The sequence below is a fragment of the Moschus berezovskii genome, chromosome 12 (assembly GCF_049115385.1).
Source record: "Moschus berezovskii isolate FMDL1 chromosome 12, NW_MosBer_1.0, whole genome shotgun sequence".
In the NCBI taxonomy this organism is placed as follows: domain Eukaryota; kingdom Metazoa; phylum Chordata; class Mammalia; order Artiodactyla; family Moschidae; genus Moschus; species Moschus berezovskii.
The window spans coordinates 75754512-75898690 of NC_142471.1; positions in this window are offsets into that span (position 1 = coordinate 75754512).

Consider the following 144179-nt stretch of genomic DNA (forward strand, 5'->3'; position numbering starts at 1 on the left):
TCCTTAGATCTCACCTAGAGGCATGTGAGTGTGGATAGTGCAGAATATCTCACTATGTCAGAGAAGGAATCTGGATTCAGAGACCATATCTCAAGTCAGGCTGACAAAGCCAAACTGAGACAGATGTTCCTATAACAACCTCCAAGTTTCCATCTCAAGTTTCTACTTGGTGAGCTGTTACTTGTCCTTCAGTAACTAGCAGATATTCACCTCCTCTGTGACAATGCTCACCCCCTCTGTTACAATGCCCTGGAGAATGTGACCCTCAATCAGCTCACTTTTGCACATACGTTCTGCAACTTGTCACAACATGATGGTCTTGGGTCGATAAGACTCATATAGACCAATAACCCTTGGGAAAAAGCTCCCTTCACTTTGTCATCTAAGTCTCCCTGGTGCCTGCACAGAGCCTGGATGCACGGTAGGAGTCTGATAAAATGTTTGACATTTTATTTTTGTTGTTCCACACAAAGTTAAAAACAAAGATATTCATAGGATTATGTTGCTGCTGAGTCGCTTCAGTCGTGTCCGACTCTGTGCGACCCCAAAGACGGCAGCCACCAGGCTCTGACATCCCTGGGATTCTCCAGGCAAGAACACTGGAGTGGGTTGCCATTTCCTTCTCCAATGCATGAAAGCGAAAAGTGAAAGTCGCTCAGTCGTGTCCAACTCTTAGCGACCACATGGACTGCAGCCTACCTGGCTCCTCCATCCATGGGCTTTTCCAGGCAAGAGTACTGGAGTAGGGTGCCATTGCCTTCTCCAAGGATTATGTTACTCTTTGGCAAACAATACTTGCTTGCTAAAAGGACAGATGCATATGAATCTCACAAACATAATGTTGAGCTAAAGTGGCCAGATCCAAAATAGTACATATTTACTTGAAGTTCAAAAACAGGCAAAATTAACTGATGGTGGAAGAACTGCTATTATCCTGATTTAGCTTAATGCAATCTATGCCTGGACACCAAAGGGATTCATAAAAAATGTTTTAAATGTTCGCAAATTTCATTACCAGCTGACAATAAATCACACCTGAAAGTGATACCCCTCTAGGAATGCTTCTGCCAATTACATGACAACTGAAAACAACATGAAATATACCTTTATTTGGGGTTCTCAATGCCTTGAGAACACTGAAATGGTCTTAAGCTACTGCACCCACGATTTCTTTTTAAGGAAGTTAAAGTTTCCAGGACCAGCTTAAATTGTAACAGCTCTTCTAGGCTGAAAAGATCCAGGATTTTCTCAAAAACAAATCCTTCCCTGAAAAGACTCAAGATCGCTGGCTTGCCTGATGTGTCTAGCCCAAGCCCACTCATGCCACTCTCCCAAGTTTCAGCTTCCAGGAATCTAGCAATCTATTTTCTCCTTCCAAAAGCAGAGAGCAGGGCTATGATTTACTCTCTTCCCTCAAAGGGGTGAAGCAATGGGACAACAGGGGGTTGCTGTCACTGGGATCTTTCGCTAGGACTGATTTTTCTCTAGCACACCAGCTATCAGTGGCTCATTCACAGGCTGGACAGTCTGACCGATCGCTCAATGCGATGACAAGATGCCACAGAGTTCCCTCCCACTAACGCCTGTGGTGAGTTCCCACAGACAGGGAATCTCTGAGGGCACTCAGACAGGGAATCTGAGACTGTCCACCGACATTCTTCTCTTCTCTGAGGGAAGAAGGGGTGGGAACTCCTCATCTAAATCACCCTACAAACCCTAAAGCCTTTTTTGTCTAACCTGAGTCCACAAGAAAGCCTAGGAAGTAAAGTCCCTGGAAGGAATGTCGACGAGCAGAATTTTAACTCTTTCGTCTACACAGCCCTGACACTCTATGGCTCCAAATTCTTTGCCTGGCCTTCACACCCGTGAGTAGGCAGACAAGTCACACTGTGAAGTTTCTGTCAGGGCTGGGCTTTGGAAAAGAACATGGGGACTGGGTGTGATGGAGGTGGTTCTTGCAGGAGTTATCACTTTCGTGGAAGATAAGCAAAGGCGCTAAGTTTGCAGCAACTCGGGAGTTCAGAAGCCCCATTTACTCACATTCTCCAGGAGCTCCCCTAGCGGGCTTTAACCCTGCCCACCCTTCAAGAGTCTGTCTCCAACCACACCACCTGTCGTCTCCTCAGGCTGCTGTGGTGGCCTCAACAGTGCACCAAGGCTTTGACGCCCCCGGCGTTGCCTGTCGAGGGCCCGTGCGATGCTGACTGGCCACAGCTCCCCAGCTCCAGGCGGTTGGCTCCGCCTGGGAACCGCGTTCCTCCTCTCGGGTTGGCAGGTTTACAGACTACGTCCTCGCCCTGGTCCCCTCAGTATAGGGAGCGCACGGAGCGAGCAAGGCAAAAAAGTGTAGGAGCCGAGTTTCGTGGCCTTTGGTGAGGGAGGAAGGTCCCCTGGGGCGGGGACCCTAGGAACCAGGGACCCAAAAGGAGCCGCCGCTTCAGGCGCCGGTACCTGGAGGTCTGAGTGCCCCACGCCTCAGACCAGCTGAGGAGCCGCCGCTCCGCCAAATTCTCCTGTCGCGGGAGCGGAGAGGAACGGAGACGGGATCCCGGACAGTAGGTGGCGGCGCGGGGCTCTCCACTGGCGGACTGTGGGGCAGAGGCTTTCAGGACCCCAATTCCAGACAAGTTAGGCTGCGGTGGGGGGCGGACGGAAGCGTAGCACGCAGGTGGCGACCACCGGCGAGGAGCCTGGCGCCACCAAGCGGGCTGGAACTGTAGTCTCGCGACACAACCCCAGCGCGGCCACCTGAGGGGCGCATGCTCAGAGCCGGGCGCTGCGAGCGGTCCTGATCTGCCCACTGCGCCTGCGCAAGCTGTGGACACACTAGGTGCACCACTAGCGCCAACAATTCCCCTCCGCCCAGCTCGCCGGCTGCTCTAACGCCGTGGACTGTAGGATCTCAAAGCTGGCACGTGGAGGCTTCCTGCTCTCTGTTTGGGGGCATCTTGACCTGACCTGGAGCACAGACTGTTGGGGGCAGAAAATGATGTTAATTACCGATCTTGTGTGTGCTCCTGTTGTCATTCTGCACCTTCCTATTTGAAAGAACACTTGCCTCCTGGCCACCTTCTGCAGATGTATGGGTGTGAGTTTTGGCTTCCGTAAAATACTGCAGACTTCTTGAAGACAGACTAAACCGCTAGTTCCAGGAGACAAAGCCGTGTGTTGGATTTTGCTCAAATTTGCTGCCCTACTTAGAAATGTGCTGAAGGCCAAGGATGAGACATATCTCGCGCAGGTACCCAGCAGCATTGGTCTTGTTTTCACCTTCAGGCAGAGGGCGGTACGTGCCTCATGTCTCCGAATGAGCCTAAATGAAGTTAAGCCAGCTTCAGTTCCAGTACTGGATATCCTGTTACTTGTTAGCTGCCGCTTAGCTAGTTCAGTTCAGTTCAGTTCAGCCGCTCAGTCGTTTCCGACTCTCTGCGACCCCACAAATCACAGCACGCCAGGCCTCCCTGTCCATCACCAACTCCCGGAGTTCACTCAGCCTCAGGTCCATCCAGTCGGTGATGCCATCCAGCCATCTCATTCTCTGTCGTCCCCGTCTCCTCCCACCCCCAATCCATACTAGCATCAGACTCTTTTTCCAGTGAGTCAACTCGTCGCCTGAGGTGGCCAAAGTATTGGAGTTTCATCTTTAGCATCAGTCCTTCCAATGAACACCCAGGATTGATCTCCTCTAGAATGGACTGGTTGGATCTCCTTGCAGTCCAATGGACTCTCAAGAGTCTTCTCCAGCACCACAGTTCAAAAGCATCAATTCTTCAGTGATCAGCTTTCTTCACAGTCCAACTCTCACATCCATACATGACCACGGGAAAAACCATAGCCTTGACTAGATGGACGTTGGTTGGCAAAGTAATGTCTCTGCTTTTTACTATGCTATCTAGGTTGGTCATAACTTTCCTTCCAAGGAGTAAGCGTCTTTTAATTTCCTGGCTGCAATCAGCATCTGCAGTGATTTTGGAGCCCAAAAAAATCCCGCTCAGCTAAGTGAGCCTTAAAATGAAAGGGTTGTATTGGATGACCAAAGTGAAGTGGCTCAGTCTTGTCCGACTCTTTGTGACCTCATGGACTGTAGCCCACCAGGCTCCTCCATCCATGGGATTTTCTAGGCAAGAGTACTGGAGTGAGTTGCCATTTCCGTCTCCAGGGGATCTTCCCAACCCAGTGTTCGAACCCGGGGTTCTCCCTCATTGCAGGCAGAGGCTTTACTGCCTGAGCCCCCAGGAAATCCCAATATCTAAAATTTTGAATTGTTTAATGATGTCAGCCCAGAACCTCAATTGTTATTTTAAAAGTTTAGATGAAGATCTTTCATGTGTGAATTTTAAAATATGTTTTAAATTATTGTTTTTATTTAAAACTTAATATTTTTTTAAATAAGGCTAAAATATCTTCACATTTCTGGGTCCGCACAGACTTTGTAACAATACTACTTATGCATAAGAATTAGACAATAGATACCATGACTAAATTAATGAATACCATGATGATTAATGCCTGTTACAAAAACAATAATACAAACTACAATGGGTGTGTGTGTTTTCCATGGTAACATCACAGAAAATTTGACTCGTGTCTGTGACAGTCCTACCTTTAAGACAATGTAAGAATAGATGCTCATCAATGTTTCCAATAGGTTCAAGAACATTTGTCTTACACAGACTTTCCCAAGGCAGGATTATGACAAAGTTCCCAGAGTCATAATTCTTAAGATCACTCCAAGGTAAGTAGAAACAGGAGAACAGCCTTCTCAGCCAATGAAGTTGAATGTGTTGTTATTTAATGGAGGGATGTCTCACATTAAAATCACCTGCAATTTCCTAATAAATTTCCCTTTTGTGGCCCTAGACTAATGGCTCATTCTTGGAACCTAGTTCTTTACCCTTCCTTAAAGGTAGCAACATCTGGTGGGCTGCAGCCTCTAGATTGGAAAGAGGACAGTGAAAATACTCCCTTACTCGAGATTACAAGTGAAATCCAGACCAGCCATTCCCTTGTACTCAGAAAAACTTTGCAGAATCATTTGCTTAATGCCGTCTCTTCATGCCCACCTTACCTCCTTTCCAACCTGAGTAAGTAAAGCTGGAGTTCTTCCAAGAGAGGAAAAGCAGATGAAAAAGTAGAACCCAGATAGATCCCTAGCCAAACATAGGACTAGGAAAAGCAAATATAAAGAAGGTAGGAGAGAAGAAATCAGAATATTTGAAGGCTATGAGTCAATACTTACTTTGCCTTAATATGCTTACACTTGGGCTTCCCTGGTGGCTCAGATGGTAAAGAATCCACCTGCAATGCAGGAGACCTGAGTTTGATCCCTGGGTTGGGAAGATCCCCTGGAAGAGGGCATGGCAACCCACTCAAGTATTCTTGCCTGGAGAACCCATGGACAGAGGAGCCTGGCGGGCTGCAGTCCATGGGGTCACAAAGAGTTGGACACGACTGAGTGACTAAGCACAGCATGCTTACATTTTAACTTAGGACCATCCCTTTCTTCCTGTACTAACCTCTCTAAAAAATCTGCTTGAAGAGGAGATGTTTGAGATCCACTTGAAAGGAATTCACTGAGGCTTCATTATTTTTTTCATCCCAAATTTTAGTTTTTTTCCATTTGAAGTAAGATTTAATCAGAAATATCTAGATTAAATTAAGTCCTAAGATTGGTTGTTGTCTGTTTTATTGTTTTGCTTTTGTGGGGAGAGTTTTTTATGGTTGCTACTGTTACATTACCTTTAAATTCATAGATCTCTGCTCCTGTCTGCCCTCTGTCAACAGGGAGTGGTTGAAAAATACCACCAATTCCCCAAACACATATCCTTAAATAATACTACCACAGAAATAGCCTAATCAGGTAGAGAAGTGAAATAATCTAATTAAATAGTTTCTAATACAGCAGTCCCTTAAGATTTTTGAACTGATTTCCTTGATGGGATGCTAGAAGGATGAGCTATCCAGTGGGTACAGGAGGGGAGAGTTGATGTCAGGAGCCAGGCAGTGGGTAGAGACAAGTGGTTCCTACAAGAAATCTGAAGACTCTATACATGAAAAATATATCTCAACTCTTTCTCCTTCTCATCACATCTTCCCTAGCAGCTTCCACATTCCTGTCACTGTTTCCTGATATTCCTTCTCTATCTCTTCAGTACAAAATTCATAGTCAGAGTGGGAATCCCAGCAGGACCAGAGAGTGACACAGTTGGGGGGGAAGAATGAAATAATTTGCTTTTCTATATCCTTAATTTTTATATTCAAAAGCTAGCATGTGTGTATTGTACTTTAAATACTCCCTTTGTAGCTATAACAAGTGAGGCTTTTTTTTTTAATGTTCCTTTTATAATTATAATTTTGTTATTTCAATAATTCTGCTTTCTTTATAGTATTTTAGTAAACCTTTTAAGGGTAGTTTTAACTTCACCACAAAATTGAATGGAAGGTACCAAGATTTCCCAGATAGCCCCTGCCCCTGCCCTTGCCCCTGCACAAGCTTGGCCCATTATCAATATCCCCCAGCAGAGTGGTACATTTGTGACAGCTGATAAACCTACACTGACACATCATAATCACCCAAAGTCCATAGCTGACATTACAGTTCACTCTTGGTATTGTACATTCTATGGGCTTGGATAAATGTATAATTATATGTATCCATCATTATAGTATCATACAGAGTAGTTTCACTATCCTAAAAGCATTCTGTGTTCAGCCTATTTATCCCTCTCCTCCCCCAACTTGATAGTATTTTGTTGAAATTATTTACCCTTAGTGGGAGTGTGACTGTGCTGCCACGTTATACAGTTGACCCTTTTTTTCTTCTGATTTTATTAATTTTTTTAAATTGATGGATAATTGCTTTACAGAATTTTGTTGTTTTCAAATATCAACATGAATCAGCCATAGGTATACATATATCCCCTCTCTCTTAAACCTCCCTCCCGTCTCACTCCCATCCCACCCTACAGTTGACTCTTGAATATCACGGCTTTGAACCATGTAGGTCCACTTACACAAGAATTTTTTTCAATAATAAATGCTATAGTACTGCATGATCCACAGTTGATTAAATCTGCCAATTTAGAACCAAGGATGCAGAAAAATCATGTATGTAGTGCTTAGTAGCTCAGTCATTTCCAACTCTTTGCGACACCATGGACTGCAGCCCATAAGGCTCCTCTGTCAATGAGGATTCTCCAGGCAAGAATACTGGAGTGGGTTGCCATGCCTCCTCCAGGGCATCTTCCCAACCCACAAATCAAACCCAGGTCTCCCGCATTGCAGGTGGATTCTTTACTGACTGAGTCATCAGGGAAGCCCCAAGAATACTGGAGTGGGTATCCATTCCCTTCTCCAGGGGATCTTCCTGACAGATCTTCCCTATCCAGGGATCAAACAGGGGTCTCCTGCATTGCATGCAGATTCTTTACCAGCTGAGCTATGAGGGAAGCCCATGCTTTGTTGCTCAGTTGCGTCCAACTCTTTGCAACCCCGTGGACTGAAGCCTGCCAGGCTCCTCTGTCTATGGGAATTTTCCATGTGGAAGGCCAACCATAAATTACCACCAAATTTTAAACTTCATGAAGTGTTAGCTCCCCTAATCCCCACATTGTTCAGGGATCAACTGTATATTAACAAAAAGATTCAATTCATTTGCCAGTTATCAAGGATTATAATCTATGATTGCAAATTAGATACTAATTTATTTTCTTTCAGTTCAATTCAGTCGCTCAGTTGTGTCCAAATCTTTGCAACCCCATGAACCGCAGCACACCAGGCCTCCCGGTCCATCACCAACTCCTGAAGTCCACCCAAACCCATGTCCATTGAGTGGGTGATGCCATCCAACCATCTCATCCTCTGTCCTCCCCTTCTCCTTCTGCCCTTAATCTTTCCCAGCATCAGGGTCTTTTCAAATGAGTCAGCTCTTCATATCAGGTGGCCAAAGTTATTTTCTTTATTTGCTCATTATTTGAAATTCTTTTTCATGTTCTTACCTTTAAAGGTGTATACTTTTCATGGATTATTTTTGCTGATGGATTATAGAAAAAAGCAGTCATTTTGAAAATTATAGCCTACTAATATCTCAGTTCAGTTCAGCTCATTTCAGTCACTCAGTCATGTCCAACTCTCCAACCCCATGAATCGCAGCACGCCAGGCCTCCCTGTCCATCACCAACTCCCAGAGTTCACTCAGCCTCAGGTCCATCGAGTCGGTGATGCCATCCAGCCATCTCATCCTCTGTTGTCCCCTTCTCCTCCTGCCCCCAATCCCTCCCAGCATCAGAGTCTTTTCCAATGAGTCAACTCTTCGCATGAGGTGGCCACAGTATTGGAGTTTCATCTTTAGCATCAGTCCTTCCAATGAACACCCAGGACTGATCTCTTTAGGATGGACTGGTTGGATCTCCTTGCAGTCCAACGGACTCTCAAGAGTCTTCTCCAGCACCACAGTTCAAAAGCATCAATTCTTCGGCGATCAGCTTTCTTCACAGTTCAACTCTCACATCCATACATGACCACTGGAAAAACCACAGTCTTGACTAGGCAGACCTTCGTTGGCAAAGTAATGTCTCTGCTTTTTAATATGCTATCTAGGTTGGTCATAACTTTCCTTCCAAGGAGTAAGCGTCTTTTAATTTCCTGGCTGCAATCAGCATCTGCAGTGATTTTGGAGCCCAGAAAAATAAAGTCTGACACTGTTTCCACTGTTTCCCCATCAATTTCCCATGAAGTGATGGGACCAGATGCCACCATCTTAGTTTTCTGAATGTTGAACTTTAAGCCAACTTTTTCATTCTCCTCTTTCACTTTCATCAAGAGGCTCTTTAGTTCCTCTTCACTTTCTGCCATAAGGGTGGTGTCATCTGCATATCTGAGGTTATTGATATTTCTCCCGGCAATCTTAATTCCAGCTTGTGCTTCATCCAGCCCAGCGTTTCTCATGATGTACTCTGCATATAAGTTAAATAAGCAGGGTGACAGTATACAGCCTTGAGGTACTCTTTTTCCTATTTGGAACCAGTCTGTTGTTCCATGTACAGTTCTGACTGTTGCTTCCTGACCTGCATATAGGTTTCTCAAGAGGCAGGTCAGATGGTCTGGTATTCCTGTCTCTTAGAATTTTCCACAGTTTATTGTGATCCACTCAGTCAAATACCTACCTTTAACCAATTCTCCACACTCTCGGGCATGTTATTAACTTGACAACATGTATGTTGTCATATGTGAAACGAATCAGCAGTTCAGGGTCAATGCATGTTACAGGATACTCGGGGCTGGTGTGCGGGGATGACCAAGAGGGAGGATAAAGGGAGGAGGGAGGTGAGAGGGGGTTTCAGGAGGGGGAACTCATGTACACCTGGGGCGAATTCATGTCAATGTATGGCAAAACCAACCAATATAATATTGTAAAATAAAAAAAATAAATAAAGATCAAAAAAAATAAAATAAAAAAATAAAAACTACACTACAAACACTTCACTGAAAAGATACGTTATGATTTTAATAAATTTCTAAAATGAGATAAACAAACCTTTAAAGGTTCTTTCCTACTTTGAATTTTTATAAATCACAATTAGAGAACAAGTTTAATTGAATATATCTTTATATGAAGATTATTGGGGAAAGTTTAAGATTCTGGGATATTTATAGGGAAACAAATTTATTGAACATCTGTTTTGTGCCAGGAATATTATATCTTTTTTATTTTCTATTTTTAATAACTCTGAACTATAGCACTTTAACTCCCATTTGACAGATGAGATGACTGAGACTTTGAGTGATTAAGTAATTTTCCTGAGCCAGGTGGAGGGGCGCCTTCCAGGCAAAGGGACCGGCTTGTGTTGTGTGGAAGCTGAAGTCGAAAAAACATGGGCAGATGGAGGAATTAAAGGAAGGCCATGTGACTGGAGCATGGGGATGAGCAAGAGTGGTCCAAGCTGAGGCCCAGGAGGCAGGCAGGGCAGCTCAGGAAGGGTTTAATGGAAAATGTTAAAGATTTGAGACTTCATGTCTTCTTCACATTCACTATAGTATGAGGAATGGATTGGAGGGACAATTATAATAGCCAGGAAAAAACGTGGTTTTGTGATTTAGTAGGGAAGAGTGACAGATGCCAGTTATTGACTGCAGAATAAGAGGGAATGGAGATGTGGGGGGTGATTCTCAAGTTTCTGACTTGCTCACCTGTGTGGAAGGTCGTACTCTTCCTTGGGAGAAGGAGTACCAAAAGTCCCTCTCGGGATTTTGTGAGTTTGTTCTAAGACGTGGTGAGGTGCATTTGAAATGTATGGAATAGGTTGTACAATATATAGGTATGGAGTTCAATGGAAGTATCTGGGCCAGAGGTCTCAGTTTAGAAGAAAAAGTAAAGACCATTAAATATTTAGGGCAGTGTTTCCCAAGTTGGGCCTTGGACCTTCTACATCAGGAACCCTCACAAATCCATCCTGTCACTCAGTGTTTTCAGACTTTCCTGTGCGTTGGGAATCCCCTGGGTTGTAGCTGAGTGGACAAATGCAGAATGGCAGCACAGTGGCTGGGATTGAATCCTGGCTCTGGAGCTAGTGGCGTCCACTTGAGCAAATGATCAATTGATTTAACGCTGTTACTCAGTCTCTTCCTGTGTGAAATGGGAACAATAGTGTCTCCTTCACAATGTTTCTTAAAGATTAAATAAGGTAATATGCATAAAGCTCTACAAATGATACCTGATACATCGGAAGAATTCAATATCGTTTGGTTATCATTATTTTTCTGAAGAGATTTCTAAAATAGGGATTCATGGATACCAACCAGTTTTTTGGGATTTAGTTCACACTCTATCTCAACTTCTGTCCTTTCAATCTTTGCCATACTTATACTATGCCTCATTAGTTATTTATATCAAAGTAATACATGCTGATGTTTAAATAAAAATTCATATGGGCTTATCATAAAAAAACAACAGCTTTCAATCTCACTGCTCCTCACCTGAAATCCCACGTGCTAGAATTAATCAATTTTAATCATTTTCCTGGTTTCAGTTTCCTGCTAATTGTTATAGCCATAGTTCTTAAGTATTAAATTTATGCCAGTGTATCATCATTTATCCCCTTTGTATATACTTTGATTTAGCTTTCTGTATTTTTTTGCATCTCTTCTTTTCACAATTCTCCTAGTTGTTATTCTGTCCCAGCCTTGAATCCAAAAGAAACACAGTGAAAGTAAAAGGAAGCTCTTTCTGCCTCCTCCTCTCAAGTCCCAGGGCTCCATAGGATCAGTGATATCCAAGAGAGATGCTCTGAGGCCAAAGTCAGAGTCCTTCACCAGCAGGGGACCAAACCTGGAATTTCCTATGTGACTGCTTTTTCTAAATCTCATTGTTGGATGAGATTTAGAAAAGATTGCCAGGACTGTGCATTACAATAAATTTGTAAGAACAAACAAAGTAGCTTGGTGCTCATCTCAGGCAAAATTTGATGAACTTTCAAGCTATCGCAAGACTTTCTTTGGCAAAAAAAAAGAAATGTCTTTCTTCTTTGCCAATGTGCTGCCTGCCACTTTACCTACGTGAGCATGCATAACTTCACCTCTTAAAATAAATGAGACAAAGCATGAATTTCATTTCTTTAGCCTGACACATTTGGGGTTTGTTCTTTGACTCAGTCATTCACAGAATGCAACATTTTACCTGTTTCTTTAAAGCAGTGAATGACAATTTAGTTTAAAGCTATACCTCATCTCATTTGGAGTTACAAAGAAGGGACCTCTTAGAATATTTGAAGTGTTTCCTAGGAGGAATTTCTGCTCAGCTTTCAGAAGAAAAGATTCAGGTGAATACATAGGACTACAAATTAATTTTTCAGTAGAAGGAAGGAGGCATCCACAAGACAGCTCTGATTACCAAACACAGGTAAACCAAAGGAGACACTTACATTTGATTGCAAGAAAAACTTTTTATTCAGTACACAATTTATCTTACATTGCCCTGCTACAGGAAAAAATGAAAAAAGGCAAAATGGTTATCTGAGGAGGCCTTACAAATAGCTGTGAAAATAAGAGAAGTGAAAGGCAAAGGAGAAAAGGAAAGATACACTTATTTGAATTCAGAGTTCCAAAGAATAGCAAGGAGAAATAAGAAAGCCTTCCTCAGTGATCAGTGCAAAGAAATAGAGGAAAACAATAAAATGGGAAGGACTGGAGATCTCTTCAAGAAAATTAGAGATACTGAGGGAACATTTCAGGCAAAATGGGCACAATAAAGGACAGAAATAGTATGGACCTAACAGAAGCAGAAGATATTAAGAAGAGGTGACAAGAATACACAGAAGAACTGTACAAAAAAGATCTTCATGACCCAAATAACCACAGTGGTGTGAACACTCACCTAGAGCCAAACATCTTGGAAAGCGAACTCAAGTGGGCCTTAGGAAGCATCACTACAAACAAAACTGGTGGAGGTGATGGAATTCCAGATGAGCTATTTCAAATCCTAAAAGATGATGCTGTGAAAGTGCTGCACTCAATATACCAGCAAATTTGGAAAACTCAGCAGGGGCCACAGGGCTGGAAAAGGTCAGTCTTCATTCCAATCCCAAAGAAAGGCAATGCCAAAGATGGCTCAAACTACCACACAATTGCACTCATCTCACGCGCTAATAAAGTCATGCTCAAAATTCTCCAAGCTAGGCTTCAACAATACCTGAACTGTGAACTTCCAGATGCTCAAGCTGGTCTTAGAAAAGGCAGAGGAACCAGAGATCAAATTGTCAACATCCACTGAATCATCGAAAAAGCAAGAGAGTTCCAGAAAAACATCTACTTCTGTTTTATTCACTATGCCAAAGCCTTTGACCGCGTGGATCACAGCAAACTGTAGAAAATTCTGAAAGAGACAGGAATACCAGACCACCTGACCTGCCTCCTGAGAAATCTGTATGCAGGTCAAGAAGCAACAGTTAGAACTGGACATGGAATGACAGACTGGTTCCAAATCAGGAAAGGAGTATATCAAGGCTGTATATCGTCACCCTGATTATTTAAACTCTATGCACAGTACATCATGCAAAATGCCAGGCTGGATGAAGCACAAACTGGAATCAAGATTGCTGGGAGAAATATCAATAATCTCAGGTGACAGATGACACCACCCTTATGACAGAAAGCGAAGAACTAAAGAGCCTCTTGATGAAAGTGAAAGAGGAGAGTGAAAAAGCTGGCCTAAAGCTCAACGTTCAGAAAACTAAGGTGCTGGCATCTGGTCCCATCACTTCATGGCAGATATATGGGGAAACAATGGAAACAATAACAGACTTTATATTTGGGGACTCCAAAATCACTGCAGATGGTGACTGAAACCATGAAATTAAAAGATACTTGCTCCTTGGAACAAAAGCTATGACCAAACTAGACAGCATATTAAAAAGCAGAGACATTACTTTGTCAATGAATGTTTGTCTAGTCAAGGCTATGGTTTTTCCAGTAGTCATGTATGGATGTGAGAACTGGACTATAATAAAATCTGAGCGTCAAAGAATTGATGCTTTAGAACTGTGGTGTTGGAGAAGACTCTTGAGAGTCCCTTGGACTGCAAGGAGATCAAACCAGTCAGTCCTGAATATCCATTGGAAGGACTAATGCTGAAGCTGAAACTCCAATTCTTTGGCCACCTGATGCGAACAACTGACTCATTAGAAAAGACCCTGATGTTGGGAAAGATTGAAGGCAGCAGGGGAAGGGGACGACAGAGGATGAGACGGTTGGATGGCATCACCGATTCACTGGACATGAGTTTGAGTGAGCTCCGGGAGTTGGTGATGGACATGGATGCCTGGCGTGCTGCAGTCCATGGGGTTGCAAAACTGAGCAACTGAACTGAACTGAACTGTCCTGCTACAGAGTTGGCGAATATGGCATCCAAATGTAAAAGTCCTATTTTAGAACAGGGTAGAAATAGAGGATAAATTATTTCCTGTAAATTTTGCCTCTTCAGTTACCTGTTTATAAAACTGCTACTGCAACAAAGTCTCACTTTCCCTCTAATTTCAGAAAGTCTGTCAGAAAAATGAAATCTGTTCATTTTACATCTAGGAGGAAGCACATAATAAGAAATAATGATGTGCTCTCCCATTTGGAGGGTTCTTTTAGTTTTTCAAAACACTTTGCTCTCTTATTTGGATCTCACAAGAACTCTGTGAAATTGTGCAACAGGTATAAGTCTGTATTTTACATATAAAGAGACTGAGGTCAGAGTGTGAATGATGTGTCCTTATTGTCTTACATAGGGGCTGCACCAATTTATATTAGCATTCACAGTGTACAACCATTCCCTTTCCCTCACATCCTCACCAGGATTTGTTTTGTGCCCTACAACTTTACTAAATTTATTTGTTAGTTCTTTAGTAAAGTTGTAGGGCACAAATCAAATACTAGTGAGGATGTGAGGGAAAGGGAATGGTTGTACACTGTGAATGCTAATATAAATTGTACATCACCAGATGGTGCCACCGAAATCAGATTGATTATATTCTTTGCAGCCAAAGATGGAGAAGCTCTATACAGTTAGCAAAAACAAGACCAGGAGCTGACTGTGGCTCAGATCATGAACCCCTTATTGCCAAATTCAGACTTAAATTGAAGAAAGTAGGGAAAACCACTAGGCCATTCAGGTATGACCTAAATCAAATCCCTTATGATTATACAGTGGAAGTGAGAAATAGATTTAAGGGACTAGATCTGATAGATAAACTGCCTGATGAACTCTGGACGGAGGTTCGTGACATTGTATAGGAGACAGGGACCAAGACCATCCCCATGGAAAAGAAATGCAAAAAAGCAAAATGGCTGTCTGAGGAGGCCTTACAAATAGCTGTGAAAAGAAGAGAAGTGAAAAGCAAAGGAGAAAAGGAAAGATATAAGCATCTGAATGCAGAGTTCCAAAGAATAGCAAGGAGAGATAAGAAAGCCTTCATCAGCGATCAATGCAAAGAAATAGAGGAAAACAACAGAATAGGAAAAACAAGAGATCTCTTCAAGAAAATTAGAGATACCAAGGGAACATTTCATGCAAAGATGGGCTCAATAAAGGACAGAAACAGTATGGACCTAACAGAAGCAGAAGATATTAAGAAGAGGTGGCAAGAATACACAGAAGAACTGTACAAAAAAGATCTTCACAATAAAGATAATCACGATGGCGTGATCACTCACCTGGAGCCAGACATCTTAGAATGTGAAGTCAAGTGGGCCTTGGAGAGCATCACTACGAACAAAGCTAGTGGAGGTGATGGAATTCCAATTGAGCTATTACAAATCCTGAAAGATGATGCTGTGAAAGTGCTGCACTCAATATGCCAGCAAATTTGGAAAACTCAGCAGTGGCCACAGGACTGGAAAAGGTCAGTTTTCATTCCAATCCCAAAGAAAGGCAATGCCAAAGAACACTCAAACTACCACACAATTGCACTCATCTCACACGCTAGTAAAGTCATGCTCAAAATTCTCCAAGCCAGGCTTCGGCAATATGTGAACCGTGAGCTTCCAGATGTTCAAGCAGGTTTTAGAAAAGGCAGAGGAACCAGAGACCAAATTGCCAACATCCGCTGGATCATGGAGAAAGCAAGAGAGTTCCAGAGACACATCTATTTCTGCTTCATTGACTATGCCAAAGCCTTTGACTGTGTGGATCACAATAAACTATGGAAAATTCTGAAAGAGATGGGAATACCAAACCACCTGACCAGCCTCCTGAGAAACCTGTATGCAGGTCGGGAAGCAACAGTTAGAACTGGACATGGAACAACAGACTGGTTCCGAATAGGAAAAGGAGTACGTCAAGGCTGTATATTGTCACCCTGCTTATTTAACTTATATGCAGAGTACATCATGAGGAACACTGAGCTGGAAGAAGCATAAGCTGGAATCAAGATTGCCAGGAGAAATATCAATAACCTCAGATATGCAGATGACACCACCCTTATGGCAGAAAGTGAAGAGGAACTCAAAAGCCTCTTGATGAAAGTGAAAGAGGAGAGTGAAAATGTTGGCTTGAAGTTCAACATTCAGAAAACTAAGATCATGGCATCTGGTCCCATCACTTCATGGGAAATAGTTGGGGAAACAGTGGAAACAGTGCCAGACTTTTTTTGGGCTCCAAAATCAATGCGGATGCTGATTGCAGCCATGAAATTAAAAGACACTTACTCCTTGGAAGGAAAGTTATGACCAACCTAGATAGCATATTAAAAAGCAGAGACATTACTTTGCCAACCAAGGTCCGTCTAGTCAAGGCTATGGTTTTTCCTGTGGTCATGTATGGATGTGAGAGTTGGACTGTGAAGAAAGCTGATCGCCGAAGAATTGATGCTTTTGAACTGTGGTGCTGGAGAAGACTCTTGAGGGTCCCTTGGACTGCAAGGAGATCCAACCAGTCCATTCTAAAGGAGATCAATCCTGGGTGTCCATTGGAAGGACTGATGCTGAGGCTGAAACTCCAATACTTTGGCCACCTCATGCGACGAGTTGACTCACTGGAAAAGACTCTGATGCTGGGAGGGGTTGGGGGCAGGAGGAGACGGAGACGACAGAGAATGAGATGGCTGGATGGCATCACCGACTCGATGGACATGAGTTTGAGTGAACTCTGGGAGTTGGTGATGGACAGGGAGGCCTGGTGTGCTGTGATTCATGGGGTCGCAAAAAGTCGGACACGAGCAACTGAACTGAACTGAACTGAATAGTTTGTTTTTTGGCACTCTAGGTTTTTCTATGTATGAGATCATGTCATCTGCAAACAGAGACAACTTTACTTCTGCCTTTCTTGTTTGAATTCTTTCTTTTTCTTGCCTGATTACTCTGGCTATAACTTCCAAGACTATGTTGAATAGCAGTGGTTAAGTGTGGGCATCCTTGTCTTGTTCTTATCTCAGAGGAAAGCTTTCAGTCGTTCTTCTTTCACCACACGTGTAATATTAGATCTGGGTTTGTCCTATATAGCTTTATTTTTTTAAGGGATGTTCCTTCTGTGCCAAATTTGTTGAGAGTTTTTACCATGAAAGGATGTTGAATTTTGACAAATGCTTTATTTGTGTCATTGAAATGATCATATTTTTACTTTCATTCTGTGAAAAGAATATGTCACATTTCTTCGGGCTCCCCAGGTGGCACAGTGGTAAAGAATCCACCTGCCAATGCAGGAGACACAGGTTTGGTCCCTGGGTTGGGAAGATTCCCCTGGAGGAGGAAATGGCAACCCACTCCAGTATTGTTGTCTGGGAAAATACTATGGACAGAGTAGCCTAGTGGGTTACAATCCATGGGGTCAAAAAGAGTCTGACATGACTGGGCACCTGAGCATACACATCACATTTATCGATTGTGTACATTGAACCATCCTTGCACCCTGGGGATAAATCCTACTTGACCATGGTGTATAATCCTTTCAAAGTGCTGTTGAATTCAGTTTGTTAGCATTTGTTGATAATCCTTGCATCTTTATTCATCAGAGATATTGATCTATAGTTTTCGTTACTTGTAGAGTCATTATCTGGTTTTCCTATAGTAATGTTCCCTCCTCTTGAGTTTTTTGGAAAACTTTGAGAAAGATTGGTACTAATTCTTTTTTAAATTTTTGGTAGAATTCACCAATGAAAACATCCGGCCCTGGGCTTTTCTATATTGGGATGTTTTCTTATTACTGATTCAATATCCTTATTCAACATTGGTTTTACCCATTATTTTCAATTTCTTCATAATTCCATTTTGGTATGCTCTGTTTCTCGAAATTTGTCTATTATTTCTAGATTATTGAGTTTGTTGGTACATAATTTTTCATGGTAATCTCTATGAACCTGTATATTTCTGTGATATCAGTTATAATGTCTCCTATTTAAAATTTTATTTGGGGGTGTCTTCTCTCTTTTTTATTGATTAGTCTAACTAAGGATATACTAATTTCATTCATCTTTTGGAATAACCAGCTCAATGTTGTTCATCTTCTCTATTTTGTTCTCTATTTTATTTATTTCTGCTCCAATATTTAATATTTATTTCCTCTGCCAACTTTGTGCTTTATTTTACTTTTACTAGTTCCTTGAGCTGGGAAGTTAGTTTGTTTATTTGAGAGTTTTTTTTTTCTTGATGTGTGCCGGGAGCCAGCGAGGGAAATCCTACCCGTGGCAAAGGTCAACTGGGGAAGAGGCCTGACGAGCAAAGGCTAATCAGGACTCGAGGAACCCCCTGGACTTACCTGAGCATCTACCCCAAAGAAAACCGGAGTCTGACTGCTTTACTATCTTACGCCTCTTATCAAGTCCTCTAATACTTACGGGGGCTTCCCCCCAACCACCTTTCTCTGAAAACATTATTTCAGAGCTGTAGTTTAAAAGTTCTCCTCGGCTTAATAGGAGTGTTCCAATCCAAGCCCCTCTGATAGCTTTCTAACTTGCATGACAAGTTTGTCCGGGCTCTTACAACTATGAGTGTGACTGTTTATAGCCTCCCAGCCATGCAAGGACAGAAAGCCTAATATTCTAAAATACAGGAATCTGTTGAAGAAGTTAAAATCATTAGAGTAGTACTAAAAAAGATTTCATTGTTGAATCAATGATTGCTGCAAAGTTTCCTCTATCTATTGTATCCTTGGAAATATATTAATCACATATAGAGAATATAAGTAGTAGCCTTTGATTTAACCACATCAGATCTTAAGTTAATAAATTCCTTTCTTGTAGCTCACTACATCTGTGCCTTATAGGAATGTAACTTTGTTATGTGTCTAGCACCTGACTCTAGGAAAGTCACCTTAAAAGAATATAAGCCTTTTACTTGCTAACTAACCTATTGTTAGGATAGAGGGCCATAAACTGTTAGCAGGCGCCCTGGCCAGAATATGATGTAAACCACCTAAAACTTTTATCACAAAAATAAGCCCTGATCCTGATAAGGGTCAAGACTGCTGACCCCACGTGATTTTGGCGTGACTCTATACCTCCCTTTCTCTGTTTCTTATGCGCAGAACTTAGGGTATAAAAGCAGCACTGGAAAATAAAGTTTTGGGCCTTGCTCACTGAAGCTTGGTCTCCCCATGTCGTTCTTTCTCTTTTTCCATCATTTTCTCTATTCTCCTTTTTCTGGTTGAGATCCTTGGAGCGCTGGGCCCTCTGAGTTTACTTATCTGCCTGGGCTTCTAAGACCCACTCGAGGGGGTGCCCTGGTGGGGTGCCTCCAGTAATTCGAGAGGGCGCCTGCGGCCTACGTAAACAGAGCAAACCCCGTGCTGGGGTTTTATTGGTTTCCAGAGTAAACCAAGGAATCATCAGCTCCTGTCTCTCTCTTTCTCTCTCTCTCTCTGACGCCGACGCGGTTCATCCCGAGGATACCCTGGGCCATATCGAGGCTGGTCCCCGATAGATGTGTACATTTATTCATCAAATCTGTCTTCATTCTTCCTTGCCGTTGTTATGATATCCTCAGTTTGGCTCAGGATGGTGAAAAATAGTTCAGTCCCTACTTAGTTGTTTTATCTTCAGAGGAATAAGTTGTTTGTTTGCTTTATAAAGAAGACTCTGTATCTGGATAGTACTGATGGCAGGTGACAATCATATGGACTTAAAACCCAAGGCAGGCTATCCCTCAAGAGCTTCCTACATCAACTTACTTGCAAATCAGAATTCCAAGAGAGTTTAGGGATGTGTTTTTACAGAATGGGGGCTATGAAATAAACCTAAGGGCAATGATGTATCTAATTCCTGTGTCTCTAGATAGAAATGATACAAAGATAGAAATGAGGCAAAGATGAAGAAAACAGAAGAGCTTGAAAAGAAAAAAAAAGATATGGCTAAATCATAGGATGAGTAATTAATTATTGATCACAATTATTGATGATCATTTTCATCATCTATACCCATGTTATCAATTATAATGCTGTACTGACTCCTAATCTCTCCTGTATCAAGGGTATTTGCAGCAGGCTTGTGGATTTTCATTTTTAAGAGCTGGGCTTAGTCAACAGAAGTTTAGGTAAGAACTGTAAGCAAGAAAGAAGCCCTGTTCAAACCTATTCCCCAAAACTATCAAAATCATCTATTTATAATCAAGTCAGAATGTCAGTTATTGTCACGGCTTTCTATTATCTGACTTGCGTTCCCTGTACCCTTACTTTTAGAAACTGCCCCTCTCAGATTCCCTTTGAGGGGAATTGTAGGGGAGTTTTTGACAATACATGTGTCTCATTCCAGTCTAGGAAAGTATTCAGTTCAGTTCAGTTCAGTCACTCAGTCGTGTCTGACTCTTTGCGACCCCATGAATCACAGCACACCAGGCCTCCCTGACCATTACCAACTCCCGGAGTTCACTCAAACTCATGCCCATCAAGTCGGTGATGCCATCCAGCCATCTCATTCTCTGTCGTCCCCGTCTCCTCCCACCCCCAATCCCTCTGAGCATCAGACTCTTTTCCAGTGAGTCAACTCGTCGCATGAGGTGGCCAAAGTATTGGAGTTTCAGCTTTAGCATCAGTCCTTCCAATGAACACCCAGGACTGATCTCCTTTAGAATGGACTGGTTGGCTCTCCTTGCAGTCCAAGGGACTCTCAAGAGCCTTCTCCAGCACCACAGTTCAAAAGCATCAATTCTTCGGCGATCAGCTTTCTTCACAGTCCAACTCTCACATCCATACATGACCACGGGAAAAACCATAACCTTGACTAGACGGACCTTGGTTGGCAATGGTAGTACAAAAATCAGGAATTACATGCAGTACCTTTTCCACCAGAAGAGTAGAAAGAGTAGAAAGTTACAACAAAAACAAACCAGAGGCCATTTTTAGAGATTGGATTTGGATGCTAAGTGAGGAAGAGTTTCTTTCCTTACAAGAAGATCACTAGGTTATCTTGTTAATGAGGTTAATGACCATTAAGCCAGGATCTTACTCTTTCAGAAAAAGAAGAGGGAGATGATCAGAGAATGGAGCAATCAAAGGAAGGAGAGAAGGGGAAGAGTTAATTCTGTATTTTTGATAGATATAAATGGAGTCCCTAGATCCATCTATTCTGAAAATCTGGAGTTTAATAAATTCCTTTTTTCTATAAAAACTTTTGAGTTGAGTTTTTTTCACTTGGGAACAAAGGTCCTGTGTGTGGCTAACATATTAGTCTTTCTTGTTATGTTGTATTTCAGCCCTTGTCTCTGATAAAGTATAAACTTGGTTGCCCCTCTGAGTGTTATTAACCTAAGGCAGTTCACATTTAAGGGAAAAGATGGCTGGCTGAGTGTGTGTGTGTGTGTGTGTGTGTGTGTGTGTGTGTGTGTGTGCATGCGTGCGCACGCACTCCTGAATAGCATTTAGCCTTTAATCAGAAAGCCCCTGTGTAACCTAACTTAAATGGCTTAACTGCTCTGAGTCACTAATCTTCCACATTACCAAAATAAAGATATAAATATATCTAAATATAGATCTGTGAAGGTCAGTAACTCAGATGTCTGCACAAAATAAAAAAGTAAAGAACTTCAGAAACTTCACAAAAGATTAACTTTAGATAATTTCTAAGTTACTGACCACTCCAAAATTTCTAACAACTTGAATCCTTTCCCCATCTCTGTCAGTTTTGTGCATGATTGTGCTCTGAAGCACTGCAAAGACATGAAATGATTTCGGAACCATCTATGGTAAGTGTATATGCACATGTATTTGTCCTGGAAAGCAGGAAGACTGCCCATCTGTCTGGCCCCCTTATTTTAAAAATGAAAATACAAGTCTGTTAAAGGGTTTTAAGAAAAGTGGAGAGGGGCTTGAAGAAGAGTGCAGAGCTTTTCCAAAGGCAGGAAGCAATGCCCCCATGCTGGGGAGGAGAAAGAACTCCAGATCCCTGGGCAGGTGAGGGTAGGAGGTGCTGAGACAGCTCCTAGGCAGGCTCTAGAGAAGAAGAGATGAGAGCGTTACCAGGGTAATACCACCAGCACCAGGGACCTAGCCTCACCCTTCTCTCCAGATGGAATCAGTAAGGAGAGTGCCCCCTACAGGCATGGGCAGTGAAGAGGTCAGCAGCCAGTATGCAGGAAGAGGGCTTCTGCCTCCCTTTTCTGGACAGTACCTACACCTCCAGATGCTAGACTAGTTCTGTGGATGGAAGAGGCCCCATAAGGACTGGAACTGATTTTCTGTCTAGTCCAGCTAGATGATACATAGGGCTAAATTATGTTGACTTAAATGAATGAAAGTAATATTTCTTGCATTTCTGAGCTAATAAGCTACCATGCACAGCCATTTTGAGTACTGTGTGTAATTTCTGCAGTCCCAACCTTTGATAATTAGCAATCTATGTATGACCATTATTGTGTCACTTGTGTCATTGCAGATGTCTACTATAGGCCAAGAAATATCCACAATACCCATGCCTTATAACAGCCTAGGAGATTACAGTATTCCAAAAATTAGGAATTAAATGTGCACATTTTCTTGCACCTTTCCATTAAAGGATCAAAGACATGAATGAAAGAGAAACTGGTTTTCAAATTTAGATTATGTTTCAGTATGCATGACAGAACCCATTTCCTATAAGCCTTGCCAACATTTAAAATTTGGGGACTATTTAATATTTACTGACATCTGCCAGTTGATTAAGGGTTACCACTTCTAGAAAGGATTTTTCTGGCCCTTACAGTCTGAGTCTGGGCAAACAATTAAAGGCTGTGTGAGGGCGAAAAAGGGAGATACCTTGATAGAGGAATTGGAAGAATTATTTTCTCCTGAGGCCTCCTATCTCCAGCGGGAGAAGGACAAGTGTCAGTCAAATCCTCACTAGATACTGGCACAGGACACAGTATTGATTTATTTCCCTTTGGTGAATGTGATGACTTTGACCTGTCCCAGGATGGGAGGTGCCAGCCTCTCCTGCTTATCAGTCTTTCCTGAAGGCTCGGGATTCACTGTGATGTGCTTCTGGTTTAATGCTTATTTAATAAGAAAACTGTTTTATTTCTTTATCACTTTTGTAGACAAAACTTCCGGATTTGAAGTTTTAATTTTTAATTATATTTCTTCTGACACATTTCACATTGTAGTCAGTGATTGCCACTTTGAAAAGATGTGTTGGAAGTGGGGAAAAGTATGTCCTTCATCACATTTTTCTCTGTGGATATACATGAAGTGGTTTTATGAGCCAGAGGAAAGTATCCCTGTGCTCCCCCTATTCCTTTGTCTGCATGTTGAGGAGGGGCTGTCTGTTAGACATGCCTTACATTTCATAAAAGGTGGTGGGACTCTTCAAGGTTGATGATAACTAGAGAGGATAGAGCTCACAAACCAGGACATCTTCAGAAAGACATAAACTGTTGTGCTTATCTGCTCACTCTTGAGTAATGAGGAGCCATGGGCAACTGTTTGGACACATGCTGTGTCATAAGTGCATGAGGCTTGCTGGCCTCCTTCTGCCTGAGTTTCACACAGCTTCCATCTTAATAGGATTTCCAAGCTGCATTCTTGTCACTTCCAACTCCTTGGGAGAAGGACTGTCATGTCTGCTTTTCAAGGCCCAGTCGTGTGGCTCTTTTTTGGATCCATTCATTTCCTATTCAATATGCTATTTGTTACTTGAAAGCAATACAGCATAGTATGCACTCTCGAATTGCTGCTAGAATTTAAACCCTGATCTGGTAACCTCAAGATGGGAACTCTGTGTTCTCACATGTAAATGATATTAATGATGATAATTTTTCATTGACCCACCCCCTATAGTAATAAAAATAAAAGTAAACAAATGGGACCTAGTTAAACTTAAAATCTTCTTCGCAGCAAAGAAAACTATAAACAAGATGAAAATACAATCCTCAGAATAGGAAAAAATATTTCAGAACCAAGCAACTGACAAGGGGTTAAACTCCAAAATATACAAACAGGTCATGCAACTGAATATCAAAACAGCAAACAACCCAATCAAAAAAAATGGGCAGAAGACCTAAACAGACATTTCTCTAAAGAAGACATACAGATGGTCAAGAGGCACATGAAAATATATTCAGCATCACTAATTATTAGAAAAATGCAAATCAAAACTACAGTGAGGTATCACCTCACACCAGTCAGAATGGCCATTATTAAAATCTACGAACAATAAATGCTGGTTCCTGACTCAGGTGGCACAGTGGTAAAGAACCTGCCTACCAATGTAGGAGATGCGGATTTGATCCCTGGATCAGGAAGATCCCCTGGAGAAGGGCATGGCAACCCACTCCAGTTTTCTTGCCTGGGAAATCCAATAGACAGAGGAGCCTAGTAGGCAGGGAGTCACAAAGAGTCGGACATGACTGAGTAACTGAGCATGCACACTTGTACTTTCAGTGGGAATGTAATAACTGATATGGCCACTATGGGGAACAACAATGGAGGCTCCTTAAAAAGCTAAAAATAGAACTACCATATGACCCAGCAATCCCACTACTGGTCTTATATGCTGAGAAAAAAACATAATTCTAAAAGACTCATGTACCCCCAACATTCACTGTAGAACTGTTTACAGTAGCCAGGACACGGATGCAACCTAAATGTCCATTGACTGATGAATGGATAAAAATGTGGTACATATATACAATGGAATATTACTTATTCATATAAAGGAACACACTTAGGTCATTTGAAGTGATGTGGATGGACCTAGAGTCTGTCACACAGAGTGAATTTAGTCAGAAAGAGTAAAGCAAATGTCGTACATCAATGCATATATGTGAAATCTATAAAAATGGAACAGATGAACCTTTTTTCAGGCCTGGAATAGAGGTGCAGACATAGAAAATAGACATGTGGACACAGGAGGAGAAGGGGAGAATAGGATGACATAGGCAATAGCGTTGATATAGAAAAACTACCATATGTAAAATAGATAACTATGGGAACATGCTGTATCAGGGAGCTCACCCCAGTGCTCTGTGATGACCTAGAGGGACGGATGAGAGAGGAAATTGCAGGGAAGGTCCAAAAGGGAGTACATATATGTGTACATATAGCTGATTCACTTCATTGTACAGCATAAACTAACACAATATTGTAAAGCAATTGTACTCCAATAAGAAAAAAATATTGTCAGAAATAATTCTTTAGAAAATATTTGCAGTAGGTACATTTTTAAAGAAGTAAATATTCATATTGATTGTGTTATTTATTTTTGTCTTTAATATCACTTTATTTAATAGACAATATTGGTAGCTCAGATGGTAAAGAATCTGCCTGCAACTCAGGAGACCCAAGTTTGACCCCTGGGTCAGGAAGATCCCCTGGAGAAGGGACTGGATACCCACTCCAGTATTCTTGCCTGGAGAATTCCATGGACAGAGGAGCCTGGCGGGCTACAGTCCATAAGGTCGCACAGAGCCAGACACAACTGAGCACTCACACACACACACTCACACTTTCAGTAGACACCACTCTCATTGACAGATACTTGCTCAAATGCATGGTGGAGGTTTCCATGGTTGTCATTTCTGTTCGGGGGAAAAAACAGTATGGTAACACTCACATACTGCAAGCTGTGTGACTAACACTTTCACTTTTTTTCACATCTTAATCATTTAGTAAGTTTTTCTTCTTTCCTTTGTTATTCTGTAGTTACCAGTCAACACATTTCTTGAGTGTTCTAGGACCAGAAGTCTTCATTTTCTTTAAATCTTCTAGAAAAGTGAAATAGCCCACAAGAGGCCAAGACGAATGCACTGGCCTCTGCTACCTGACACATAATGAGCTGGGTCTACAACTCTGGAAAGTTCCGCATGTACAGAGATTCCACAAAGGGGACCCATAACAGGGGCTCTTCTCTGTTTTAGAAAATTCTTTTACTCCGGGAATTTAAAGCCAGGATCCCAGCTCACTGACAAACATCTGCTGTTCAGTGATAGTACCATCTGGTATTTCAGCTCCTTGCTATATTATAGAAGCTCTTTGTAGCTGCCTTCTCAAATTAATTATTCTATAACAACTTGTTTTCTGGAAGCACAGGCCAAATAGCGTAGTTTTGCTGAAAGCTCTTAATTCGATGATTTGCCCAGTGTCAAATGGGCATTTCGAAGCCTTCCCCTGGTCATGGTCTGAAGTGTTTCAAGCCATTGTATTTGGAGGAATGTGGGACAGAGGGAAATGCATACTAATACCTGGAGCAAGTGGCTTGGGAAAACGTGTTTATCTGCATTTCACAAGCTCATGAACATGCATGGCCTAGTTTAAATAATTTATTTAGAAGGATGATTATGATAATACAGGCTGAGCTATATCTGTCATAGGAGCTTAAAAAGTACTTCCTAGAGTAGTGATTGCTTTTAATATAGCTATACCACCCCACTCAATTACCAGTTCTTCGATGATTGATCCCACCATTCAATTTACAGCAGGGCCACAAAGTTCCATGCTGTAGGAGCAGCTCAGTCAGGGTGATACAATGAAATGAGCACTGGACAGAGTCACTAATGAACCAAGGGAGGTTCAGTAAGTCACTTGGTCACTCTAAGTCTGTTTTCTCATTGATACTTAAACTACCTGACCTATCACACCCCAGGCTGTGGCGAAGCTCAAATGAGAAAAGAGTATCAAGCCATAGTGCAATCAGAAATGAGTGATATGCACATATTCCAAATTTCATCCATTTATCTTTTTTTACAGATCAGATTCCAATGAAGTACAGTACCTGTTGCTGCAACTCTGGAGCAAGATGCTTAACCTGTAAGTCTGTGGTTTGGGGACCAGTTGTCTCACTCCACACCAAACTCTCTGTTCAGAATACTGTATACTTGGTTTTAGCGTTTGGCTACTCACTGGCAGTATGACTTGGCGCAATGGCAGTATGTCTTTGCACAATGATTCTTGACCTTGGTGGTGTGTTAGAACTACGTAGGATTGTTTTTTCTGATTGAAGTATAGTTAATTTACAATGTGTTCATTTCTGGTGTACAGAAAATTGATTCAGTTATAGATATGCATGCATGTTTGTTCAGTTGCTTCAGCCATGTCTGACTGTGATGCTATGGACTCTAGCCCGCCAGGCTCCTCTGTCCTTGGAATTCTCCAGGCAAGAATACTGGAGTGGGTTGCCATGCCCTCCTCCAGGGAATCTTCCCAACCCAGAGATCAAAACCACATCTCCTGCATTGTAGGTGGATTCTTTACCACTATCACCATCTGGGAAGCCTGTGTGTGTGTGTGTGTGTGTACGTGTATGTGTGTGTACATATATATATATATATATATATATATATTCTTTTCTAATATAGTTTATTACAAGACAGTAAATACAGTTCCCTGTGCTATACAGTAGTGCCTTCTTGTTTATCTATTTTATACATGCTGCTGCTGCTGCTGCTAAGTCACTTCAGTCGTGTCCAACTCTGTGTGACCCCATAGACGGAAGCCCACCAGGCTCCCCCGTCCCTGGGATTCTCCAGGCAAGAACACTGGAGTGGGTTGCCATTTCCTTCTCCAATGTGTGAAAGTGAAAAGTGAAAATGAAGTCGCTCAGTCGTGTCCGACCCTTAGCGACCCCACGGACTGCAGCCTACCAGGCTCCTCCATCCATGGGATTTTCTAGGCAAGAGTACTGGAGTGGCTTGCCATTGCCTTCTGCGATTTTATACATAGTGAAAGTGAAAATCGCTTAGTCACGTCTGACTCTTGCGACCCCATGGACTATACAGTCCATGGAATTCTCCAGGCCAGAATACTGGAGTGGGTAGCCTTTCCCTTCTCCAGGGAATCTTCCCAACCCAAGGATCAAACCCAGGCCTCCCGCATTGCAGGCGAATTCTTTACCAGCTGAGCCAGTGGGTAGCCTATCCCTTCTCCAGTGTATCTTTTCGACCTGGGAATTGAACTGGGGTCTCCTGCACTGCAGGCAGATTCTTTACCAGTTGAGCTGTATAGTTCAGTTCAGTTCAGTTGCTCAGTCATGTCTGACTCTCTGTGACCCCATGAATCACAGCACGCCAGGCCTCCCTGTCCATCACCAATTCCCAGAGTTCACTCAAACTCATGTCCATCGAGTCGGGGATGCCATCCAGCCATCTCATTCTCTGTCGTCCCCTTCTCCTCCCGCCCCCAATCCTTCCCAGCATCTGAGTCTTTTCCAGCTGTATAGTAGTATCTGCTAATCCCAAACTCCTAATTTATGCTCCTGTCTGTGAGTTCCTTTGTTTTGTAAATAAATTCATTTGTATCATATTTGAGGTTCAACATATGAATGATAATCATATAATATTTGTCTTTCTCTGTCTGATTTACTTCACTTAGTATTATAATCTCTAGGTCCATCCATGTTGCTGCAAATGACATTATTTGATTTTTGAGTAATATTCCATTCTGTGTATATATTAATAGCACATCTTCTTTATTCATTTTCTGATGGACATTTGTCACCCAGGATTCTTTAAATATGCCACACCCAGGCCTCAAATAATCAGAATTTCTGATGGCATGGCCCAGGCATCTGTATATTTTTAAGTACATCAATTGATTCAAATGCACAGAGAAGAATGAGAACCATTCATTCAGAGGAAAGAACAGCAACCTGGAGTCAGACATACATGGCTGCACCAATCTGCTGACAATGTGAGTTTGAGTTGAGAGCTCTGAACCTCAGTTTATAACGTGTAGAATGGGAAGGGAGGACTGACAACTTTCAGAGTTTTGTTAGGGTACAGGATCCCTTGTGTGAATTGCTCAGCTCAGTAGTTTTTAGCTGTTGTTATTATATACTGACTTTTATTGTGTACTCTTTTCCTGAGTGTGATTGCAGGGGGTTGTGGGGGTCCACATCTGAAGCATAAACTTTTTGAGGACGAAGACTGCCGTTTACTTTTCCTCTCAATCTCTTATGCCCCTAGCACAGCACTGAGCATATAGTAAAGAGGTTTAACAACTATAGTATCTATTCTGATTAATTTGTTGACAAGAAACTCAAAATCATCTTTAGCTCTGTCAAATATATTTTAAAAAATCAGAACTGCATTCTAGCAACTCACTTCAGCTTTTGATAAAATCCATAGGCGTTTGATCATCTAAGCCACAAAACCTTTTCTATAATCAAACGAGTGCATCAGCTTAGTTATTATACTTAGAGGACTGTCAGGTTTGTCCCAAAGTATTTCATTTGACACAAGGCCACAGGAAGAAACTTGCATCTGTTGTGAAGGCAGAAGCTGGCTTTTGTTTCTGAAAGAACTAATGTAGGTATCATGTTCTAGAGACTGGGGCAATTGGAAGGCAGTCAGTATAGGTGCTTGGATGCGTGAACCTAGGAAATGATTGGGCTTGTGAAGGTGGGATGGACAGAGACCCTGGGGAAAAGGTGGGGAACCAGAGTATATTCATTACTATGTCAAAGCAGAAAGGTTTTTACATATCTTTTCTGGCTTAAGCTCAGATTGTCTTAGATGTAGAATAGAGGTCACACTGTCTCAGCTAAATATGGTCCATCACCACAGGAGCATCCATGCTACTCTCTGCACTGTGTTGGGCAGCGGGCATAAGGTTGAGCAGACCAGCAGTCTGTAGCCATGTTCTGTGCAGTCAATGTTTTCAGTTCACACAGTGCTTTAAAACACAACATAACTAGCAAGGTGCTACTCTGGATTGTAACAGAATTCAGCACCATCATCACCTTCTGTGCCATCTGCCTGCTCCTGTATGATTCTGAGTTTGCAAATTCAAGTTAAACCCTGTTGATAACCACAGAGAACAGCTGTTGTTTCTGTCAAGTGTTGTCAATAAAATGCTCTTCATTTTCTTGTGCATTCCAAGTTTCATTCTGGTGTTCTTTAAGATTCTCCCCACCCAACACCATCAAGGTAATGGTGATTCAGACCTATGAGAGAATAGAGATAAGGTTCTTATTCTGAGTCATTCATTGCAGGGCCTCCAAGGAGTTCTGGAATATGTGTCATGGGTATGCCTGGGATTTGGGGATCTGGGGTGTTGTACCGAAGCATATGGTTGAAAGAAGTCAGCCACAAATTGGAGGTCAAGGAAGACTAAGGACCCAGAGATGTGGCTTACAATACATCAAGTCAAAACTCAAGTGCTCTGAGCACCAAGATATGGACCAGAATGGGAGGCAAGGTCTGCCTCCCTCAGAAGTCTCCAATGTACCATCGTCTCTTATAAGGTTGACCATGGGCATGAAACAGTGTATGTGACAGTGTATGTATTGATATGTGTTTTATCTAGGAAAGAATGGCTATCACCAGCTCAAATATCAAATACATTTCTAGTTCTAAAAAGTTGCCACTCTTTACATTTTCTCCCAGGTCTCAGGAAAAGCACCTTTGTTGAAGTAATTAGCCAAATAACTCAGCCTGATATGGGAAAAAAATATGGTCATTTTGAAAGAGATGACTCTCTGGGCTGATGTCTTTTTACTTATTGGATTTCCATTAATACATTCTTACCCTGTAACTATTTTCATAATGGGTTTTTTAAATTTTGATTTTTACTCATGACTTTTATAGCATGAAATCCATGGTTGTAATGCCACAGTTTTGTCCTTTTTGCATTCCTTTCCCATTTTTTCCCAAATGTACCATATATTGCATTATGTCTGCAACATAATACAGTTGTGACTGTGCCATATAATCTGTCATAAAATTTTTGTTAGAAAAGTACTGTTTTTATATTTATGAAGACAATCTTTTTCTATGGCAATGTTATCTTTTATTAACATTAAAATGATATTAGCATAATATGCATATACATTTGCATAAAATTCATTTACACTAACCTAACATTCCATTGCATTTACCTAAGATGAATTACCTAAAACAGGTTAAATACATTCATGCACATTTCAGTTGTTTCCAATTGTTTGGTTTTTTTAAAAGGCTTTGTGTGTGTGTGTGTGTGCACTCAATCATGTCCAACTCTTTGTGACCTCACGGACTGTAGCCCACCAAGCTCCTCTGTCCATGGGATTTTCCAGGCAAGAATACAGGAGTGGGTTGCTATCTTCTACTCCAGGCACTTCTACTGCCATCTTCCCGACCCAGGGAAAACCCATGTCTCCCACACCTCCTGGATTGACAGGCGGATTCTTTACCACTGTGCCACCTGGAAAGCCCAAAAGGCTTATCACTTCTTTATAATTACAGCCATCCTTTGGTATCAGCAGAGAATTGGTTCCAGGACCCCCATAGATACCAAAATCTGTGGATATTATGATGTAACACAGTAGGTCTTCCATACTCAGGGCTGAGGAATCTGGATACAGGAAACAACTGACTCAGAATACATCCCACAAGTTGGATTACTGAATCAATGATTTTGAATATGAAACAAGACTTGTTAAGTTTATAAAGAATTTCTCTCTTTAGTTTCAGAATTTAATACTCAAACTTTCCAGTAAAGTAGGCAAAGCACAAATTATTTCACCCATTTTACAGGCAGAAATACTGAGCCAAAGAGAGATTAAATGACTTGCCCAAAACAGATGAATCACAGTGGCAGAATAAGGCCTGAAACAAGTCTTCTAATTTTTGGCTTTTCCTTCTAAACAAGAGACATCAGGAGACTTTTTGTTAGGCTTTATTTTTTAATTGTCATTATTATTTCCCAAATGTAAGGAAGGAGAGAAGGCAAATTTTGTTTAGTAAAGCTCAGTAATAATAAAATTTAAAAGAAGATAATGAGGATATTTATGTTGTGTTGTTCAGTTGCTCAGTCCTATCTCACTCTTTGTGACCCATGGACTGCAGCACGCCAGGCTTCCCTGTTCATCACCAACTCCCAGAGCTTGCTCAAACTCATGTCCATTGAGTTGGTGATGCCATCCAACCATCTCATGCTTTGTTGCCCCCTTCTCCTCCTGCCCTCAGTCTTTCTCAGCATCAGGGTCTTTTCCAATGAGCCAGCTCTTCCCATCAGGTAGCCAAAGGATTGGAGCTTCAGCATCAGCATCAGTCCTTCCAATGAATATTCAAGTTTTTCTTTAGGATTGACTGGTTTGATACCCTTGCAGTCCAAGGGACTCTCAAGAGTCTTCTCCAGCACTAATAACTGAGTCCTTTAATATTCCAGACTGGAGAAGGGACTGGCTACACATTCCACTGTTCATGCCTGGAGAATCCTATGGACAGAGGAGCCTTGTGGGCTACAGTCCATAGGGTCCCAAAGAGTTGGACACAACTGAGCGACTAGCACACTTTAATTTTCTGGGCACAGTGCTAAGTGATTTACATCAGTGGTGTGTGCTGGGGCAGCAAACTGATTGTATGGAAATCTTCCCACCTTGAAATGGCCCTGGCAGAAGCATTTACACCGTGGAAATCATGCTGACCTTTCCTTCTCAACTGGAAAAGCTGATTGTTTAGCATTCACTGGCACATCCCATGAAATGAATTGTTTCATTTAATTGCTCCAAACAAGCCTATTTTACAATGGTAATCCTCATTCTCAGGCGAAAAGACTGAGGCCAGAGAGGGTAAATAATTTCCTGGCATTAAACAGCTATGCAATAGCAGATTTGGAATCTACACCAGGCAGTCTGAGACCAAAAATTAAACACTTAACCACCAAACAACACTGTTTCCTATTTATCCAAACAAATACAGATAGTTAGAAAAAATTCTGAGATGATTGGGGGCAGATTCTAGGATGTAGATTTTTATTTTGCTTTATTTTCCAAACTCAAATGGATGATAACAGTCCAACTGTAACCCTATGAGACTGGTTGATGGTAAAAACAAAAACCAAAAAGAGTCTGTACTTTTCATGAATGAGTCATATGTTCCAAGGGCATGAGTATCTTGCCCAAGGTGACTAAATGAGTCAACAGCCCACACAGCCAACTCAGTCCATTAGCCTCCACTGATTCCCACAATGAGTGAGCTAAAAGCCTCGGGCTTGTGACAATGGAGATGGATGATCAGCCTATTTCAGCAGTGAAATGCCATGTAACTTGACTGTTGTATCTAGTATTGAACAACCATAATTTCCTTTATGTAAATCATTCCCTATTCCCTTAAAGATAGTAGACTTTCTTGTTAATATTGTTGTTCTTCATGCATGCCAGCTATGCCAGAACTAGTTATTCAATGGCTTTTCTTTGCATAATTATTCTACTTTACTCTTACTCTAAATGATTTACATAAAATCGGCTTATTACTTTAGCAGATATAGAGAAATCAAGATGAAAGCCAACAATGGATAATAGCAGCTAATAAAAGGAAGTTATTTCGGGCAATTATTTACAGTGTAAAACCAAATACATTTGGTATGTCAACTGCAGGCAAAAAAACCCAAAAAGACCCCAGCATTTTTGGGGGCTTAGAAACTACCTATCATTCATATGAGCTGCGTAATTGTTCCTTTTGTTACTTAGAAAAGTGAGATTTGGAAAAGAGTTTATTAACTATAAATGAGAATTGCCTTTGAAATAACTTCTATAAAATGAATGTAAGTAAAATTACTCAATATTTGTAAAATATTTTACAGCTTTGGAATACAACTTTAGAGAGATAATAGTACTCGAGGTCATACAGTTTTCCAGTCAAGAGGGAACTCAGGCTTTCTTACCTGAGGGCCAGTTCATTTTTCATTCTACCAGTACTGCTTTGTATCTCTGGATTCAGGAGTCACATTTAAGGTGCATAAAATAGACATTCAGTTGTCAAATCAATGATCTTTAAGAGATGGGCATACTTATCATTGAATTTTTTCTTATTTACTCTCATTGGCTTCAAGGGACACCTTTTCACTGAAATATTCTCAGATGCATGATTTGGTATGAAACAGAGATCATTAACCCAATTCCTACCCAACATCTCCTAAATTTCTGACAAATTCTCACCAGTCTCTTACTTAATGTTTTTGCAGGTAAATTGTTTGACTGTATCTTTGGGAAAGTATCTAAGACACTTTTTCTTAATGTGAGTCAAAATTGGTCTTTGACCTCAGTTTAGGACAGTCTTCTGAAGTTACACAAAGATATACATACAGAAAGAATGATAGATCCAGTGATTTTAACATTCACTCCAGCATTAAAAGTTCTACTTGAAAACTCTTCAACTTTTGAAATTCCTTTATGTAATCCCTGTTACAAATTATTTTTCCTTGAGTATATCTAAATGATTTTCTTCCTATAGAGTCCAAAGGATAATTGTATGATATGGAGTCCAGATTTTTCAGTAGACCAGACCGGAGAAAGCAGCCGGGCAAGTTTCAATGGTGAGAGGACAGAGACTTCTTTTAGGGAATCTGTTTTGGGAAGATGATTGCTGGGAACGTGTGTATCACTTTGTGGTTGTGGTGATTTAGTTTAGTGGAGAGAGAATGGAAAATTGGTCAAAAATATGGAATACATGTGAAATGAGCAATTGAGAACTCTGGCAGACAGACTTGGGCAGTATCAGTAAGTAAAGGAATCACTGTGCTTTATTTTTTTTTTTTTTCAAAAGCAAGAATGGGGTTTATTTCTAGCTCAAGCTAGGGCTCATGCCTCCTCCAGCGCAGTGGAGTGCAGACAAGAGCCCTGAGCCCAGGTCACAGCGGTTTTTATAGTCTCAGATTACATAAGCACCTATTTTTGTTCAAATGATCAAGCTGGCAGAAGCTCATTGGCCAGTTCATGTACACGCAGAAGCTCATTGGCCAGTTCATGGGCGCGTGGGGTTTTTCTGGGGGATTTCCCCTTTTCCTCTGATTGGCCTGATTTTTGGGGCCAGTGGGACTTTTCTAGGGAGGAGTTTCTTATTTTTGGCGCCAGCGGGATTTTATTAGGGAGGAGTTTCTGTGAATTTAGCCTCCACCCTGTCTCCAGGAAATCGAAACTTAGGCCTAAGCAAGGTCTCAGGCCTATCCTGGCTACTCAGATGTTAGGGCTCCTAACATCTCCCCCCTTTTCTGTTGTTCAAACGGAGGAATCTTCCTCCGTGGGTAGAGTTTGATCCAGGGATCTTTATACAGCCTTACTCAAAAACAATTCTAGGAATCTTTACTTAAAAACAACCTTATCTAAAATGGAGTAACTTTGGTTCTATGAGCAGCAAGCAGCAAGCAAAGTACAGAAGCAAAAATGCATTACAGGGGCATTAAGTTTTACATTAGGTTACAGTGTCTAATCTGAAATCACACCCATAATATCATTTTTCAGGATATCTGGGAAATAGTTATTTCCCAGGATGTCTGAACCAGCTACTCTATTTTGACTTTTAATTGTAAAATAAATTTTTTTAATAGCCAAAGCAGACGTCACCATTAATGATGTCAGTGTTTTTCTAGGTATGAGAAGATGCAAGAATTGGAACTCATAAAACCTTTTTCTGAAAAGATCTGACTATCTGAAGGCCTGTTCTGCCAAGGGTTTCAAGTAAAACAAAATAAATGAATTTAATATGTGTAGAAAAAAATCTGTACAGGTCAAGATACTATGGGAAAACATACAACATAGAAAAATGTTACAGAATTCCTGCACTGGGGTCATCAAATTAAGTACAAATTATGCAGGAGACCTGGGTTCGATCCCTGGGTCAGGAAGATCCCCTGGAGAAGGGAATGGCAACCCACTCCAGTACTCTTGCCTGGAGAATCCCATGGGCAGAGAAGCCTGGTAGACTAGAGTCCATGGGATCGCAAAGAGTCGGACACGACTGAGCGATCAACCACAAGTAGTCATAGATTTTGATTTATCAGCTGAACTACTTTTCTTCTCCATGACTTTCAGAGACTCCCTACCTTTGAAAATAATAGTATAATGATCAAAACCATGTGAATATATAACAACAGAAAGCATGTGCTGATAAAGTCCAAATCTCAGTTTGCTTCCTTGGAGAAATATGTTTAGAGAGTTTGGGAAGGATTCCTGCAGTAGAAAAAGGAAGTAATAACACAGCTGGTAGATTTTGGTTTATGATAAATTCATTGCTGTGAGCTTTGTTAGGGAACTTCTTGGACATTGCAGATCTGTTGTATCTTTCATAGATTTTCCCTCATGCTCAGTGTAGATAAAAATAAAATATCTTATGCTCCACATTGTCTCCCCAGTCATCTGATTCCACTGCTGCATGGAGAAACTCCCCAGATAGAGAAGCCTTTTAAATTTGAAGGTCCATAAAGGGGGATGACTAGGCAGAGCAATCTTTTTATCACTGCCCATTTTAAGAACACTTGGACCTGAAATTATTTACTAAGGAGAGGCACCTCAGTATTTAGACTTAGTGCAGGTGATTATATCGGAATAATCCAGTGGAGATTTTTATAAGCTGCAGAAAAAGTTATTTAGTTATTCCTCATTCCAAAGGCAAAGTGTATAAATTTTTCTGTAAACCCTTCCGAGTTTTCATATCTGCATGTTTTCATTTAGCTGTATTTTGCAGAATGGAGCATATTCTGTACCTACTATTTTGTAACTTACTTTCTCATTTAATATATGATGAATATTTTTCATGCCATTAAGTATTCCTTTAAAATTTGATGTTGTATAGCCACATTATATCTGCAATTTGTTTAGTCAGTGTCCTATTATTAGATTTTATGTTGTTTCCTATTGTTCCCAATATATTTGTTCATAAATATTTGTGTGCCTATGACTCATTTGTTAGGATGAATCCCTTTGTGAAGAAATACTGGATAAAACAGAATGAACAGTTTTAGCTTTTATTACTTACTGCCAAATGGCTATTTCCATGGTCTGTTGCCAAGACTGAGTATTAACATTTTTAAAAAATGGAAATTTGATAGGTCAAGCACAACATTTCATATGGTTTTTCTCTGATTAATAGTGAGGATGATTATATAATTTGTCCATTTGGACATTTTCTAAACTGCTCATTCATGCTCCATAGAATAATAATAATTTGTCACTTGGCTAGAGCACTCAGACATCGCTGACTCCTGTGTTTCTCCTGAATCAGTAGTGAGACTGGTGACTGAAACATAGGCCGAAAAGAGAAAGTCAACCACAGCTCTGATAGTGGCTTGCTACAGCATTTGGGCAAGTTAATTCTTGCCTGTACCCCATTTTCCCCATCTGAGAAATAATAACCTAAACCTGTACTCTGTAATCTTATGGGATGAAATGACTCTATCCTAGTCTAAGGGCTTCCTTGGTGGCTCAATGTTAAAGAATCTACCTGCAATGTGAGAGACGGAGAAGAAACATGTTTGATCCCTGGATCGGGAAGATCCCCTGGGGGAGGAAATGGCAACCCACTCCAGTATTCTTGCCTGGGAAATCCCATGGACAGAGCCTGGCGGGGTACAGTCCATGGGGTCGCAAAGACTTGGACACAACTGAGCACACACACACACATCTTCATCTAAATCCTGTATTCTACATCTACAGAATGAATTTAGAGGAAATGAGTATATGATCCAGATCTCCTTAACCCTCAGCTCCTTTCACAGTCTCATCATGTTTTTTACCCATGGGATCTGGACATTTTTATTTGTCCTCAAAGCTGGTGGCTCAGAGGTTAAAGCGTCTGCCTCCAATGCGGTAGACCCAGGTTCGATCCCTGGGTTGGGAAGATCCCCTGGAGAAGGAAATGGTAACCCACTCCAGTATTCTTGCCTGGAGAATCCCATGGACGGAGAAGCCTGGTAGGCTACAGTCCACAGGATCGCAAAGAGTCGGACACGACTGAGCGACTTCCCTTTCCCTTTCAAAGCTTCCAAAGTAGAAAGAATGTACAATCCTGGAAAATATAATAAATGCTGAAAAGTTACCGAGAATTTTATTCACGCCAAGCATTGCGCTCAGGACTTCAAATAACACACACCATCTCCTACAACCTCTGAAGATCATTATTTTTTTAGATGAAGAATGTGAGGCTAAAGAAGTTTTTCATAACCTATCCTAATTCCCATGGTTACTAAATAACAGAACTAGGCCTAAACCCTTGGTTTTCTGATGCCAACCCATACTTGCTGTGAGTATTTTGGGATCGAAGCCTGTTTGAAAAGCTATAACTTCCCAATGCCAGTATCTGATGCCAGGTTAAATTCCTTCTGGCTCCTTGGATTTCCCTATGCCATCTTTTTTCACTGACAAGTTGATATGAACTCAAAAAGTGCAAATAACATTTGATATTAGATTAAATTAATATAGTTAGCAGAGTTTATCATTGATTGAAAAACAAAGCAAGCTTCACAAATGCATCATGATATCAAATTTGATATACAATTCATTATTTTCATTGAAAGTTTGAAACTTAAAGATGCCTTAAGATGCCTTAAAGATGATTTTCAAATTTCTCATCCATGAATATGCAAACTGAGATAGCAATGGAGAAGTAAGTAAAAACCAAACCTTGAGTTAGAGTCTAGATCTTTTGATTCCTAGTCCAGTGCTTTTTCTGTTAAAACATTGTGCAACTTGTGACAAGTGATGAATATTCTTGGATTCAGAATATAACTACATAAGCACAGTAGACATATCACAAAAGTGTTCCACTTAGAGATTATAATAGCATCAAATTGAAAATAACCAACATTTCAAACAATAAAACACTTGATTTAAAATAAAGAGTACATTAAAAACCATGAATCCTCCCTAGCCATTCAAAATCATAACATAGAGCTCTGTTTATTGTCCTAGGTAGAGGAACATGATGTATTATTTGAGAAAAAAAAAGCTGTATTTACAAAATAGCTTGTATAGCATGGCCTGGTACACATGAAACTGCACACTTACATTCATAGATAATGTGATTTTTGCTAGATGATGGAATTATGATTATTTTTTTTTTTACTTTTGTCTGTGTCCTTGATTCAATATCATTTCAATTGCCTCTAAGAATTTGTTATATGAAACAAAATGCTTTAAAACAGTTTTTATTCTGTGGTACCTTTTAAGATGACCTACAGTAGTGCTTTCTCAAACTTAATCGCCTGGAAACCTTGATAAAATACAGATTCTGACTCTACTGACTGTTCAGGGTCAGAGTTGGGGCCAGAGTCTGCATTTAAACAAGCTCCCAGGTGATACCAATGCTGCTGAATGAACAACACCTTGCATTACAAGGATCTAACAGTTTTTGTTAATTATCCCAGCAGATCTTCGTCATTCATTCCATATGTAGTTTCTGGCAATCCTGGCCTGGAATTGTTTCCCCTTGTTTTTTAGTGCTATAGTGATTTTTAGGTAAATAGAACCCTGGAGCTTTCTTATTTTTCTTTCAGTTAATAAAGATAAACACTGGGGGCACTGTTTTAAATTGCAGCACACCCATCATACAACTGAAAATAGTACTCAATATTGCTTCTCCCATCAGATAATTTTTATCTTGATATCCTCAGCTGAGAATGTTCTCTGATTTAATGACATCGGTTGTTTAAACATATGAACAACTGGGGAGTAATTGTGATTAAAAAAAGAAAACAGCAATTGACAGGCTGCTCAGCAAGTTAAATTGGGTCATAATATGAATGCCAATTCTCGACACACTTCTTAATGTATGATCATGAAGAAGATTAAAGCATGTTAACGATGACTGACTATGAGAATGGCCCAAGATTTCTTTTATGAAAGCAAGGTGTCTAAATCCTGTACTTTGGAAAAAAGTTGAATGAAATAGTATCTGTTAGAAATAATAATGTTATCAACAGTTACATAAAATATGGCTGATACTATCACTGTGTTTATCATTCATTGAGTGCTTACTAGGTAGTACTAGGCTGATCAAGTTGATTTGTATGCATTATTTTATTTAATATCTTATTTACGGTTTGTAAATAAGTATCTACAGTAACATATCTAGTAGGTGTTAGTCGATATTTCAATTCATATCTGTGTGATTCCAAACTCAAGATCTTAATCACTATGTATACTTTAAGACTCATTCAAAGAATTGAACTTCTGCCGATGCATATCAGGCATTGTACTAGGTAATAGGGAACATATACTGAATGAACAGAACAAAAACCATGCCTTCATGGACTTATGTTCTAGAAAAAAGAAAGGTAAATGTTCTTACAGATCTGTATGAGATCTTAATCATTTATCTGTATAATCCTGAGTGAGAAATAGAAAAATTACTTCTCTCAGCCTTCATTTCTTCAAATATAGAGTATGGATTTTGAACTCTTAAGTTTGCTTTAAGCTCTCAAACCTCTATGTCCATGAAATTCAAACCATTAATTTATCTTTACATTTCCTGCTTCAAACTGTCACTAGGCCATCTTATCCATGCCTCTTAATTCCATGTTTTAATGATGTTTCCATTTCTAATCATTATTGTTATTATCATTATTAATGACTGTGAATGCCAGGTCAGGCTGCTATGAAATGACTTGGCGGCTTTTCACTGCAGTGTTTATGCTAACTGCACTCCACCAAGCCACTTCCTCCTACTTGAGCCAGACTGCTGATCTTGCCTGTGGGCTCTTTGCCATTGTTACAGATGGGATCAATACCCTCGAATGAGGACCTCATGTATGAGATTCAAATGTACTCATTGGAAATTACTATGGGATGCTCTTCAGTCATTGCCATGAAATGAAACTGTGTATGCATCTGAGTTCCAAAAGCCTTTGAGTCTTAACTCAATCCTCTCCTTTAGGAGTTTCACAACTAATTATTTCCTGTTCCTTATAGGAAAACACTGGGCAGTACTAGAACCAGCATCAAAGGAATCTGGGTATGGATTTGCACTCTAACAGGTCTGCAGAAAATAGATGTCAGTAAGGCCATTCATGCCTCTTGATTTACTAGTGTTTCTCTCATTCATTGATTCTCTTACTCTGATAATAATATACGATTGCCTAGTGTGTATTAGGTACCCTGGGATTATAGGAACTATGATTAAAATAAGGCCTTCTCTTCCAAGAGTCTTATTTTTGAAAACATGGCTTCTTAGACATGCAAAATTATAAGACTAATGTTGGATATTTTAGGTAATTTTGGTATGAAAAAGTAATACCAAGAATCTAAATGTTTCAGGCACTGATTCATAGAAAAGAAAGGAGAGGAAGTCAGAATATTTGCATTTGGTAGCCAAAATATTTTGAAGTGTATAAACATGACTAGTTTATCAGGAAAAGATAAAATGATCACTTCCAAAAGTGGACTAATGATGGGGAGGGGTGTATTACTCCTTTGAATTTGGAAAAACCTGTCAGACTGAAATTTCAGAAAAGCAGTAATTGAAGAGAATGTTACAAATGTTGTTTTTTTGTGTAAAGTAAGAATAACTTGAGTCATCTGCTATGAAATTACACACATTTCAAATAGGAACAGTCTACCAATGTCAGAGAAATCACTTTACTGACAAAGGCCCTTATAGTCAAAGCTATGGTTTTCCCAGTAGTCATGTACGGATGTGAGAGTTGGACCATAAAGAAGGCTGAGCACTGAAGAATTGATGCTTTCAAATTGTGGTGCTGGAGAAGACTCTTGAGACAACCTTGGACAGCACAGAGATCAAACCAGTCAATCCTAAAGGAAATAAACTCTGAACATTCATTGGAAGGACTGATGCTGAAGCTGAAGTTCCAATACTTTGACCACCTGATGTAAAGAGCCAACTCACTAGAAAAGACTCTGATGATGCGAACAATTGAGGGCAGGAGGAGAAGAGGACGACAGAGGATGAAGTGGTTGGATGACATCACTGACTCAGTGGACACAGGTTGAGCAAACTCCAGAAGATGGTGAATGAAGGACAGGGAAGCCTGGCATGCTGCAGTCCATGGGGTCGCAAAGAGTCAGATATGACTTAGCACCTGAACCACAACAAATGGCAAGTTTGATTGAATTTTTTATATATTATCATCCCTTTTGAGATATCCAGTGCCTCCTGGGCACATGTGAGTTCCCAGTATCTCAGTTGCATCGAGTCTTTTGCGACCCTATGGACTGTATAGCCCACCAGGCTCCTCTGTTCATGGGATTTTCCAGGCAAGAATCCTGGAATGGGTTTCCATTTCCTGCTCCAGGGGATCTTCCCAACCCGACTGAGCCCACGTCTCCTATGTCTCCTGCATTGGCAGGTGGATTCGTTACCACTGTACCACCTGGGAAGCCCATATCTCATATTAATTTCAGCTAAAAATTCTGGCACAATACAAAAAGCAACTACTTGAGAACCAGAGAAGTTAATAATATGAAAATTGAGGAGTGGAGACAAAACTTTAGGGACAACTGGGAAGAGGTAAGTTTTTCAAGTTTCTCCTCTATTTCTCAGGTTAGCCTAAGGGCTTCCTCAGTGCTTAACTGTGTTGTAAGGGAGCAAAGCAGAATCTCTGAGAGAAACTCTGTCTTTCTAGACAGAGGGCCAGGAAAAGGAGCCCCTGTATAGAGTATGGGGTAGGGGGAAGGGGGAATTAATATTTTTGTTTTGTTTCTCTCTTTTTTTTCCCATCACTTGTCCAGAAGCAGCCCTATACACAGCAAGAGCTCTGGAAGCAGAATAGTCACCTAAAACCCCAAGAGAAAAGCCTATTTCTCTCTATCTAGAAGAATTTAGAAAAAGAGACCTGTGGTTCAGAATATGGAGAAGCCCCATCCTTTTTCTCGCCCTTTTCTCTCTCTGCTTTGACTCCAGGGTAACCCCAACCACATGGAACAAAGTAGAAATAAGGGTGGGTGAAATTCCAAAAATGAGTCCTGTGTTTCTAGTAAGATGACTAGGAAACAAAAGCGATGACTAGGAAACTAGGAGCAAGAGAATGTGAGGGAAATTTCAGAAGAGAAAACTGGAAAAGAGGATCCCCTATTTCTGTCATGAACAAATTCCAGGCTCAACCCCCAAGATACACATGCTTAGGATAGACCCCAAGGAGAATAGAAAAGGCTTTGAAACTTGAACTGACATTGGATTCTCTATACACAACGTTAAGCAGAACTCATGGGCTGACCATAATTGAATTATTTCCTTATAAAACAAATAGGGAGTTCCCTGGTAGTCACGTGGTTAGGACTTGGTCTTTCACTCCCTTGGCCCAGGTTCAATCCCTGGTCAGGAAACTAAAATCCCACAGGTCACAGAGTGCAGCCTAAATAAATAGATAAATAAACAAAATCAGCAGTCTTCAGGTGGATTGATATAATACCAAGAATCTAACATAATATTCACAATGTCCAGAATATAATCCAAAATTACTTTTTAAAGAACCCCCAAAATGCTTAATTCTCAAGGGACAAGACAATCAACAGATGCTAATCCATGATGCCCCAGATGTTGAAATTATCAAAGACTTTTAAAAGCAGTTATTATAATCAGCTTCAGAAATAAAAATAAAAATGCTTGGAATTAATGGAAAGATATATGAGTTCTCTGCAGATAAACAGAAACTAAAAAAAGAACCAAATTGGAATTTCAGTACTGAAAATAACAGTATCTGACATAAAATATTAACTGAATGGGCTTAACTGAATAATGAAGATTACAGAGGAATGAGTTATTGAACTTTAAGATGTAATGATAGGAATTTTCTAATCTCAAATACAGAGAAAAAGATTGAAAAAAATGAACAGAGCCTTTGGAAGTTGTGGAACATAAAAAGAGACTCTAATGTTCATTCGAGAATAGAAAGAAAAAAAACACTGGGATAGAAAAAAGATGGAAGAAATGAGTCAAAAACAAAAATTTGATAGGAGTGTGAAGAATTAGACTGTTTACAACTCTTGTGCATCAAAAACACAAGAAAATGTGCATTTCATTGATGGACATAAACTGAAAGCTTTCTTGATAAATTGAAAACTGCAGAATGTACTTTTGCTGGACTTACATAACTCTAAACCACCATTCAAGGACAAAGAATGGTTAATCTCTTCAATGCACTTCTGGACTTTAGACCCTCTTTTTAAGAACTGGAAACAACTTAGTAGAGTATCTTCTTTGCCCTCAAATTCCCTGTTTATCATTCCCATTCCTCCTATTTCCCTTTCAGAATTCTTACTGTCAGAAGTCTAAATTTTCATGTAAGATAGGAGACAAGGTTCATTTGTTTCTGTCCAGCTTTCTAGATACTCCAGAACCATTTGTCAAAAAAGCTTTTATTTCCCTGTTAAATGTGTTTGTGATCATTTCTAGGTACTTTTGTTCCATTAATCTACTTGTCTCTTCTTATGCCAGTGTGTTATAATTTATGACAGTGAATCTTAGCACTAATTTTCTTGACATCTGGAAGTCGTAATGCATAATATAGCAAACACAATTTCACTTCCTACTGAAAGATCAGTGGTCTTCTCCACAAGTAACATCCAAGGAGAGATACACACCTCTGCAACTCCAGGATAACTGCATCACTCACAAAGTTGTCCGTAAAAAAATTATCAAAGACTTATTTTCCCAGCCCCCTTTTAGAATAATGTTTATAGTATCAGAGACTCCAGAACATTGTTCAAATCTCAGCTACCATCTGGTTACCACCTAGGATCAGTGAGTAACTCTCCTCTGCTGCATGGTAGTCCCAAGATATTGCCCCTTTTCCATCTTAATGGATGATTAGTAGGCTGGAAGACTAGTAATTAGTCATCAGTCTAGGTAGTAATGGTCGTTACTACCATTATGAAATAGTTTTTCAAGCTAAAACTAAGACGGGAAGATCTGTGCCTTTTCCTGAGTATTCATTTCAGATTGGTCTGAACAAAGGATTGTATACACATTATTCACATTGTCTCTAGGACTGAATCAGGTGACCTGTCTGTAATGGAGCCTATTATTCTTCTGTATTCACTTCTAAAATCTTATTATGATAGAAAAAGCCCAGCCAAATCACCTTCAATTGCATCCAGACTTCAAACACAATTTCATATTTGCTTTTAATCTAGTGTATAGCTTCTATATAAGTTTCCCTGTCTTTATTGTAAAAATAGTGATTATTCATAAGAAATAGATGATTATGCCAACATTTCCTTTACCACATAGACTGAAAGCATGCATCCCTTCAGTGTAAAAAATGTAGGGTGTGTGTTTCCATAATTACAAATATACTCCTACTTCTTTTCTTCCTGCTGAGAACAATCTTTCTGGAAAGCTCTTATTGACAGCTTACAATCACTGTGCAAATGATAGGTTTAGAAAATTAAAATAGCTCTAATACAGTGGCAGTGGATTTTTCAGTGCATACAATGAGAAACTACAATAGCAGCTTCCCTTAATTCTTTCGCCATAAAATATCCACTAATGTTATTCTAAAATTTAGTGTTACTTATAAATTTCATAGCAAAGTTGGAAAGGACTGAGCTTACAAAGACACTGGACAGGTACTGTGAGTGAAGGATCAATAGAAAGATCATCACTTCATGTTAAATATTTTCTTCTCTCTTGTCTTGGCAGTAACATTAGCTCTGCCTTCTCTGCTATATACACTATAATTTACTTCTATAAATTTATGAAATGGACTAGGAGTTTTAGAGTCTTACACTCTATGGGAGGTACATGGAAGTCTCCATCTGTCACTCTGTCTAGTCCACCTCATGCTGATGTGTCCCATCTCTCAACAACTAAAGCACCGGCAGAGAGTTCTGGGCTTCAATACATCTGGTCTCAGATTGATCTGTTAATAATTAATCTTTACTCTTTGACAGAAGTTTTAACTCCTTGAAAATTGGAACCATGTCTCTTGTTTCTTTGCCAATGATCTTAGCTTTATGTTAGCCATTAAGTGGATGTCCAATAACTCTTAATATATTGATTAAAAAATAATAATTTTAGCTAACGTACATTCAACTCTGATATGTGTCAAGCTTAACTAATCCTCATGACAATTGAATTATATTATTATCCTACTTCTACAGATAAAAAGACTAATATTTAGTGAGAGTAAATGGCTTACTAAAAATTGCATAGCTTGCAATAAGAGTGAAAGAGCTATATTTTATGGCAATAGACAAAGAGGCTACTGTCCATAGACAGTAAACACTGTTAGGAAAATTTTGGGTCATAATTTCTCTTTATATTTACCTTCAGAAATGTAGCTGTAACTACGGAATTAGGCTAGATTTGTTGGATTTTTGTCAAATAATAAAACAATCTAGACATTATCATTCATGGCTCTCTCAAATTACTATAAAGAAAAAGACTCCAACTTAAACAGCTAGGGAGGATTAGTGATGAAAGCATAATGGAGCCTACAGATAATAAGTTAATTATTCTTCCCAGTCCCATTTCCCATTAGCTTCATCCTAACTTCTAGTTCTTAAAGAGGTTTATAAAACAGTGCCATTCCTTCCCTTGGGAATTTATGTCCACTGTCAAAACAAAGGATTAAATTTGCCTTGTGTCACCTTCAGTTGACTCTGGAAGGGCTTAGCTGTCTCTAAAAGAAGTGAGAATCTTAAAATATTATGAGCTGGTATGTTTACATAAACCATGTTGTATATCTACCCCATTCATGGAGTTGAGCTCTTGAGAAGCAAAATAATTTGTTTCCTTAGAGGAAGTTCTTCTGGTAGAAAGCAGAGGTTCCTATTGGTGTAAACAGCAAGATTCAGACTTAAGTTGAAGAAAGTGGGGAAACCACTAAGCCATTCAGGTAAGACCTAAGTCAAATCCCTTACAATTATACAGTATAAGTGACAAATAGATTCAAGGGATTAGATCTGATTGACAGAGTGCCTGAAAAACTATGGATAGAGGTTTGTAACACTGTACAGGAGATGATCAAAACCATCCCCAAGAAAAAGATGTGCAAAAAGGTTGTCTGAGGAGGCCTTACAGATAGCTGAGAAAAGAAGAGAAATGAAAGGCAAAGGAGAAAGGAAAGGTATACCCATCTGAATGTAGAGTTCCAAAGAACAGCAAGGAGAGATAAGAAAGCGTTCCTAAGTGAACAATGCAAAGAAATAGAGGAAAACAATAGAATGGGAAAGACTAGAGACCTCTTCAAGAAATTAGAGATACCAAGGGAACATTTCATGAAAAGATGGGCTCAATAAAGGATAGAAATGGTATGGACCTAACACAAGCAGAAGATATTAAGAAGAGGTGGCACGAGTACACAGAAGAGCTGTACAAAAAAGATCTTAATGACACAGATAACCACGATGGTGTGACCACTCCCCTAGAGCCAAACATCTTGGAGTGCGAAGTCAAGTAGGCCTGAGGACACATTACTACAAACAATGCTAGTGGTGGTAATGGAATTCCAACTGAGCTATTTCAAATCCTAAGATGATGCTGTGAAAGTGCTGCACTCAATACACCAAAAATTATGGAAAACTCAGCAGTAGCCATAGGACTGGAAAAGTTCCATTTTCATTCCAGCTCCAAAAAAGGGCAATGCCAAAGAATGTTCAAACTACTGCACAATTGCACTCATTTCATATGCAAGCAAAATAATGCTGAAAATTCTCCAAGCTAGGCTTCAACAGTGCATGAACTGAGAACTTCCAGGTGTTCAAGCTGAATTTAGAAAACACAGAGGAACCAGAGATCAAATTGCCAACATCTGTTGGATCATCAAAACAGCAAGAGAATTCCAGAAAAACATTTACTTCTGCTTCATTGACTATGCTAAAGCCTTTGACTGTGTGGATCAGAACAAACCGTGGAAAATTCTTCAAGAGATAGGAATACCAGACCACCTTACCTGCCTCCTGAGAAGTCTGTATGCAGGTCAAGAAGCAACAGTTCGAACTGGACATGGAACAATGGACTGGTTTCAAATAGGAAAAGGAGTATGTCAAGGCTGTATATTGTTACCATGCTTATTTAACTGCTGTGCAGAGTACACCATGTGAAATGCTGGCTGGATGAAGCACAAGCTGGAATCAAGATTGCTGGTAAAATATCCATAACTTCAGATAGGCAAATGACACCACCCTTATCGCAGAAAGCGAAGAGGAACTGAAGAGCCTTTTGATGAAAGTGAAAGAGGAGAGTGAAAAAGCTGGCTTAAACCTCAACATTCAAAAAATGAAGATCATGGCATCCAGTCCCATTGCTTCTTGGCAAGTAGATGAAGAAACAGTAACAGACGTTATTTCTTGGGCTCCAAAATCACTGCAGATGGTGATGAAATTACCATGAAATTAAAAGATACTTGCTCCTTAGAAGAAAAGCTATGACCAACCTAGACAGCATATTAACAAGCAGAGACATTACTTTGCCAACAAAGGTCTGTCTAGTCACAGCTATGGTTTTCCCAGTAGTCGTGTATGGATGTGAGAGTTGAACTATAATGAAAGCTGAACGCTGAAGAATTGATGCTTTTGAACTGTGGTGTTGGAGAAGACTCTTGAGAGTCCCTTGGACTGCAGGAAGATCAAGCCTGTCAATCCTAAAGGAAATCAGTCCTGAATATCCATTGGTAGGATTGATGCTGAAGCTGACACTCCAATACTTGGCCACCTGATGCACAGAACTGTTTCATTAGAAAAAACCCTGATGCTGGGAAAGATTGAAGGCAGGAGAAGGAGACAACAGAGGACAAGATTGTTGGATGGCACCACCAATTCAATGGACATGAGTTTGAGCAAGTTCTGGGGAATGGTGAAGGACAGGGGTGCCTGGCGTGCTGCAGTCCATGGGTTCACAGATAGTTTGACATGACTGAGTGACTGAACAGCAACAACAAACAAACAGCAAGAGAAATGAGAATGAAAAGAGAGAGCTTATGATTAAGACGTTTGAATTAAAGCTAAACATTGTTTCTCACCTTAAATATATCCATTATGAGCCCAGCAAATTTTTTTAATTCAAATGAGATACGAATTCAGAAATATAAATGAAGTCCTTGCATGTTAAAGAACAAAGAGTCTTGAGTTTTTTCAAAGTATGGTATTTTTCCCCTGTCCAGTAAGAGAAAAATCAGACTTGAGATTTGGTGATGTGAAAATAATCCTGTAATGGGGACATTTGCTGGAATGTCTTAAGTGGTGAAGCGAGGGAAATCACTGGGTAGTAGAGAAAGGAATGTGCTGGCTGGGATAAACTCTGAGCAGTGTGCATTGTATATATGGTAGGGGAAAGGGGTAGGGGCTTTAAAAGAGCTTTTTTCTTCCATGAGAAGGACTGTCACAGAGGAAAAGCTGAAATGCCGTGGATATCGTTATCATTTGTACACCTAACAACAGAGCAAGGTTGGTTTAACATCTGAAAAGCTGTTAATTTAATACACTATATTAATAAATGAATAGTAAATAAAATGTGGACTATCCATATAATGATTATTATGAAGCACTGATACAACATATGTGAATGTTAAGTGAAAGAAGCCATCATGAAAGACTACATATATCCTTTCATTTACATGAATGTCTAAATAGGTTACGCTTGTATAGACAGAAAATGAGATTGGTGATGACCTTGGGCTGAGGGGATTAGGGGTTGAAATGGAAAGAAGATCTCTGCTGATGGGCACAGGGTTTTTGGCTAAGTTCCTTCAGTCATGTCCGACTCTTTGTGACACTGTGAACTGTAGCCTGTCTATAGGCTCCTCTGTCCATAGGATTCTCCAGGCAAGAGTGATGGAGTGGGTTGCCATGGCCTCCTCCAGGGGGTCTTCCTGACCCAGGGAATGAACCCACAAATCTTATGTCTTCTTCACTGGCAGGTGGGTTCTTTAACAGGGTTCTTTAGGGGAGGACCAGAATATTCTATAATTAGATTGTGGTGATGGTTGCATAGCACTGTAAATACCCTTAATTGAATTGTGTACTTAAATGGGTAAATTATATAGGAATTATATCTCAATAAATAACTTTTGGATTTTGGTTTTTCTTAAATTTGGGGGAGATATGGCTGAGTCTATGGCTTAGCAGGAAGGCTGCTGTAAGCACTGAATATTTTGTTGGACCAAAAACAAGTAAGTGCTCAAATATTAATGTGTTTGTATCAAATAAATGCAGAATTGGCTTGAAGAGGTGACCACTGACCAAATTTAAAACAATTTGAACAAGAACAATAAAAACATACTGAATAGGAAATACTACATTTAAATAATCTATGTCTATAGTAATATTAAACATAAATGTTACATAAATATATGTATATATAATGCATAGAAAGAAAAGATAAATCAAAGAAAAACTCTTCTTTATAAAAGAATTCAGATAGTAAAAGCAGAAGGAATGATGGAATTGGAAAATCAATTTTCTGTTACCCCCATTATAATAATGATTCAAGGAAGAATCATCAGTAAATGTAAAAGCCATTGGATTAAAGGCATTAGAAGACACATTCATATAATCTCAAAGTATCACCCAACAGATTGCTAATCACAAAGGGAAAATTATAAAACTGAGTGATCTGACAGTTGCCACCTTAACCAAGTGATCAAGCTTGCCATCACCAATACTGAGGATGTCCAGATATTCTGTCCCCTGACATGAACATTGTGATGTACTCATCACCTTTGTTGGGCTCTTGCTGGAAATGTGTGATCTGAATTTAAGCAAGATATAGCAGTCAGACAAATCCAAAAGGTGTAATGTTACGCAGGACGTGTGACCAGGAAGGATGCAATATCATAAAGAAAAAGGGTGAGAGGAAAGGGACTCAACAACAAATGTTATACATATATCTCAGTAGGATTCTTATTTTCAAAATAAAGCCATAAAGGATGTTTGGGGGACAATATTGAAAAATGGTACTTGAACTTCGTGTTTGATGATGTTATTAAGTTAGTTGATCTTCCCAACTGTGGCAATGAATTGCTTGGGGAGTGGGGGTTGCTCGTTCTTGGATTATGTGTGACCAAGAAGTATTTAGTGGAGAACTGTCAATATGTATTTATGCTACTTTTAGAAGATTTGAGAAAAGAGATTTATTAAGTTATATGTATCCACACAGAGATGTATTTGTGTTTACACACACACACAGAGATAGAGCTATTTGGAAAGGTTAAGTGTAGGAAATCTACATAAGAGGTGTACAAGTATCTATTATATTCTTTTTTAAAATTCCTATGAGTTTGATATTTTCAATATTAACTTATTGCCCATATTACTAATGTGGGCATTTAATTCTGCACACTTGTGTCTCATGTTTTTTATTCTTTGCAGCACTGGTAAGGTACCCACACCATAATAAAAGGTCATAATTGCTAACAAAAGTAATCGTCTAGACAGAGACTGTTTTAGATTTTGCCCAATAGTGGAAGTAGAATGTTCCAGAGAGATCTGAAATTCGTAAGTAGGTAAAATCTATGTCATTAAAGATCTCTCGGTTTGTACCATAAAAACTATCATATGCAGAGTAAATGGGTTTGCCTGTGTTCTGAATATGCTAACATACCCTGACCTACTTCCTCAGTGTAAGAAAGATTTTCTATAATGAAACTTGCTCCCAGAATAGGATTAATACAGATGAGATTGCCCAAATACAATACCAACCATAATCTCTGGAGTTTAACTTTCCAATTCTGCAGGATTTGCAAGGAAAAAAAAGTAAATTTTCCCCAAGATAAATGTATTAATATTTAATAAAAACAAAGTCAGATTACAGGGTTAGTGAAAAATAAGGAATTTATATAAAATCATTTTATATTTGAACAAATACACTAAATTGAGTAGCATGATGTCCCAGACATGAAAAAGGAGTGAATAAGAGGCAAATTCAAAGGCTGAAAAATATTTGGTTACTGGAGTAAAAATGTTCCAATGAATATGTGTTAGCAAAAGTGACCAAATTCTTACATTCAGAATGATTATCCTTGCAGCTCTTGGTGGACTTGTAAACATATGTTGTAGCAATGATCCAAGAAATTGGCCATGATATACAGTATTTTTGTTCCAAGAGATCCGTAATGGTCATGGGAAAACATAGTACAATTTTTGTCTTTTGCCACCTCCTTATGAAAAATGACTCTCCTTCACACGGGATTAGCTCTGCTGGAACTATTCCAAAGACAGGTACAAAGGCCAGATGAGTAGACTGAGAGCGGAAATTGGGAAAGTAGTCTTCACATTAATCTGGATAGGCTAGACCATGCTGTGGGAACAAATAAAACCTGACATAACACTGGTGTAAGGTAATAAAGTTTTATTTCTTCTTCACGAAATGTCCAATTCATGTTGGGCAGCCCTTCACTTTGTTGTAGCTCCCCATCAGGCACATGGGACCTCTCAGGCTCCGTGACAAAGGGAAGAGAGACATCTAGAAGATACTGAGAGTTGTGTCCAAGAGTCAGGTCTTGAATTGTCTGTAATCGCTCCAACCCATTTTTCTTGGCTAAAACTCAGCTATCTGGCTTCAACTTAACCTGGAGGAGGGCATGGCAACCCACTCCAGTATTCTTGCATGGAGAATCCCCATGGACAGAGGAGCCTGGCAGGCTACAGTCCATGGGGTAGCAAAGAGTCAGACATGACTGAGTGACTAAGCAGCAGCAGCAGCAGCTGTAATAGAGGCAGGGAAAGGCAGTCTTACTAGGAGCCCAGAAAGAAGAAATGATGTGCCTACCATTACTTCCACTGCAGCATTTTCTCTGCTGCTGCTGCTGCTAAGTCACTTCAGTCGTGTCCGACTCTGTGTGACCCCATAGATGGAAGCCCACCAGGCTCCCCCGTCCCTGGGATTCTCCAGGCAAGAACACTGGAGTGGGTTGCCATTTCCTTCTCCAGCATTTTCTCTATGGGGTGGTTATTCTCATAGTTTGAGGTCCTGGGGTGCCTAGTGGTCAGTTTTTCACAAATGTCCCAAAAGCCTGGCTAAGAATGAAGCCATCACAGAAGAAAACAAAGAGCCAAAGAACTTTTGTCTATCACATTGCTATAGTCTGTGGATCCTGGCATGATGGTGAGCTGATAAATAATGCCTACTTAATTCATGTTCAGTAATTCCATTTGTATTTGCCTCTTTTAGCCCAGGATAATTACTAAGTCAGAGTCCTTGAAAACTGAGCCACATGTTCAGTAATCAATAATTCCACGGATGCATTCATTGCCGAATGTCATTGATATTTTCTATACTATGGCTGGTAAGCTTCCATTCTTCTATCAGACTTTGTCTCAGTGTCATCCCTTCTATGAAATCTGTACCTGGTTCTATCAATTCTTAGGGTTTTAATTGGCAGAGACAGTGTAGTGTAGTAGATAAATGCATAGCCACTTGAGTTAGTTTGCATTGGCGTTAAATCTAGTTGCTATGTAAAGCTGCATGAACTTGGGCATATAGTGTGTCTTAGTCTTATTAACCATAAAATAGAGATAATATAATGCTATCAGGCATATTTTAAAAGTTAATACATATAAAGGACTTGAACAGTACCTGCATGTGTGCTCAGTTGTGTCCTACTCTTTGCAACTCTATGGACTGTAGCCCACCAGGCTCCTCTGTCCATGGACTTTTCCAGGCAAGAACACTGGAGTGGGTTGCCATTTCCTCCTGCAGGGGATCTTCCTAACCCAGGGATCAAACCCATATCTGTTGAGTTTCCTGCATTGCAGGCAGATTCTTTATTGCTGAGCCATCTGGGAAGCCCCAGAATAGGACATGGCAATAGGTAATTATGCAATAAATATTAACAAGTATCATTACTAATAGACTATCAGCATTCCAAGGACAAGGATAGTGACACTTTACTGATTTCTTTACTTCAATACTGGGTACACCACCCGGTGTTAATATCTGGACAAGCAATACCATCCGTATTATTGGCGAAATCAGCACACTTTTCCATAAAAGCAGGAAGTCACCCATGTTCATCTCACCACCTCCATCTGTCACTACCCACCCAGCCTTGAAAGCTTTGTCTCCATGAGGCTTTTCATGAGTCTAGGAGAAAAGAAATTCTCCCTCTTCTCAACCACACAACATGCAGAATTATTGAATATATGATTCATGAGCACAGTATCGCCACCCAATATACCTTCACAGTCACCTACATATCACTTAGCACAGTACACTTAAGAAACATTTTTTGGATGACAGTGAGGGGCTGGCCCTGTGTCAGGTTATGTGCCATTAGCTTTATACCAACTCTCTTATTTATAGCACATAGCCCTCTAAGGATTATCATCAACCTTGTTTTACACATCAGGAAATTAAGACTTAGGAGATTGCTTGCCCAGAGCATAATTTGTCCTAAAACACACAAAAAGCTAAGATTAAAACTCAAACTGTCTGATTTTAAATTCCGGAGACTTAATCGCTATACAGTACTGGGTGAATGAATCCCTCTGTCGTCTGTCATCTCTGGAAACTTGGCTTACAGGACTGAAAACATTCCCACTTGGATACCCACTGTGAGTTTGTAACAGGTATTATTAAAGCATTAAAAGTAGACTGTGGTTCCTGATTTAGGGCAACTTGTGCTTTTCTGAAGTTTCCGGAGTATGGTGGTGGTAGCAGAAGTGGTCAGGATAGCACTTTATGATTTTGGGGGGTATAGGTGTGTGGTAGTGGAAAAAATTCTCCAGACAAAGGTGATAGACCCCTGCCTTCTGCCCTAGATGATGCTACCGGTCTAAGGTTCTTAGATGTATATGGAATGTATGCAAGGCAGAAGGATGGTCTCCAAAGATAACTACATCCTAATCCCCAGAACCTTTGAATATTACTTTACATGGCAAGAGACTTTGCAGTTAATTAAGGTTAAGGACCTTGATATTAGATTATTCTGAATTATCCAAGTCAGCCCAATATAATCACATGAATCATCAAAAGTGAAGAATTTTTCCCAACTGCAGCCAGATGGAAGGCAGAAGATCTGAAGATGGCTGTGTGAAAAAGATTCTTTATCCCTTTATTGGCTCTGAGATGTAAACGGTTATGTGCAAGGACCAGAGGAAAGTTTCTAGGAATTAGAGGTGGCCCCCAACTGACAACCAACAATGAAACAGAAACCTCAGTCCTACAACCAGATAGAACTAAATTCTACACCTGAATGAGAAAGGAAATAGATTTCCCCCTTGACCCCTAGAGAGGAACACAGCCGTGCCAATATCTTGATTTTAGCCAGGTGAGAGCTGTACCAGACTTCTGACTTCCAGAACTTTAAGATGATAAACGTGTATTGTTTTAAGCCACTAAGTTTTTGGTTACTTTTTATGGCTGGATAGAAAACTAATATAGCAGGCATTTAGGAGATAATTTAATCTATACATTCATTTTATTACTAAAGACACTGAGGCCAAAGAAATTAAATTACTGTCTAAGGTCTCATCTTGATTAGTCTAGTCCACAGAGACTCAACTGTGCAAAGAAAGCTGACCACTGAAGAATTGATGCTTTTGAACTGCAGTGTTGGAGAAGACTCTTAAGAGTCCCTTGGACTGCAAGGAGATCAAACCAGTCCACCCTAAAGGAAATTAGTCCTGAATATTCATTGGAAGGACTGATGCTGAAGCTGAAACTCCAATCCTTTGGCCACCTGATGCAAAGAACTAATTGATTGGAAAAGACCCTGATGCTGGGAAAGATTGAGGGCAGGAGGAGAAGGGGATAACAAAGGATGAGATGGTTGGATGGCATCACTGACTCAATGAACATGGGTTTGAACAAGCTCCAGGAGTTGATGATAGACTGGGAAGCCTGGTGTACTGCAGTCCATAGGGTTGCAAAGAGTTGGACATGAGTGAGCAACTGATCTGACAGGGACTTAAGTCTATAATGAGAATAAATTATAATAACAAACACAAATTGACTGTCAAAAATTGGGTATTCCCGCAGTTTCTTATAAATTTGGGAAAATAGATACAGATATATGATTCCTGATAAAAGGATGAAATTGGTTAGTTCAGTGGTTCTTTGCAAAACAAGCTACACATTACTATCATTTGACAGATTCTTTAATATTGGCCAATTTCCATGACCAATATATAGAATGTCTTATTTTATGCATTTGTGGTGTAGTCCTCACATTGGTGTTATTTTTGAAAGTTTCCCGAGGTGACTTAATGTGTAAGCAGAGTTGCAAAACACTGCTCTAACAAGTATTCAGCTTGCTGAGCTTCCTTGTGACATCTATAATGTCTTCATATATAATCACTTACTTTGGTTCTAGACTAACACCAAAAAAACCAATGTGTTATATCTCCTGGCTATCATTTGATACTGATAGACTTATTGTGCTACCCCATCATTAACAAGCCTTTTTCCTTCAATTACTCCTTATTCAACTGTTTCTTAAATATATTGCCTTTCTATTGCTGCATGGCAAATTACTCTAAAACTTAACATTTTAAAACAACAAATATTTATTACCTCAAATTCTATGGATCAAATATCTGGGTGCGTCTTGTTCACAGTGTTTCACAAGTCATAAACTATCAGCCAGGGTTGCAGGCTCAACCTGGGAAGATCCTCTTCCAAAATCATTCCCATGGTTATTGGCAGCCTTGGGTCCTTGCTGGTTGGTTGTTAGCTGACTCTTTGTGACCCATGGAATTCTCCAGGCCAAAATACTGGAGTGGGTAGCCTTTCCCTTCTCCAGGGAATCTTCCCAACCCAGGAATCAAACCCAGGTCCCCCACAGTACAGGCAGATGCTTAACCAGCTGAGCCACAAGGGAAGCCCAAGATTACTGGAGTGGATAGCCTATCCCTTCTCCAGGGGATCTTCCTGACCCAGGGATTGAACCCAGGTCTTCCACATTGCAGGCAGATTCTTTACCAGCTGAGCCACCAGGGAAACCCAATAGCAGAGACACCAGGCCCTTTCCACATGGGCTTTTCCATAGAGCTTCTCACCATATGACAGCTTGCTTCCCTAAAACAAGCATAGTAAGACAGATAGAGCCACATAGAGACAGAAAAACAGAGAGAGAGAGAGAAATAGGAGAAGGAGGCAGGGAGGTAGGTGTCAAGCAAACTAGAAATCACAGTCTTTTTGTAACTAAATCTGTGAAGTAATATCCCATCATTTTTGCCACATTTTGTTAGTATGAATTGACTCAATAAGTCCAATACACAATCCAAAGGAGGGAATCCATATAATAACACCTTTGGGCCAGCATGTGTGAGTACTCAGTTGCTCAGTTGTGTCTGACTCTCTACGACCCTGTGGAGCATGGTATTATTTTATAACAAATTCATTTACATTAATTAAATACAAAGGTCTATGAGACACCAATGCCCACACTTCTAACCATCTGCACTGCAAGTTTCTATGGGTTCTAGTCTCCAGTTATTCTAGAACCAAATTCAAAAAATTTTAATAACATGCTCTGTCTTTCTTTCTCAGTCACTATCTGGATGTTATAGAATCTACTGACCTTGAAAAGTGAGAACTATCTGTTCCACCTCATCATAAAGGCATCTTGCATCAAGATCCTATATTTTAAGAACCATCTAACTGTATATTTTCTCTTTGATCACCTTTACCCTGAAGGATTCTCTTTTTTCTTTTTGTCATTATACAAATTGAAAAGATCATCATCATTACTGTATATTAATGCTATGAATTTTATTATATTTTTGAGTAAGCGATACACATATCTGACACAAAGTTTAAAAAATATATTAAAAAACTATTGTGCCTTTGTGCAATATTTGTCCTCCTCCCCTGCACTCTGAACTCTAGCATCTTTTGCCTTATTAAAATCTTGAGATATAAGTATCTCCTCTCCTATATCTGTAACTTCTCCTTCTCTCCCCAGCATTTCTCAGTACCATTCAAACATGCTGAAATCACTTCTATCTTTAAAACAAATAAAATTTAAAATAACTTACATGAATCACATATTCTCCTCCAACTACTGCTCAAACCAGTTATCTCAAAAGAGGATCCAGCCTGTGCATCTTCATCTTGGGTAACGAAATTTCCGTCTAGATGGGCAAAGAAGACACACAACTATCTTCCCTGCTTCACCTACCATTCATTACTCCCTTTACTCTGATATGACTCTAACGTGTTCTGCTTCATCAGAATGCTCTTAGATCAACAGTGACCTTCTCTTTACATCCAGTGAGCACTTCTAGGTCCTCATTTTACTTGACTTCTCAGAAACATTCGACATTGTGGAGAATTCCCTCCTTTCTGAAACTCTCATCTCCCTTGGCTTCTTTTCTCCTGCCTACCCCCTCTTACTATTTCTTCTCCTTTGACAGCTGCTCCTTCTATGTGTTTTCCAGCTCTTCCTTACCTGAAAAAGTTAAAGTGAAGTCACTCAGTCATGTCTGACTCTTTGCGACCCCAGGGACTGTAGCCTACCATGCTCCTCTGTCCATGGGATTTTCCAGGCAAGAGTACTGGAGTGGGTTGCTATTGCCTTCTCCAGAGGATCTTCCCAACCCAGGGTCTCCTGCAGTGTAGGCAGATGCTTTACCATCTGAGCCACCAGGGAGGTCCTTACTTATCTGCCTTTTAAAGACTGGAGCTTTCCAGGGCTGAACCTATGCTGTCTTTATAGTCTATATTTTTCTGCAGATAATTTTATCTTCATAAGACTCTGAGATGTATATTCCCAACCCAAAACCCTCTTCCAAGTTTTAAATTGGCATAACCCCCTACCAAGTATTTCTGCTTAAATGTTTAAAATGCTCATCAAATCCATGAAGGATGAGAAATAAAATCAAGGTTATTCACCCCAAACAGTCCCTCTTCAATATCTTGAGGAATGGCACATTCTATTTGACAAACTAGAAACCCAGATGTCATCCTTAACCCTGATCTCTCCTTTACCACCTTTATCTAGTCTACCATGGGATTTATATTTTACCACTTAGTTACAACTGTTTGTGGTTTCAGATACATTTCTCCATGTTATTTTTGGCTATCCTTCCTACTTCCCAAACCCCATTGAAGTCTGTTAACTTGTGGTCATTGAGAAAGATTTTATAATATGAGAAGCCTTTTGTGATTTATAGTTTAAGGCACTTAGTTAACTCTAAAGATTTCCTGTCATTTCTTCACTGGACAGAGTTAATTTCCACAATTTCAAATTTAAGTAAAATTGTTGTGTCTTTATTGTCTTTTATGATTTTTAGTTCACCTTTTTAAATCACACACTACTGACTTAAAACAAACCCATTTTTTCCCTTAACCTCTTCTTGGAAATAAAATAGACTCCCTTAAACTCTCCTTTCAGCCTAAGTGGAAAACCTTTAAAAATTGTGAAACAGGGCTAGTACCTTGCTGTTGTAGAACTGTCCCACACTAAGTTAATAAATCATTGCAGTAAGAAATTATTTATAAAAGAAATGTATTTATTTATTTGAAACAAGTTCAGTTTAGATGTGTGGTATATGGGATTAATTATCTAGCTCTTACTAATGCCTGAACTTTGATCTCTGTTGCCAGATCTTTAGACATAAAGGACTAGAATGCCAGCTGTGCATTTGGTTGAACAGAGTAGGGCCTGGTCAGTTTCTTTGTATAGAGTTAAACCTCCTCTCCTGCCTTGGATCAATGATTCAGCCTCCAGCAGGCACTTAGCCAAGTGAAAGAATATTTTTAAATTATTTTTTATGTATGTGTGAGTGTATTTTTTCTTTATTTTTAATTAAAGTATGGTTGATTTACAATACTGTGTTTCAGATGTACAGCAGAGTATACAGGTGTACAGCAATATATAATTTGATGTGTGTGTGTGGTATGTGTGTGTACATGTGTGTGTGTGTAGTTCTTTTCCCTGATAGGTTAAAAACTATTAAGTATAATTCCCTGTGCTGTACAGTTGGCCCTTGTTGGTTATCTACTTTATATATAGTAATGTGTGTATGTTTATTAAAAAGCAGAGACATTATTTGCCAACAAAGGTCCGTCTAGTCAAGGCTATGGTTTTTCCTGTGATCATGTATGGATGTGAGAGTTGGACTGTGAAGAAAGTTGATCGCCGAAGAATTGATGCTTTTGAACTGTGGTGCTGGAAAAGACTCTTGAGAGTCCCTTGGCCTGCAAGGAGATCCAACCAGTCCATTCTAAAGGACATCAATCCTGGGTGTTCATTGGAAGGACTGATGCTAATGCTGAAACTCCAGTACTTTGGCCACCTCATGCGACGAGTTGACTCACTGGAAAAGACTCTGATGCTGGGAAAGGTTGGGAGCGGGAGGAGAAGGGGACGACGGAGAATGAGATGGCTGGATGGCATCACCGACTCCATGGACATGAGTTTGGGTGAACTCTGGGAGTTGGTGATGGACAGGGAGGCCTGGCGTGCTGTGATTCATGGGGTCGCGGAGAGTCGGACACGACTGAGCGACTGAACTGAACTGAACTGAATGTGTGTATGTTAATCCCAAACTCCTAATTGATCTTATCCCTACCTTCCCCCTTTGGCAACCATAAGTTTGTTTTCTATGTCTGTGGGTCTATTTCTGTTTGGTATATAAGTTTATTTTTATTCTTTTTTTAAGATCCCACATATAAGCAATATCATGTGATATCATGCTATTTATCTTTTTCTGTGCAGCTTACTTCACTTAGTACAATCTCTTAAGTCCATCCATGTTGCTGTAAATGGCATTATATCATTCTTTTTACAATTGTGTAGTGTTCCACTGTATATGCGTACCACATCTTTATCCATTCAGCTGTCAATAGACATTTAGGTTGCTTCCATGTCTTAGCTATTGTAAATAGTGCTGAGGTGAATAATGGGCTGCATATATATTTTTAAGTTATACTTTGAATGACAGAATTAATAAAGGATGTTAAATCATCCTTTGGCTGTTAATAATGTTTTTTGATGATCGAAGTCAGAAATGTCTTTATTTCAGTAGAGGTTACTGACTGAAAAGAGGCACAAGCAAGCTCCTTAGATGCTGGAAATACGCTATTTCTTGATCTCAGTGACAATTATTCAGTATTTACATATTAAAATTTGCTGAGCTGCACACTTAGGATTAATGCACTTTATGAATTTTATATATGTTATCCCTAAATAGAAAAAGGGTACTGTTTAATATTGAGGAACACGATGGCAGTAAATCCTATTAAAATAGTTGTATGTACTATAGAAGTATTCGTGAACATATTTGCTTTATGAAGATTTACTAAAGAAACATCTCTTCAATTTTGTTATGAACCTAGCTTCTATTTCTCCAGAACATATATTGATTTCATTTTATAATTATAGCTCTTATTTCCCTCTTCACTTTGGCTTCCAGGAAGCTCTAAATCCAATATGCAGTCAATCTAAGAATGCGTATAATATTTTTTCATGTGCTTTTCCAATTAATTTCAACCTTACCACAGATTTTGGCTTATTTTTTCCAACTTTATGTACTTTCTCCATTAATTTCCTCACTTACTAATTTTGACAGACGAAACTGTAGATACCAAGATACCAAGATCTCTACTTGGTTTTACCAAGATCTTTACTTGGTTTTAAATGATACAATTAATTACCTTTTAAGTCTTTTTAGAGACTGCTGCTGCTGCTGCCAAGTCGCTTCAGTCGTGTCCGACTCTGTGCAACCCCATAGATGGAAGCCCACCAGGTTCCCCCATCCCTGGGATTCTCCAGGTTATTTATATACTTCATCCATTGATTCTACTGTGTTTGTTTCCTTGGGGAATAATTCTTCTGTTTGATATTACTGGTACTTCTCTGTACTGATTCTAACTTCCCTTGATATTTGATAATTTCTGAACAGTGCTCTTTTGCACACTTCTCTTTTTTATTATATTTTGAGGGCCGGTAATGGGAGTGGGGGGAGATTGAAGCTAAACATGATGTCATTTGGTTTCTGATTTTCAGAAATTCTTTCACTTTCCAACTACTGATAGCAATTCTTTTATTTTACAGTGCTATTGAAATGTTTTTGGAAAAAAAATCTTTTATTTCATGGGATTTAGAATGATAAGGAAAGTAGAACCATGGGCTCAGTCTGCCATCTTGAGATCTCTTGAGAACATGAAAGATCTCAGCAACAGGGGAGCCTATGAACTGAAAGCTATGAAAATAAGTTCACCACGGTCACCAGAATTCAATGGGCCTAACTCTGGGAGCATGAGCTCCAAGTCAGAAAGGCATGGAGGCAAGATGATGGGTACCAGGTGATGCTGGCAAGCATCTACCAGGAAGTAGATCCTACCAGGAAGTAGACTTTATAATCTGTAACTGTCTCTTCCTAGTCATTATAGCAGTTTATGGCAGGCTAGCCATTTGTAAAGGAGCAGGGACTTGGTAGACAAAACCACCTACTCCTAAGAATTTGGAAAACCCTCTGCCCCTGATTAGGAGCTCTCTGATCAGATATGCTTACTGTTATTGAGGGCAGGCATAACCTCCAAGCAGCAAGCAGGCAAGCATATGGAGACCAGGTCTCCTGTGGATAGACTAGTGCTTTTTTAGCCTGAGGAGGAAACGTTTTGGGTCAGTTATTTTTGGCAACTGCCTGGGGGTAGCCCCATGGAAGGATTTGTCAATATTTTTGATGAAGACACTTTCGAAGAAAAGAATAGTTTTGAGAGTTTCAGTTCTAATCAAAATAAAGATTTTGTTAGTGATAATATTTATTTCTTAGTGCAGTAGAAATGATTTAACAAAATATTCTATGCAAATCCCAGTGCACAGTGTTTCGCATGTATTGAATACTTAATAAATGTTAGAGCCAATTACTTCTACTGTGTGCTTTGTTATCAACTTTGACAATTGTATTGGGTCACTGTCAGTCACTCCTCTAAATACCTAGAATACCTAGAATGTGTTGAAGTTCATATTTAAACCCAAACTATATTTATAGTATAGAATCTCTTTAGAGTCTGAAGTGAGGTGGCTGTGATTGTATGAGAGAAAACAGCTGCAGCCACCCTGAAAATGTTAAGGTAGAAATAAAATTATTCCTTTCAAATGGTTTTTTGCTTCAAATTCAGTTAAACAGGTTTATAATAGAGAGACTCTGGAGTCATATACTCAGTTGTGAGCAGAATATCATATCCATACCAAGTCCTTTATAGCTTCTAGGGCTTTTATTCCAGTGAAAATGCAATTCTTTCCTGGTAAATGGAAACTGATGAGTTTGAAAACATCACCTAGCAGGAAGAGCAGGTAGGGACCATCCTGACAGCTTTTAGACAAATCTGAATTTTGTCAGTTTACTGACACAATTAAGACTGATGATGTTTTATTTGTATTTTTGAGGCTTTGCCATAAAACATTTACTTTCATTTTTTTCTTCTCCACACCCCTCCATTACTGTTCATTCTATTAGCTAAGATTAAAGCTGCAATTCAAGTCAAAATATGATCTTCTTAAATCAAAACAACTTATGAAAATGCATTGATGGGAATGTGTTTAAATACATCAGTATACTTCCTGATTAGTTGTTTGGTGGCTCTCAATTCATGATTAAAACTTATTCAAGCAAATTCTAAAGAGCTTCCTTCTTTTTTTAAGGTATCCCTAAAAATATTTAACTGTTGTTATTGTTACTTCTTTTACTTCTTTTTAGATATGTGCTATGGATTTTTAAAAGGCAAAGGAGGGGATTGTGGAGGCCATATAATTTACCCTAGTGTTTCATGCAAAACTTTTTCTTATTTTTTTCTACACTTCCTGCTAATCTCTACTTACCTGGGGCCCTACTGATTTGCATGATTTACCTTAGATCTTTCAAGACAACAAAATCTAGGCTGCTGGGAGTTAAGGAATCTTCCCTAAGAGAAAAGAAAATCAGTGAAGGGCATTTCTTCAAATCCATACCAAGCCAAAAAGCAAAACTGCTGGTTTTTCAAACTTTTCAAAGACCACAGTTTCACCAATCACTACTTGTAACAAAAACAGAAAAAGGCTTACCTGATGATTAAGCCAAACACCATCTCTGGCTGAGGCAGAAGCACAGGTTGCAAGAAAATGAGAAATCCAGACCAATTAGTAGATGTGAGCTCTCTTGGGACACTTTCTAGGAACACATTCTGTCCCAGCTGACCTTTGGCCTCTAAGCTGAAGTGGAGAAGTTCCCAGAAGCGAATTCTGTAAATTTCTGAGAGTAAGTCCTCCTCTCTCCTTCCAGGACTGGCTGGAAATAAAAGCATTCTTTGCTCCTGCCTTTTTACTGACTCATCTGGGACATAACTGTTGGTCCCACTTAGAGAAGCATTAATCTAAAAGAGGGATGAAAACAAAAGATTATTTAATTATAATTATATGTACTTAGTTCAAATTTCTCATGTTTTACTCAAACAGGAATTTGAGTAAACTCCAGGAGTTGGTGGTGAACAGGGAGGCCTGGCATGCTGCAGTCCATGGGGTTGCAAAGAGTCGGACACTGCTGAGGAACTGAACTGAACTGAGTTCAAATTTCAAAAGGTACACACAGTTTGGTAAAAATGCTCCTCCTAATCCCAATAACCAGCCACCCCTTCTCCTCCCCAGAGGCAAACAACTTTGTCATTTTCTTGTGTTTTTCTTTCAAAATATTCTGTACAAAATAAAAAATATGTATAAATATGTATTTCCTTTTACTCATCTTTAAACAAATAAGCTTTGATTTCTATCTTGCTTTAATCAGTTAAGATATATTAACAAAACAGATTTAGTTCAGTTCAGTTGCTCAGTAGTGTCCAACTCTGTGCGACCCCATGAACCACAGCATGCCAGGCCTCCCTGTCCATCACCAACTCCCAGAGTTCACCCAAACTCATGTCCATCAAGTCGGTGATGCCATCCAACCATCTCATCCTCTGTCATCCCCTTCTCTTCCTGCCCTCAATCTTTCCCAGCATCAGGATCTTTTCAAATGAGTCAGCTCTTCCAATCAGGTAGCCAAAGTATTGGAGTTTCAGCTTCAACATCAGTCCTTCCAATGAACACCCAGGACTGGTCTCCTTTAGGATGGACTGGTTGGATCTCCTTGCAGTCCAAGGGACTCTCAAGAGTCTTCTCCAACACCACAGTTCAAAATCATCAATTCTTCAGTGCTCAGCTTTCTTCACAGTCCAGCTCTCACATCCATATATGACCACTGGAAAAAAAAATAGCCTTGACTAGACGGACCTTGGTTGGCAAAGTAATGTCTCTGCTTTTTAATATGCTGTCTAGGCTGGTCATAACTTTCCTTCCAAGGAGTAAGCATCTTTTAATTTCATGGTCGCAGTCACCATCTGCAGTGATTTTGGAGCCAAGAAAAATAGAGTCAGCCACTGTTTCCACTGTTTCCCCATCTATTTCCCATGAAGTGATGGGACCAGATGCCAGGATCTTTTTCTGAATGTTGAGCTTCAAACCAAAATTTTCACTCTCCTCTTTCACTTTCCTCAAGAGGCCTTTGAGTTCCTCTTCACTTTCTGCCATGAGGGTGGTGTCATCTGCATATCTGAGGTTATTGATATTTCTCCCAGCAATCTTGATTCCAGCTTGTGCTTCTTCCAGACCAGCTTTCCTCATGATGTATTCTGCATATAAGTTAAATAAGCAGGGTGACAATATACAACCTTGACGTACTCCTTTTCCTATTTGGAACCAGTCTGTTGTTCCATGTACAGTTCTAACTGTTGCTTCCTGACCTGCATACAGGTTTCTCAAGTGGCAGGTCAGGTGGTCTGGTATTCCCATCTCTTTCAGAATTTTCCAGAGTCTATTGTGATCCACACAGTCAAAGGCTTTGGCATAGTCAATGAAGCAGAAATAGATGTTTTTCTGGAACTCTCTTGCTTTCTCCATGATCCAGCAGATGCTGGCAATTTGATCTCTGGTTCCTCTGCCTTTTCTAAAACCAGCTTGAACATCTGGAAGTTCATGGTTCACGTATTGCTGAAGCCTGCCTGGAGAATTTTAAGCATTACTTTACTAGCATGTGAGATGAGTGCAATTGTGCGATAGTTTGAAAAACAGATTATTCTTTACATTTTTGAGAACAAACAATATCAGGTCATAGAGAGTTTTCTCATTCTTTTGGGGATTTTACTATAATTTAACCAATCTTATATTGGTAGACATTTGGTTTGTGTCTAATGATTTGTTGTTACATATAGTGATAAAAGATAAAGTTTTGTACTTGTATCATTTCACACATATGGGAAAGTATCTCTCGGCCAAAATGAAATTCCTAGGTCAAAAGGTAAATGTACCTAAAATTTTGACAAATATTAGTTTGGTCAAAAAGTTCATTCAGGTTTGTCCTTAACATCTTACAGAAAACCTGAATGAACTTTTGACCAACCCAATGTTACAACTTTTTCTCCTTTAAAAACTGCTCTCTGTAATACATGAGTGTTTCTTTCATCTGACCATTTTCAGACTGTACATTTGTCTTTGTTATATTTTTCCAACCTCATATATAAAATAGTACTCAATATAGGTTTAAATTGCATTTTTCTTTTATCTGCAACTAACCAGCTTTACATATATATGATTTGTTTTCTGTAAACAATCTTTTCCCAAATTTTTACTAGACTGTTGATATGTTATCTTATTGATTTGTAGGGTTCTTTACATATTAGGATAATCAGCTATTTCCAATATGTTACAATTTAATTTTTAGTTTGACCATTGTTTTTTGAATTTGATTTTATGTAACATAAATTCATACTTAGAGGGCCTCTTCCACATCAAGATTTTATATGCATGTGTATATATGTATAAAGACTGCTATTTTCTGAGACTGAATAAAACATTAGAAGTTGATAGAGTCAGGGTAGTTTTTAATGGACCCTGGGTGCAGAGGAAAGGGGCCAGGGAAGATCACAGAAGAAAAGAAACAGAAATTTTATTTAACAAGCAAATGCAGGAGTAAAGGACATGTGGTGAGAAGATATTAGTAGTATAAAGAAGATGATTATGAGACAGACTGATCAGGGAAGGGCTGGAAGTGGTCACAGAGCCTATCGTATGGTATTCAGCAGGATTCCCCTGATTCAACTGGGTTTGTCTCTAGAGCTAAAGGCATGTCTCTGCTTATACAGTGACAAGAGGCAGGCATGAGGAGGAGAACAAAAACAGACATCCACACATCCATAACCACCATTCATGTGGTGTGTCCCAGGTCCCTACTAAGCCTTATACAAACCCAGTGTTATTTAATATTCACCACTGACCTGTGACATAAGTACTGTTGTCAGTTACATCCTACAGATGAATAAACTGACACTTAGAGCAGTGAAGTCAGTGCCTCAAATTTCAATCTATAGAGTGATTTCTAGATGACTGGAAATCTCGATGCTTTGCTGTACATCTCACAGTATTTTTATTAAGCTAAATGCTTAAATAGTTGGAGCCAATCAGGGTCTCTTGCGTGAAACTTCTGCAGGAAGCTGGGAGCAGCATTCCAATTCTGTGCTTCATCAAGTCTCTAAGAGCCTCTGCTTGCCTGCCGTCAGCTGGGAGCACCCATACAATGAACACATCCTCCCTGGTTTTGAAATTTAGAGACATGGACTTCAAAACAATTGTAAGAGAGCTAGGGATAAAATAAATTTTATATATATATATATATATATGTATGCTGCTGCTGCTGCTGCTGCTAAGTCACCAGTCGTGTCCATAAGTCACCAGTCGTGTCCAACTCTGTGCGACCCCATAGACGACAGCCCACCAGGCTCCGCCATCCCTGGGATTCTCCAGGCAAGAACACTGGAGTGGGTTGCCATTTCCTTCTCCAATGCATGAAAGTGAAAAGTGAAAGTGAAGTCGCTCAGTCGTGTCTGACCCTTAGCAACCCCATGGACTGCAGCCTACCAGGCTCCTCCGTCCATGGGATTTTCCAGGCAAGAGTACTGGAGTGGGTTGGCATTGCCTTCTCCGATATATATGTATACGTATATATATTAGCAGTTTTGAAGCAGAAAGGAAATGGTTTATGAAGAAAACTCTATTAAAGTCATCAAGTTTCTCTTGCTTCAGGTCAAAAACTTACAGCATCCTGGAATACCATTTATTATGTTGTGAATGAGTGCCAGTAGTCATCTGTTTCCTTGCCTTTGCCATGTTTCTGCCTGGGGTATTTATATTTGATCATTGTTCTCTTAATAGATTGAACTAATAAGCACGTGAAAGCTACAGTACCTGCAGATCTACAGTAAAAAGGTGATATAAAGTATATACTCATCTCAAGATTTGCAATGTCCTTTCCCAGAGTGTCTTCAGGGAAATCAGTTTGGCAAGAATGGCACTGATACATGGTTGAGGACTAGAGAATCTATTGGGAAACTGAATGCCACCCTCTTAATTCATCTTGGAAAAGGGAAGTCACAAAGTAGAGGAGGGTAGTGTAGGAAAATCCCTCTCCCATATGGACTTGGCTGTGTTTTGAGACCCAAGTTGTATTCTCTGAAGATTATACTTCAGGGGGAATTAGCCCTTGTCATTTCCACAAAACACCACGTTTAGAAAAGAACGTCTCTTAATCACTTTATGGAATTAAACATGGTAGATCTTTGATGGTTAGACTTTGATCGTCATCAAAGGCAGAACCTTCAGGGCACAAGTGGGGGTGCCTTATTAGGCAGAGATGTAGATTGATGAAATTAATTTTAATCATCAACAGAGCCAGAATATACAGAACAAGTGCTTAATAATTATTTGAATGTGTGACAAAATAGAAAGAAAAGGAAGGGAGGATGAAATTGGTAGTCTCTGTGGTCGGAGCTCATTCATACCTGTGCCCTATGATTCTAATTTAGAGCAATTGTTTTAGATTAATATTTTAAATTAAATATAAATTAATTATATCTACGGGCTCATACTCTGCTTTGTCAGCTATCTTAACTACAGGACTTGGTTGTGGTGAAGCAATTTTACTTCCCATATATTCAACTCCCTTATTTAAAATATTTAACAGAGTCAAAAATTGAGGCTCAGAGAGATTTAATGGTCATCTAAGGTCATAGCCCTAATTAACAGCAGAGCTGGGGTTAGAATCTGAGTTTTCTGACATTCTCTTCTACACAACATTCAATCATAAATCTGATTTTCCATTAGGAAAATAGGAACCTAGAGATCAAGACCCATAACATTCTGATTTATCAACTTTTCCTCCTGTTCTATTTTTGCATGCATGCATGAAGTCGCTCAGTCGTTTCTGACTCTTTGTGACCCCATGGACTATAGTCTGCCAGGCTCCTCCATCCATGGAATTTTCCAGGCAAGGATACAAGAATGAGTTGTCATTTCCTTCTCCAGGGGATCTTCTCGACCCAGGAATCGAACCTGGGTCTCCCACAGGCAGACTTTTTACAGTCTGAGCCACCAGGGAAGCACCATGTATTAACTCATTTAATTTGTATTTTAAATGTTTATTGAATATCTATTGACTGTCAAGTTCTGAGGGCCCCTGAGAATATAACACTGAAAGAGACAACCATGGGCTCAGCCCTGTGCTTTTACAATCTAATGGACGCCATAGACAAATGAAAGGGGAGCTCTTTAGGGCAGCCATTACTTCTGCTTTCTGAGCAAAAAACAGAATGCTCCCAAGAGGCTCTTAGACAAACGTAGGAGCAAGAATTTGTCTCTTTGACTCTAAATTTAGGATTCTTACAAAACCACAATTACCTTTAAAGTATATGAAGCACCACAACCTTACATTGGTTATCAATAAGTTTCTTTGTTGTTTTTTAGTGCATGGACTATGGTGCAAGTTATTGCTTTGCCTGCACAGTATCCATTTATGTTTTGAGTAATGGCAACAAGAATTTCCTTTTCAAAATCTATTTCTCTCCTGTTTTCTATCTCAGCCTGTGTGTGTGTGTTTTGTGTGTAGGAATAGCATAAACTCTGGCCAGAGTGGTTCAGAACTGAACACTCAACCCCAGTTGGCCCAGCTAATGCTTCTGTAAAGGGGATACCAACTCTTATGCTGGACGTGAAGTAGGGAGAGTCTGAGACTAGGGCCATGAGGCTATGATGAGAAAAAGCCTGCCTGGGATTGAAGCTGGCAGTCAGGAATGCAACGCCACCCAAGCCCTAGACACAGCTCTGCCTATATTGTGAAACCTTCATTTACAGGAGTAAAAAAAAAATTTTTTTTTGCTTAAACCAAATTTAGTTGGGATTTTGGATACTTTCAAAGGGAAGACTCCTGACTGATACTCCAATCACACAGAACAACTGAGAGTTTTATAGACACATTTTAATATAGCCGCATACCCCGAAGTAGGGACTTCCCTACTTGTAGCTCAGTCAGTAAAGAATATGCTTGCAGTGCAGGAGACCCGGGGTTCAATTCCTGGGTTAAGAAGATCCCCTGGAGAAGGAAATGGCAACCCACTCCAGTGTTCTTGCCTAGAAAATTCCCTGGGCAGAGGAGACTGGCAGGCTATATAGTCCATGGGTTCACAAGAGTCGGACACAACTTAATGACTAAACCACCACCCCCAAGTTAGGACCCTTGGTTTACATAGTTCATAAACTGGAGAAATTTCCTGGACTCAGTTTCTCTAGTGCAAATGACTGATGACTGATGGAGTTCCCACTGAATAATCCAAAATTGGTGTGTCTAAGAGGCGGGCTACAACTTGTAGATCATGAATCTTAGTTCCTCTCCTTTTCCTGGGTTTTTCATCAATCATCTCCAAAAGTCAGGTCAAATTTTCTCAAATTTTAATCAGCATCAGAGTCACCACGATGGTCCTGACACAATGGAGCTTGGACCATACTTTGAGGATATTGATAAAGGAGCAAATGGATTGAATCACCTCCTCCCTGCTTAACATCGGAGCCATTGTTAGAATTCACTGCGCATCTCCGACAAAGTCAGCTCCAGGCTTAATAAGTGGTTCCTGAGACTTCATTTCCAGTTTCCTCCCTTCAAATGGGAAGTTTTGGAGCTTCACCCCAAATATACTGAGCACTGGCTATGTGCAAAGCTGTTAACAAGTTACTGGTGTGAAAGGGCTGCTTGGAGAATGTGGAATGACTCCTGTACCAGAAGATCTCATGTCTGGAAGGAGACGTATGTACCCAGAACACAGTACAACCTCAATGAGCAACGAAGGGGACAAATGAGACGTGGTGTCCGAGGAGAGAAGGAGCAGGGACCCGTGCCTATAGGTGGACAGGCAAGTAGCACAGAGCCCACAGAGGTGCAGTGGAGATGTCCCCGGAGTCTGAGAGTGAAAGGCCTGGATTTCCAGACCGCGGTCACTGGAGACTTGCTTGAAGATACCTGAACAGGGAAGTGTGATGGGCAGAGCCAGGTCCTAGAGGATTAATCTAGCCATAAAGTTTCTTAATTTCTAAGAAATGGGATAGGTCAACACCCACAGCTCAGAAAGGATCTTCAAATGAAAAGATCCCTCCCCTAAAAAATGAAGAACACACATGTGACATAGTGCCCTCCAAGTCACCTCTGGAGGATGAGTTTTAAAGTTTGGACTCAGATTCTCAGAATACCCTTTGAATGACAATATTTTTCAAAATGATAAATGCACATACCCTTGACAGAGCAACCGACCTCCGGAAATTTTACCTCCAGAAGTATATGTATAAGATGATGTGTGTGCACATTGTTCCCTGCAGCATCCTTTGAAATAACAAAAAATTGGAAAAAACCCAAGTGTCCAATAGTAAATTGATGAAATCAATTACTTATATCCATGCCATGAGACATTATGCATGTATAAAAAGAATGAGGAATCCTTTTATGTTCTTAGAAAAAAACAGGACTGCTCATTGGGGAAAATGGTGCAGTAGAATCTGCTGCTTTCTGTATAAAGAAAGAACAAAGAACTCTTATCTATTCATATTTTATTTGCATTTTTAAAAGAGGGATGCATTTTAAAAAATCTACTGAAAAGTAGTTATCCAAGGGAGATGGGTATAAATTTGAGGGAGGAAAGACAGGAGTGGAATGAATCTCTTCATTCTGATCCTTAATTATATTTTAAATACGTGAGGGCATTACCTAGTCAACATGTTAAGTATTTTATCAGATGCCAGTGAGCAGAACACATTCAGCAGGGGCTTCCATTGTTCGTGAGGCTGGGCTCTGATTCCCAGCTCAACGTGAGACTCCTGGGGGAGGAGAGTGCATACCAGGAGCTCCCATGCAGAGCAGGGCCACTTGCCAGGGTTTATTCATTCAGATCCCCTCCAGAGAATCTAATCCCTGCTCTCCACAATCAGGCAGAGCTGCCTGTTCTCCTGCAGCAAAACTTGTGCCTCAAGGAAGGCTCTGGGATGTGCTCAGTGACTGAGACACTGTGTCTGTGATGGCCTGTGCCCTGTGCCCAGTCCTCCTGGCAGAAAGGAACAGGGAATCTAGCACTGGCTAGTACCCAGAGTCCAGTGGGCACTTGCCTGGAGAGCCAAGGGCTCCCCTTTTCTAACAAATCTTCCATTTTCTGTCAAATCATGTCTAACTAGAAGATGACCATCAGCAATTCAGGAGTTGCCTCTTTCATCCATTCTAGACATCACCAAGACCTCTGTCTTCCTATCAGCCTTCTCAGAGTAGAGGTCAGTAAGTGTGTGTGTGTGTGCGCGCGTGCGTGCCTGCACACGCACACAAGTGTCTTGTATGTGTTCTTGCTTGTAAAAGAAAATAGAACATAGGGCTTTAAAAGTATAAGACTTAAAGTTTGCATAAACGTGGGTTCAAATCTGAGTTTCGTACTTATCATCATGGCCTTGAAAATTTACTTGATATATCTAGTCCAATATGAAAGTGTTAATCACTCAGTTGCGTCCGACTCTTTGTGACCCCATAGACAGGCTCCTCTATCTATAGAATTCTCCAGGCGAAAATACTGGAGTGGGTAGCCATTCCCTTCTCCAGGAGATCTTTCCAACCCAGGGATCGAACCCAGATTTCCCACATTGCAGGCAGATTCTTTATTGTCTGAGCCACCAGGGAAACCCAGTTTACTTACCTAAAAGTGAAATTAAATATATTTAAATATTTAAATTATATTTAAAACCTGTACCTGGCATTTAGAAAAGACTGAATAATTATGTTGTTGTGTCTGTGTGCTTAGTTGTGTCTGACTCTGCGGCCCCATGGACTGTAGCCCTCCAGGCTCCTCTGCCCATGGAATTTTCCAGGCAAGAATACTGCAGTGGGTTAGCATTTCCTACCCCAGGGGATCTTCCCAACCCAGGGATCGAACCTGCAGCTCTTGAGTCTTCTGCAATGGCAGGTGGATTCTTTACCACTGAACACCTGGAATGCCCAAATGTGTTGTTGTTGATGTATAATGACCTTCTCCTGGTTTGAAACCTCTCATATAGAATAATCTGGAAGCATTTGATAAGAAACATATTGAATAACCCTATTGGCTTGTTTAGATCAGGTTCTGTAGAGACTTGGAATCTCTTCCAAGAGTCCCATGGAAACTTCTATTATTTTCCTGAAATGATCTGCCTGAAACCAAAAAACGATACCTCCTTCATGTAGCTTTGAATGTGTTCCCAGCTGGGACTACATATTTGTTTATATCTGTAGCCAGAGTGGTTGACAGTCATTTAAGCTGCATTAGGCTTCTTGGCTGTAACCTCCTCCTCTAATTAGACTTGTAACTGCAGAGCAAGGACAAATTGATTCAGCCAAGACATCCTCTACTAGGAGCCCAGCCATAGGATGGACTCTGTGCCTCCCTCTGCTGTATTCTTTAGACGTGCTCATGGGACATACCCCACCACGCCCAGCAGAAAGCAAAACCTCATGGCTCCTCACAGGCTCCTTGAAGGAGATTGCTGCTCCATTCAGGTTCACAGCTTTCTTGTTCCTGACCCTTTCAGTGACAGAGAACAAGGACAAACTCTGTGGGAAGAGACCCTGGGCTTGAGGAGGGTCCTTCTAGCCTGTCCTCTCCCAAGTCTCTTGAGTGAAGCCATGACTTGTCAAGGAGACCCCTCTCTCGGCGTTCCTTCCTCCCTCCCTCCCTTCCTTCCTTTTCTAATACAAACAAATATAATAAACCTAAAGGATTTGCTACTACTATATCCATTTTAAAGGCTAGATTTTTAAAAAAGAGGAGATAACTTGGTCTGAAAGATATTAAACAATTTAACCAGTGATGACTCAGGTAATCATCTGTGAGTTGGTGTAGGAAGCAGGTCAGTCTGACTCTGGAGCCCACACTCTTAGCCATCTTGCTCTACTGCTCCTTGTTTTAAAAGAGGGTCCTGGGCTAATTGCCTTGCAGAACCTGAGAGGGCCCATCACTGGGAATTCTCCCTCTCTGTCTTATTTTAATGGCACACAAAGAAACCTGATGCTTGGGCCGATTGGAACATGAGTGCTGGAGAAGAGGCTTATTAATGGAACAGGGTTATTCTGAGGTCCTAGGAAAGCATGGGTCATCTCCAACTCAAAGCCATCATGAGCATAATAGCCACTTCTTTCCAGGAAGTTATTCAATATTCAAAGTTGAGTTAAAGGGTAAAAAAAAGCAATACTACATTTCCAGAGAGGGGTAAAAAGATAAAGGATCTCTTCTTGCCTGTAATACTAGACAGTCTTCTCAGGAACCTAATTTGGACTCAGGGCTTCCGCATTAACTATACAAATGGAATTAAAGACTTGATTCCATCAGGGAACATAAAATACTTTAAAAATTCCTTCAGCCAAATGACACATTATCGTATTTAGATGGCCCTTTATTTGCAGAGAGTGTTTGATGGCTTCCTCACACACATATTATAATCCTAATATTTTGTGCATTCCCATTTGTCATGCCTTTGCAGCATTTAAGCATTTGTGATTAAATCAGTGCTCATGGAAGCCCAATGTGGATGGATGCTTCATCCATTCATAGAACACATGCCTTCCCAGCCAAGGACCCAACACCCAAATCTTCTTGACCATCAAAGTCTTCTGCAGGCTGTTTGGGGTCATGAGTCCTAGAACCAGTTGTCTTCTGTCAGTGGAGACTATTGATATCCTGGCTCATTGAAATATCGTCTGCTTGAGAATCTGTTTCTGATTCTACTAGCTGCAGATCCTTTTCTTGACTCTGTTTCCATAGTTTGGTGCCTTTAAGTAAGTTCGGTCTTAAGATACTTGAGCAAGTTATAATTATGCAGAGTACATCATGAGGAACGCTGGGCTGGAAGAAGCACAAGCTGGAATCAAGATTGCTGGGAGAAATATCAATAACCTCAGATATGCAGATGACACCACCTTTATGGCAGAAAATGAAGAGGAACTCAAAGCCTCTTGATGAAAGTGAAACAGGAGAGTGAAAAGGTTGGCTTGAAGCTCAACATTCAGAAAACGAAGATCATGGCATCTGGTCCCATCACTTCATGGGAAATAGATGGGGAAACAGTGAAAACAGTGTCAGACTTTATTTTTGGGAGGCTCCAAAATCACTACGGATGCTGATTGCAGCCATGAAATTAAAAGAAGCTTACTCCTTGGAAGGAAAGTTATGACCAACCTAGATAGTATATTAAAAAGCAGAGACATTACTTTGCCAACAAAGGTCCGCCTAGTCAAGACTGTGGTTTTTCCAGTGGTCATGTGTGGATGTGAGAGTTGAACTGTGAAGAAAGCTGATCGTCGAAGAATTGTTGCTTTTGAACTGTGGTGCTGGAGAAGACTCTTGAGAGTCCCTTGGACTGCAAGGAGATCCAACCAGTCCATTCTAAAGGAGATCAATCCTGAGTGTTCATTGGAAGGACTGATGCTGAAGCTGAAACTGCAATACTTTGGCCACCTCATGCGACGAGTTGACTCACTGGAAAAGACTCTAATGCTCGGAAGGATTGGGGGCGGGAGGAGAAGGGGACGACAGAGAATGAGATGGCTGGATGGCATCACCGACTCGATGGACATGAGTTTGAGTGAACTCCGGGAGTTGGTGATGGACAGGGAGACCTGGCGTGCTGTGATTCATGGGGTCGCAAAGAGTCGGACACGACTGAGCAACTGAACTGAACTGAACTGAAGTTATATTTTGCTATAGATAATATTTATCCACTACTTTCCACTATAGGTCCATATCTGATACTGCTTCTCCTGTTTTATGAATGAGATGATGATGGTGATTATGATAATCAAAAAGAGAATTCATTGAGTACTTAGATATCAAATGCTTAATTAAGTACTTCACTCACACGTTCACATTTACCCCTCACAAGAAACCTGTGAGGTATTATTAGTATTACTATTATTATCTTTCCCATTTTATAGAGTCAGGAGCTGAGGCCCAGTTCACATAACCAGCCAGTGAACCTGATGTTCACACCCACGTCATTTGACTCTTACCCATGCACTGAAACCATGATAATGCTTGTACAACCCTCATTTGCTCCAGATTCTTAAGCTGTGCTAACTGAGAGTGCTATGCTGGGTTTTTTTAACTGTTGTCGGTCTTAGTGTCACCTATGGCTTGTTTAGGAATCTTTTGTGTACTCACATTGCCTTGATGTTGAACGCTCAAACTCAGAGAATTATTCTCAGCCCTTCAGTCTCCTCTGTGTTCCCTCTCCTCTTTATTTTTCCCCTTATAGAATGATGGTCTGAGCCTCAGCTCTGTGGTTCTCTTTTTTATAATATAATTGAATTTTCTTCATTTTACAATCAAACTCCTCCTACTCCATGTCCTAACAGCAGTATTGTGGGCTGTGGGGATTGTAATTGGGCCACAGGTTGGTGACAGTAAATTAGCATCTGGCCAAGAGACCCAGTTTTTCTTCTTAAGAAATACAGATCTCTGAGGCCAGGGAAATTCTGCAAAATATAACAAAGTTTACTTATACTTCTTGTGTCCTCTCACCTCTGGCCTTTTCAGTGCCCTCAGATCACTCCTCTCATGTAGGACAGTGACCAGGGATATTGACCCACACTGGGTGTTGGTAAAATGATGTGGTCCCTCTGTCAGCTGGCACTAAAATATATGACTATAAGTGGTAGTCATATGATGACTATAAGTCATCATAATTTTCTCAAGTGGTAAAATTTAAAGTTGAAACAATAACAGCTAACAGGTATCATTTTCTTACTTAGTTCTACCATGATCTTCCCATTTCACTTGTGTGTCAGTGTATAACACATGACTCTACCTTACTAGTGGAGCTAGTGAGTTTGCCTCCTGTGTCACAGCTAGTAAATGGGATAAATTAATTCAAATGCTGGTCTGTTTCATTCTAAAACCACACCTAACCTCTGTGATCCACCCAGGTGAAGGCCATAGTTGTGAGCAGGAGACCCTTCCCTATGATGCTCAGATAGAAGCACCAGCCATTCTGCCTGCACACAGGCTGATCCTGACAAAGGAGTAGCTGAGATCCCCTCTCACACCCACAGAGATGATGTTTCCCTCCCATCTGTTGTGGGCATTTATCAGGTGACAGTGAGGGTGATAGTGAGCGTGATTCCTGAATCCTGGCTGTGACTGAGGAATCAACCCAGGGAATCCTCAGACCCAGCTCTCCTTTGGACAGAATTAAACTCTTTCCTTCTTCCATCCTCGGTAGGAGAGGAGGCGATCTTGCACAAGGAAGACAAGAGGACTCATTTATTGACCACCTACTGGATGCACACTCTGTGTTTGGCTCTTTCACATTTGGTTGGTTTTTATATTCTAGCTTGGCTGAGCTATAATACCATTATTAAGTCAATCACTATCAGATGTTGCACTGAAGGTATTTTGTAGATATGATTAAAATTTACACTAAGTTGATTTTGAGTAAACTCTTGAGAAACCTGTATGCAGGTCAGGAAGCAACAGTTAGAACCGGTCATGGAACAACAGACTGGTTCCAAATAGGAAAAGGAGTGCGTCAAGGTTGTATATTGTCACCTTGCTTATTTAACTTATATGCAGAGTACATCATGAGGAACGCTGGGCTGGAAGAAGCACAAGCTGGAATCAAGATTGCTGGGAGAAATATCAATAACCTCAGATATGCAGATGACACTACCCTTATGGCAGAAAGTGAAGAGGAACTCAAAAGCCTCTTGATGAAAGTGAAAGAGGAGAGTGAAAAGGTTGGCTTGAAGCTCAACATTCAGAAAACAAAGATCATGGCATCTGGTCCCATCACTTCATGGGAAATAGATGGAAAAACAGTGGAAACAGTGTCAGACTTCATTTTTTTGGGCTCAAAAATCACTGCAGATGCTGATTGCAGCCATGAAATTAAAAGACGCTTGCTCCTTGGAAGGAAAGTTATGACCAACCTTGATAGTATATTAAAAAGCAGAGACATTACTTTGCCGACCAAGGTCCGTCTAGTCAAGGCAATGGTTTTTCCCGTGGTCATGTATGGATGTGAGAGTTGGACTGTGAAGAAAGCTGATCGCCGAAGAATCGATGCTTTTGAACTGTGGTGTTGGAGAAGACTCTTGAGAGTCCCTTATACTGCAAGGAGATCCAACCAGTCCATTCTAAAGGAGATCAATCCTGGATGTTCATTGGAGGGACTGATGCTAAAGCTGAAACTCCAATACTTTGGCCACCTCATGAGACGAGTTGACTCACTGGAAAAGACTCTGATGCTGGGAAAGGTTGGGGGCGGGAGGAGAAGGGGACGACGGAGAATGAGATGGCTGGATGGCATCACCGACTCTGTGGACATGAGTTTGAGTGTACTCCGGGAGTTGGTGATGGACAGGGAGGCCTGGCGTGCTGTGATTCATGGGGTCGCGGAGAGTCGGACACGACTGAGCGACTGAACTGAACTGAACTGAACTGAACCTTGATAGTATATTAAAAAGCAGAGACATTACTTTGCCAACAAAGGTCCATCTAGTCAAGGCTATGGTTTTTCCAGTGGTCATGTATGGATGTGAGAGTTGGACTGTGAAGAAAGCTGATCGCTGAAGAATTGATGCTTTTGAACTGTGGTGTTGGAGAAGACTCTTGAGAGTCCCTTGGACTGCAAGGAGATCCAACCAGTCCATTCTAAAGGAGATCAGTCCTGGGTGTTCATTGGAAGGACTGATGCTAAAGCTGAAACTGCAGTACTTTGGCCACCTCATGTGACGAGTTGACTCACTGGAAAAGACTCTGATGCTGGGAAAGGTTGCAGGCGGGAGGAGAAGGGGATGACAGAGAATGAGATGGCTGGATGGCATCACCGACTCTGTGGACATGAGTTTGAGTGAACTCCGGGAGTTGGTGATGGACAGGGAGGCCTGGCGTGCTGTGAATCATGGGGCCGTGGAGAGTCGGACATGACTGAGCTACTGAACAGAACTGAACTGACTGAACTGAACCTTAATAATGTGGGTGGGCCTTGTCCAACCAGTTGAAGGCATTAAAAACAAAAGCTGAGATTTCCCAGAGAAGAAATTCTACCTCAAGTCTTCAATATCAACTCTTGCTTGAGTTTTCCAGCCTGCCCTATAGATTTCAGCTTCCACAATAACTTGAGCCAATTCCTTATAAACAGATTATTTATCCATTTAATCTATGTCTATAATGTGCTATCTGTTTCAGCCTGAGAATTTTGCAACTTGCAAAAGCTCTCAAATGGAAGCTGCCAACCCTGGAAGCAACAGCGCTTCCTCTGCTTTGTCTCTGGGGTGTTATTCTTTAATTTCCAGCACCCCTTGGGCACTCATTAGTTGTCACTGTCACCCTGCTCTGGAAGTGAGAGGCCGGATGGTTCTGAGTTCTTCCAGCTGTCAGTTCAGTTCAGTTCAGTTGCTCAGTCATGTCTTACTCTTTGAGACCTCATGGAGTGCAGCACACCAGGCTTCCCTGCCCATCACCAGCTCCAGGAGCTTGCTCAAACTCATGTTCATCGAGTCGGTGATACCATTCAACCATCTCATCCTCTGTCATCCCCTTCTCTTACAGCGTTCAATCTTTCCCAGCATCAGGGTCTTTTCCAATGAGTCAGTTCTTCGCATCAGGTGGCCAAAGGATTGGAGTTTCAGCATCAGCATCAGTCCTTCCAATGAATGTTTGGGGTTGATTTCCTATAGAACTGACCGGTTTGATCTCCTCGCTGTCCAAGGGACTCTCAAGAGTCTTCTCCAACATCACAGTTCAAAAGCATTAATTCTTTGATGCTCAGCCTTCTTTGTGGTTCAACTCTCACATCCATACATGACTACTGGAAAAACCATAGCTTTGACTATATGGACCTTTGTCGATAAAGTAATGTCTCTGCTTTTTAATAAATAGCAGTTAGTTTCTGCTTCTAACTGTTCCCCCTCTGAATACTTAAGAACACAGTGTGGCTGAGCAAGTGCCACAGAAACCTGGAGTTTGTGTCACTGTAACACTATGCAGTGTGGCCCTTGAAGAAGAATGGGACTGCCCACATTATCTGCACCCTGTCCTTACTGCAGATGGGATCATCACAGGCAAGTTGCTGTCCTTCATGGAAAACACCAGTTAGGGAGGTCTGCGGTACTTTCAGAGCCTCCATCTCAGGGCCTCAGATTTTTGTAGCATCAGACATTTGTAGCAGGGAGTCAAATTTAATTGCTTTCTCTATGACAGATTTAAAGTCCATCAGGTCCTGGGGAAAGATCATCTGAAGAGCCAGAAGATGAGCTCATTTGCCTCTCCTCAAAGACAAGTTAGTGAAAAAATTCAACAGAGGAGTGTTTAGCAGGTAGAAGCTCATAAATCTGTCAGCAAACTTTACTGACCATATACAGGAAATTAGGCAAGGCTTTTTTTTCCCTTACCTCCAGTGTCATTTTGAATTATGTACTCTGCGTTATGGAGAGACCAGCTTCTTCTTGGCTGCTCGCCAGGCTTTTGGAAGACAGGAATAGGTTTTATTTTTCTATCAACCTGTTTCTGATTCAGATTTTAGGGTGACATATAGTCGGTATCAGGTTAAAAAAATAATCTGTTGTAGGTCAACCAACCCACTTTCAATTATACTCAACGGCATATAATTGGTGATATTGACAACCCACTGGATTGCATTGATTTTCCCATCAGAATGGAAAACCTTGGAACACTTTTCTTTTTCATCCCACTACCTTGTTAGTTATGAAAAATTCTCCAAGGTAAAAAATTATTTTATTCATAAGTTCCTTAAATCTATCTATGCCATTTTCTTGAAGGACTTGACCGTAAGTGTAAATAATTTGCCATATTGCGTGCTGACTGTGCAAGACCTCCACCCCATCATATTCTCTCTGGTTCTATAGTGACACGGAGTTGCTCGGCTGAGGGATGAGTAGGAACTAGAATCCCACACACACACTCCACTTGCCAAGTTGTTCACTTTGGGGAAGGGGCATGTGTGCACACTAAGTTGCAAAGTCATGTCCGACTTTGTGCGACCCTATGGACTGTAGCCCGCCAGGCTCCTGTGTCCATGGGATTCTCCAGGCAAGAGTACTGGAATGAGTTGCCTTACCCTCCTTCAGGAGGTCTTCCCAACCCAGAGATCAAACCTGCATCTTTAATGTCTCCTGCACTGGCAGGTGGGTTCTTTACCACTAGCACCACCTGGGAAGCCGCTCAGGAAGGGACCTCTTTCTCCAATTTACATGAGTCACTGCTGGCGGTGTTATATACACCGTTATATTTAATCTGAATGAATGTTGCCCAAGGTGGAGTTATGAATGTGGAGAGAGAGAAGATTAGCATGTACCCTGTGCTGTAGGGTTGGAAGTGTTGATATCAGTATATCAGGACTCATGCTATTTAATAGACAGGCAGACATAGTCATAAATAAATGTAACAGTGTGTGTGTGTGTGCACTTGCATGCAATTTTTTTACTTAGAATAAAGACAAACTTGGGCTTAAATCTTACTGCCTTGTCCATGTGTTTTATGGCTTTGATCAAATCACTTACAAATTGCAACCCTTATCTCTCTCATCCAAAAAAAAAGCAGAAATATAAACAAAAACAAGGAAAGGAAGATGGGGGCTGGGGATGGTAGTAATATCTACCTAACAAGGTTAATGTGAAGATTAAATGAGATACAGCATACTCACCACAAAGTCTGGCACATGGTATATAACCCCAACTGTGGCTCTGTGTGTGTGTGCTCAGTCGCTCAGTGTCCAGCTCTTTGCTACTCCATGGACTGTAGCCCACTAGACTCTTTTGTCCATGGAATTCTCCAGGCAACAATACTGGAGCGGGTTGTCATTTCCTTCTCCAGGGAATCTTCCTGACCTGGGTATCGAACCCACGTCTCCTGCATTGGCAGGCAGATTCTTTACCACTGCGCCACCTGGGAAGCCCCAAAATATGGCTAATATAATCATATTATTACTCATTCATTATTACGGTATAATGTTTATCTAAAATAGTTAAAAATAGATGTCTATCCAGGATGGGTATCTTCCACCACGACCATTGCTTACCCTATTTATTTTCTCCTGGGATGCCTAATTTAATATAAGTAGAACCACCAAAATCGAGCCAAGATTTCCCCAGGGTTAAGGGCTGCCCTTAGGAAAGCTGTTCTTTTCATGAGTCAGACAGAGCCCAAGTGATTGTGACAGTGTTAGACCAGAGCCTGGATCAGCAGAGCAAATCTGGTCATGAAATAACCCACAATGTCTGTTCCCGCTGAGTCCCTGCAAGGCTGATTTCTGCAAAAGAGGACCCATCTTATTTCCTCCAGTCAATCGCTCATTTGTAGTCATGAGCATCCCCATCCTCCACAACCCTAATTTCATGAAATATGTTGAAATGACTTTTGTTCCTGAGGCCTTTCATCGGGGAGGGTAGGACTAATTTCACCTGAATAGGGAGGATTATGATGACAAAGCACAATGAACCTCTGACCTCCTTGGTTCAGCCAAAGCACTGGTGTCCATCACAAGGCCCAGAAGGAAAAAAAATCCAGATGAAACTTCTGCAAAGGAAAATGACCAGCTATCAAACGTGGTGGTTCTTAGTTGAAATCCATATCCTCCCACCCAAGGTAGACAACATAAAAAACTACGTTTAAAAGGGGGACTTTTTAAAGACTTTCCTTCTGCTGCTGGGTCTTTAACTAAAAGGGTGCCTGACAAAAAGCCTGGGATAGGACTCACACAAATGCCAGAGTTCCGTGGCCTCGTTGATGCAGAGAGCATTTAAAGAAGACCATCAAGAGGACTTTGCATGTTCTTGACAACTGCAATCCGGAGACTTATTTAAAGTAATATTCTTAGATCACTTGAAGAGTCTTTAAGCACTTGGTACACTGATTACACTCTTTAGATTTTCTTTGAACCAAATTACAGCTTAAGAAATTCCTTCATAAACATATAATTACTTTGGGGGAAAAATCACAACTGAGGAAATAATAGTAAATTATATAATGGGCTTTCCAAGTGGTGCTAGTGGTAAAGAACCCACCTGCCAATACAGGAGACATAAAAGACACAGGTTCAATCCCTGGGTGGGAAAGATGCCCTGGCTTAAGCATACAGTGAGCCTTATTTACTCCAAAAACATTATTTTTTGCAGAAGCAGTGCAAATGGAAGGGAAGGAGGGAGAATTCTGAGTAGAACTTTTAAATCAGTTTAGTTCAATTATCTGTTCTTGCTAGATAAACACAACAGAACATAATAATTTACTTAAATATATCTGTGTGTATGTCTGTTCGTAAGATAGATAAGTATATGGATCCGTTCCGTTCCGTCGCTCAGTCGTGTACGACTCTATGCAACCCCGTGGACTGTAGCCTACCAGGCTTCTCCGTCCATGGGATTCTCCAGGCAAGAATACTGGAGTGGGTTACCGTTTCCTTCTCCAGGGGATCTTCCCGGGGATCGAACCCGGGTCTCCCGCATTGGAGGCAGACGCTTTAACCTCTGAGCCACCGGATAGATGGACACTTTTCCGATTGAAACAGTCAAAGATAAAGATATTATAAATTTTACCTCCGAGTTGAACAAAGCCAAAATCAGGTTGGGATCACTGTTTCTTGTCCCCAACTGCTCATAAGCATTGTCCCTAAGAGCCTAAATGCCATAGAAAGGTTATTTTCCTTGTAGCTTTTGCCCTATAGCAAAAAAAGAAAAAAAAAAAAACCTTAAAATTTAGTGATTTAGAACTTGTCCAATTTAAATCTGTGGTTACTAGTTGCCTGGTGTATTAGAAATCAAGAATAGTGGTTTTTCATTCATCCCACCACTCCATCGTCTCCCTACCTTTGTCTGGCAAGCGTGGAAATCTGCTTACCTCATGAAGTCAAGACAGTTAAATGAAAATGGACTTTTAGACTGAAAATATCAGTAAGATGTCAGCAACTCATGTGGAAAATACATATATCCAAAAATGAAAAGTTTTCAAGATTCTTTCACTAAAGGAGGTGCTCTCAATGGGACATTTTTGATGACACTTTGTTAATCAGTGTTTTGCCTTTTAATTATACCAGTAAATTACATGCATACGATCCATTTCACAAATCCAAATTAATCATCGTTAAATTGGCAAGCCCCAGATTTGGAAATCTGTATTAAGCAAATGTTTCCACCACCTTTTAGAAAGAACACTCTCTATATACATCCTCTGAACTTCTTTTTTTCTGGAGTCTTCTAGAGAAGGTTGGGATAACTGTGTCCTTACTCATGAGTTCACTGCTTTTCATAGCAAAATGCATTGTCACAGATTCTACACTTTGGATTTGAGCTTTCATCTTGAGATCTTTCATTAACAATTACTCAATGTCTAGAAGCTTAATTATGTATCAGGAAAAGAATCAGTAACCCTGCCAGCCATCCAGTCTTCTTCCTGTATAAATATCCAGTGTACTTTATTTAAGTAATATGAAACCTCATCTTCTAAAATCTCTTCCCAAACATGTAATTACTTAGAGTGTGTGTGGGATTGGATTGGAAGTTGCAGGGGACAGAAGAAAGGTAACTGTCAATTATTCATGCTAATAATAAGTTATAATAAAGATATTTTTGAAGCTTAGAATATAGAAGGAGAGATGAGCTCTACTTACAAAATCAGTAATAAAAATAAGACAGTATATAATCAGGAGATGCAGTGGGAGGAAGAAATAGATCAGAAAAGAACATGACACTTGGGGAAAGTGAGACAAGAGGTAAGCCCTGTAAGGTGAGTAGGATTTAAATACAATAAAATATAAAAAGAACACTGCTCAGATTGGGCTTGAGGAAGGTAGCTATAGGAACAAAGTCTGTTGATGACTTTGGCTGAGTATATGTAGTTTGCTACTCTTTTTTATTTTTTCTTTGCTTGGAGATAAACTCAATTATGTTAGTGATGTAGGTCCTTCTCGTTTTTATGTTGCTGTAATCAGCACTTATTGTTTGGTCTGATTCCAAACTACTTTCTCCAAGGAAAAGTTTATTCTTGAAGCCTTTCTCTCTCTACATCCTTAAATTCATGGTTTGTAAACAGATACAATTTGCTAAACAGATACTCAATACCCTGTCCTCCTGGCCACATTCATTGGTTCAGAAATGAGTGCCTGGCCCAAGCTGGCTCAATGAGTCTTTTCCTCCTGGATATCTGGGCTTGGAAGCAGGAGGAATATTTGGCCAGTTTCTCTCTGGTACTGAATCCATATGGTGTAAATCTGGGGAGATCTTGGTAGACATGTTTCTGGCCACATGGAGCAAGTTACTCTGCAATAGAAAAAAAGAGGCTGACATGACACAAAGAGGAAAATAAGAGCAAGGAAGAACATCCCAATGATTCTATTATTATGGAGGTCCAATCATAACCTTTTTCTTGGGTTCTTGAGCCAGTATTTTCTGATGGAAGCATCACAATTTTGCTGTGGCTTTGTCATCATCTAATATCTTGTGACCATCCTAATGGGTGACCACAAGAAAACGGTCCCTCCTGACCTCTATAATAATCCAAAAGGGGAGAACTTTTGTGGGATGGGGTACCACTAGACGTGATTTTTGCAGAAGTGAAATAGTGAATGCTAAGTGCAAGCTGCCTGTTTATCTCTGGTTCTGTGACTTGAATCATCAGAGCAGGAAAAGATAAGTTGGCCACCAAATTGTGAATACATTTTTGGATCACCCTACCTTAGGCTATCAGGGCTTCCCTGATAGCTCAGTTGGTAAAGAATCCACCTGCAATGCAGGAGACCCTGGTTCCATTCCTGGGTTGGGAAGATCCACTGGAGAAAGGCTAGGCTACCCACTCCAGTATTCCTGGGCTTCCCTTGTGGCTCAGCTGGGAAAGAATTCGCCTGCAATGCTGGAGACCTGGACTCAATCCCTGGGTTGGGAAGATCCCCTGGAGAAGGGAAAGGCTACCCACTCCAGTATTCTGGCCTGAAGAATTCCATGGACTGTATAGTCCAGGGATCGCAAAGAGTTGGACATGACTAAACAACTTTCACTTTCATGCTTAGACACCAAATAATGTTCCTGGGGATGCTGCAAATTGGTATTTACACATGATACTGTGAACTCTACAAATAGAAGAGTGAGTGAGTGAAAGTTGCTCAGTCGTGTCTGACTCTTTGCAACCCCATGGACTGTATAGCCCATGGAATTTTCCAGGCCAGAATACTGGAGTGGGGAGCCTTTCCCTTCTCCAGGGGATCTTGATCTTCCCAACCCAGGGATCAAACCCAGGTCTCCTGCATTGCGGGTGGATTCTTTACCAGCTGAGCCACAAGGGAAGCCCAAGAATACTGGAATGGGTAACCTATCCCTTCTCCAGCAGATCTTCCTGACCCAGGAATCAACCCAGGGTCTTCTGCATTGCAGGCAGATTCTTTACCAACTGAGCTATGAGGGAAGCCCTATAGATAATGCCTCCCAAAAAGGCCAGGCATAGGTTTCTGGAAGCACAAAACAGAATTATTGTAACTCACTACAGATGACCGGAAAATGTCAACCCAGGAAGAGAGGTGGTGGAGAGAAACTTCAGTATAAATAATTGCCCATCTTTATAAACCTTTAGAAGCCTTTCCAAAAGATAAATATAATTCAGAGGTTAATCCAGGCATTGAGGCATACATGTAATTTATGGAGGTCGACAAGGGACGTTTGGAACCACAGGGAGGGGAAGAATAGAAAATAAAAACACAGTAGTACTCTTATCGGAGAAGGCACTGGCAAGCCACTCCAGTACTCTTGCCTAGAAAATCCCATGAACAGAGGAGCCTGGTAGGCTGCAGTCCATGGGGTCGCTACGAGTCAGACATGACTGAGCGACTTCACTTTCACTTTTCACTTTCACACATTGGAGAAGGAAATGACAACCCACTCCAGTGTTCTTGCCTGGAGAATCCCAGGGACGGGGAACCTGGTGGGCTGCCGTCTATGGGGTCACACAGAGTCGGACACGACTGAAGTGACTTAGCAGCAGCAGCAGTACTCTTATACTTTCATTTTTGATGCAAAATCATAATGAGGTGATACATATGAAAACTTCTCGAAATAAATAAGAGATGTTTGGTAAATAACTTTATACTTATTAACCACATGGCCCATGGTATACTATTAAATATTATTTTTATTAACCATTTATGTTAAAAGTATTAGTTTTTTAAATATAAATCTTTAAAATATGTCATATCTTTCTAACTCCTTTTGGTGTTGTCACTGTACTTTTTTCATATCCTTGGTTCCCACAGGAAAAAAGAGATATGCCAAGCTTCTCAATTTCTGAGAAGCATCATTCTTTTAGCTGGAGCCCCAGCACCTCTTAGGGCCATGAAAGTTCTGAGTGTGATTATTTGTTCAGAGTAGTTTAAGCTAGATGTCACACAGGTGCTCTGGGATTATACAGTTGGATGCCTATGAGTCTCCTGTGAGCTGGACACAGATTATAGAAACCAGGTTCACATAAAGGTTATATAAACCAGGTTTAGAGAGGACACAGATTCTGAGAGTTGGTTATTAGTCTAAATCATGCTTTGTGGGCTTACAACAGTGTGAGGGCAAAGAAAAATACATTGTATCATTCAAATACTTTGGAATGTATTGACATTTTTATGGGACAAAATGTGGTCCATCTTGGCAAATGTTCCATGTACGCTTAAAGAAGTAATGTGTACCCTGCTACACATTGTTCAGTGAAGTGTTCTATAAATATCACTCAGCTGAAGTAGGTTGATGCTGTCCATCAAGTCTACTATATCCTTCATGACTTTCTGCCAATTTTTGTATGAATTATTGAGCTAGGGATATTAAAATCTCCAAATACCACTGTGCCTGTTTATCCTTGCCTTTCTATCAGTTTTTGCTTCATGTATTTTGAATCTCTGTTATTAGCTGTATAAATGTTTAGAATTAGAATGTCTTCTTGATAAATTGACCCTATTACCATTATGAAGCGAACTTCTTTATCCATGATATTCTTTGCTGTGAAATCTGTTTTTGTCTATATTAATGTAGATGTTCCAACTTTTGATTCATGGCACGACAGGCCACAGACTGGAAGAAAATATTTGCAATGCATATGTCTGATAAAGGACTTGTATGTAGAATTTATAAAGAATTCTCAAAATTCAATACGCAGAAAGCAGACAACCTAATTTTTTTAATAGGAAAAGTTTTAACAGATACTTCACCAGAGAAGACACACAGATGGCAAATATGCACATGAAACAATATTCAGCATCATTAGTCATTAGGGGAATGCAAATTAAAATCACAGTGCAGTCCCAGTTCACACACATTAGAATGTCTAAAAGTAAAAAGACTGACCATATCAAGGTGGCAAGAATCTGGAGGAACCACAGAAATTCTCAGTGCACTGCTAGTGGGAATGTAAAATAAGACAATCACTTTGGAAAATGATTTGGCAATTTCCTACAAAGCTAATCGTATGCCTACAATATAATGAAGCAGTTCCATTCCTGAATCTTTACCCAAAAGAAAAGAAAGTATATGTTCATACAAAGGTTCAAAGTAGCTTTGTTTGTAATAGCAAAAAAATGGAAACAACCCAAATACCTATCAGCAGATAAATGATAAACTGAGGTATAAGCAGATAAACTATTGTTCAACAGTTTAAAGAAAGAGATGAGCTATTGATATATACAGCAACATGGAAAAATGACAAAATAATTATGCTGAGTGAATGGAGTAAGACAAAAATAGTACATGCTTTATAATCCCACTTATATAAAACCTAGAAAATGAAAGCTAATCTAAAAGGACAGAAAGCAAGTTAGTGGTTGTCAGAAGATGGGAGTTGGTGGGAAGGATAAGCAAGATGATTTGGGGTTGAAGAATATGTTCATTGCCTTGATTGTGGTGATGGCTTGACAGGTGTACACACACAGCAAAAGAGATTAAGCTATATTCTTTAATTATATTCAGTTTATTGTTTGCCAGTTATACTGCAGTAAAGCTGTTCTTCAAAAAGTGCTGTATCTACCCAAGAAAAATTAAAAGTTATGTCCACACAAAGGCTTGTAAACAAATGTTCTTAGCATTATTCATAATCACTGAGTAATTTGGGAAAAACCAAAATGTTCATCAATTGGCAAACAGACAAAATGTCATATGTTCATACGATAGAATACAATTCAGCAATTAAAAGGAATGAACTGCAGATACATGTTATGACATGGATAAGCCTCAAAAACACGATGCTCAGGGTTTCCCTAGTGGTTCAGTGGTAAAGAACCCACCTGCCAGTGTAGGAGACATGGGTTCACATCCCTTATCTGGGAAGATCCCACATGCGCCACAGCAGCTAAGCCTGTGTGCTTCAACTACCGAAACCCACACACCTCGAGCCCATGCTCCCCAACAAGAGAAGCCGCCACAGTGAGAAACCTGCACACTGCCACTAGAGAGCAGCCCCGTTCACCTCAGTTAGAGAAAAGCCCACACAGCAACCCAAACCCAGCACAGCCATAAATAAATACAATTATAAATAAGAAATGATGCATTATTTTTAAAAAGCCATTTATGTTCTTAAAAATGATGCTTAGTGAAAGAAATCAAACACAACAGAATACATATTGTACAATTCCATTTATTTGAAATAAGAAATAAGATATGAAATGAAATAAGAAAAGACAAAACTATGAGAGACAGAAAGTAGATTAGCAGTTGCCCGGGGAGAGAGTGTGGGAATGGGGATTAATTGTAGGTGTTTGTTAACTATCTTTCATGGGATGGGGTAAAGACCCTGATGCTGGGAAAGATTGAACACAAAGGAGAAGAGGGAGATAGAGGATGAGATGCTTAGATAGCATCACCAACTCAATGGACATGAACTTGAGCAAACTCCGGGAGACAGTGGAGGACAGGGAAGCCTGGCGTGCTGCAGTCTATGGAGTCGCAAAGAGTTGGACATGACTCAATGGCTGAACAACATTAGCTGTTACTGAGGTGGTGAAAACGTTCTGAAACTGGCACATGGTGACAGCTGCAGGACGTGGCAAGCTGACTAAAACAAAGAGTTCCAAATTATGGCCTACCCTGTCTCCTTCTCCACTTATGGTGAGCTCTCAGAATGGATCTGTGTAACCAGAAGCAAAACTTGAGGAAACTTAACAGAAAGAGCTGCAGAAGTTGAGATAACTGCCTTGAGCCCTAATCAAATAACCCCTCTGAGTAATACGGTTACCTTGAAAATGTGATCTTGGAAGATAGCTGTTTGAACAGTGAGCACATTATAAGATTATGGCCATGAAAATGAACTGTAGCCATTTTAGAAAATTAAAGGGGAGAACAAACATCTCAATGGTTTCATATGCCAGGTCGGTATCCATCAGAGGATTGTACTACCATCTTAGTATATTAAGAAATGTAAGTTCTAAAAAAACTATAAGAGCAATGAAAGCCAAGAAAGTATAGTATAACCTAGGGCTTAATTTTTATGCATGCCATGAAGCTGTGAAAAGGAAAAAGAAGAAAAAGGGCAATTTTTTTTTTGTTCTGGAAGTTTTTCTTCTCTCTCTGACAGTGAATATAAATTTCACCCTTAAAATGGAAAGGCAGGGATATAGAAATATAATTTTATACACTTTCACATTGTCCCATGGGAAAGTTTATAGATAGGCAGAGATTATATAGTATCTTACTGGGATTTCTGTCCCACAGAAATAGCAAGGTATTATATTTGTATGCAAAGCAGTGGGGGTCCTACTAGCAGTGAGTTCAGTGAAGGTGAGTAGAGTTTCCTCCTCAATGAAGGTTGAATGTAACCTCAGCACAGCCTCACTATCCAATGACAATGACTGATGCATGTAAGCCAGAACTCAGCCATCAGCACCACACCTAAACAATATTCGCCTCGCGGGAAAGAAGGCAGATGAGAAGTTTCACTCACAGCATATGTGACAGCAATGCTAAGGGGAAAGCCTGGTGAGGTGACAGTCTTCAGCATCCTCAGGAACAAGGCTCTGTCCTTGTCAAGATCTCTGTGATCCTCTCCACTTTGATTACTGCTAATACTCAACTAAGGCTATGTAGTTGTGTTTGCCTCTGAAAAGAAATGCCTCTTCACAAAGAGTGGAGATGACAGCCATTATGTAAGAGATAGTGAACACCTTGTTCGTGCTTCAAAGGAATTCCAGCCTGCGATGCAACTGGAAGCTTTACTTTTGAAAATACAAAGAAGGACCAGTGGGCTTAGGTGTGAACATTGCTTGAAGCACTTCAAATGCTACTTAATAAGGATATAGAATATATCTAAGCATCTCCAGGGCTTCCCCTGTGGCTCAGTTGGTAAAGAATCCACCTGCAATGTAGGAGACCTGGGTTTGATCCCTGGGTTGGTAAGATCCCCTGGAGAAGGGAAAGGCTACCCACTCCAGTATTCTTCTGGGGATGGACAGTTTGAGTAACTTTCAAGAGTTTGATTCAAAGATAGATTATCCTGTTCAATGTTGGTCTGGAGCTCACAAAAATGTTGTAGCTAATGATGAAATGGTGGCTAATTAATAATATCTATACAAGGCTTCCCAGGTGGCACTAGTGGTAAAGAACCTGTTTGCCAATGCAAGAGACATAATGAGATGTGGGTTCAGTCCCTGGGTCGGGAAGATCCCCTGGAGGAGGTCATGGCAACCCACTCCAGTATTCTGGCCTGGAGAATCCCGTGGACAGAGGAGACACTGGTGGGCTACAGTCCATAAAGTCTCAAAGAGTCAGATACAACCGAGGCAACTTAGCATACACACAGCACATGTAAGGGTAGAACATTCAGCAAACTGATAAACTGAGGAGGAGAAAACATTGAGTAAATTCATGAATGAATGGTCTGCTTTGACTTTTGCCGTGAAGCATAATTCATTCATCTGTGTTTGGGTTAATTATAGAAATATAACCTAAGCAGGCTCCTGCTGTGAAATGATAAAACATATGAGGCTAATACATAAATGCAGGAACACACACACATTTTAATTCAATAATACAAACTTGCAGCTTTAATTTCTAGTAGACACTGATTTAAAAAGGATGATTTTGACCATTAAAGTGTGACCAGTAAATTTGTCCATCATTGTTCTCTGCTCTAAATGTAAGAGAGCCATCGATCTCTTCTTATAATTCTCATTTGTGATGCATTTGTCACCAGCCTTCCTGTCTTGTCACTGGCCTTCCTGTTACAGGATGCTGCTGCTGATGTGGTTGCCATCTGTGTGAGCAGATGTAGCTGTGATGTCTGGTGGGTGTTCACCTGATCTTGTCATATCATTCTCTGTAGCCAGAGCCGCTGCTAAAAAGGCTTTGTTGTAACCAGCTTTGACGTTTAGACTCCTGGAGGGCCCAGAACACATGTTCAGATTCAGTTTACTTACTTCCTACCTCTTACTTCCATATTGTATTGGCCTGGTTACTGCTCTGATTTCTCACGTGTCTCCAGCTTGGCCTTCACATCATAGGCAAGGGGATATCTTTAAGATGTTGCTTCTCTTTTGCCTGCTGCTCACCCTTGATCTGTTTAGATAGAAATGCAATGAGGCAAGTAACCATAGTCCATTCTGTTAGACTGTAGACATTTCAGGAAAAAAAGAATCAGAGAGAAGAGCAAATATCACAATGGTTTAGTATAATCCTGATAAGTGGCTCAGGATCTCCTTTTCTAAAAAATGAAGTATAATTGATTTACAATATTGTGTTCATTTCAGGTATCTATTTTATGCATCTGTTAACTCCATACTCCTCATTTGTCCTTCCCCCCACCTACTTTGGTAACCTTAAGTGTGTTTTCTGTCAGTCTGTTTCTGCTTTGTGTATAGGTTACTTTGTATTATTTTTCAGATTACACATGTAGTGATATTACATAGCATTTGTCTTTCCCTATCTGCCTTATTTCACCAACTTAGTATTCTCTAGATCCATCCATATTGCTATAATGGCAATATTCTTTTTAATGTCTGAGTAATATTCCACTGTGTTGTGTGAGTATGAGTAAGCCAGTCATCTGCTGATGGGCAGTCGTCACAGTATCTCTTTATAGTATCAAGAGGAAGGCTGAAAATTAAGCCTGTATTTCACCTTTCAAGAATAGGAATGACCTTTGTGTCACTCCTTCCTGCAATGAGGTATAATATTAAATAATTGTTATAGTAAATATTATGTTTATATTGATTAAATATATTTATTTTAAATTATATTAAATAAATATTAAGGTTTGTATGAGAATTAAATGAGATAAATGCATAGAAAACATCAAGAATCATGTCTAGTATACAGTATTGCTCAGTGAATAATTGCTATTATCTTTGTGTAAAATAGATACTTGGCTAGACCATGGCACTAGGATGTGGTCCTGAGGGATAAGGGAAAAATAAAGATACAGACATTGTTAGAACAACATTTTAGCCCTCCCTCTGGACCCTGAAGTTTCACTACTCTGACCCGCCATAGCGATGCATCAGTTTCCCTGTGGTGTTCTGTTTGGGGGAGGCCAAAACCAAATTGACTTAGAGAGGTCATGAGGCTTACTAGCCTCCAAAATTCACTTTTGAGCAGGACTGTCCCACGATACAATAAGGAGTGGTCACATCCTCATGGAGCACACGTTCCTCTATACTGTCTACAACGTCACCAGCTTACCTTGGGCCACCACTGTTTGTTCTTCCTTTGCTGTTGGTCCTGGATCCTAAATGCAGGCCATATAAGGTGTTCTTTCCTGATACAGTTAAAGCCCCTTTAAAAAGCTGTTTCCAAATCCTGTTGAGGGGTTTACAATGAACCAGATACAAGATAATAACAAAACAACAACAACAACAATAATAAAAAACATTTATTGAGTACTTTTCAGGTGCCAGACTCTATGCTCAGCACTTCCTAGGTCTTATACCATTTAATTTTCATAAGCACTCCCCTTTAGTCTTTCTAGAAGTATCTTTTTGGGGGAAAAAAAAAAGCCTCTTTAAAAATCCATTCCTAAAATCCCAGAGTTCCCCAGCTTAACCACTTCTCACAACTACTTTGTTCCATTTTCCATGAACACCCTCAATTCTCTGCAACTGCAAGGGGAAATGTTCACACTACAGACACGCCATGAAAGTTCAAGAAGCTCACAGTACCCCAGCAGGCAAGGCAAGGAGAAAACAAGAGGTTTCAAGGCATCCAACCTAGCTTTCAGCTCTTTGCTGCTGCTGCTGCTAAGTCACTTCAGTCGTGTCCGACTCTGTGTGACCCCATAGACGGAAGCCCACCAGGCTCCCCCTTCCCTGGGATTCTCCAGGCAAGAACACTGGAGTGGGTTGCCATTTCCTTCTCCAATGTGTAAAAGTGTAAAGTGAAAGTAAAGTCGCTCAGTCGTGTCCGACCCCTAGTGACCCCACGGACTGCAGCCTACCAGGCTCCTCCATCCATGGGATTTTCTAGGCAAGAGTACTGGAGTGGCTTGCCATTGCCTTCTCCGTTCAGCTCTGTACATGACCCTAATTGTAGATTTCCCGAAATTGTCGAGGGGAGAGGAAGAGGGAGAGGCCTGTGACATAAACCACTCAAGTTGGAAGAAGGTCTCATGCATCGGTATGTGGAGAAACTCAGCTTGATTTCTCAATATAGCCCTATTTCTATTTATAAAGAGACACAACTCTTTACAAGTATATATTCATCCCACAAATGTTTCTCTTATATTTCTCTCTGTAAATGCTCAACAACACATATATGCGAAGCCCATTAGCAGAATGCCAACATAGGCTTTCAAGTTTGTAATTTTAAAAAGCGACAACTAAGAGCTGCTCTAACTCATAAAATATGCAATAAGGGATTTTGAGGAAGATTGAAAAACAGGAAGAAAATCTGTGCTCCCAGCAGGCAAAATATTCATGACATTTTTAATAATAATGAAACATAAGACCTTCATAAGGCAAAACTATAATCTGTTTTTCATGTGGAAAAAAACTAGGCTCCATTTAATTTGTTTAGGTTTCTTTGTTAGATTTTATGTTTCTTATTGAAAAGTTTGAGGATATAAAAAGTATAATAGATGATTGAGGGGAGATGTGGAAGAGGGAACCAAATGCTCCAAGAAGACTGGAAGAGGTAAGAAGCTTTTATTCAAGAGGAAATTCACTCTCTCACTTCATGAATTCAGTTTTGTTTTACTTTAAGAAGGCCAAAAAACGAAAACAAATATTGGCTGGTATGACTTTATTTATATAATCTGTAATATCCTGGTGAAGCATACACTGAAGAGTATAGTTTGTGTTACTCATCCTAACTTACAAGGTTCATTGAGTTCACCTTAGAGAGGGAGGAAGGAAGAAAGGAAGGAAGATGAGCATTTTTAGTTCTGCAAAGGAATTATGATCATTGTCTTCAAATACTAGATGGGTTAGTTGTATGGAAGATGGATTAGACTTACCCTGTGTGCTTGTTTAAGTGAGTGAGTCGTGTCTGCAGGCATGAGTGGTCAACAAGGAAGAATCCAATATTGTAGCTGCTGGTTTCATTTTATCTTCCACTCAGTTCTAAGGTCCCTGAAGTTGGGATCACATTTTTTTTTTAATTCACTACTGTGTTTCCTCTGCCTAAAAAGTGATTTAATAAGCATCTGAGTAGGAGCATAACTTCATGATGGCTAGAGCTGTGCAGTCATGGAAGCAGTGAGCTCTCCATCACCAGTGATGGTCCAGCATTGCTGACACATGTGGGGTTAGAGCAAAAATCTGAGCATGAGGGAGGGCCACTCATGCTCAGTCGTGTCCAACTCTGTGACCCTGTGTATTGTAGCCCACCGGGCTCCTCTATCCATAGCATTTTCCCGACAAGGATCCTGGAGTGAGTTGCCATTTCCTCCACCAGGGGATCTTCCTGACCTAGGGATCAAACCCACATCTCCTGTGTCCCCTGCATTGCAGGCAGATTCTTCCCCTGCTGAGCCATCAGGGAAGCCCATGAGAGAGGGGTTGGACTAAAGAGTATGTGATGCTTGATTTAATTCTGGTCTTCTAAGCTCCCATTCATTTAGAATATCTGTTTTGCCTCTGTGCCTTTTTACACAGTTTTCCCCTGCCTAAAAAATCTTTTTCCCTGTCTACAAAACATTCCTCAAAGAAAAATAAATGTAATTCCATGGCCCATGGTGAGGATGGGGAGCTTTTTCCTAGGTCCTTGTTATATTTCCAGGAAATCTGATGACCCTGTCCTTAATTCCCTTCATCACATCATCACCACCTTCTTGACCAAACCTTCCCCTGTTACCTGTATTTCAGAAGGTGCTGGTTACTGAGGCCATGAGAGAAGCCTCACTACCTGGGAGGTTATTGTACTTCCTATATGGTACCTTTTTGTGAGACTTCCTTAGGGAATTCACCAAGGAGATTAGAACTCAAAAGGGTCATGTTACTGAACATTCCTTGAGCCTCACTCCTTAGAGCCATCTGACCTGTGCAAGTCCTGCGATGCATATATGTGTGCGTCTGTGTGTGTGCTTGCACACTAAGTTGCTTCAGTCGTGTCTGACTCTTTGCAACCCTGTGTACTGTAGCCCTCCAGGCTCCTCTATCCATGGGATTCTCCAGGCAAGAATACTGGAGTGGATTGCCATGCCACCTCCAGCGGATCTTCCTAACCCAGGGTTTGAACCCACATGTTTTATATCTCCTGCTTTGGGGTGAGTTCTTTACCACTAGTGCCATCTGTGAAGCCCATATGTATTATGTATCTGATGCTCCTCCCATGAATCAGTAAAATCAAGAGAAAGCATGAATAACGGCAAGTACCCCAGTGCCTTCTCAGAGTTGGACTCCCAGCTCTCCCCCTTTAAGAGACAAAATTGTGCCATTTGGGATTTCTAACAAGTAGAAATATTTTTATATTGGAAGATATGCCCCAATCAGCCACCTAGAATTATCTGTCTTCCTCAGAGTGACTCTGATTTAAAAACAACCCCTGCTGCAGTTTGCTAATCTACTTGGAAGCAATTGTGTGTCATTTCGGGTATTCACTTGCTGTCTTCTTCTCCCATCCACATGTTGATTGGCAAAAGTGCAATATTTACTGTTTTCATTTACTCTTAATTTAAAATTTTACTGGCTTTGGGGAGCAAACAGAAATAACAATTTTCAGGAAACAGTGAGTATAGAATATTAAATATTTGAGAAGGGTGAAACACACAAGGCATCAGAAGAGAATATCTAATGACACAGGGAAATGGAGCTGATCCAAAGGAATGCCTGTGAGTCTGCAGACTAAATTGCAGAAACTCTCTCAGAAGAGGAAAAGGGGAGAGACTACACATACTTTATCTCATCTAATACCCTTTCTAAGGTGTGTCAAACAAGGATTAAATCATCCTGATTTGACAGATGGAAAAACTGAGGTACTAAATAATCAAGCAGTTTGCTCAAGATCATCACTCAGTGACTGAATTTAGAGCATTGATTTTTATAAGCCCTTTGGGGTCATGGAAATAATTAAGAATTCTTAGAAAGACTTTCTCTCCAAGGTGTAGTGTTGCTCAAGCTAGTAAAATTTTGTGGTTTATTTCTGAGGATTCCCATATAGTAAGACCTTGTTGTTCATCCATTTTCTATATAATAGTTTGCATCTTCTAATCTCAAACTCCCAATCTAACCCTTCCTCACCCCCTTCCTTGGCAGCCACAAGTCTGTTCACAACGACTGTGATTCTGTTTCTCTTCTGTAGATAAGTTCATTTGTGTCATATTTTAGATTCTAAATATAAGAGATATCATATTTGTCTTTCTCTGACATACTTCACTTAGTGTGATAATCTCTAGTTCCATCCATGTTGCTGCAAATGCCATTATTCCATTATTTCTTAATAGCTGAGCAATGTCCCGTTGTATATATGTACCACATCATCTCTATCCATTCATCAATTGATGAACATTTAGGTTGTTTCCATATCTTAGCTATTGTGAATAGTGCTGCTGTGAACATAAGGGTACATATATCTTTTTGAATTACAGTTAGGTTTCCCTCATAGCTCAATTGGTAAAGAATCTGCCTGCAATGCAGGAGACTCTGGTTCGATTCCTGGGTTGGGAAGATCCACTGGAGGAGGGATAGGCTACCCACTCCAGTATTCTTGGGCTTCCCTTGTGGCTCAGCTGGTAAAGAATCCACTTGAAATGCGGGAGACCTGGGTTTGATCCCTGGGTTGGGAAGATCAAGATCCCCTGGAGAAAGGAAAGGCTCCCCACTCCAGTATTCTGGCCTGGAGAATTCCATGGACTGTATAGTCCATGGGGTCACAAAGAGTCAGATACAACTGAGCGACTTTCACTTTCACTTTGTCTGGATATATGCCAAGGAGTGAGATTGCTCAATCATATAGTTGCTCTACTTTTAGTTTTTTTAAGGACCCTCCACACTGTTCTCCGATAGTGGCTGCACCAATTTACATTTACTCCAACAGTGCAGAAGTGTTCCCTTTTCTCCACATCCTCTCCAGCACTTATTGTTTGTAGACTTTTTGATAATGGTCATCCTGACTTGTGTGATGTGGTTTCTCATTGTAGGTGATATCTCATTGTACTTTTGGGTTGCATTTCTCTCATAATTAGCGATGTTGAGTATCTTTTCATGTAGCTGTTGGCCATCTATATGTCTTCCTTGGAGAAAGGTCTGTTTAATTCTTTTGCCCATTTTTAGATTGGGTTGTTGGATTTTTGTCATTGAGTTGTATGAACTGTTTGTATACTTCAGAAATTACGTTGTGCATGGAAATTGGCTTAATGTTGTAGGCGCTCTGTCCTCCCCTGTCCACACATCACACTGGCTAAGGCATAGCCTCTGCCCAGCTCAGTCCAGGAGTTGGGACTGGTGGGGTGGCTTGAATCTTCTCTCCCTCTGTGCTATAACATGGGACCCAAATGCCAGTCTCTCTCTCTTTCTCCCTCTCCTTTTTATAATTGTAATGCATTTCAGCATCTAAGATGACCTACTGCACCACTTTATTAGCCACAAGCAACTCTTTAGAATTGGTTTTTAATGTCGGGTAGCTGCCAATTGTAAAGTTAAAACATCTGGGGTGAAAGATAATGCTGATGTGAGAGACACAGCTGTTCATTGTGATTTAAAGTAGCTGCATTTATGAATGAGAGTAAGGACATGCCTGCTTCAAGGACTGACCTACTCTTTAGTGGAGAGTGTGCTAAGAACAAGAGCAGTGGTTATATTTCTTTTGTTAGGCATTTCAGAGAGTGAGCAAATGTCATCACAGTCATTAAAGGCAACAGGCACTCAGATACTATAAACATGAATTACTCTGACAAGTGGTCAGGTGTGTTCATAATGGAGCCCATCCCCCACAGGCCAGGTGCATTCCCTGCCAGCACCCACCTGTTCTGCCAAGTCACAGAGTTTGTGCCGGTTCTATTCCCACCTGACTCAACCTGATTTTAGAGAGCTATTGCCAAGGTAAACGCAAACTAATTAATATGGCCCAAAACAATAGGCAAAAACAAAAAACCTAGACTTTAACCTCAAACCAACAAAATACTGAGCAAGAAACAATCTATAATTATAAAATACAGCCCATGGTGAATTAATTTACGTCTATGATTATTTATATATTGAAAGAGAAAGAATATCAGGTTTCCATTTTAAATACACTAAGACTGAGGGCATTAATTGAGGAGAAAGATTCAGTAATTCCTATTATTTGCCTATGAAATGAATTGGATTTCTAAATATAATGAAATTTTCCAATAATCTGATTAATATTCTCCCCTCCTACCCCTCTGAAATAGAATCTTTTGATCAGCAGGGACTAGAGAGGAAGGATATTAAAATGAAAATTTATGCTTGACTACTGCAAGAAAGGCATATATATATATATATGTAGATTTAGAGAGAGATGCTAACTCTTCTTTAGGGAGTCCATTTAACATCTATTTTATAGATGATCAGCTCCTTCACAGTGGAAAGGGGAGGGAGAAAGTGGGTGAGCTAGGGGAGTGGAGTGGAACAGGATTGGCAAATAATTTCTCTCTTTCTATTAGAGTGTAGTTTCTCCAGTGACAACCAGGTTAAAATTAAACATTTATCATCACCAAGTACAGACTTTTTTTTTCAATCTAAAGTTTTTGATCTGTATTAGCACAGGTCAGCATTTCCCAAGAATTTTCTGCCATAAAAGCTCCATAAGAAGATCTTTTCAGTTATTTATTATGTATCCTTTACTTCAACAGATTTCTACAGTTGAAAATTTGGGCTGGAAATATATCCATTTTTAAGGATATCCTACACTTAGGGTTTTTTAAAATAGATGTCTTAATTAGTGAACAATCAAGTTGAATGCTTTGGGTACTTTGAACACTTCAGTTCAAATTGTCTAACAGCTTCCTTGAAGAGGCATACACTGCCAACAATGTATGAGTGTTAACTGCATCCTTACAAGCACTGCCCATTCTCATTTTTTAAGAAATCTTGCCCAATTTGACAGGTGATAGTGATATCTTCCTGATTGCTTCAATTAATATGTCTAAAAAATTGAACATTCTTTCACATGGTTATTTTACAATTTAATATCCTTTCTCTAATTTTTTAATCATTCTATCAGTGTCTTGTTATTTGTTTGTGTGAGCTGTTGTGATAAAAGTATAATGATCTTTTCACATACTTACTGGAAATATTTTTCCCAGCCTACTTTGTAATTAAATGAAATAAGATTTTAAATTTTATGAAGATTTTTTCAATTACTTTTAATAGCTATTATTCCCTATTTTCATTTAATTTTATTTTCTTGCTATTTTTTCATGATTCTCATATTTTCAGTAATGACTGTGCTTACAACAAATGTTAAAGTGAAAAGCACAACTTATAAACAACAACAAAAGTCAGTTAGACTAGCTGGGGAATGACTAGAGAATGGAGCGGTTGATTCAGATGTTGTTTTTCTAAGGATTAACTAGTACCCCTGCACTTTCCTGATCGCCGAGTGTGAATATCTCTGTCCTGGATTCCACAGTTTTTCAGAATTTCAGTTTGGTATCCAACCTCCATCAGTGGCTAGGTGGTAAAGAACCTGCCTATCAATACAGGAGACTATAGAGTTCCATTCCTAGGTGAGGAAGATCCTCTGGAGAAGGAAATATCAATCCAATAGTATTCTTGCCTGGGAAATCCCATGGACAGAGAAGCCTGGCAGACTACAGTCCATAGTGTTGCAAAAGAGTCGGATATGACTTAGCAACTAAAACAAAACAAATCCAACCTCCGTAGGCAAAGAGAAGACAGATAAAGAAGAGAATTCTTTAGTGATGATGTTCTCTAAGGGCTCCCTCTTTCCCTTCACACCATTGTTTCTTGGCTCTTTCCTCTGACTCTCCAACAAAGAATGTGTAAACTATGTTCATTCCCTTCTAAGATGCCTTGACCCCCTCCTTACTGAGGTCAGATGCTCCCACTGTGTACTCCAGCACGGTACTTGCCTCCACGTAGTCACTGCACTCTCTTTTTACCATTTGCCCTCAAATCACAGCTAGCATATAAATTCACTGAAGGAACGGACTACTCAAATGAATAAAGAAAGCAGTGGCTTAATACAAAAACTGAAGAATAAAGTCTGCAGAGAAATAAAAACATGTTAGATCTCCTCTCCCAAATCCCACATTTACTTCTTGAGGTCTCATAGTCATCTTCAGGCAGATGATTTAAATTCACAGCCATCAGTACGTCCACTATCCTGTCTAGCATTCTGGCTGATTATTTTAGGACCTTCCTGCTAACCACCAGTAATGCTTCTTGCCTGTAGATTTCTGTGACTCTGGTGGGGACCTGGATTACTCTCTGTCTATAAGACAGGAAACTCAAGACCCCCAAAAGATCGTGACTGCAGCTACTTTGATATAATAATTGCCTCATGGCAATTTGGGGGAGTTACTTAACTCTTCTGAATGTCGACTGCCTTCTTTGCAACTACAGGAATAACAACTACCTCACACCTTGTTGGATGCTCTTAAATTTTATTATATGAGGTAGCTGTACTTAGTCACTCAGTCGTGTCTGACTCTTTGTGACCCCATGGACTATAGCCTGCCAGGCTCCTCTGCCCATGGGGATTCTCCAGGCAAGAATACTGGAGTAGGTTGCCATGCCCTCCTCCAGGAGATCTTCCCAACCCTGGAATCGAAACCAGGTCTCCCACATTGCAGACAGATTCTTTACTATCTGAACCACCAGGGAAGCCCAAGTATTATATGAGATAAAGCGTATGAAAAGGTCTGACCTGTGACTGGTTCTGAATAAATGCTGTTTCATTTCCCTCTGTGGACTTGTACTTGCTGCACCTCCAGCAGACAGCTGTCTTAGAATAATCCACTGATGAAAGTTGATAGCCAGACCAATGGTTGATCATGCACTTTATCTTACTCCTAGCAACAGGCCCTCAGTTATGGCCCAGATTTAAACTTGCCCTTGGAAGCAGGGATCTGCTTGAAGGACCAATCTGGGATGTGTGTGTGTGTTAGTCGCTCAGTCATGTCTGACTCTTTGTGACCCCATGGACTGTAGCTGAGCAGATTCTAATCTTAACACGATCTAGTGCCAGAGTAGTTTAAACGCCCATGTGGCTTTTATTATAATAAACTTTTTCTCATATCAGATGAATTACCTTACTCTCCCCATGAGCTCATAAGTAACCTAAAGACTGGGAGTGTCTTAGTTGTCTCTTTATACCTTATGGTATCTAGCCCAGTGTTCAATAACCAGAGAGGCATAGTCATTGAATTAGATTTCCTAGGCACCCCATATTTAGAGGTATTCCTCAGGTATTCCATATTCCTCAGTTGGAAAAGTAGTAAAACTGAGTCCCAAAGAATCATCAGCATGGTTGTCTGCCAACCCAAGAATCGGTCTTGAGTGTTCCTCCCTTCCACATGTGACTCAGGGAGCCCATACTGGTTATCTTCCGCCAAATAGCATAACCATAATCCTTCTTTCCAGGGATTGCTGTTCAATTCAGTTCAGTCTCTCAGAGGTTACAGTCAGTCAGTCGCTACAGGCGTTGCTGTAGCGTTGATCAAAGAGATACAGGTGAATGTCCTGAGGAAAGCATCTACTGTTGAAAAGAAATGAATGAGAAAAAGAGAATCTGACTTCTTTGGAAAGATACTATCCTATCAGTGTGGAGTGCAGCCTTGAAGGACCAGGCCCCATGTCAGGAGGAGAAAGCATGAAATTGTCCAGCTGGGATGATGGGAGGCAGCTGTGGCTTAAGGACCCTGGATCCAGCCACCTCTGACTTCTTGCTATGTAACGTAGATGTGCTCATTGTTAAAGTCGGGCAGTTTTTTGTAGCAACCCTAATCCCAAGCACCTCCAGGAGATCACAGGGATAAACCTTTTCCTGGAGCAAGGTGCAGCAAAGGTTTTGGGGCTGACCTAAGCTGAGGGAGCACACTGGTCACCTGGTCAGTCTTTGTATTGATTTAACGTTTGCACAGGGCACAGTGTTCTTTGTGAAATCCTTGCAGCAATGCAGCACTAGAATAAGATTCAAAACATTATCCTCTAAGTATCCATATACCCACCTCCCTTTTGAGTCTCACTTCCACATTCCATCCCACCTCTCTAGGTCATCACAGAGCACCGAGCTGAGCTCCCTGTGTTATACAGCAGCTTCCCGCTAGCCATCTGTTTTACACATGGTAGTCTATATATGTCAACACTACTCTCTCAGTTCGTCCCACCTTCTCCTTCCCCTGCTGTGTCCACAGGTTCCTTCTCTATATCTATGTCTCTATTCCTGCCCTGCAACATTGTAAATCAACTATACTTCAATAACAATACCTAAGAACAAAAAAACATGCCTGCCCTTAAGGAAATGTAAGTCTCCCTGAGAGGTCTGAGATATGATCTGCCAGCCTGATCCTTAGGTGGGAACAGACCCTTCCATCTCCTATCTGTGCCACGCTGGGTGCACAGTAGGTTCTCAGTCAACATACAAATATTGCCTGACTGATCTAGTAACCCTGAAAAATGTGCTCCCAGGGAGCATGAGCCCCAGAAGCAGAGGAGAGAAGGGAAAATGCAGTAATGAGAGGAAAATTTGTAACCCCACTTCATTTCTGTACTAAAAAATTCATCCTAGCTTTTGCTTTGAATCGTTACCAGACCGCCTCTCAGAAACTGGTAGTGACTTGCACTAGGAGCTTTGAGACCCCACGTGTATGCACGAGAAGAAGCATCTCTTCAGTTATACAGCCGAGGCTGTTCCATGGAACGCCTTCCAAATTACCCTCTTATCGTGGTGATTCTTTTTTTTTTTTGTATATGTGCCCTGAACAGATTCTTAAATCTGCAAGCATAGAAGAAACTGGGAGAAACGTGTGTTCGTATGACGAAAATACTCCTTTGTGAGAGTTTGAATTTCTTTCAGCTGCTATGTGTTTCATAAACATCGTGCTGAAATGGCAGACACTCTGACTCAGGCGTTTGTGAAAATTTTTTGTTTTTTTAAGGACAAAGTGAGGCCTTGTCTTCTCATTTATTATGTTTTCTTTTTCTGGTGTTATATATGAAGTCCCACAGTGGAATCTCTCCTGACTTTTAATAGGAAGGATCAAGTGTTAATTGCTTAGTCGTGTCCAACTCTTTTCCACCCCATGGACTGTAGTTTGCCAGGCTCCTCTGTCCATGGAATTCTCCAGGCAGGAATACTGGAGTGGGTTGCCATACCCTCCTCCAGGAGATCTTCCCAACCAAGGGATTAAACCTAGATCTTCTGCCTTGCAGGCAGATTCTTCACCATCTGAGCCACGGGATAACTGGGACTAAACTCTTATTTAAGTTATTCAGCCTTCATAGTACTAATTTGTGTTTGACTTCCTGTAAATAGAATAGAGCCCTAAATTCAGGGTTTTCTATTGCTCTTCTCTGCCTGTAGGTTCTATGCTTCTCCTGCCCTACTATAGGGTCTTCCAGGTCAGAGAGAAAGGAGAGAGCTTGCCCTGGTGCAGAAATAAGAGATGGTATGGAGGGACGACAGCAAGGACTTAATCTGGCTGTGACCAATAGCCCCCTGAGCGGGGTAGTGACAAGGACCCTTAGAAATGAAGGCTAAAAGCCCTTACTCACAATGGACTGTAAGTAAGAGGAGGTTTGGGGTTTATTCTGCAGATAATGGAGATCCAGATAGTATATGTGAGCTAAAGGGTAGTCTTGTTTGTTTCCCAGAAGCAGACACTGAGACGAGGATTTGAATCCTAGGAATTTGTTTTGGAGGCAATCTGGCCACAGGAGGGTAGTGGGAAAGTGACCCAGAGACAAGGAACAGCCAGCAAAGCAGAATTGTTGGTTAAACGTATCCCAGAGGTTTAAACACCTTTATGGCAGAGGTGTTTAAACCCTGTGGTTCAAAACTAAGGCTCTGAATCTCAATTTTATTCTACCCTGTTGATGGTGGATGAAACCTCAGAGAAGAAAGAAATCCATAGCAGCAGGTAAGTGAAGTATGAAGTCCAGAAAGTTCTAGAAAACATTTCCATTGTCATCTAGAACTTTGAAGGGGATTCATGATGTATTTAAGTCCAGGTGTGTAATCAAGGCAACAGGAGCCAGAGACACAGGCCATGGTGAAACAGGGAAAGAGATGAAAATTCTGAAGATAGGACCAACACTTGCCTGTTGGTCACTGCCAGGTTTTGAGAGAGCATATTCCCAGAAGTGAGCTATAAAGTAAGGGCCTTCTTGAAAACATAGCCAAGTCCCCAGCTTCAGAGGTGAAGTTCATTTTCAGAGCTGGCCACCAAGCCCAGGTTCACGTTCCCATGTGAGATGTTGAATTTGAGACTCTTGCCTTCCTTCTGAAGAAGGTCAGGGTTGGTCCAGGAAGCCAGACCACTTAAGCAATGACAGCAGAAAGATGGAGGAACTGTGGGGAGCTCTGCACATCCTCAGTGATGGGGAGTCTCCAGGCTCATTTCTGGGGGATCAAGTGGGGCATCCAAGAATAGGCATGTCCACTCTGCCTTCTAATTACAGGATAACCATTCAATGTAGGGAAATTTAATCAAACTACCTAGTCTTGTCTCTTTTTTCCCCCAAGAATTCTTTTTTTTTTCCACTTTTTATTTTTTTTTTAATTTTTATTTTTATTGGAGGCTAATTATTTTACAATATTATATTGGTTGGTTTTGCCATACATTGACATGAATCTGCCCCGGGTGTACATGAGTTCCCCCTCCCGAACCCCTCTCCCATTTCCCTCCTCCCCTTATCCTCCCTCTGGGTCCCCCAAGAATTCATAAAGGGAGAGAAGGAAGACAGAAATGAGATATTTAAGCTTTCAGTGTGATTTTCTATCATATTCTTAAGAAGAAAGTGAACTATTTTAGATACTTTGTATAAGTGGAACCATACAATACTTGTCCTTCTTTAATTGACTTACTCAGTATAATATCCTCAAGATGCCTTCTTATTATCTCATATGGCAGAATTTTCTTATTTTTAAAGCTGGATAATAAGTCACTGTATGAATATATCACTTTTTTTATACATCCTTTGCAGGGGAAAGGAAAGTGTTTCAACATTTGTAAAGTTTAATTTATGCAAGATGAGTAAGTTCTAAAGATCTGAGTTTACAGTTAACATTAGAGTGATGTACACTTAGAATGTCGTGAAGAGGATAGATGTCATGCTAAATGTTTCTACCACAATGAAAAGAAGAAGGAGAAAGAGGAAAATGGAATTCCTTTTGTTATTAAGATTTGGTTTGTTTGTTTTTCCCCCAAGCTATGAAATAACAAGAGTACTTAAAATTTTCCACTGTATGCTGAGTCAGCCACAAATGAAGATGTGCCATGAAAGAGAGAAAGCTGCTTTAATTTCTGAGCCACCTGTTCCCATCACTGGGGCCACTTTGAGATAAAAGGTTCAGAAAAGCCCTCAATGTCAGGGTCTGTATATGCAATGATGACAAACACAGAGCACAGAGGGAAGGAAGCTGAACTCAAGCTAGAAACTCATAGTTCAGTTCAGTTCAGTCACTCAGTCGTGTCCGATTCTCCGCGACCCCATGAATCACAGCACGCCAGGCCTCCCTGTCCATCACCAACTCCCGGAGTTCACTCAAACTCATGTCCATCGAGTCGGTGATGCCATCCAGCCATCTCATTCTCTGTTGTCCCCTTCTCCTCCTGCCCCCAATCCCTCCCAGCATCGGAGTCTTTTCCAGTGAGTCAACTCGTCGCATGAGGTGGCCAAAGTATTGCAGTTTCAGCTTTAGCATCAGTCCTTCCAATGAACACCCAGGATTGATCTCCTTTAGAATGGACTGGTTTGACCTCCTTGCAGTCCAAGGGACTCTCAAGAGTCTTCTCCAGCACCACAGTTCAAAAGCACCAATTCTTCGGTGATCAGCTTTCTTCACAGTCCAACTCTCACAGACCGCTGGAAAAACCATAGCCTTGACTAGACGGACCTTTGTTGGCAAAGTAATGTCTCTGCTTTTTAATATGCTATCTAGGTTGGTCATAACTTTCCTTCCAAGGAGTAAGCGTCTTTTAATTTCATGGCTGCAATCAGCATCTGCAGTGATTTTGGAGCCCAAAAAAACAAAGTCTGGCACTGTTTCCACTGTTTCCCCATCTATTTCCCATGAAGTGATGGGACCAGATGCCATGATCTTTGTTTTCTGAAGGTTGAGCTTCAAGCCAACCTTTTCACTCCCATCTTTCACTTTCATCAAGAGGCTTTTGAGTTCCTCTTCACTTTCTGCCATAAGGGTGTGTCATCTGCATATCTGAGGTTATTGATATTTCTCCCAACAATCTTGATTCCAGCTTGTGCTTCTTCCAGACCAGCTTTCCTCATGATGTACTCTGCATATAAGTTAAACAAGCAGGGTGCCAATATACAATCTTGACTTACTCCTTTTCCTATTTGGAACCAGTCTGTTGTTCCATGTACAGTTCTAACTGTTGCTTCCTGACCTGCATACAGGTTTCTCAAGAGGCAGGTCAGGTGGTCTGGTATTCCCATCTCTTTCAGAAGTTTCCACAGTTTATTGGGATCCACACAGTCAAAGGCTTTGGCATAGTCAATGAAGCAGAAATGGATGTTTTTCTGGAACTCTCTTGCTTTCTTCATGATCCAGCGGATGTTGGCAATTTGATCTCTGGTTCCTCTGCCTTTTCTAAAACCAGCTTGAACATCTGGGAGTTCACGGTTCACATATTGCTGAAACCTGGCTTGGAGAATTTTGAGCATGACTTTACTAGCGTGTGAGATGAGTGCAATTGTGCGGTAGTCTGAGCATTCTTTGGCATTGCCTTTCTTTGGGATTGGAATGAAGACTGACCTTTTCCAGTCCTGTGGCCACTGCTGAGTTTTCCAAATTTGCTGGCATATTGAGTGCAGCACTTTCACAGCATCATCTTTCAGGATTTGAAATAACTCAATTGGAATTCCATCACCTCCACTAGCTTTGTTCATAGTGATGCTCTCTAAGCCTTAGCTAAATCTCAGGCTTTTTTTCCCTATGTAAAATAAAGTGACTTACAGAAATGGAGAAAGCAATTGTGCCCCAGGGTCTCATTACAGGCAAGGATGACCTACTCATACATGTCTGCCCTCTAGGCTTCAGGGAAGCGCTCAGAAATAAACTGAACATGAATCTAAAGTTCTGGCAATACTGAAATAACTTAGATGTCAACAATGTGGTCTAGTAAAATAACAATTGAACATTCTGCCTCTAGAAAAGACAGTGATGATCTATGTTTTGACATGGAGAGATGCTGCACTTCATATAGTGTTGAGAAAACAAGAAGTAAGAAATAAAATAAACAGTATTATAACATGGCATTGGTTTAAAATGCATGACACTGAATTGGTATAATGCATATTTTAAAAATCTGATAGGAAAAATAAAGTGTTAGTGATGTTTAGATGACGAATGTAGTGATTTTTAATCTATGTGTTATATTTAACTGTAAAAACAGATGTGTAATTTTAAAAGGATAGTCAATAAAGAAAATTTTTGAAAATGTTATCCCTCCCCCTCCCAAACTGTTGAAGTATGGTCCTGCATCAGGGGATTGAAGAAAAGCCAAATATTCCTGAGCAGGAAAGGATTAAAATACAAATTCTTGAAAAATAAAAATTAAGCATTTCTCTGCAATGACATGTTATCTCATGGTGGGATAATTGCAACTCACAGAGAGAAATTGATACAATTATATTTAATTAGTTCCAAAGGTTATTGTCTATTTCAACCTCTACCTCTGAATAAAATTAGCAGACAGATGTAACCTATGTGAACTTTTGGTCTTCTTATCAAGAATACTACAGGGATAATAGATTAGATAATTGTTCCACCTATTATGTGATATATTATTTTCAGCAGTGTCTACTATCTACATAGCATTGGCATGATAAAATGAAAATCATTAGTAAGAAGAAAGTTCATCATTGTCAGACTTAAATCTATTAAAAAAGAACAACAATATGTTAAGTGTTGGCAAAATTATACTGCAAGGTCAATCAATTTCTCTACGGAGTTTTTCTTAGTGACTAATTAGTACAAAAAAATGCCAATTATTCTTAAATATCACAGACAGTGAAGAAAATTGAGCAAGCATGACAGGAAGCAGATGGATCATCTAATTATTTTTCAATTACAGGTGACACATTGAGTACAAAAATCTGCAAGTCATCCATCTGTCCAGCTGTTTCTGATAATAAATAAATATATTATTTCATTAGGAAAGCATGAAAGTAAAAACCAAAAAATAAAAAATAGAAACAGGCCATATACAATGGATATGCCCTGAATGAAACCCTAGGAGGGAAGACTATTGGCCCAGCTTGGGCAGGCCTGTGTGGGTGGAGGCTATAGACACCAGAAGGTGGGTAAGCAGAGGATGGTCAGTCAGCTTTAGACAGAGACTGTTAATGGTTGGGAAGCTTTCTTTTTCAGAGAGATGAAGTCAACCTTAGTGGTCTGGGTGTTTTCTAGCAACAAATATGTATGGCAAACTATCATCCGAGTTGCTGATGTATAATAAAGTTTTAGAATCTGTGTAACCTTACAGTGCCATAGAGCTGAAGGAACCAACCTCCAGGGCTTTCATTAAAATTTCATCTGAAACTTTCATTGAAATAACTGTAAATTTACATGAAGCTCTCAGACATTATACAGAGATGCTTATACACTTTGCCTAGCTTCCCCAAGGGTGATGTACAGAAGTATAGCATAATAACACATGAGGATAATGACATCAGTCCTATTCAAGTATTTTATTGACTGATTTTTCAGGTTTCCCCAGTGTTTTTGTACTCATGAGTGTATGTGAGTGTGCTTAAATTTTGAAAATCTTCATCCATTGCATTATAAAAGAAAAGAAAGAAAATGAAGTCACTCAGTCATGTCCGACTCTTTGCGACTCCATGGACTATAGCCCACTAGGCCCCTCTGTCCATGGAATTTTCCAGGCAAGAGTACTGGAGTGGGTTTCCATTTGCTTCTCCAGGGGATCTTCCTGACCCAGGGCTCAAACCCAGGTCTCCCGCATTGCAGGCAGACGCTTTACCATCTGAGCCACCAGGGAAGCCCCTGGGTCGGGAAGCCACCATTGAATTATAAGAAGGGCTTTATTCTCAGGACTAACTGCTGAACTGTTTTTTTTTTAATTGATATAATGATTCTTTAATAATCTTAGAACTTCAGCAATTAGTATAGGTGTTCAATAGAAGACAATAAACTAGATTTTTTTTCTGAAGTTATGCATACCCTAAAACTTTTGTACCGTTAATATTAAGAATACTATGGTTAATTAAATAGGAATAGCTAGTCACAGGGCTTCCCAGGTGGTGTAGTAGTAAAGAACTCTGCTGCCAGTGCAGGAGAAGGCAGGAGACAGGTTTGATCCATGGGTTGGGAAGATCCCCAGAGGAGGAAATGGCAACCCCCTCCAGTATTCTTGCCTGGGAAATCCCATGGACAGAGGAGCCTGGAGGGCTATAGTCCATGGGGTTGCAAAGAGTTGGTCAGGACTGAGCAACTGGGCATGCTTGAGCACGCAGGCAGCTAATAATAAGTCATTACTAATGAACATATTGTTAAGGAGAATTGCTCCTTGAAAATGAAAGGTTAAAGTGTTATACAAATACCAGGCTTTGTTACCTTAACAAACCCATGTTGGAGTAGAGCTAATGTTTATTGTTTTGATTAAGATGACTTCAACTATTTAATACAAAAAACTTTCAAAAGATCGTCCTTACTTCTGTTGCCCTTTTTAAAATATAGAAGCCTCTCAGGAATGGTTTGTCTGTTAGTGCTAGACTTCCAATATTTAGCAAAGATATAGTCTGAGTTTTAAATGATCTTCCTATTTTTTGCAGATCTTGCTCATCATTTAAATTACGAATAATGAGTACAAAACCTAAGACTAACCCACTGGAATGGGTCGCCATTTCCTCCTCTAGGGTGTTTTCTCTACCCTGGGATGGAGCCAGAAGTTCCTGCATCTCCGACACCCCAGGATTTATTTATTTTATTTTATTAATTAATTAATTTATTTTAATTGGAGGCTAATTACTTTACAGTATTGTAGTGGTTTTTGATGTACATTGACATGAATCAGCCATGGGTGTACATGTATTCCCCATCCTGAACCCCCCTCCCTCCTCCCTCCCCATCCTATCCCTCAGGTTCATCCCAGTGCACCAGCCCTGAGTATCCTGTATCATACATCAAACCTGGACTGGCAATCTGTTTCACGTATGATAATATATATGTTTCAATGCTATTCTCTCAAATCATCCTTCCCTCGCCTTCTCCCACAGAGTCCAAAAGACTATTCAATACATCTGTGTCTCTTTTGCTGTCTTGCATATAGGGTCATCGTTACCATCTTTCTAAATTCCATATATATGCGTTAATATACTGTATTGGTGTTTTTCTTTCTGACTTACTTCATTCTGTATAATAGGCTCCAGTTTCATCCACCTAATCAGAACTGATTCAAATGCATTCTTTTTAATGGCTGAGTAATATTCCATTGTGTATATGTACAACAGCTTTCTTATCCATTAGTCTGCCAATGGATATCTAGGTTGCTTCCATGTCCTGGCTATTGTAAACAGTGCTGTGATGAACATTGGAGTACACATGTCTCTTTCAATCCTGGTTTCCTCAGTGTGTGTGTCCAGCAGTGGGATTGTTGGGTCATATGGCAGTTCTATTTCCAGTTTTTTAAGGAATCTCCACACTGTTCTCCATAGTGGCTACACCAGTTTGCATTCCCACCAACAGTGTAAGAGGGTTCCCTTTTCTCCACACCTTCTCCAGCATTTATTGTTTGTAGACTTTTTGATAGCAGACATTCTGACCAGTGTGAGATGGTACCTCATTGTGCTTTTGATTTGCATTTCTCTAATAATGAGTGATGTTGAGCATCTTTTCATGTATTTGTATGTCTTCTTTGGAGAAATGTCTAGTTCTTTGGCACATTTTCTGATTCAGTTCAGTTCAGTCGCTGAGTAGTGTCCAACTCTTTTCAACCCCATGAACTGCAGCACACCAGGCCTCCCTGCCCCTCACCAACTCCCAGAGCTCACCCAAACCCATGTCCATTGAGTTGGTGATGCCATCCAACCATTTCATCCTCTGTCATCCCCTTTTCTTCCTGCCCTCAATCTTTCCCAGCATCAGGGTCTTTTCAAATGAGTCAGCTCTTCACATCAGGTGGCCAAAGTATTGAAGTTTCAGCTTCAACATCAGTCCTTCCAGTGAACACCCAGGACTGATCTCCTTTAGAATGGACTGGTTGGATCTCCTTGCAGTCCAAAGGACTCTCAAGAGCCTTCTCCAACCCCACAGTTCAAAACCATCAATTCCTTGGTGCTCAGCTTTATTCACAGTCCAACTCTCACATCCATACATGACCATATATGCTGTCTAGGTTGGTCATAACTTTCCCTCCAAGGAGTAAGTGTCTTTTAATTTCATGGCTGCAGTCACCATCTGCAGTGATTTTGGAGCCCAGAAAAATACTGTTTCCACTGTTTCCCCATCTATTTGCCATGAAGTGATGGGACCAGATGCCATGATCTTAATTTTCTGAATGTTGAGCTTTAAGCCAACTTTTCTACTCTCCTCTTTCACTTTCATCATGAGACTCTTTAGTTCTTCTTCACATTCTGCCGTAAGGGTGGTGTCATCTGCATATCTGAGGTTATTGATATTTCTCCCGGCAATCTTGATTCCAGCTTGTGCCTCCTCCAGCCCAGCGTTTCTCATGATGTACTCTGCATATAAGTTAAATAAGCAGGGTGACAATATACAGCTTTGACATACTCCTTTTCCTATTTGGAACCAGTCTGTTGTTCCATGTTCAGTTCTAACTATTGCTTCCTGACCTGCATACAGATTTCTCAAGAGGCAGGTCAGGTGGTCTGGTATTCCCATCTCTTTCAGAATTTTCCATAGTTCCATTCTTTGATTGGGTCATTTATTTGTCTGGAATTGAGCTGCATGAGCTGATTGTATATTTTTGAGATTAATTCTTTGTCAGCTGCTTTGTTTGCTATTATTTTCCCCCATTCTGAAGGCTGTCTTTTCACCTTGCTTATAGTTTCCTTCGTTGTGCAAAAGCTTTTAAGTTTAATTAGGTCCCATTTGTTTATTTTTGCTTTTATTTCAATTACTCTGGGAGGTGGGTCATAGAGGATCCTGCTGCGATTTATGTCAGAGAATGTTTTGCCTATGTTTTCCTCTAGGAGTTTTATAAAACCGCTGAACTGTTATACATTCTTATAGTTACCCCCCTGTCAAAGTGGGAAGGGGTAAGAGAAGGTGGGGGACACACTGAATCAACTCATCAAGTAGCATACATTCATTGACTGCCAACTGTTTTCACAGCTAAATCTTAGAAATTCGTCCTGTCTTTAAGTATTACATGCTAACAAGGATTTATGGGCAGGGAAGTACTACTTGCTTTCTCAAATATTATGGAGAGGGAAGTTCTACTTGCTCATATATCTGCTCCACAACCTCCATACATCCCTAAGCTGGTGTATCCTTCATTCTCTGTCCAGTGGCCACCTTTATTCAAAAACTCTGTCCTTGAAAAATCCAAAATTCTTTGGATTTTATGCACTGCTAAGGGCTTAGATTCTGGCCTCAGACAGATCTAGGTTCAAATGCCAAATCTTTACCTTCCTGGCTTTGGACAATTTATCTAAACTCTTCTAGGAATCAGCTTCTACATCCGAAATACGGGGCTAATAAGAGCTCTTAGCTCATGAGTTTGGGATAGTAAACGAAACACTTCTTGAAAAGTACTTCCAAGGAGTTTAGCACATAATATGTCTAAATACATTATTGTCTACACATTATATTAATGTTACATGGCTATGGAGTCAAATAGCTATATTGCATCTTGTTATGATCTCTAATAAACACAAGATAATTTTATTTTGAGAAAAAAAGGAGCAAAGTCTTTTATAGAGAGAAGAAATTTTGTGTCATCTGAATACATTGTTTTCTCAGTGCCATCATCTTGGTAGTTTGAGGCAGAAGCTTTCCTGAGATCAGGACACCTGCACTTGTGATTTGTTTGTGGGAAGAGGGCTGGCATGACCGTGATGCACATTTGAGTGCTCAGATAGCCAGATTTCAACAATACAAATATTCCTTTCTGCTCATCTGTGTCTGCTCTGGGAAGGTCCATACTACCTCGTCTATGCATGGCTGGTTTTCACACATTCCTAGTCTCTCAGTGTTTGAAGTAAAGCAGCCAGTCACTGCATTAGTGGTGTCCCTGTTTACCACTAATGGCTCTGGTGTCTCTCTGAATGGAAGGACGGTGCTGCCTGTGATGTATGAGACTGAAAGGTTGTTGCTGAACCATGAAAACTGCCAGGATTCTTGACCTCCAGAGGAGGAGAATTCAATCCCGGGTCAGAGACAAGGATTGATTGCTCAGAGCTTTTGTGTAATAAAGTTTTATTAAAGTATAAAAGAGATAGAGAAATCTTCTGACATAGACATCAGAAGGGGCAGAAAGAGTACCCCCCTGCTAGTCTTTAGCCAGATGTTATATAGCTACTAGCAGTCTGCTAATTAAAGAAAGGAAATGTCTCAAAACTCAGAGAATGGCACCAGGCCCCTCACCCACAACATGCATTTTGAGATAACATTGGCACCAGGTGAGTTATGCTGCTGCTAAGTCACTTCAGTCATGTCCGACTCTGTGTGACCCCATAGATGGAAGCTCACCAGGCTCCCCCATCCCTGGGATTCTCCAGGCAAGAACACTGGAGTGGGTTGCCATTTCCTTCTCCAAGGTGAGTTATACCTGGACCATAAAATGATTGACATGAATCTTGAAGAAAGGCAGATTTCCATACAAATATATAGTTTCATTAACATAGATTAGGAGAACAATGTATGAGTATTGGTTTGTCAGGTTGGTTCTGAACCTTTAGGAGGAACCAACTTGAAAACAGAGTCTAGGGTAAATACATAGTACAGTAACATAGCTTAAGACAAACATTTCCCTAAGAAAAATGCATTGGTTAGCTCAAGGTTTGAGAAAAGTTAAGTTCAGGAGGAACCAGGTGTCATTATGGCTACATAAAATTTTAAGAGAAACCTCTTTTTAAATTTTTATAGAGAAGGGGAAAAAATATAACACTAGTTTCCTCCTGCCACTTAAGAGAAAGATAAAAAAATGTCTGACCCTTGCAGCCTATTTCCTCCATTTGGAGACCCCTGGCCTTCCTGCCTGTTACTCTCTCAAGACTCTAAAGGTATGATTCATCTTGGACTAAAATCAGATCCCTGCTGGCATGTGACAAGACAACAGCACAACTCGGGTTGCTGTGCCTCTCCTGTGGCAAGTCCTTCCTTCAGTCAGGGGTGAAGCATGGTGGTAAAAGTTTGGAATTATGACAGGAGCTGTGAAGTGGCTCCTAATTCCCTCTGTGCAGCAGTGCTGGTGTGAAACATGGGGAATACGTTTTATGCTAACAGGAACTAGGATTCCATTAGGGACGGAAATAGGTACATGGAAAATCAAGTGTTTGGTGCAAAGTGGGATTCAAGAACCTGGGCATCAGGTGGCAACAAGAATTTCAAAGAAAAGACTCATGTGCCCCTGGACCCAGGCAGGAAGAGGATGAACAAAAGAAGAAATTAGAGGAGAAATTGGGGCTGGGGACTTTCCTGGTGGCTCAGATGGTAAAGAATCTGCTTGCAATGTAGGAGACCCGAGTTCAGTCCCTGGGCCAGGAAGATCCCCTGGAGAAGGAAATGGCAACCCTTCTCCAGTATACTTGCCTAGAGAATACCATAGACTGAGGAGCCTGGTAGGCTACAGTCCATGGGGTCACAAAGCGTCGGATGTGGCTGAGTGATTAATTCTTTCACTTTCACCTATGTGCAAAGTTGCCAACAAGTTCTTCAGAGAGGAGAAATCTCCATTTTGTTTGCTGCGATGTGAGTGTGGATGTGACACCCACTCTGTGAAGCCATGCGTGTTTCATGTGAGTTGTCAGTGGGAAGTAGATGAGGACTCAATGAAGGAATCGCATTTTAAGTCTGGGTCAGAGTGAGGAACAAGAATATCGGATGACAAATCTAGAGGCCATGATATAGAGGAGGTTACAAGATTATCAGCTTCCTGAGTGTTCTTAGAAATAGCAATAAGAAACTTGGACTTCCACAAGTCATGGAAGTTTATATGTGTATAATTGCAAATATTTTTCTCAGTCTGTGACTTGTCTTTTTGTTATATGTGTTTTTCAAGGGAGGGCACATGTTCAAAGCCATCTACCTAGATATCCATGGACAAGGGGCTCTAGCTAACACCTTGTTTACATTTTTTTCTCACACACCTTTAGTTAGAGGTATGGAATATAGCGTTTGGTTATAAGAATGAACTTTCTGGAAAAGGTCAGTCTTCATTCCAATCCCAAAGAAAGGCAATGCCAAAGAATGCTCAAACTACCACACAATTACACTCATCTCACATGCTAGTAAAGTCATGCTCAAACTTCTCCAAGCCAGGCTTGAGCAATATGTGAACCGTGAACTTCCAGGTGTTCAAGCAGGTTTTAGAAAAGGCAGAGGAACTAGAGATCAAATTCCCAACATCCGCTGGATCATGGAGAAAGCAACAGAGTTCCAGAAAAACATTTATTTCTCCTTCATTGACTATGCCAAAGCCTTTGACTGCGTGGGTCACAATAGACTCTGGAAAATTCTGAAAGAGATGGGAATACCAGACCACCTGACCTGCCTCTTGAGAAACTTGTATGCAGGTCAGGAAGCAACCATTAGAACTGGACATGGAACAACAGACTGCTTCCAAATAGGAAAAGGAATATGTCAAAGTTGTATATTGGCACCCTGCTTATTTAACTTATATGCAGAGTACATCATGAGGAACTCTGGTCTGGAAGAAGCACAAGCTGGAATCAAGATTGCCAGGAGAAATATCAATAACCTCAGATATGCAGATGACACCACCCTTATGGCAGAAAGTGAAGAGGAACTCAAAAGCCTCTTGATGAAAGTGAAAGAGGAGAGTGAAAAGGTTGGCTTGAAGCTCAACATTCAGAAAACAAAGATCATGGCATCTGGTCCCATCACTTCATGGCAAATAGATGGGGAAACAGTGTAAACAGTGTCAGACTTTATTCTTTTGGGCCCCAAAATCACTGCAGATGCTGATTGCAGCCATGAAATTAAAAGACGCTTACTCCTTGGATGGAAAGTTATGACCAACCTAAATAGTATATTAAAAAGCAGAGACATTACTTTGCCAACAAAGGTCCATCTAGTCAAGACTATGGTTTTTCCCATGGTCATGCATGGATGTGAGAATTGGACTGTGAAGAAAGCTGATTGCCGAAGAATTGATGCTTTTGAACTGTGGTGCTGGAGAAGACTCTTGAGAGTCCCTTGGACTGCAAGGAGATCCAACCAGTCCATTCTAAAGGATTTTGATCCTGGGTGTTCATTGGAAGGACTAATGCTAAAGCTGAAACTCCAATACTTTGGCCACCTCATGCGACGAGTTGACTCACTGGAAAAGACTGATGCTGCGAAGGATTGGGAGCGGGAGGAGAAGGGGACGACAGAGAATGAGATGGCTGGATGGCATCACCGACTCAATGGACATGAGTTTGAGTGAACTCCGGGAGTTGGTGTTGGACAGGGAGGCCTGGCGTGCTATGATTCATGGGGTCGCAAAGAGTCGGTCACGAATGAGCGACTGAACTGAACTGATGAGCTTTCTAGACACAGATGGGGAATTCTGAGGAAAGAGAGTTGGTTTGCTTACAAGGGCCACCCAGGCAAGTTATTCACACCAGTCTCCATCTCTGGCTATGTCATGCACAGATGACATCTTTATCTCCTGACAAGCAATGTGTAGAAAGAAAGGCCACACACTTGAAGATTCTCAGAAGTACTACCTGTGCAAATTCTGGGCTCTCAGTCCCTGAGAAGCCCACTTGTCTTGAGTTTAGAGCTAACTTTTTGGTGAATTTTTATACCAATTTTATTGAATTCAGTCAAGAAGAGAAGTGCACATACCTATGATATATGATTCTAACTATACCCAAGTAGTGATTTAGTTTACAGTTTTTCTTTGAGATATATCTTCTCTTTAAAGTACACATTTATTCATTTATTCAGGTCTCTGGGCAGATGATTGCCAAGGCCAAGGCCTCTGCAGGGAAGAACATTACTGGGAGAAGGGAAAAAATCTGAAGAGTTTTGGAAATGCTTGTTAGGTATACAGATTGTGGGTTTTCTGAATGAAATATTGCAATGTCACATCAATAAAGTATCAGTAGAAAGCACTTCTCTGCCTGTAATTGGAGGATGGTGGACTGGAGGGATTCGGGCACAGTCTAAATGTGCATTGGTCCGTTGCTACAGGAGACTCAGAGGAACTCCACATGTTCAGTTAAGCATCCCACAAAAATCACACTCAGTTCCTGGTCATGGAACATGATTCTAGCCCCTAGTTTACTTTCACTACATTTGGTCATCGGGAAACTCACTTTAACATTAACAGTTCTGTCAAGGAAGCTTTGGCTTGCTATGTGCGTGCAAATGCCTGGCTAAATTGCTCAGCAAATCCATCACTATTCAGAATAGGTAGGAACACTCCTGAGGAGGAAGGGAGAGTAGAATCAATGTAGTTCTCCCTGGTGAGTCAACAAAATCAAGAGTCAGAAACAGCCTTTTAAGAGAAAGCGCAGGTGGGAAGGAGAGCACTCTGGAGTTAGAGAGCAGGGCTTTGTACCCAGAAGACAACCTTGGCTCCATTTGAGGGCTCCGTGTTTCTAGCACCCTCCTCCTCTCATCTCTGCATCCTCACCCCAAAGGTCTCAATTTCATTTCGGCTTGTTTAATAATACAGATGACTGTCATTTTCTGAAAGGAGTCCTGTTTTTATTTTTCACTTCCAGCAACCTTTCTGCCCTCATCACTGTGCATGCATTGGTCAGGGCACCAACTAAGATGGTAACCCAGGTGCGCTGTGAATTCAGATTGCACTGTAGGACCCGGCAGCCTCCTCTCTGTAGGTTTGAATCCCATCTGCTCCTCAAGGTACATTTATTCCACGTAGACTCCTCTGAATACCTCACCTCACAGAAATTGTGCCTGTCTGCTTTCTTCAGTTCAGTTCAGTTCAGTTGCTCAGTTGTGTCCGACTCTTTGCGACCCCATGAATCACAGCACGCCAGGCCTCCCTGTCCATCACCAACTCCCGGAGTTCACTCAAACTCATGTCCATCGAGTCAGTGATGCCATCCAGCCATCTCATTCTCTGTCGTCCCCTTCTCCTCCTGCCCCCAATCCCTCCCAGCATCAGAGTCTTTTCCAGTGAATCAACTCGTCGCATGAGGTGGCCAAAGTATTGGAGTTTCAGCTTCAGCATCAGTCCTTCCAATGAACACCCAGGATTGATCTCCTTTAGAATGGACTGGTTGGATCTCCGTGCAGTCCAAGGGACTCTCAAGAATCTTCTCCAGCACCACAGTTCAAAAGCATCAATTCTTCGGCGATCAGCTTTCTTCACCGGAGAAGGCAATGGCAAGCCACTCCAGTACTCTTGCCTGGAAAATCCCATGGATGAAGGAGCCTGGTAGGCTGCGGTCCATGGGGTCGCTAAGGTTCGGACAGGACTGAGCGACTTCACTTTCACTTTTCACTTTCACACATTGGAGAAGGAAATGGCAACCCACTCCAGTGATCTTGCCTGGAGAATCCCAGGGACGGGGGAGCCTGGTGGGTCACACAGAGTCGGACACGACTGAAGTGACTTAGCAGCAGCAGCAGCAGCTTTCTTCACAGTCCAACTCTCACATCCATACATGACCACGTCTGCTTTCTTAGAGAATAAATAATGGTACCTTTCTCAAACACAGCTTAATGTTATGCCTTATGTTATGCCTTAATGTTATGCCTTATGTTATGGTTATCATTGTATGTGTGTATATACTTGTCCTCTCAGGATATATGTTCATTCTTATTAATTATAACCTTCATAGAGGCATCAGACCTTGTCTTAAAAAAAACTGCACCTGCATAATACTGTGCAGTTCCAAAGCCACGTCTCCTTGGCCTCCTGGAGGTCAGTTTTAATCCCCTTAAAAATCCCATCAGTAAATGTGCTGTGTTCACCCAATCCAATGAAAAATTCCAAGAAGTCTATTGGAAAAGCAAAATACAAAACATAAAATCATTATGTGTCTATGGAGAAGCTCAGACGTACGCTTATGAAGCTTCCAGGACTTCCAATGTGAAAGAATGTTTAATCTGTTTCACTCCAAAATCTCTCATTCACTTCAGTATTGTTCACAGGGAAAGAAAAGCCTGTGAGGTTTGTAAAGTTGGCTTTTGCAATATCAATTTTTCAGGCTCCATGTAAAAATGTCCCAGAGTTGATTCAAACTTACTTTTACAGGGCAGCACTGGAAAATCAGTTAGGAGTTTACATGTGTTAGTTCATTAAAGAACCTGGCAGGCCTCCCTGTAGAAAAGACCAAATAAAAATCTTAGCATCAGAATCTTGAGAACTTTGCTCCAGGAGTTCTTTGCAAAGAACTCATTATATTTTATAAAGCTTTAGAGTACCATAATTGCCCTGGTCTACCTGGGAATGAAAGGTTTTGCCAAAGTATCTTTTGGAATAGCTTTAAAATCTCATTTCTAAGTTGAGTTTATTGGCTCTGCATTGGGAACATTCTGTTTTGGGGGGACAAAGGTGCCATCTGCTTGCACTTGAATTTGTTCTGACCTGAGCTGTTAATGACATCCCTTCCTGAGAATATGTGAAGACCATGATTTATCACGATTAACTATGCAGGTGACTGATTTTAACTAAAATACCATATTAGCAACCTGTGTACAAGCAAAGAAAGCCCCTGGGTTGTTCACTTAATTCTAAATGTGAAACGAATCGCCTGTCCAGGTTCGATGCATGAGACAGGGTGCTTGGGGCTGGTGCACGGGGATGACCCAGAGGGATGATATGAGGAGGGATGTGGGAGGAGGGTTCAGGATGGGGAACACACGTGCAGCCGAGGTGGATTCATGTCAATGTATGGCAAAACCAACACAATATTGTAAAGTAAAAAAAAAAAAGAAACAGGTGTAATTAATTGGCTACCCTAAGAAAGCTCAAGTCTCAAAACCTAATGTATAGGAAGCTGAGAGCAAAGGAATTTGTGCTAACCAGTCCTAGAAAGTCTCCAAATACATTAGCAAAATGAAAAATTAGTTGAACACCAGTTTGAGACAAATTATATATTCCACCTCTCCTTTCTTATATTACAAATCCAAACAACTATTCTAACACCAGCATAATTCCTTTGAACCTCAGTTCCTTATCTAGAAAGTTGGGACAATGATATTACATACTTAAAGAGCTGTATCAATTGAGATTTACATTTGTAAAATAAATGCATTCTATGTATTCTAAAATATATATATATATGTTAGTTTATATGTTAGTTACTTAACACATTTAATAATCAGTAAGTGGTTGTTTTCTTTCAAAAATCCATTTACCTTAATTTTGAGACCCCATATAAATCCTTGTCTCTTGACTTCAGTTTCTAATTTAAAATCTAGCTTTGAATTTTTAAAGTATGTCATTGTACTATGTTTTTATACTGTATATAGAAATAAATATTATAAACTTAGCAAAACAAAAAAAAACAAAGGGAAGATGCATTTAATGAATTCACTTGGCCGCATCAATGAAGCTTTTACTGAATAGGTACAGCTTTCTCCTATGTTTAGGTCGAAGCTGTTTCAAGCCCTAGGAGAGTCGAACTCTTGGAGGAAAGAGAAGAACACACTGTGCTGTGGAGGAGAGATCAGGAGTCAAGTTTCCTTGACTCAGAATTCTTGTCTGTAATTGCAGAAGCTAAAGGAGATCAATCCTGGGTGTTCATTGGAAGGACTGATGCTAAAGATGAAACTCCAATACTTTGGCCACCTCATGCGACGAGTTGACTCACTGGAAAAGAGTCTGATGCTGGGAGGAATTGGGGGTGGGAGGAGACGGGGACAACAGAGAATGAGATGGCTGGATGGCATCACCGACTCGATGGACATGAGTTTGAGTGAACTCCAGGAATTGGTGATGGACAGGGAGGCCTGGCGTGCTGTGGTTCATGGGGTCGCAAAGAGTCAGACAAGACTGAGCGACTGAACTGAACTGAACTGAACTGAATAACTCAGGTCAGACACCATGGCAATTATTTCAGCCCAGTTCCTGCAGGAACTCAGTGCCCTCTGACCTTCATTCATACCCAAATCCTATACTATTCACCACCCAGGCTATACTCACCCAATTCCCTGACAAATTTCATATGTCAGAGTTGGGTAGATCTTCAAGGAAAAATAAAGACAGTGATCAACATTATTTTTAGCATTTACTGGTATCAGGAACTCCACCAAGCACATTACATAAATTCTTTCATTTAACCTCGTGGCAGCTACTGTGGTCCACCACCCAGATGACCGAGCTGCCAGAACTTGCTGTTGGTTACTGATGGCCCTCCAGAAACTGATCTCAGACAACGTGAGCTGCCTCACCAAGAAACAACCCTCAACCAATAACTGTTTAGTGGTGGTGGTGGGCAAGAGGTAAGAAAAGCCAGCCCCCTTGCTTTGAAGAGGGACAGCTCTGAAAGGACAACCAGATTCACATATCCTTACAGAATCAGGATTCTGTGTGGTCACAGTGTACATTTCAGCTTCTCCCTCTGCCCAGTCCTGTTTCCCTTCCCTACCAAAGTGTTGCTCCTGAAAGCATTCCCCAACAATAATATCGCATGTGAATATGAGAATCTTAATCCTGGATGTTCATTGGAGGGACTGATGCTAAAGCTGAAACTCCAATACTTTGGCCACCTCATGAGACGAGTTGACTCACTGGAAAAGACTCTGATGCTGGGAAAGGTTGGGGGCGGGAGGAGAAGGGGACGACGGAGAATGAGATGGCTGGATGGCATCACCGACTCTGTGGACATGAGTTTGAGTGTACTCCGGGAGTTGGTGATGGACAGGGAGGCCTGGCGTGCTGTGATTCATGGGGTCGCGGAGAGTCGGACACGACTGAGCGACTGAACTGAACTGAACTGAACTGAACATCTATACCCTGGGTTACCTAACCTACCACAGTTGAAAGCAGAAATAATCTACATGGGCAGATTCTAGAATGAAATGCTGATGCTGGAGTATGAACAGAACAGTAGGGTAGTCATGAGACCTCTGTCATTGGTGATGGGCAGAGTCATGAAAGCCCCTGCGTGTAGATGCAGTCACTGTTAAGCACACTTGAAAGGAATGCGCTGGTGGGAGGAGTGTCTCACATACTCAAAAGTTTCACAGGAAGTAGTAATCATAAGGACTTTGGATCTAGAGAGCTGTTGGTGGGAACCACAGGTATGAGGAGGGAGAAAAACAGCTAAAGATGAAAAGGAGGAGCATAAAAGCCAGAAGACCTTCTTGGCCATGTGTAAAGATACTCTCCTCTTCTACAACCTGAGGGCAGAAAGAGCAAAGGATCAGGCATGGGACTTAAGATTAAGAATAGCCCAGCTCACAAAAGAAAGGAAGACCAGGTAGAAGTCCCTAACATTACATTCCGGCCCCATCCAAACAGTAAACCAAAACCTGTATCCCATCACGGAAGGAGTAACAAAGATTAACTCTTTCTCTCTTTCTGTCATTTAAAAACATAGAAGGTGCTGTCGGCAAGCCGGAGAGCTTTCAGCAGTAACTAAACTGGCTGGTACCTTGATCTTGGAATTCCCAGCCTCCAGAAATAAATGTCTGTTGTGTAAGCCATTCAGTCTGTGGTATTTTGTTACAGCAGTCTAAGCTAAAACAGAGCATATGATCTCACAAAGGATATTTTTCTAATTGTTAGTATCTATGTGTGAAGGCTTGCCAACTATCAAAAACAAAAATAGATAAGGCTCTTGGTAATAATGTTTCTTCCCAGCATAGTTTTTTGGAACCATTTTAACTGAAAAGTGTGCGCACGCACACACACACACAATGGGTCTCGTTTTGGAACTTCCAGGGCCTCCAGTCACAATCTCTATAGAGCACGGTCTGTAGAGTCTAAAGCGCTCAAGTCCTGTTTTGTGTGAAAGCATTCTTCTTTAAGCTCAGAAACACCATACTTTCCTCTCCCATAGTTCCATTCTTAATTGCTGCTCCTTCTGCCAACCACTGTGCTCCCAGTGTTATTTTTCTGGCCAGTGCTTCCAATAGCCATCCAGGAAATGGCCATGTCAGGGCCTTATTTATTGCCCATGTATTAATTTCTTCCCCACCCTTGGTTGTTCTATGGTGGTTATACATTTTGATTCTTTTGAAGTAAACTTCATCAGTGCTCCCACACTGGAGGCAGTAGTTTCTGAGACAGTGGAGACTGTTTTGAACTGGCCAGAGACTCTTACAGAAGCTGTTATAGGAAACTTAACAACTCCCTAGTGACTCAGCTGGTAAAGAATCCACCTGCAATGCAGGAGACCTGGGAAGATCCCCTGGAGAAGGGATCCCCACTTCAATATTCTGGCCTGGAGAATTGCACGTACTGTATAGTCCATGGGGTCTCAAAGAGTTGGACATGAATGAGTGACTTTCACTTCATTTCTGGAGGTAGACTAATCAGAGTTCAAAGCTTGACTTCACCTTTCTGAGAGTCTTTGGCTTTGAACAAGTCATCTTTATGAACCTCCGTAAATCCTTCTGTGAACTGATAATAATAAAATAATAATTCCTACTTGATAGGGCATTTATGAGGGTAAAGTGTGTTGACCTATAAAGAACTTAGTACAGTGCCTGACACTGGGTATGCAGTCAACAGGAGCTTTTGCTAAGATTATCATGGATAACATGCTGGTCCTTCTAAATAGGTATACCTTTTCCCTGTTAAGTATTATGAAAGTTATTTTCCTTTCCCTCTTGCTACTGTGAACAGCACTGCAGTGAACATCTCTGAGTGTCCTTATACTTATCCAATTATTTCCTTTCATGCATTCTTAAAACTAGACTTTCTGAATCAAAGGACATGAATCTCTCTCTGTATATATATATATATATATGTATATTATATATATATACACATATATATATAATAAATCATTACCAAAGTCTAAGAGGAATATATTATCTAGCCAAGTATACATTCAAAATATTGAAAATCTGTAGAAAATTGACTGTTAACTGGAAATTGACCTAAATATGGAAAAATCTAAAGCTTGATGGAAAATTTTGGTGGTCTCAGAAGGAAGCTTATTAGCTCCAACCTGGAAGATATGCTGTCTCTGTGGCTTCTAAGCCTGACTCTGGTCACAGGAGACTGCTCTCTCTCAGCCAGACTGACCTTTAGGAGGAGAAAGCCTGTGTCCCACTATATATAGAGACAAATGAGGTCACAGTATTTGGCAAAACCAAAGGAGGAAAGAGAGGAAGCAGCAGGAACTATGGCTAGTGTGGCTTAACTCAAGACTAGGAATGTATTCTAGGTTCATCTCTTAATTTACAGAATGTTAAACTTCTTAGTTTCTCTGGGCTAAGATCTGTCACAGAACTTTCTTGTGTTTATTCATCCCTTAACATGGGCTGTCTTATGATTGTTTACTCTGTAAGTCATGTCTGACTCTTCGCAACCCCATGGACTGTAGCCTGCCAGGCTCTTCTGTCCATGGGATTTTGCCAGGGATGATTACTAGAGTGGATTGCTATTTCCTTCTCTAAGGCATCTTCCTGACCCAGAGATCAAACCCATGTCTCCTGCATTGGCAGATGGGTTCTTAAACACTGAGCCACCAGGGAAGCCCCGAATTAATAATTACCTGCATTCTTTTTTATTTTTTTTAATGTTTTGCATTGCTCCAATGGAGATATGGATTTGTCAGCATGGGTAATGTCCGATTGAAGGCTGACAGACATGAAGGAAGGGCCTAAAGACTGATATCCTAATAGGGCCCAAATTTTGGAGGCTAATGGTCACAACTAAGAACTAAAGAGCCTCTTGATGAAAGTGAAAGAGGAGAGTGAAAAAGCCAGCTTAAAACTCAACATTTCAGAAAACTGAAATCATGGCATCTGGTCCCACCACTCCATGGCAAATAGATAGGGAAACAATGGAAACAGTGAGAGACTTTATTTTGGGGGGCTCCAAAATCACCGCAGATGGTGACTGCAGCCATGAAGTTAAAAGACGCTTGCTCCTTGGAAGAAAAGCTATGACCAACTTGGACAAGCATATTAAAAAGCAGAGACATTACTTTGCCAAAAAAGATCCAACTAGTCAAGGCTATGGTTTTTCCAATAGTCATGTATGGATGTGGGAGTTGGACTATAAAGAAAGCTGAGTGCCAAAGAATTGATGCTTTTGAACTGTGGTGTTGGAGAAGACTCTTTAGAGTCCCTTGGACTGCAAGATCAAACCAGTCAGTCCTAAAGGAAATCAGTCCTGAATATTCATTGGAAAGAATAAAACTCCAATACTTTGGCCACCTGATGCAAAGAACCAACTCATTGGAAAAGACCCTGATGCTGGGAAAGATTGAAGGCAGGAGGAGAAGGGGTCGACAGAGGATGAGATAGTTGAATGGCATCATCTACTCAATAGATGTGAGTTTGAGTAGGCTCCAGGAGTTGGTGATGGATAGGGAGGCCTGGTGAGCTACAGTCCATGGAGTCACTAAGAGTCAGACACAATTGAGTGACTGAACTGAGTGGTCACAAGGTGCTGAGAGCTCCAGGAAAGAAAACTCCCAGGAATGATGTCTCTGAGTTAATACTCTCCTACTATACAATATGAATCCTTACATAGATTAAAGAGACTAGACTAAAAATGATGGTATGGTAGTGAGGAGCATTTTCTCCTCTTTCTTACAGAAGCCATATTCAGAATGTCTATTCTGGAACTAGACTAAAGATATCAACAAATGACCTGGCTTGTCTAACAAGTACAGATAATAACAACTGCACTCAAATAAGATTTAATAATGCCGATACTGTACTGAGAACTTTAGAAATATAAACTTCTGAATCCTGAGGATCATCCTATAAAATGAACAAGATTATTGTTCACATTTCAAAGCTGCAGATACTAAAGCACAGAAAGAAGTCACCCAGTTGGTAAGTGATAAAGCAGTCTGACTCCACACCTTTACACAGGGCACCATGATCTCAGCCTTATTACAAGGTTTTATTAGTCTAGCTGGCCTCCCAACAACCACCCATATGTCCTTGAAATGGGGTCCTGGCACTAGTAATAACAAATATCTGTGACCACCAAACAAATTCTGTGCCCTGTAGACTATGTTTTACAACTTCCCTGTCAAACAGGTCCTCAGTCCTTTCATCTACCAAATGTTTTTATTTACGTTTGATAGATGAAGAGACCAATGCTCAGAAAAATTAAGCTCCTTGTTCAAGGTTATGCTGCCAGTGAAGGGCAGGGCTGTCTTTATCACCTAAGTCTTTTTATCCTCAAAGCTCAAGGCATTAGGTGTAAAATAGATAGCTAATGGGAAGTTGCCATATAGCGTATAGCTCAAGGAGCTCAGCCTGGCACTCTGTGACAACCTAGAGATGTGGGATGGGGTGGGAGGTGAGAGAGAGGTTCAGAGGGAGGGGACATGTGTATATCTATGGCTGATTCATGTTGTTGTATGGCAAGAACCAACACAACACTGTAAAGCAATTATCCTCCAATTAGAAATAAATAAATTTTAATAGAAACATTAAGGTATTAACTATCCCCTGATACTGTTTTAGACATAAATGTTGGGGAAAGCACACTCTGGGAGTTAATAGATGTGGGGTATATCGTAGCCTAGCTCTCCTGCCTTATTTAAAAATAAGTGCTATCAGGTCCAAGGTCAGCAACATTGCCCGCGCCCCTCCCCTTCCCATCCCACCCCCCGCAATTGTCAAGTGAGGCAGTGACTTGCCTGCAAATAGCTGTCAAGGTAGGCTGTAGGTAGGACAGACACACTGGAAAGCATTACTCTAATTCTTGGCTCTCTCCACCAGAGCACAAAGAGCTAAAGAATACATTAAAGCATTGTTAGTTATTATTCAAAGTATGGCTTGAGTTCTGGTTTATTTACCTTTCTGCTTAAAAGTTATTCCTGGCAGACTGTATTCATGTCTCGAAGATTGGCTGAAAGATAGTAGCTATGTTCCTTCTTGGCATGAATCTAAATATACTTTTGCAGTGTGCTTAAATTTTCAAGAAAACGCTGTAGTGAATAAGTTATCTACCTCTGAATAAGTTCAAAAATGGCACCATGACACCAGTTGCTGTGTATGAAATCTGTCTTTAAAAATGGCACATCAGTTTATCATGTATCACTGTGAGCAGATGTTCAGTTTGCGAAAGAATGTGTATTTTTAAATTTCCTCATTTTTGTCACTCCCCTATCTCCATTATCCATCTGGTCCCTTTCTATGAATCCCCTGGAAGCCATTGGGCACCTTTTGGGACATGCAGTTGGGATCATTAGATTGATAACTTTTCATGGCAAAAGATAATTTTCTTTAGTAAAATGATATAACTTAAAGAATAATGTTTCTCTGACAACGTAGCCAGATGAAGGGCAAAGCAGTGGAATGTAGAAGTTGGTTGTTATCCACAGGTGCCTGAGAATCCCAGGGGCTGGGTTGAATCTTGCCAGCAGCTCCATCACATGTCAGATGTGCAGTGAGGGTGTGTCAGACTGGGGTTTCCAAAATAAATAGCTTATTACAAACTGTCTCATCTTAATTAATGAAGACAGATTAGTATGTGCTTCAGATCTTAATACTAAGTCACCACGGATATCAACACTGGGTAATATTTTTTCCTAGTTTTAAGAATGGTGATGTTTTAAAGTCATAGAATGAGTGTGTATAAGCTTGCACAATTTAAAATTTAAGGAAGTCACTGATTTTATTGTTGACATTTTAATACTCTTATTCTGTCATTAATGAATTATGAAGAAGGAAGTCTAAATGCTGGAACTGTATGGATGCTTTGAAAATAGTGGGATATCTTCTCTCCAGGAAAAGACATGAAAAATGAAATATCAGGGTGGAACATAGGATTTGAGTGTGTTCTGGAAAGGAGTGGTCTTGAATGGGGGCATGTTTTCCATATTCATCATCAATTTTAAAACAAATTGGAATTATTTCTGATATGGAGGATACTGAAGGATTCTTTACAGAGAAATTGAGCCAAGGGATTCAATTCAACATATATTCATCATGGATGCTCTGGGTTCATAAGATCCCCTCATCCACACTCTCCCTTATCCCCCACCATAAATTGCCACAAAGCTGAGGCTAAAGATCATTTCTAATTGAAGGATTAAAAATACCAACTATTTACTGAGAGACCATTTTGTAAAAGATGCTTAAAATATATTCTTTTTAATCTTCACAATAACCCTATAGAGTAGATTTTTAAACCCCATCATGTGAAAGGTAAGGTCAGAGAAGTTCAGCAACTTGCTAAATAACACCCTCTAGAAGTGATGGATTCAAACACAGGCCTTCTCATTCCACACCATGATCCCAAAACTGTTTGCTTCTGTGTACACCACATACACACAGACACACACACACACACAAACAATACCAGAAAAACAATGATGTTATTCAGACCAAGTGCTCCGGAGCTGTAGAAAAGGAAAGATTAACTCCCAATAAAGATAAATCCTGGATTGTGTCACTTGACTTTTTCAAAGTACAATTTTTAGACTGTAAATTTTGACAATTTTGAGAAAATAAACTCCAAATAGCAATGGGTAAAACTACTGTATTACAATAAATTTATTGTGACCAGACAGAAATGTATTCAGAAACAAACTGAATAAATTCCCTTTAGACAGTTCCAGGATACTGATCTTATTTGGTGAAAGAATATTCATTTACTTACTATCATTAAAGACAAATGTTACGTTTTACTTAGAGTCCACAGGTCATATTTTCTACTAGATTTCAGAATTTTGGTGGTAAAACAGGAATTATTGTAGCTACTCATTTATGATATGTTTTAAGCATGCAAAAGAGTATGATCTCATTTATGGCTGTTGCTGCTGCTGCTGCTGCTGCTGCTAAGTCACTTCAGTCGTGTCCGACTCTGTGCAATCCCATAGACGGCAGCCCACCAGGCTCCCCCATCCCTGGGATTCTCCAGGCAAGACACTGGAGTGGGTTGCTATTTCCTTCCCCAGTGCATGAAAAGTGAAAAATGAAAGTGAAGCCGCTGAGTCGTGTCCAACTCAGCGACCCCATGGACTGCAGCCTACCAGGGTCCTCTGTGAGGACTAATTAAAGGGACCACCAGCCAGGTTGAGGAATAGACTAACTTTCATTTGGTTTAAAATAACAGGTTATAAAAATAGACATGAGTGTAAACATAAATGACATATAGAATAGTACCTAGCACATACTATGGACTTAACAAATATTTGATGAAAATTTATCAAAAGGCAGATGTTGTATCTCAATCTATTGCTGTGGGGTATGTGGCACACGTTTTTCTTCCAGTTTTATTAAGATGTAATTGGTATATAGCACTGTATGTTTAAGATGTACAGCCTCGCATTAGACGTACATACATCACAAAGTGATCATCACAGTAAGTTTAATGAACATCCATCAACTCACTTAGGTACACAATAAAAGAAAAAGAAAAAATGTTCCTTGTGATGAGAGCTCAAGATTTACTCTCATAACAGCTTTCACATATAACATACAGCAGTGTTAATTATATTAATCATGTACATTACATCTAAGCACTTATTTATCTCATAATTGGACATTTGTTTTGAAACACTTTTAAGTCTCTAAAGTTCATTGTGTGTAAGCAAAATTTAATTATCTTGGAATTTGATTTTAAAAAAAATATGATCTACAAAGAAGTTCCTATAAAATGTGCAGAAGAAAAAATTCACAATTACTCTTATAACTTTGTTCCATTTTACAGTAGATTTGAATACACCTCCCATCCCCCCCACCGCCAAATTACCAAGAAGTCCTTTAAGAGAAGCCATTATTGTCTGTATACTAGGAGAGTTTATATGGCAGGAATTAATGCAGCCCTATTTTCAAGATGCTTTTCATAATATTTGTTTTACAAAATTATCATAGAAAAGAATCCTCATTCTAATCCTGTGTTGCAAAATTGAAATGGAATATTATTTGTTTAAAATTTTTTCATGTGAACAATAATCTTAAACTGAATATAACAGGACACTGTGGTTTTACTAACATTGATTGTTTGAAAAGGAAAGGTTCAGAATTTGTTTTATGTTAGTAATGACTGAATTGTGAAAGAAAGTGAAAGACGCTCAGTGGTGTCCGAGCCTTTGCGACACCATGGACTGTAGCCTGGCAGGCTCCTCTGTCCACGGAATTCTCCAGACCAAAATACCAGAGTAGGTAACCATTCCATTCTCCAGACCAAAATACCAGAGTAGGTAACCATTCCATTCTCCAGGGAATCTACCCAACCCAGGAATCAAACCCAGGTCTCCTGCATTACAGACAGATTCTTTACCAACTGAGCTATCAGGGAAGCCCATGACTGCTCTGTGGTTTACATAAAATCAGTTTTCTTTTAGAACAGAAAGTACACATATAAAATAAGGTTAAGAGGTGGATGAACTTAGAGCCTATTGTACAGAGTGAAATAAGTCAGAAAGAGAAAAATAAATATCATATATTAATGCATATATATGGAATCTAGAAAGATGGTACTGATGAACCTATTTGTAGGGCAGCAATGGAGATGCAGACATAGAGAACAGACTTATGGACACAGTGAGGGAAGGAGAGGGAGGGATGAATCAAAAGAGTAACATTGAAACATACACATTGCCACATGTAAGACAGGTAGGCAGTGGGAATTTGCAGTATGATGCAGGGAGCTCAAATCTGGTGTTCTGTGACAACCTAGATGGGAGGGGGAGAAGGTGGGAGTGAGATTCAAGAGGGAGGGGACACATATACCTATGGCTGATGCCTGCTGATGTATGGCAGAAACCAACACAATATTGTAGATCAATTATCCTCCAATTAAAAATAACAAGTTAAAAAATAAAATAAAGATTGATTTTAAAGTAAGACGGTGCTGCTGCCTAATGGGAAATAACAAAAGAAAACATTCAGCTCTTTTTTTCTAAATCATTAATCTAGAAAACATTTTGTTTGCAATACGTTGCATATAATCCAAGTAAATGATTTACTTCTCATTATATGGCTGTTTCTAATGAAATATATGAAAAAGATATTAAATAACTAACATTTGTTTCCTGTTTCTTTACAGCTCCAAAATCACTAGAGTTTTTGCCGAATGAGTGAGAATTCATTAAAGAAGCTGTGTTCTATTTCATTTGCCTCATAGTTGACAACAGTTGTTTACTGAGAATTTACAAAATTCAAGGCACCGTGTAGATTAGGAATAAGATAGATAATTAGAAAGATAATAAGTGGAATGCTTGCCCTCAAGGGACGTCTAACCTAGCTGGGGGAAAGAGACACATACTTAAAAGATAAATAATAGTTTCAAGTTTGTTTCAGAGACCTGGTCACTTTCTAAGACCTGCGAGAAAACAAAAACCCCAACTTCTGCTCCAGGAATTGAGTGGAGGTCTCTGGTTAGAGGACTCTTACCCAAATTTATATTTATATCAGAGTGTTATGCTCCTTGCTGTTGTTCTCTATTTTAAAATCTCTCTTAGAACTTTATTTTGGCATCCTGGTTCTTCCTAAGTAATCTGAAGTTTGGATATTAATTCACAAGATCTTTGGTTTCTCCTGAAAGAAAAAAAGTGTTAGTCATTCAATTGTGTCCAACTCTTTGTGACCCCATGGACTGTAGCCCACCAGGCTCTTCTGACCATGGGATTTCCTAGGCAAGAATACTGGAGTGGGTTGCCATTTCCTTCTCCAGGGGATCTTCCTGACCCAGGGATTGAACCCATGTCTCCTGCATAGGCAGGAGGACTCTTTACCACTGAGCCACCAAGGAAGGTCAGGTTTCTCCTACTTCAGTACATATAAGGGCAAATTTAACTCATAGCCTATGTGAAAATAATGTGGGTTGTTTTTTTTTTGTTTTTTTTTTTTGTCTCCTGAAAGTAGCAAAGAAAGGTAATAAATTAAGAAAATACACAATTAGACAGAACAGAGTTTCTCACTCTTGATATTTGGGAACAGATGATTCTTTGCTAGGAACTGGGGAGGCAGCACTGAACAATGAAGGATGTTAAGCAGCATCCTTAGCCTTTACTTGTTAGATGCCAGCAGGTTCCCACGCCAGTTGTGACAACTAAAAAGACCTCCAAACATGGCCAAGTGTCCAGGGCTAGGGGATGGGGAGAGGGGGTAAAAATTATCCCCAATTCAGAACCACTGCCAAAGAATGATCAGTTACACCTCAGAAAATGCAAATTGTGTGTGTGTGTTTGTGTGTATGTGTGTGTGTGTGTTTGTGTGTATGTGTGTGCATGTGCGTGTGCGTGCTAAGTCGCCTCAGTTTTGTCCAACTCTTTGCAACCCTATGGACTGTAGCCCATCAGGTTCCTCTGTCCATGGGATTCTCCAGGCAGGATTGCTGGATATAAATATGCCCTCCTCCAGGGGATCTTTCCAACCCAGGGATCAAACCCACATCTCTTATGTCTCCTGCATTGGCAATCAGGTTCTTTACCCCTAGCGCCACCTGGGAAACCTATATACATATATGTGTGTGTGTGTGTGTGTGTGTATACATTTGGAAGATCCTAGCCAGTCTCCCTTGGACTGCAAGGAGATCCAACCGGTTCATTCTAAAGATCAATCCTGGGTGTTCATTGGAGGGACTGATGCTAAAGCTGAAACTCCAATACTTTGGCCACCTCATGCAAAGAGTTGACTCACTGGAAAAGACTCTGATGCTGGGAAGGATTGGGGGCTGGAGGAGAAGGGGACGACAGAGAGTGAGATGGCTGGATGGCATCACCGACTCAATGGACATGAGTTTGAATGAACTCCGGGAGTTGGTGATGGACAGGGAGGCCTGGCGTGCTGTGATTCATGGGGTCGCAAAGAGTCGGACACGACTGAGTGACTGAACTGAACTGAGCCAGTCTCAAGAGTGAAGTAAAAAACAATATTGAGAGATTTCAGTCAGACAAACCAATCATTAGTGTGCAAATGCCAACAATGTCATTTTTTGTTAGAATGAATAATTTCAATAATATTTACAAGTTTGTTAACAGCTTCTGTATTCTTAATTATTGATAACTCACACCCTGACCTGCAGGGTGAACTGTGAGTGAGAATCTCCATGTGGAGCAGGGGATCACGTTGAACACTAAAACCTGATTCTGGCTGCCAAGCTGGAAGCTCACTTTCTACCTCATTTTCACAAACACCTTGGTTTGTTAAGTTTTGTTTATTCCTCCACAACATTTCCATTGTTGAATTTTGCATCTCATTTTCTACAGATTTTTTTTAATCTATAAAGTTTCTTGTTGAAATTTAATTATAGTTATTTCATAATTTCTGTATTAACTTTTATACTGCATTTTACTGTCTTATGCTATTACAGGGCACTGATATCACATGCAGTCATTAGAAGTTTTATTCTCCATAAAACTCATCAAGTAGGTCATGAACACATGCTCTATCTGGCCTCTAGGAGCCTACCTCTCTGTTATTTTTCTTATCTTTCTAATACTTTCAAAAGGGCATTTTCATGATCCAAGATGTTTGTAAGTCCCATTCTATCAGCAGGACCTTCTGGAGCCTTCTTTCTAAAACAGCCGTCTCTGTGTCTCTCTCCTACCAACAGTCTGGACTCATTATTAATCTGTCCAACCCTAGGAGGCACAAGAGGACAGGGGAGCGCAGAGCTACAGTGCTTTGCTGGGACCTCCCTCAGGACTGGCCTCTTGTATTAAAAGAGGAATTTCTCTTCTGTTGCTTCTATTTTGTAGCCTTGCTCTCTGAGTCTGATGCCTCAAATCCTAATTCCAGTCCAGGTTTACGCAGAGAGCCAGTGTCTGTTCTTCTGTCCTTTCTTTTCATTTCTGTCTTTGGGGTTGCACCGGCTTTCTCTCACTGCGGTGAGCGGGGGCTGCTCTCTGTCAGGCTGCACAGGCTTCTGACCGCGGTGGCTTCTCTTGTGCAGCACCGGCTCTAGATGCAGTCTTCAGTGGTTGCAGCACGCAGGCTCAGTAGTTGTAGCTTAGTTGCTCCAGGGCATGTGGAATCTTCCTGGATTAACGATCGAACCCGTGTCCCCTGCATTGGCAGGCAGATTCTTATCCACGGTACCACCAAGGAAGACCGCTCCATCTTTTCTAAGCCTTACATTTCCTAGCTTTAAAATGAGGGAATTCCCTGAGCTATGCAATATATCCTTGTTGCTTACCCATTTTATACTTATTGGTTTGTATCTGTTAATCCGATACCTCCAATTTGCCCCTCCGCCCTTGCCTTTTCCCTTTGGTAACCACAGTTTATTTTCTATATCTGTGAGTCTGTTTCTATTTTGCATATGCATTCACTTGTTTAATTTTTTTAGAGTCACTATAAATTAATGTAATACTGTAAATCAATAGACTTCAATATTTGAAAAAATGAAGTTGGATGATATAAAAGTCCCTTACCACTCAAATGATCTATAATCAGATCAAAAATTAAACACCATTACCCCTTAATCCATTACAGACTAAAACATTGCTAGCTTAGTGTACATTTCAAAATGCCTTCTGTTCCTGAACTGCTAGAAAATGGTCAGAAAGGATAGATCAATGTTGATTACAAATGTAAATGGCGCCCCCTGGAGTTTTTCACAACTTATGCAACCACCTGTGGTGACCTGTTCTAAATTCCATTCATTAGCTGAGGTGTACAACAGAAGGGAAAGGCTACCCACTCCAGTATTCTGGCCTGGAGAATTCCATGGACTGTCTAGTCCTTGGGGTCACAAAGAGTCGGACACGACTAAGTGACTTTCACTTCACTTCACAACAGAATTGGGCTTCCCGGGTAGCTCAGACGGTAAAGAATTTGCCTGCAATGTAAGAGACCTGGGTTCGATCCCTGATTCAGGAAGATCCCCTGGAGAAGGAAATTGCAACCCACTCCAGTATTCTTGCCTGGAGAATCTCCATGGACAGAGGAGCCTGCTGGGCTACAGGCCATGGGGTTGCAAAGAGCCAGACATGACTGCGAGACGAAGCGTACACACACACAGAATTAGCAGAGTTACAGGAACACCAGTGAGAGAAGGGAAGAAGACGTAGCAAAAGGGTACAGTCCAGAGACAAAAATCAGGGACTTCCCTGGTGATCCAGTGGTTAAGACTGCCCTCCCAATGCAGGAGGTCAGGTTCGATCCCTCATCGGGGAACTAGATCCGGCATACCTCAGTTAAGACCCGACATAGCCAAATAAAAGAGAGAGACAAAAAATTAGGTATTTGAAGAGGGAAATTAAAGAATTTTTACATAGATATAAAATTGAGAGTAACAAAAAAGGCAGAAAGAGACAAGTATCACAGAAGTGGCAATTGTAGGAAGAGCTGCCACCCCTGCTGCTGCTGCTAAGTCACTTCAGTCGTGTCCGACTCTGTGTGACCCCATAGATGGCAGCCCATCAGGCTCGCCCGTCCCTGGGATTCTCCAGGCAAGAACACTGGAGTGGGTTGCCATTTCCTTCTCCAATGTGTGAAAGTGAAAAGGGAAAGTGAAGTCGCTCAGTCATGTCTGACTCGTAGCGACCCCATGGACTGCAGCCTACCAGGCTTCTCCGTCCATGGGATTTTCTAGGCAAGAGTACTGGAGTGGCTTGCCATTGCATTCTCCGGCCACCCCTAGTGATGGGGAATAAAAGGAAAGGGGTGGAATAATTAATACTTAGAAGCTAGAGGCTTCTCAGGTGGAGGAGTGGTAAAGAATCTGCCTGCCAATGCAGGAGAGGCAAAAGATGTGGGTTCAGTCCAGGGGTCGGGAAGATCCCCTGGAGAAGGAGCTTGCAACCCACTCCAGAATTTTTGCCTGGAAAATTCCATGGACAGAGGAGTCTGGCTGGCTGCAGTCCATGGGGTTGCAAAAAGTCGGACATAGCTAAGCATGCACAACTGAGCACCAACCGAGAAGCTGGAGGAGGGGCCCATGTAGTTGAAATTCAGACCTCTGAAGAAGGAGTTGGGCTGGAAGGAGCTGTTGTTCCTGAGGAAGACACCACATGGCTGCTTCCAAGCAGCCTGCCAACTGGATTCAGCTGCTACCATGAAAAGACAGCAGAAAGCCACAGAATACGTGAAAGTCCCAGCTTCTTCCAGCCTCTCAGTGTCCATCTGGACTAACAGTGTCCCAGCTGGTAAGGAAAAAACATAACTGCAGAATCCCAACACAAGTATCATCAAGAGGAGCACAGCTCTTGGGAGCTAAAGGGATAATAAACAGCACACCAAGTTTGTTCTAAAGCAGAGGTGACATATAGATTTTATCTATTAATGGCAGCGTATTGTGTTGAGAAAGGTTCTGAGGTTATACTTAATGCAACAGAAGAGAGTCTTGATCATTGAGAATATCTTCCATGGGCAGAAGGAGAGCACAGTGGTTTACAGTTGCCATTTCTGACCACAGGCCACCTAATTGTCCTGTCCATCTTTGGAATGTCAGTCTCTGGAGACTTAGCAGTATTAGATGACCCATCTTTCTCCATCTGGCAGAAGGTGCAATGGGAGCAAAATAGAGATCTTGACACAGTCATATGTTTCTTGACTGTGCTTGAGCAACTCCAGGGATGGAGAATACATCATCTTCATCTTCAGGGAGGTCTGATCCCGAGAAATGTCTTCCTCATAAAGAACTTTGATCACCCGCAATGTAACTCCTGCCCTCTGGCCCCGTATCTACCCCTTTCTAAAAGATGAGAGTAAGTCAAATTCTTTCTCTGCATACCTTCCGTCAGATGTTTGAATCCAGCCATCATATCCACCAGATCTTTCTTCTCAAGATGAAGTAGCCTTAATGCTGACAATGCTTCCTTTCCTGGATGGTATAGAGATACTCTGAGTGCACTTTGACACATCTCAGCCCTCATCAAAAGGGGCCTGAAATTAACACTCCAGATGTGGTTAGAAGAGCACCAAAGAATAAAACAGAGAATGCAGTTCATTCTTTTAAAGATACCATCAGCATTTCTGATGATCATATCACACAGAATTTTCTTTCATCTAAAATAATCCTCAGCCCTTCCAACCCCAATTAAACAATTTCCAGTTGCTTCAAACTTTCCCAGGGAAAAACGTGTTGTGGTCAGTGCAAACTACTAGGAAGTCTCCTTGGAGGAGAAGACCAATAACTTTGTGAATGCTTAACGAAGTTAGAAAATTAAGCTCTTTCTTGCTGATGGTGGTTGTCATAAATGTATGCTCCAGTGAAAAGCAGCTTAAATCAATTTCCCTGTTCTCACTGAGCTGCAAATTTTGTTATTGTTCCTCCTGCACAATATAGATGCCATAAACCATATCCAAGTGTGCAGAAAACAGTTACTTCCACTGGGGTTTTCCAGTCAGTTGAGATTTTTTATAAGTGATTCTATTCTACCTTTTAACTACATTTTAATTTAAATATATTTTTAATTGTAACTTTAAAATTATCTTCACTATGTAACCAAAGTTTAAAACGATGGCATATTTTAAAAATACATGCAAAAATCTCTTAGTCAGGGTCTTTAACTATTCCACTTGCATTATTTTTTTTAGGCTCATCAAATTGAACTATAATTTTATGGGGTTTTAGAGTGGTGGGGCATGTGATGTGATTGCTGATTACCGAGACCATATTTCTGGGCACATTATCAGAAGAATCTTTGAAATAACAGAGAGTTTAACAAGAACAAAAGTCTTCAAGAAATTACCCGATGAAAATTCCTCAGATACAAGTTCCTAAAGGTTAGGGAAAGAGAAATAAATAGAGTTAAATACAGAGAAGTTGGGAGTGTGATACAGAGAGCAGCAGAAGTTCTGATTTGTACACGGCAACCTGGAGGATGGATGATCTGCTGAAGTTAAACATCAGTCTTCAAATCCTTAAATTTAAGGCCAACCCTCACTTCCAATGATTTCATTTTGAAGGACTAGGGAGTGTGCCACTAAAATGCAAAGTAATTATTTTCTGGATATAAAAGATAAAATTGAAAGGTCAGATATAGATTTCTATGGAAAAACGGGTGTCTAAAAATTTTGGACATTAATTTTCTCCTGTCACTGTAACAAATTACCACAAACCCAATGGCTTAAACAATGCAAATTTATTATCTTGCAGTTCCATAAATCAGAATTCTGCCATGGATCTCGTGGGTCTAAAATCCACATGTTGGCAGGACTTTGTTCTCCCCTGGAAATTCTAGGAAAGGATCCCATTTTGCTGCATTTTCCAACCTCCATAGTCTGCCTTCATTTCTTAGCTCATAGTTCTTTCTGCCATCTTCAGAACTAACAATATTACATCTCCGTCTGACCTCAGCTTGGCAAGGTTCTCCACTTAAAAGGACTCACATGACTACATTGAGTTTACCTGGATGTTCCAGGCTAGTCTCCCCATCTCAAGGCCCTTAACTTAATTACATCTGGAAAACTCCCATTTGCCATGCAAGGTAAGAGTCACAGGTTCTGGAGATTAGGGCAGGGACATCTTTGGGGGCCATTCTTCTGCCTATTATACTGTGTAAAGCAAAGATGTGACAACACTCCAGAAAGCAAATTGTTTGCAGAGGACTTCCTCAGAGGAAGATCATTTCCTTCCATCTCATAGAGATACTCTTGTCCTGTCTTCTGAGTGCACTTTGACACATCTCAGCCCCTCATCAAACGGGGCTTGAAATTAACACTCCAGATGTGGTTAGAAGATCTTTTTTAGGACAAAATTCACAATTTAATATGCCCTTCCCCCAAGAAAAGGGGGTTCCCAGATGGCACCAATGGTAAAGAATCCAACTGCCAATGCAGGAGACACAAGAAACACAGGTTCAATCCCTGGGTTGGGAAGATACCCTGGAGGAAGGAATGACAACCCACTCCAGTATTCTCTCCTGGAAAATCTCAAAGACAGAGGAGCCTTGTGGGTTACAGTCTATGGAGTCACAAAGAGTCAGACATGATTGTGCATGCATGCCCCAGAAAATATAAGGCAGCTACCTACAAGAACGGAGAAGGCAACTGCAAGCCACTCCAGTACTCTTGCCTAGAAAATCCCATGGACGGAGGAGCCTGGTAGGCTGCAGTCCATGGGGTCGCTACGAGTCAGACATGACTGAGCGACTTCACTTTCCCTTTTCACTTTCACACATTGGAGAAGGAAATGGCACCCCACTCCAGTGTTCTTGCCTGGAGAATCCCAGGGACGGGGGAGCCTGATGGGCTGCCGTCTATGGGGTCACACAGAGTCGGACACGACTGAAGTGACTTAGCAGCAGCAACCTACAAGAAAAGGGATGGGAACTGATCTAGAATGATGGCTGAGTCCAGATGAGGTGCCAGGGACTCTTCTTAATACTTTGTGTAGATGAATTTATTTAGTCTGGCCAGTTAATACGTGGGTTGCAGGCTCTGTGGTGAGTCACTCAGTCATGTCCAACTCTTTGTGACCCCATGAACTGTAGCCCACCAGGCTCCTCTGTCCATGGGGCTTCTCCAAGCAAGAATACCAGAGTGGGTAGTCATTCTCTTCTCCAGGGGATCTTCCTGACCCATGGATCGAACCCAGTTCTCCTGCATTGCAGGCAGATCTTTGCCATCTGAGTCACCAGGGACATTAACAATGCTTTTACCAAAAATCAGTGATTTACATTTGAATCAAGATTGTCTCTATGACAGCACTCTTGCTGTTACATTATGATATGGCTTCCTGGTTATTACATAGATGTTAGAGAAGGAACAAGCACTGAACCAAGTTGTTGGTTCTCACACTTCACTGGGCACAAGGATCACCAGGAGTACTTTGTGAAAATGCAGATTACTCAGCCCTAACCCCAGGGAGTCTTTTAGATCTTGGAATCTATATTTCTTTGAAAAAAATTCTGAGAGTTTCTCTTTTTTTAATAACTTTATTTATTTATTTTTGGCTGTGCTGGGTCTTCTTCACTGTGTGGGCTTTTCTCTAGTTGCTGTGCCCGGGCTTCTTATTGCAGTGACTTCTCTTGTTGGGACTTCCCTGGTGGCTCAGATGGTAAAGAGTCTGCCTGCGGGAGACCCGGGTTCGATCCCTGGATCGGGAAGATCCCCTGGAGAAGGAAATGGCAACCCACTCCAGTTTTCTTGTCTAGAAAATCCCATGGATTAAGGAGCCTGGTCAGCTGAAGTCCATGGGGTCGCAAAGAGTCGGACACGACTGAGCAACTTCTCTTTTTTTTTTTCCTGTTGCAGAGCACAGGCTCTAGGGCATGAAGGCTTTAGTAGTTGCAGCATGTGGGCTTCATAGTCGTGGTTCCCGGGCTCTAAATCGTAGGCTCAATAGTTCTGGCACACAGGCTTAGTTGCTCTGCAGCATGTGAGATCTTCCCGGACCAGGAATCAAACCCGTATCTCCTGCATTGTCAGGTGGATTCTTTACCACTGAGCCACCAGGGAAGCCCCCAGGCATTTCTGATAGAGGCTTCCCTGCACACATTAAGTGCAATATAGATTGTTTGAAAAAAACTGCTATTGGATGATCTCCCTGGGGCATCCCACTAAGTCCTGATAAGGCACTAGCAAAGAACCCCACGTTTATCACATTGAAGCACGTACCACACTATATGGTAATTGACCGTTTGTTTATCTGTCTCTCCCTCTAGGCTTAAAGTCAAGGCTGTGCCTCTCTCGGTACCTTATCTCTATTGCCCACCCCACAGCCCATGGTATAGGTGCTCAGTTAGCCATTTGTTGTCAAATGCATGGGCGAATGAACAAATCAACGATGAAGTGGTCTAAGATCACACAGAAGCACATTCGGATGGGTGCACTGAGAGCCCCACATGCCTCGTTTAGTTGAAAATATGCAGGTAGTAGGGGGGAAAATATGAAAAAAAAAGAACACCATAAGCTCAGTGTTGAAGGACAGAACATAAGCATATGAGCCGAAGCCCTCATAGAGCAGTAGAAATAGGCAGCAGTCTCAGCATTGTTAGGTGAAGACTTCAACCAACAAGAGACAGTCAGCGGCCTCAGGAGCAGACAGTGTGTGAGCTCTTTTCACAATATTGTACTGACTTCAGATTTATTTTGCATTTTGGAGAGTGATATTCTACAAATAAACCAATAAACAAGGACAAACATTTGTGATCTCTCAAAGCAACTGTGTTGTAGAAGGACTGACCTGAACCACCTAACATGACTATATAGTCGGGTGATTTTAAATATCTCCAGATCATTTATACAAACTATCTAGCACCAAGCTAGGCACAGAGCAGATACTCAATAAGTAATTGTTGGATAATCAAGTCTCAGGAAGCTTTGGTAAGCAAACACCTGTCTCAGCGTGACTCTGTTTCTGCCATGACAGACTAAAGGGACCTACGTTTATCATTCCAGGAGGACCCATTGCACTATTTCCCTTGGTCCCTCCTCCACTAAATTTTAAGATTTTTTTTTCTCCTGGAATATTTTTCCTCTTGTAAGAAAAATGTTTCCTATTGAAAATGAAGATGTTGCTCTCATCTGCCAAGAAATTTAAACACAAAATTTTGGGAGTAAACTTTGACTCTGAGGACAGACTGCAGCTTATAAAATTTAACCCCATTGTCTTCCTGGACTAAGACCCAGCAGTGTGACTGTCAGCAACATGGTGCCTTTCGGTGATACAAAATGCTTGCTCACAGGCCATGCTTTCATGAAACGTCTTCTCACAGTTAGAGCAAGGACAGGTGATCCCCTGATGCATATTAGCATTTATAGCCATTCCCCATAAGACAGCTAAGAGAGTGATAAAAAATGATGTCTCTCAAAATAAAAAGTCTAAAACTCGGTATGCTCCTCACAGAACATGGACAAAAAGAAATACACGTTAGAGTACCAAAATTTCTTAATACCTATCAATTTTATGCTTCACTAGTGTTAATGTGTTTCTCAAAAGCTTGTGGGGAATATTAATTTTCACAGAAATAATGATTAATATGGGCCAGGCTACTATTGTATGGTGAATGATGAGAATTCCTTATTTTCTTAGTATATTACACTATAAATTTTTTTCATTAAAATTGTTACCTCTATAGCAGCTGTGTTCTAAGGCTGGGCAGCATGATTCACTGTGTTTAGTGAATAAATTTAAATCTGAAGTAACTGGTTAGATGTGAATCCTGGCAATATGGTTTCTGAGATCAGAGCTTGAATGTATTCTTCCTTTACTGGGTGACGTTCTATGGAGTTTTGTTCCACAACTGAGCATATGGAATTATGAGAATAAGACCCAAAAGAGCAGACACAAGGAAGATGTATTGGGTAATTCCCTGGTGGTCCAGTGGTTAGAATTCTGTGCTTTCACTACCGAGGGCTTGGGTTCAATCCCTGGTTGGGGAACTAAGATCCCACAAACCGCATGGTGTGGGCAAGAGAGAAAAAAAAGCTCACGGTATTTGACACACCTTTTAAGCATAATTTCATCTCCTTCTCTTGCCACCTCTGCCTCTAGTCACTGCTGTGGTGACTTTGATCAGCCTTGCACAGGGACAGCCTGACAGCCTGACAACACTTCACCTCCAGGCCTGTTCATGCCTCCTGCCCTGGGGCTCCTCTGAAACTGGCAGCTAGTTTCCCCAGGACCCACTCAAC